Raw genomic sequence first — 144,179 nt, forward strand, 5'->3', positions numbered from 1 at the left:
ACAATGGTGATAAAACTGTATGTATTAAATCAATACCACAACTGTCCCTTGCCCCTGCATCAGGATACATAATTTTGTTTTTGTACACACTGTTAGAACTTCTCGTGTTGCCTGTCAGTTCTCTCTGCCTATTTTCATCAGCGTAAACCTTCTAGCTGTCTCTCTCCATGGAGCAGCACTCCTATAGTGTCCTCTTTCTCCTCGCTCCAAAAAGTACACCCAAAAGCACACTATTGTTATGTTACCCTACACCAAACCTCCAAAAAATATATAATACGTCCTAAGCCATACAGGTCAGCGGAGGACACAGCATGTCTGGAAAAATGTCATTACACTTGACGTCACTAGAGCCAGTCACGAAGTGCAGACGGCGGCAGCAGGAGCTGGCCGTAGTTTCTGTGTTCGGTTCGGATGTGTTGGGCAGTCGTCATCTGGGGGTAGGGCCAGCTGTCACGAGCTGCGGTCGCTCGTTTGGAGATTCTGTGGTTGTAGACACGAACGAGCAAAGTCCTGACACCGAGTTCTGCTTCTAGTTAGCGGAAACCGCGACTTTGTTTCGACAGATCGACTATAGGGAGAAAGCACTCAATGGAACACTGCGTCGTCACCAACACGGAACACCGAGACGAAAGAACGAGACTGAAAATGAATAGCGGTTTATCGTGCGAGCTCTTAATGCTCTTACAACACCACCGCTTTTCTCCCAAGGTCTTTAATATTCCTATGACACGCTTGAGCCGTATGGGCCTCAGAAGAGGGCCAGTTGTCTGTGCACAGACGAAATGCCATTATCTGCTATAATGAAACTGTAATTCTGTAAGTGGAAGAAAGGAAGATGAGTTAAACAGAAGAAAAGAAATATCAAAAGTGATTCTCAGTTTAATAATATGCTGAACCTACTAGCCGAATTTTGCAACTAGTACAAAAGTATATCTGACCATGGTAGAACTGAAGGTGATGTAAAGTATAGATTTGCAACAGCAAAGCAAGCATATGTGGAAAAGTTAGTCTCTATTGTAGCACTGTAAAGAAGTGAAAAGTCGACAACAGCGTTTGTAACGGTCCTTCTCGTTTTATTAGCGCTAATTTCTGTTAAACTTCTAATTGAATCTTTACCTCCAGCGAGTGTGCCTCATTGTGTTTGCGAAAACTCTTGATCTTGCTACTATCTTGAAGCACTATGGAGACACAGCTTGTCAGACGAACAGTTTAGCGTTGCGTTGCGACACTTAAACCCTCAACAACGATCACCTTAAATAATTACACACACACACACACACTCTCACGCACGCTTACGGGGTGTCCTTTTCGGACATGTCAGAAAGAACAGACGCCACATATACAGGGAGTTTCACAGTTCATGTTAGACACTTCTAGTTGTTGTAGAGGGGGACTTATTAGATCACGTCTTACATAGGAACACATGTGTGGAAACGTCATCCAACGAGGCTACAGAGCTACAGTCGCCGGCGCCTCTAAATGTGTGCATATACAGGATGATGACAAACACGCAACGATAAATGTATCAATTTGAGGTAAGGTTTCCTGAACCGGAAAAGAGCAAGTCGGAACTTACAAGCAAAAACCTTTGACAGTGGAGAACATACATCGTTGTTGCTAAGATTTTAGGATGGGCAACTTTCAGAAATGCTAATACGGACCAAAACAAGAAAAAAATGTCTAGTAAACATGGGCTCCAAAATGAATGCCTTGACAGCTATGACCACTGGTGCAAAAGAGGAAGTGTTTTGCAGTAGCGAAACTGAACACGTGCTCACAGCTCCTGAGGTGTGCACTTCAGAGCCCATGTTTACTGCAGTCTTTCTTGCCTCTGTCCACACACTGCCACCTCTGCAAGTTGCTTATCCTACATTCCTGGCAACAACAGCACCGGCGCATGCATTCTACTGTCAGAGGTTGACGCCTTATGTCGCTCCTGTCTAGATAGAGAGCCTGTGCCTTGGGAGAATGACTCATGCGTGCTCCGTGACAGATAGTCTCAAGCGGGTTCAGTCGAGTACGTACTTCTAATTTTCATCTGCTAAAGGACAGTAGTGCACAGACACATCAAGAAACAGGTCAAGAGAACGTTTTTGTGAATTGTTATGTTTATTTCTTGAAGGCTTTTTTGTTTATTATATGTTTGTACAGTGCAGTGTGAATGATGCGTGAATGAATGCAGTCAAAAGTAAATATGTAGATCACTGTTCTACAGATGAATTAGTGTGAGAAAGTTTTAAGGCAGTGTGAATGCAGACGACGGGCAATTTTGTATCATAATGTCCGCCCAGATAGCTGACTGTCACCGTGACATGTCTCGGGGTGGAGTATGCAATGAATATTCGGCAGACCCTCGCAGTTAACAGAAGAATCCTCACCACCATCCGTGCCTGTATACGTCAGCACAATCTCCGTACTCTTGATGAGATACAAAGAGTGGCTCTCGTCAATATCTATTTATCCTCTAAAATAAATTACGTGTCGCAAGCCCTGCCAGTGCCGAGGGAAGTGGCGAAAAGGATTCTGGCTGCTTTTAGATACATCTTCAAAGTCAGATACCAAACGTTGACTCTACCGACTAACAACGGTGGATTGAACCTTACAGACATGTACAATATAGCACAAGCATTGTACGTCTATAAAACATATAAACTGTGGAAGCGGTCAGTCAGTAGTGTTGTTTCATTTCCGTTAAATGAAATAGCGCCGGCCAGCCAGGATGCCCCAATTGACGTTCACCACATCCAAAATGAACTTTACCACCTAAAACATTTCTTCGTAGAATATAACATTAGACTGGGAACACCCGAGAAAGGTGTCATCAAAGTCGAGAAAATCTACCATAACTTAATGAAGTTTCAGACCAAGAACATCATAGAAGAAAAATACGTCGGTCACTGTTGGCATGATATCTGGAGGAACATACAACACCAGTATTTACCAACAAAAGTGCGATAATTGTGGTGTTATTTTGTGAATAGGAAATTTACAACGAACCCCAGACTACACTCTGTTCATCTGGCTGATTGGCCTTTGTGTACCACTTGCAACCTGATTGATACAGATGAACATCAATTTGTCTGTAGAAATGTAAATAATATAGGGTTGTCAAACAGAAAAGAATTAGCAACTGTGCAGAGAAAACCGCTATATCTGATAATTCCTCGAAGAACAATGCCGTCAACTGGTTGAAGGGACACCCTGTATTCTAGCTACCGTGCGGTAAAGAAAGGAGCGAAGATTTTTGGACGTACATCTCCGACCCGCATCACAAGCTACTACGCATGAACAATTACTAAGATACATAAGCCAACTTCCTCAGAAAAACCGACATGTGAACTCCAATTTTCGATGATGCGATTCAGAACATGGAGAAAAGAGACAATCTGATGTTTGAAAAACACTTACCATCAAATGACGAACAGCACTCTCTGGTCTAGTCTCGTGTTTCGCCTAAAATGTCAAGGAACCTGTAATGAATTTTAATTTGTTTTATTGCTTTTAAATGTCAGTTGAAAATTATGTACTACTGTAGAATGTTATGACCAATAAATTGAACATCTTCCCCTCCCCCCCCCCCAAAAAAAAGGTGGTCAGTGCGACGGAATGCCGTGCAAAGGGGCCCGGGTTCGATTCCCGGCTGGGTCGGAGATTATTTCTGCCCATGGACTAGGTGTTGTCATCATCATCCCCATCGACGTGCAAGTCACCGAAGTGGCGTCAACTCAGAAGACTTGCACCAGGCGAACGGCCTACCCGACGGGAGGCCCTAGCCACACGACATTTCATTTCAGTTTTCGTATCATAATATGTTAAGTATATGGTAAAAGGAAAGCTAATTCGAGTGTAAATGAAAGTAGTTAATAACGTAAAGTATAAACAAAATGTCAATGTTAAAAATTTATTTCGGGAAAGTGTGTTATTTGTTGATTGGTTAGTCATGAAAAGCGCGGACTAACGCAGGAGAATAATGTTTTCCTATTGGCCTTAAAGAAAACTGAGCAATCAGGTCGGAGTATTCTTGGGGCGTCTTTCCTCTTGGAGATAGAGAATGCTTACGGCAGTCTAAGGAGTCGGAGCCCAGCCTTTCGGTGGTTCAGTCGAGCGTAGCATGAGCTCCGAAGGAAGTTATAATTTGCCCGTTTTAGTTGTGCTACACGTTTCAAAAGTGTTCTAAAGTAAAGGCATATTTATTCCGGTGTGGTTTTTATTTATTTAGAAAGTACGGATTTGTTAAGTGATTTTGTATATGAGAAAAGACAGCGTAGGATATTGAGCCGATCGGTGACTAAAAACTTGGGTGCATTAGACACCGATAAACTTAATATTACGGTGAGCGTTTTCATGTAAGAACAATCTGTGGTTAGTAGCTGTTCAGACTTCGGGAAATTCGTTACCATAAACTTGCTAACGTGAAAGAAAGGGTTTGTGCGAGACTGTTAAGATTAGCTTGGGCTTGGCAGTGAACGTGTACATCTCAAGGTTCCAAATATACCGAAATTTTGCCTGTATTTCCAAATTTCATTCAAAATTAACAGCATTTCCCGATTCTTGGGATAATTATGTTGTCTGCATCCGGGTGTCTGAATTACTTTCCCTCGTAACTTGCGACTAGTTCCTTTCCAAACAAGGGATCCTTACTTCATATTCATATATTTTTCCATCACCCTGTATATAAACATTTACAGGCGCCGACGCCTGTAATAATGAAAACTTGTCCTACTAAGTCCCCTCTACAGTTTGTGGAAGTGTGGAACATTAACTGTGAAGCACACTTATGGCGAGGTCGGAAAATGGTTTCCTCAATGCAGATGCACACCAGGATCGAACTCTTACGGGAATCGGCGGAATGCCGCGAGTAATGAGTGTGCTGGGCAGGGGGCACTACACTAGTAGTGCGTGGATAATTTGACTATCTGGGATCCGACAGGAGGCATGCTAGGCTAGTCCGTGCTATTGCGATGACCACTGAGTGCGGATGGCAGAGGCATCAGCGCATCTGCCTAGAAAGCAGCAGACGCGGTCTGCCACAGGTTTTTGAGCTTTCCCCATTCCTTTAAATCAGTATCCGCTCGCAGCCCTCGTCTGTAATTCTGTGTGTTTTAGTAAAATTGTTAACGACACGAAAACATACTTTGCTTTCTTTCTTGCAAACGATTAACCGTGTTCTAAGTCCTGATAAAAAGTACAGGAAGGGCTGCCTTGTTTGCAGACGCATGTTGCAGATAATAACGTGTACATGGCGAAGCGCTTTTCACAGTCGCTTTACTCCTTACTTAATCTACCTTTCAGCTATTTTTGAGACATATAGGTGCATTATTGAACTACCTGACAGACAACAAGAAACTGTTACCAGTTTGTGGAGATTCCAGTGTGCACAGGTTTGTTGACTTACACAGAAAGGAAAAATGGGCACGGCTCATTGTTCACCTGTTTCAATGTAATTTCAGTACCGTAGTTAGTTTTCCAATTCGGATGTCGCAAGGTAACTTATTTATAGACAGTGCTCAGTTTGAAGCAATTAATGTGTACCCAGTTGTTAATGGACTATCTAATCGTAATCCGCAATTAACGAAAATAAACACTATACCACCAGCGGGGAGATAGTATCATACAAAGCAGTGAGGCTTATTAACGAGAACATACAGTGCGAATGTCAAAATTCAGTTGATTACTTGGTGAATTTGTAAGTATTTGAAATTAACTTTACTAAAAAGTTATCCATAAGATCTACAATAAAAAAAGGCCGTGGATAACTAAGGCAGTTAAAATCCCGTACGAGAAAAGCGAAATTTATGTAAAAGGCCAGAATAAATTACGGTCCGATGTTACTTGCATACTACAAAAAATTCTGTTGCAGTTTAAGGATAGTCATTAAAATGTCCAGAAGTGCGCATGTCCTGACAAATGAATGAACCAGACCGTAAGATTAAAACTCTATGGGATGTTGTTACATGAGAGACAGTAAGCCAGTCAGTGCACAAAAAACCACAGCAATTAAACTCAATGACAATTCACAAGCGGCGAGTAGTTTTAGCAGTCGCAGTCTAAATGTATCAGCAAAAGTAGCACTAACAGCGTCCAGCTGAAGAGGCGGCAGAACACGCCCGCCTCCCGTACAGCGTTAACAGGCTAACCTCCGCGACGCCTCACGCTGTTTTATGAGGCCTGGCGCTTAGACATCCGCGCCAATATACGTGCTAAAATTATATTTTGGCGAAACTTTAAGCAACTAAAACTAAGACCAATGTCCGTTACTGAAATTAAGCTCCTATGGTGTTGATGGAATTTCAGACAGAATTCTGAGAAGTTGCTGTAGCTTAATGAGTAATGTCCTCGGCGATATATGGTATGCGAAATTTTTCCAGATTACTCGAAGAAGAAAAAAAAAAAAACGCACACAAGGGTAGTCTCACATTTAAGTTGAAACAATTCACTTAGCATATCACAGTTTAGATTCCAGAAGGGTACCTACATTTAGAAGGCCACCCACCAAATATTACAAACCTTAAGTAATAAAATATCGCCAGTTGGTATTTTTTATAATTTTTCAAGTAGATTGATTGCGTAGGTCATGTTACACTTTTACAAAAAGTATAGTTTTATGGAATAGATGGCTTTACATAAAACTGGACTGAAGGATAATTAAGAAACGCGATGCAAAATGTTGTGCTGAATAATTCAAACAATGTTGGATGGTAGAAAATTTTAGTGACTGGGGAGAAATCACAAAGGGTTTCAAATTTGTGTCCACTGTTACACCATGTACGGTGGCGGGAAACAGTTGTAAAAGACTGTCGGAGTGCTGCAGGGTAGGGTGCACTGGGAAATAGTTGTTAAGGAGAAAAAACTCGACACGTCCCGCGTTTACGAGTTAATTAGCAGTGAAGTGAGCCAGCCGGGGCGTTGCACGCGCAGCTTGAAGCGGCCGGCCACATACAATTAGTGACGGTCGTCCTCATAGCGCAGGAGACAGCGCGCACCAGCCTTTGGCTCGGATGCGATCCTTACTACGGTCCCACGTTCAGTTTTTCTATCGCTCTCTTGTTCGCTTTTAGGAAACCAAACGAAGAACACGTTTCCCGACACAGTCTCTGGTGGGCCTCTTGAAATTGCGCACACAAAGGCCTGATTGGCTAACTTCAGTGCCAACTGATTAAGAAACGGCGCAACGTATCCAAGTTTTTCCCTGAAAATTATTTCTCAGCAGAGCCTACCCTGCAACACCCTTACAAGCTTTTCAGGCTGTAGCCGCGCACCGAACGCGAGTGTTACCTGTGATTAGGCGACAGGGTCGGGAAGAAGCGAAACAGATATTTGACTTAAGTGAGAAAGAGTCTAGACCTGACTGTATTGTTCAAGTCCCCATACCACAAAACGGTAAGGCTCCGAATAAGTATCCCGAAATGACCAACACTGTGAGTGTTTTGCATCTTCTGACTTCATTCAGAAAACTGTATCAACTCCTGCTCTAAAGGAATTGAAGTTGGGAAAGGATTAAGTGGGACGGTGGCTGCTAACGTCGTTTGTCCGCTTAAAATGCAACTGTCAGTACTGAGTCCACGACACGCTATGTCGGAATCCCTCACTGAACCTCTGGGATTCTATCAGCTGCAGCGGAGCCCTGCCTGGCTGCTCTTTGGCTGCCTGCAGTCGACCTCTGAGTTTCACTCAGTTTGCACCTTCGCCCCGCCACTCCCTGACACGGCGTGTTGTCGGCGGGCCCTCACCACCTCACGGGCTACACTTGTGCGCTACCCTCTGGAGGCTGCCGTTAAATCGTGTCTCAGGCCTGCTACAGGCTCTTTGCGATGCACATGTGCCCCTTCCAGAAGCCTGCTCCCTTTATCCATCTCTTACCCTCGCTCCTTGCTGTGACTCATGTTTTTACAGCTTACAATATTGCCGCTATATACGATCGTCGCTACCCACGCGACGCATTTGGGAGTCTCTGACATTACATGTAAACACGGGCCAAATACTGGTTGCTGTCGCGCACAGGCGACCAGTATCTCTTGCCTCATAACTTTCTCTTTATGTCAGAACTAAATAGACTTGACTGTTACCTGCGGTACAACACTGTATATGTAAGTGACCATCCATTTAGCATTTACTATTTCTGCTTTCCGTAGGCGATACTACATTACTGGCCATTAAAATTGCTACACCACTAAGATGTGCTACAGATGCGAAATTTAACCGACAGGAGGAAGATACCGTGATATGCAAATGATTAGCTTTTCAGACCATTCACACAAGGTTGGTGCCGGTGGCGACACCTACAACGTGCTGACATGAGGAAAGTTTCCAACCGATTTCTCATATACAAACAGCAGTTGACCGGCGTAGCCTGGTGAAACGTTGTTGTGCTGCCTCGTGAAAGGAGGAGGAATGCGTATCATCACGTTTCCGACTTCGATAAAGGTCGAATTGTAGCCTATCGCGATTGCGGTTTATCATATCGCGACATTGCTGCTCGCGTTGATCGAAATCCGATGACTGTTAGCAGAATATGGAATCGGTGGGTTCAGGAGGGTAATACGGAACGCCGTGCTGGATCCCAACGCCCTCGTATCAGTAGCAGTCGAGATGACGGGCATCTTATCCGCATGGCTGTAACGAACCGTGCAGCCACGTCTCGATCCCTGAGTCAACAGATGGGGACGTTTGCAAGACAACAACAATCTGCACGAACAGTTCGACTACGTTTGCAGCAGCATGGACTATGAGCTCGGAGACCATCGCTGCGGTTACTCTTGACGCTGCATCACAGACAGGAGCGCCTGCGATGGTGTACTCAACGACGAACCTGGGTGCACGAATGGCGAAACGTCATTTTTTCGGATGAATCCAGGTTCTGTTTACAGCATCATGGTGGTCGCATCCGTGTTTGGCGACATCGCGGTGAACGTACATTGAAAGCGTGTATTCGTCATCGCCATACTGGCGTATCACCCGGCGTGATGGTATGGGGTGCCATTGGTTACACGTCTCGGTCACCTCTTGTTCGCATTGACGGCACTTTGAACAGCGGACGTTACATTTCAGATGTGTTACGACCCGTGGCTCTACCTTTCATTCGATCCCCGCGAAACCTTACGTTTCAGCAGGATAATGTACGACCGCATGTTGCAGGTCCTGTACGGGCGTTTCTGGATACAGAAAATGTTCGACAACTGCCCAGGCCAGCACATTCTCCAGATATGTCACCAATTGAAAACCTCTGGTCAATGGTGGCCGAGCAACTGGTTCGTCACAATACGCCAGTCACTACTCTTGATGAATTGTGGTATCGTGTTGAAGCTACATGGGCAACTGTACCTGTACACGCCATCCAAGCTCTATTTGACTCAATGTCCAGGCGTATCAAGGCTCTTATTACGGCCAGAGGTGGTTCTTCTGGGTACTGACTTCTCAGGATCTATGCACCCAAATTGCGTGAAAATGTAATGACATGTCAGTTCCAGTATAATATATTTGTCCAATGAATATCAGTTTATCATCTACATTTCTTCTTGGTGTACCAATTTTAATGGCCAGTAGTGTAGTATATTAAAAATCGGATTGGAGAGAGTGGAACAGAAGATTGTTAAAGATACCTTCCAAAGAATTATTAAGTGCTTCTCGAAAATGGACTGTGCTTAAATTTTGTACAACAGATAAACATACGAAGAATATCTGCAGCACATGCAGAAAATAAGGTAGAATGATTTAAACTGATGAAAACTTCAATTGGAAGAAACATTTGCTGAGCTTCTCAAACTATTAACGAATCAGTCATCTGACATATTCTACATATTTCCGCTCAGTAATGCCTTGCACAGTGCTATTTCGTGGTATTTCAGCACACAGAATGTAAGTATTGATTGCACAGAAGTGAGCAATAACAATAATTTATGGTGTTCTCTTGCCGGCGTCATGTAGATCTCTCTTCAAGACAATGTGAAATATAGTGAAGCCCACACCTACAGCACTAGAGGAAAATAATGACCTTTATTACCCATTACCAAAACCGTCAGTGGCCTAGAAAAGAGTTAATTACGTGGAAACAAAATTTGTAGACGATTTGCCCAATAAGATACAATGTATGGCAAGTAGCAAAGAACATTTTAAATACAACCGAAAAACGGTTACTCCGGGACAAATGATGCTATTCCGTGGACGAATTTCATTAAACAAGTACCAGTATATAAATTACCTTGCATAAAATCTCGCGTGAAAAAAATTAAACAATTACTAAAACGATCGCCAGTCATGAAGAGACAAATGAGACTTTGGCTGTTGACTAAATATGGCATGAGACTTTGTCCTTTTACTTTAATGAGAACTAAGATGATTCAGTCAAGCATAACTACTACATTTTTAGTCAGAATTACTAAATATTCTCATAATGAAGTGCAAACGCATATGACTAGTTAATTGATGCAAGTTGCTGTTCCAAGCTGTTCGAAGTTAACTGACTATTGAAATAATAGCACTGTAGCGATTCTTTATAATGAAGCAAATGTACCGACTGTACTGAAAGTTGTGGATTTTACATTTACTTTACCGGGACAACAGAATAATGTGAAACAGGAACTCGTGTAGTCACATCTACGTTGCGCAATGCGCAACAACTGAGTATCAGTGTTGCACAACAATTGCTATCCCGCTTAAATACTTGGCAAAACACACACAAAGTTTTACACTAAATTACTACACGTTACTGGAGGAAACGGTGAAAACTTAAAGCAAATTAAGAGTCCATAATGATTTACACCGACACTAGCATACTTTTTGCAATTTTCTGCCGTTTTGCAAACTTTTAGTAACTGATCTGGCTGCTGCAGTTTTAAAGATGCGAGAACGTCCTTGCCGGTCTAGTGACGCACGTACGTTGACGGCTGCAGTCGCCCAACATATTGCAGTGTCCTCACACCTCGTAAGAGATGTTCCGTTGCAGCTCGTCGTGTTTCTTTCCTCTAACGGTCACGTTTGCATAACTTTTTGGAGACATCGGAACGAGCAACATCAACTTCCTGTTGCCTCAATAATCTTGCACTCTCGAGGACGATACAGCAGAGGCGGTACCTGACTGCGACTCTGCTCGTGTGGACGCCCTCCGCTACCGGACGCAGCTGCCTTCTGACTGACTGGCTGCGACCCGCTCCCCGCCGCCGTCTGTCCCGGAAGGCTGCGCGCCGAAGCGAGCAAAGGCGCCACTTTAAAGTCTGCGCTGCTCCCTTACACGAGTCGTAGTAGAAGACCACGTTCGGATGTGGTACGTTAATCCCCCGGGTAAACATAATTTGTTCACATCTACGTAAATAAGTTTGACAAACTTACAAATGCTTTTACAGCGATTCAAATATCGGCCTGGCAGCCTCTTTGGCCTACGATCGCGAGCGAGACTCGTGGTAAGGAAATTGGGGCCATAAACAATAAGCACCACCGTGCGTCGAGGTACTTGTTGCGGGCCCCACGTGGACGGCACGAGGCAGGCTCGTGGCACGTCATTCAGGACAAACGACTGCAACAGAAATCGGAATACAGGGGCAACACTTCTCAATAGCCTCCTACTCCACTCACGTGTACTCCTTCCTACGTTCACACCCGTCGGCTGCAATTCCCTAAAACAGTTAAACAACCCGTATATCTATTATAACATACCTGATATTGACTAGAGTAATGATAAGTGTGTCATTATTGCGCAAACTGATATGGAAGATCCTGCCGCTAATAATGGTGATCGTAGCGGTATTGTGTTTCTGTACAAGACCGTCCTAGAAGATTAATCATTGAAGATGACACGGATGGCGAAGACAGTAATAGTCACCTAAGCAGTGGCTTTGAGAAGAAGAAAACAACGTCCGTAAACTCTGTAGGTGTAACGCAGACTTCTGGCATAAGAGCACCAGAGTTGGATATTTTCTACACAATGTTCGACGGTGTGTTTTGGGTTGATATTGTCATGGAAAACAAACACTGGCAAATCGAAATCCAAGAAGTAAGTTAATGAGACATGGATTCCTTCACTCGTTATGAAACTAAAACATACGTTGCACTATATACATTCGCCAGAACGTGATGAGACTCATCGGAATAAGAAAGCAGCCACCCGGACGGAAAGTCGACGAAATTTCATCATTCTTTGCATTATGCATGTAATAGCTCGAGTAAAAAGAATAAAGGTATACTGGTCTAAAAGAGCTGTCATAGAAACAGCGATATTCTGCAAAATTATGTCGCCGAAAGGATTTTTCAAACCTCTAGATTTTTACATTTTGCAAATAACGACATCCCTGACGAGATGGATAAATTACGTGAAGTGCTATCTACGATAAACAATTGTAATGAATCCAAAGAAAAATATCTCATGGAAGAGAACATCTCGATCTATGAATCGTTAATGAAGATTAACGTTCAAATGGCTCTAAGCACTATGGGGGACAGCTTCTGAGGTCATCAGTCCCCTAGAACTTAGAACTACTTAAACCTAATTAATGTAAGGACATCACAAACATCCAGGCCCGAGGCAGGATCGCTCGGCCACCCCGGCCGGCGAAGATTAAGAGACGCGTAACTTACAACAATCTAATTCCACGAAGAGGGAGATAAAATTTTATGAATTGTGAGTCGGCACTGCGATACCGCTAAAATTTTAAAACATATAAGGGAAGCGGTAAAACGGATCGTGACTACAATACTGCTGAAACCTGTGATGGAGTTACCGAGGTCAATAATACATGAAGGATACACTTTGTGTATGGATAATTGGTAGCATATTCCTCGTGAAAACTGTGGTGTCACCGCCAGACACCACACTTGCTAGGTGGTAGCCTTTAAATCGTCCGCGGTCCGTTAGTATACGTCGGACCCGCGTGTCGCCACTGTCAGTGATTGCAGACCGAGCGCCGCCACACGGCAGGTCTAGAGAGACGTCCTAGCACTCGCCCCAGTAGTACAGCAGACTTTGCTAGCGATGATATACTGACAAATACGCTCTCAGTTGCCGAGACGATAGTTAGCATAGCCTTCAGCTACGTCATTTGCTACGACCTAGCAAGGCGCCATTACCAGTTTATATTGAGATTGTAATTATGTATCATCAAGAGCGATGTTCTCCAATTATGGATTAAAGTTAAGTATTCCAGAAGGTATGTACTATTTTTGGCTACTATAATTACTTTACCTTGTTCCAGACCTCACGCCAGTCTGCGTGAGCTTAAACGCGTGCATTTCGGCCTCCTCTAGCAACACGGTGTTGGCTCTTCTGCCAACACATAAAAAACTGTTTGTAAATTTAATTTAAAATGAAACAAATGTTGTTGGGACAGTAAATTTAAAATATTTTGTTAATGTTAAATCTAAAAAAATAGAATGCATAATGGGAAGTTGTAATGGTATGTAGCACTGGAGTGTAATAAAAGGGACGTTTATATTATTTCTACTTAGTACGAAACTGCAGAAGTAAGTAAAAAAGCGGAAGTCAACGAAATCCAACGTTCAAACCAGGATGTGTTGTAGGGCAATCATTCTTATTTGCGCCAAGATTAGAGATTCGGGGGCTTCCCTGTTATTAGGAAACACCTTTCTTTACATATTTATTATGACTGCAGTTTAGGGAACGGTGTCAGTTTCCGACGAGAGAACCGCTTAAGAATCTCATTGCCCGGCAAGTAATTAATGAGGTGACAGCTACAAAGTACGACTGCAGTAGAACTGTGACATCAGCCTTGCTGCCACCCAGACGACCCTCTTCTCAGAGAGTCTCTCTTCATTTCCTCGTGCACCGCACCACTGTCTGTGATTCAGTTTTGTAACATCTGGACATGGTAAGCACGATTTGACACTCGTTTTTGTGCTATCACGTTCGCTTATGAAGTGAGCTTTTCCTTTCACTCATTCAGGATGCAGTACCGGTACGTCTGTTCCGTCGATTCTGCCAACGTTTCTTATTTACATAGATTTTTTATCTCCCCACATATTCTTAATTTCTGTTAGCAGACTGGCCATAATCGTAGCAATAAAGGGAGAGTCTACGTTTTACTACGACGGTAAGTGCGAGAGCGAGCTGGCACCTGTATCACGACCGGCGCAGGAAACTGCAAAGCTCATTGCAGCAAGAGCAGGCAGTATCGGTTATTGTAACACGTTCTCTGCATCAGAAAAACAGTTAGTTTGGTAATACAGGGAATTATGAGGGGGTGGGTAAAAATTGCAGAGCAAGTCCGAGTCTCGACTACAAGAAGCATGTTTAGTATATGTAGGTTCCAGTAGTTACGAAGACACGATGAGGCTTGTGAATGATAGACTAGTGTCTGAACAACGCCAGAAGCAGCTGGTACCGGGATTCATTAGATCTGTGGACAGAACTAGAGTGTGGGTCAGTTTTTGGACTGACGACGTAAGAGGAAGTTTTCGCTGTATTGCGCAATCGTGCGACAGGCGCCAGGCGCGCCCGGCGAAACCCGGCCGGCGTATAAGAGCGCCGTTGCCGCCGCCGCGTCACTACACTACACTACACCGCACTCCGCTACAAGGCCGTGCCGGTCCGCCGCTGGCGCAACCGCAAGTAAGTTCCGCTGCTCGCGCACTCACTGTGCCAAACTGCACCCTGTTCGCTAGCTCGCAAATTTGTCTCCTTTATTGGCACGTACGTGTGCAAAGTGCTTCATCGTTGCGGGAAAATCTGCGCTTTCGAAACGATAGTGCAAGTTATGTTTTAGGAGGTTACTTTAACAAATAAAAATAAAATAAACTAATAATATAATAATAATAATAAATTGTACTAATAGTAATTGTTTGGATAAGAAATTGAGAGATTAAAGTTTGTTTCGCCTTTATGATTGGAATTGAATTTCTTAATGTTTCATAAAATCTTACGTAGCATTATTCATTGGCGTCGCACAATAAAGTAAATGCAATTTACGCCGTGAATTTATCGAGCTTCGCACGTCCGAAGATGTACGGAACGTAGCCAGGGCTCATTATACATTTTTTGTAGACAAAGTCTGATATCTGACCTCAGCTTCAATCATGACAATGGAGTGACTAAAACTACTAAAAAAGAGAAAAGCGTACGATTAAATAAAACATGTATTCATTTCAACATATACATTACGATATGAATGACACTTACGTAAAATTCTAGGTAAATAATTGCAGATAATTCTCAAATGAGAGCGACTTATTAACTCTGCGCCTCTTTTCTGCAAATAAGTATCAGTATGGCTAACTGTGGAGACACACAAAATATTACGTCCTTCTAGGACAACGAATGACATAAGTGTGGTGTCACCGCCAGACACCACACTTGCTAGGTGGTAGCTTAAATCGGCCGCGGTCCATTTAGTACATGTCGGACCCGCGTGTCGCCACTGTGTGATCGCAGACCGAGCGCCACCACAAGGCAGGTCTCGAGATACGGACTAGCACTCGCCCCAGTTGTACGACGACATTGCTGGCGACTACACTGTCGAAGCATCGCTCATTAGCCGAGCAGATAGTTAGAATAGCCTTCAGCTAAGCCAATGGCTACGACCTAGCAAGGCGCCATTAACCATTTTAAGATAGAGTCTCACTTGTATCATCAAGGAATGCTGTATACAAATGATGGATTAAAAGTTAAGTATTATAGCAGCTACGTACTTTTCTTGCTACCATTCATTACGTATCCTGTTTCAGACCTCTCTCTAGCCTACGTGAGATTAACGCGTGCCTTTCGGCTACTTCAGTGTGGCGTAGCTGTCTTGTTACGCCACAACAATAAGAGTGCCGATGCCTACTGGCTGCGACAACAGAGCGGTGTTAATTCCTTTGTTTTGCTTTTTCTTGTCTTAAAAAATCGATACATATAATCTAAGTTCAGTAAATTCAATATTGTCTGTGCTCGAGTGCAAATGGTTCCTTAAATTACCTACCAGCAAAACCCCCGACTCAAACGCGTTGGTTGCCGGCGGCCACAAGAATCAGTCGCGCTCTTCAGTACATACACATTCCTACGCCATGCAACGCTCATAACGTTGAAGAAGGTATTGTACCTGATTTCCCGTCCACCGACGTCAGCTCAATCGAGAAATACAAATGAACGCACAGTACTGCAGTACGCCGTGTATTAAGTAGAACGTCACGCTTGTTATTAAAGAATCCAACTCCCATGCGTAAAATATCTCCAAAACGTCGGATTACTTTACAGATTAATTAATGTCTCGGATATCTGGCTTTATACGTTTGAAATTGTGTTTAAACTCCGCTGCACGTCGCTAAGTGCTCATATTCTCACAAATACTGGACCACTAAAGTGAAAGTATTTCCGAGATGTTCGCAAAGCTGCCCCCACACAACACGCTGATTCTAACTGTAGTACTTCTTACTTGTTAAATTTTGTAATATAACATTATACCCCTTAATGAGCAGATTGTGACAACATTTAAAATTTCTTGATTTGGTCAATAACTGCGCGAAATACTGAGAATCAGATTTTTGTTGCGTCTGGAAGCCGTTAGTTAACTGGTATCAGGACGGCCGCTTAGTGATACACTACAGTACACCACTGTGTCGATCTCTCCCAGAAAGTAACGCAAATGGATTTACCGAACAGTGGAACAGTAGTGTAGAGGCGAAAACGGTGATGGCAGCAGCGAGTCACCGATGTGCTATCTAGTGTTCGGTGATCATAGTCTACAGTTTTCGTAATAACGAGACTTAAAGAAAAAGTAAGTGTGCCATAAATCAAGATGCGCGGTTACCAGCCCGTAAACAGATTCCAACCAATCTGATTTGTCTTCTGAAGAAACGCGCCCCGTGTTTCTTACAGGTATTTCTTGCGTGATTTCGACTGAATTAAACGCCGCATTGTTTGAAACGACGTGTGTCGAAACAGGCTAACTTGATAGCACAAGAGGAAGATATACAAGCCGGCCTCGATGTTATTGCACTTGGCCTCCCGTGGCCGTTATCGGAAATACACGGTGACGTCACAGCAAACAAGTACAACGGTGACTAAGGAAGGCTCATCGCACTGTGAATGATTTCGAGACACATATTTGGTGTCTCCGGAAGTGTACGGAGGAACAGGCAAAACTTATGTAACTGCGGCGAGGCTGGCTAGTGATACCTTCAGTGCAGATGCACACCACGCTCCGACTATTACGGGAATCGGCGAAACGCTGCGGGTAACGAGGGTAACGGGAAAGGGGCACTACGTCAGCAAGTTGAGAATTTTGGTCTGGCGGGAGGTGTTCCAGGGTAGGCCGGACAGCTGCCAAGACCACTGCGTCTGGACGGCTCGGTAGTCACAGTGTCTGCCTTGTAAGCAGGAAGCACGGTTTCTAATTCTGGTGCGGCACAAATTTTCATTTTCCCCCTTGATGTTAATGAATGACCACTAGCAGCTACATTGTATTTTGATTTCAAGAAAGTTGTGCACATACGATCAAGGGGTTCAGCATGTCGTCGGGAAATATCGCGATAAAAGCTCACGAAGCCGACCGCAGCGCCATCACGCCCAGGTGCAATAATGTTGTGGTCGTCCAATACTGGAAACGAAAATTTTATTTTTATTTGATCGTGTTTCCGAAACTCAATTAGTTAGGGAGCTAACATTCTAATCTTTGTCATTAAGGTATGCACTATGTACCATTACACCATATCATTCCAAGACAGAAACATTAGAGCATATGTTGACATATGCCGTTGAGCCAAAGTACTGATACTACGCCACTAGCTTCAAAATAAATATATAAGTAAAAACAGAACTCGTTGCGCCGCTAAACGCCGGCATTCCCTTCCCGCGGTGTCACGTCCCTCTAAAGCAGAAACCTGACACGTTCCTGTGGCCTGACATGGGCTTTCATTTCCTACTGGCAGTCGTAACTCGCCCCAGACTTTTGTGTCGTCCACAGTGTGATTCAACCTACTGCCGAAATGCGTGCTGGTCTCTCGAAGACCGGCTACAAACAGTGGGCGACCGCTTTTCTCAGTTCCTTTTTACACTGAAGCGCCAAAGAAACTGTTATATGCGTGCGTATACAGATACAGAGACATGTAAACAGGCAAAATATGGCGCTGCGGTCGGCAACGCCTACATAAGACAACAAGTGTCTGGCGCAGTTGTTAGATCGGTTACTGCTGCTACAGTGGCAGGTTATCAAGATTTAAGTGAGTTTGAATGAGGTGTTACAGACGCCTCACGAAAGATGGGACACAGCATCTCACAAGAGTACCATGAATATTAGGAATCTGGAGAAACATCAAATCCCCGACATCGCTGCGGCCGGAAAAACATTCTGCAACAACGGGACCAACAACGACTACTTAAGAGAATCGTTCAACATGACATAATTCCAGCCCTTCCTCAAACTGCTGCAGATTTCGATACTGGGCCATCAACAAGTGTCAGCGTGCGAACCAGTCAACGAAACATCATCGATATGGCCTTTCGGAGCCGAAGGCCCACTGGTGTACCCTTGGTGACTGCACGACACAAAACTTTACGCCTCGCCTGTTTTTTAACACTGACATTGGATTGTTGATAGCTGGAAGCATTTTGCCTGGTCGGACCAGTCTCGTTTCAAATTGCATCGAGCTTATAGACGCGTACGGGTATGGAGACAACCTCATGAATCCATGGGTCCTGCATGTCAGCAGCGGACTGTTCAAGCTGGTGGAGGCTCTGTAATGGTGTGGGGCGTGTACAGTTGGAGTGGTATGGGACTCCTGATATGTCTAGATACGACTCTGACAGGTGACACGTACGTAAGCATCCTGTCTGAAACCTGCATCCATTCATGTCCATTGTGTATTCCGAAGGATTGGGCAGCTCCAGCAGGACAATGCGACACCCAACACGTCCAGGATTGCTACAAAGTGGCTCCAGGAACTCTCTTCTGAATTTAAACACTTCCGCTGGCTACCAAACTCCTCAGACATGAACATTAATCAGTTTATCTTGGATGACTTACAACGTGCTGTTCGGAAGAGATCGCCACACCCTCGTACTCTTACGGATTTATAGTCTATTCATCACTGCTTCAGGTATTATTCCAGTCCATGCCACGTCGCACTGCAGCATTTCTGCGTGCACGCAGGAGCCGTACAAGATGTTAGGCATGTGTACCCGTTTCTTTGGCTCTTAAGTGTAAAATTGCTGGTCCCGAGAAAAACAGTCAACTGACCAAAGTGCTACTACGTTTTATCACTAACCTAACTACGTTTTGAAGAGACAGATGCGAGATGTTAAGTTTCCAGGCAATATGTTAATGCCGTTACTTATCGACTCGCAAAAATTAAGGAAAAAATTTATTCCCACATCTGTAGAGCATGATGACACAGTGCAAGGCGGCTGAAAAGAAGAGGAAATTTTGGAATTGATATCAATGGATTAGCACAATTACTTTACACATATTTATTTATCTCAGTGTATAGTACAGTTTACGCCGTTATTGAAAGTCACAAGCATATTTATTTTTTGAATATCACATCCGAAAAATGCGCTCCACATCGACGCGAACATTCCTGCAGCCTGAGAGGGATCTTGCATATGGCTCGAGCCAACGTTTCAGTACGAATCCTGAAGATATCCTCTCGTTTAAGTCCTTCGCATTTAGCAGGTCGAATACGGTAAACCGCGATCTTTGGGTGGCCCCACAATAAAAAAATCATACGCTGTCGTGACAGGCGATCTCGTGTACCGTGCAGGACACCTTGCCTTGGAGTTACACGGCTACCAAACAATCGTCACACAGCTCCCATTCATACCCGTGTCGAATATGCCGTTGCGCCGTCATGGTTAAACCAACTGTTGGCGGGACAACAAAATTTTCCATCGTGGCGAGCGCGCAGAAATGCCGCAACACGACGTGGCATGGACTCCTTGGAGGGAACTGACACCATGAACTCCGCAGGGCTGTTCATAAATCCGTAAGAGTACGAGGGAATGGAGAACTCTTCTGAACAGCATATTGTAAGGCTTTCCAGATATGATCAATAATTTTCACATCTGGGGTGTTTGGTGGCCAGGGGAGGTGTCTAAACTCAGAAGAGTGTTCCTGGAGCCACTCTGTAGCAATTCTGGACGTGTGGGTTGTCCTATTCTCCTGCTGAAATAGTTTAAACCCGTCGGGATGCACAATGGACATGAATGGATGCAGGTGATCAGACAGAATGCTTACGTACGTGTCACCTGTCAGAATCGTATCTAGCCAATCAGGGGTCCCGTATCACTCCAAGTGCACACGCCCCAAGCCATTACAGAACCTCCACCAGTTTGAACGGTCCCCTGCTGACCTGTAGGGTCCATGGATTCATGAGGTTGTCTTCATACCCGTACACGTCCATTCGCTCGATACAATTTGAAATGAGACTCGTCCGACCAGGCAGCATGTGTCCAGTCATCAGCAGTTCAATGCCGGTGCTGAGAGCAGGCGAGGCGTAAAGCTTTGTGTCGTGCAGTCATCAAGGTTACACCAGTGGGCATTCGGCTCCGAAAGCCCATATCGACTATGTTTTGTTGAATGGTTCGCACGCTGACACTTGTTGATGGCCTAGCACTGAAATCTTCGGTGATTTGAGGAAGGGTTTCACTTCTGTCACACTGAACGATTCTCTTCAGTCGTCGTTGGTCCCGTTCTTGGAGTATCATTTTCCGGTCGCAAAGTAGTCGGAAATTGGATATTTTACCGGATTCCTGATATTCACGGTACACTCGTGAAACGGTCGTACGGGAAAATCCCCACTTCACCTCTACCTCGGAGATGCTGTGTCCCGTAGATCGTGCGCCGACTATAACACCACGTTCAGACTCACCTAAATCTTGATAATCTGCCATTGTGGCAGCAGTAACCGTTTTGCGCCGGACACATCTTGTCTTAAATAGACGTTGCCGACCGAAGGTCAACCTTTTTTTTAGTGATGTTATAGTTTGGTACTTTATTTTCTTATAGCGGCTATCGAGACGAATCCAATGATGTATAAGGTCTTTGAATGTCAAGGAGGTCACAAAGGTGGCATGAACGTCCATTAACAAAGGTGTTCGAATTGATGACCATTGGTATCAATGCAGTGCTGCAATCATCTTATTATGGATTGAGTGGTATTCCTTACCCCTTCGGCACTTATAAAAGCACATGCTCTGACAAATCTCTCTCGTATATCATGAAAATAGCAAATATTCTCAGAATGCGGCGTATCCATCTAACGTACCATTGACATGTAAATACTATTCGGCGGTTTCGCAATACAACACTAACAGGAACGGTAAGACTAGTAACGTCGAATCAAGCGAATGTGAATGATGTATTCCTTCGAAGAACAAGTTGATATACTTCTCATTTAAGGAGAATGCCAAATAAAATCAGTGGGAGCTAGAGACTTAAACGCTGAAAGATATCCTCAACGCACTCTCTCTACACTTCGTACATTTAAAAATGTGTATGATAAATTGAGAACAACTGGATCTTTAATGCATCGGAAACACATCCAGCAAAGGAAAGTTACTAACAAGGAAACGGAAACTGGTACTCTTGCCACTGTTGTTCGAGATCCTAGTGTTAGTTAAAGTCAAATCGTAAGGGGATCTGGCATGAGCCACAGTAGTGTTGTTCGTGTTCTGCGTCGCCATAAATATCATCCTTGCCATATCAATCTCCACCAAGAATTTGAATTCTGCCGATGGGCTCAACTTCAGATTCAGAGGGATGACACATTTATTAATTTGATTTTATTTACTGACGAGGCTACATTCTCGAACTATGGAAATGTTAGTTTGCATAACATGCATTTTTGGGCAACTGAAAATCCATGTTGGCTGCGGCAGATTGCACACCAAAAACCGTGGTCGGTGAATGAATGTATGGTGTGGGATGCTAGAGGACAAAATTATAGACCGCTATGTCATCGAAGGAAATGTTAATGAGACAAAGTACACCACATTCCTGCAAGAAACATTAGGTCTGTTATTGGAAGAAATACCTTTAGGCAGGAGGAACAGAATGTGGTATCAACACGATGGGTGTCCGGGACATTTTTCGCTGATTGCTATACAATTCCCAAATCGTGGGACTGGATGCGGAGGAGATTTGTCGTGGCCGGCTCGTTCGCCAGACTTGACGCCTCTGGATTTTTCTTGTGGGGATTAGTAAACGACATTGTTTATCACGACGTTGCAAGATATGCGTGAGAGAATTATCAGAGCATGTTCTTCTATAAGTGCCGATGTGATAAGGAATGCCATTCAATCCTTCTGTGAATGGAGGTTCATGCAACCTTTTTGACCTTCGTTGACCTTCAAAGACCTAAAGCATCCCATTAAAAAAAAATAAGTTTACCTTCATATCTCTGAAGCGCCCCCACCTAGCAACAAAAAACGACCGTCATATTATATCCCCCATTATTCCATGCAACTTTTGTCCCAGAACCTTTCCAGCTCCTATCATACTTTCGGAGTTATTCCAGGTTTACAAGTTTCTTTGGTGCTTCAGTTTATAATATCATATGGCTGAAGAGGATACGTATAATAGCTAACAAGTGTTTCTAGGCAGATAAAATTTCTGGGGGTGGATTTTTTCCTGTGAGGATGTCATCACACATCATGTTACTTTACTTGAAACGATGCATTGCATTAAATGACATGTACTAATATTAACAAGTAAAAGAGAGTGAATATCTCACGGTATTTTGATTTAAATGTCATTGAAGCTGCTATAAAAGTCGAAAAGCTAGTTCCCTTCTTTCATATCGCTTCTCTTTTTTTTGCTCTGCCCAATTTTTGATTCTTGTTAAAATAGAGGGATAATCTGTCTGCAACTGAGCTGTCGCTCTTTCGTCTGAAAATAAAACGCAGCCGAGTAAAATGTGGCGCACAGTGATCTGGTCCGTAACATCAAGACTACACGACGGTTAGCCAATCGCTCCAAGGACTTTCCTACAAAGTTCGTTAAGGCGATATCTTGCGGTAACTAGTGGGACACATTCGATCTCTTCATACTCCCGCTAAGCAGACTATCAAAATGGCCTCTCTCCATGACTTGGAAAGAGGTCTGCCTGCCATACAAATTCAGCCCTTAATTGTCCGAATAGATTTTTCTCTTTGGAAAAAAAATGTTTTTATTACTTATTCAATGTATACATGAGTTAAATAAAACAGCAAAATGGTTTCCAAATTTTTCTGGTTTACGTATTGTTTAGAATACGGTGTTGTCATTACATTACCTGTTTAGTCATGTTAATTATTCAATTTCTCGCGGGAATGCATATGAACAATGCACACGTAAACAAGATACACACGCACAAATCAGGAGAAATGTACGCAAAATAGCCGTTCCAGTGTGACGAAATAAAAATATTTTCAGAAATTTGCTACATCTACATCTACAACTACATCGATACTCAGCACTGCACGTTACTGCGAATGGCGGAGGGTATCCCGTACCACTGCTAGCCATTTCCTTTCCTGTAAAACTCTCATTCGAGGGCATGGTGGAGGCCTGTTGTGTTTTCTGATGAAAGCTGGTTCTGCCTCGATACAAGGCTATCGATAAAATATCGATATATCATTATTTCCGAAAGGAGGTATGGATTGATATCGGCGACAAGTTATTCCAGTTTTTGTCGATATATGGAAATCACAATGGCAATATCGAGAAATGGTATTTTTTATATTATATTTTTTTCGCAATTTTCGTTAAATTTTTGAAACTATTTCTTTTGAAATTGTAGTACAACTTTACTTTCGCGTTGTGAAGAAGTCTTAGTACTTTTTGAGCTTTCGTCACGTCCAGTATTTCTTTTTGACTACGAGAGGCAAGTATGGGTACCACAAAAGAAGAAGTCCGATTGCGCAGGGAGATGCCGGTGTGAGTGGCATAGCAAACTTGCTGGAAATTATGACCAAACATTTAATGACGAGACTGGGCTTTGGCACAAGTGGATACGTGCGAGGGGAAATGCTGACGTAATCGGCTCTCGGCGCTGCCAACAGAAACTGCAACGTTTAGATTCACCCCACAGTTTTCCTAAATCAGAATGAGAAAAGGCTTATTTCGCCATGTTGTCCGTGACAAATGAAGAAAATAATTTGTGAAAGGTTGATTGGACTGAATTGCATTGCAAACCACCATGTACACAGTTGTTAACTAACACCAAAACAGTCGGCCATAACAGTACTGTAATACAAACTTTTCATCTGCACAGAGACCCATTATTAACTAATAAGTTTTCAAATCAAGTGTTTTTCCTTCACTTATTGAGCTAAGGGATATAATCAGGCTGCTGTCTTGTTGATGTACAGAATATCAAACAATAAATCAATACTTAAATATTCAACTGTAAAACTGGCAGTATATTTACAGTGTGGAACCGATATTTTTATAGGCCAATATGTCGATACATGTAAATATAGTGATACTCTTCGTCGATATCCATGGGCGTACCCAGCTTGGGGCAGGGGGTGGGGCGGGGCAGCTGCCCCCCCCCCCCCCCCCCAGAAGTTATTCGAACTCGTTCGCGCAGATCCGGGAGTAATTTATCCGTCTTTGGCACGTTACTGTCGGCAGGGAAGTTTATAGAAATAATAAATTTAGGGATAAGCAATCCGCTCTGCTATTCGCAGGCATGTTACGACGCCAAGGAACAGCGTATTCACTAGTAGGCAGTAAGGGATCATGACTAAGTGAAGTTTCTAACGAACAATATCGTTTCTCCTACCATATTTAAATGTAAAATGCTTTTCTGCTCCTAAACTACTAATTTTTTAGTTACAGCTGACGCTAACTGTAGATTAATAGCAGTTGACGTGCAGGTTATGACAAGCAGTAGATGGCGAGACATTTAGTGCAAGTGATGGTGTACAAGCCATTTTAATAAAGAAATATTGTCGAGCACCATACGTTCATTGCTCAAGCCACAAACACAACCTTTGCGGTAAACGATGCAAACTAGGAATACTGCTGCCACAGTGAAAGGCACTATAAACTTTTTTAGAGAGTCGAGTACACGTCGGAAATACGCTCCCAATTTAACAAGAATGTGTGAGACGAGATGGTCTGAAAAATATAAATGCAACAGACTGTTTTCTCAAAATTTCCCAGAGATTGTGAGAGCTCTAGAAAAATTGTCTGCTGAGCGAAATTACGCAATGAGGAAATCTCCGTATCAGTTGCATTCAGCCATTACCAAACCAGTCTTCATCTTATCTTTACAAACAATAGCCAAATACTCAGCAGTTTTGGAACCAGTAGCTACTGTCCTGCAGTCTAAGTCTGTAGATATGATCGCGGTGTGGGAACACGTCAGAGGAATCCTTGACGTGCTCAGTAATGATCGAAAGGAAGCAGACAGAGTAACTAGCGAATTACTTGCAAAACCACAAGTTATAGCAGAGGAACTGGAAATAGAAGTTACTGTTCCACGTTTTGCTTGCAAACAAAAATTCAGAAACAATCCACCATCCCAAAATGACAACGAATATTGGCGACGTTCGTTTATTAATACCATACATCGAATCATTCATGTCATAATTAAATATAGGATTTTCACCAGAAAATACACCAGCTTTTGCTCCAAATAAGCTACATGCCTTGAATATGAGCAATTCTAGGGTAACAGACTTCCTTAAAAGTGCAGAATTGTTTAAAACATTTTATGGATTGGATGATATTGCCGGAGAACTGGAACTATGGTTCAATTTGTGGAGGAAAAAGAATATAACTGAAGGTAAATTAAAGGATATGGAAGTCGGTGACCTGTTTAACGAGACCAATATTTTTCCCTAGCATGAAAGAAGCACTAAAAATTTTGAGCACTATTCCATGCACAACAGCGACTGTGAAACGATCCTTCGGCACACTTCGAAGAGTGAAGACGTGGCTAAGAAGCACTGTGGGAGAAGAAAGGCTCACAGGATTGTGTCTGATGAGCGTACACCGCAATTACGTAAAAGAAAACTGCGAGATGTTAGGGAAGAAAGTAACTGAGAAATTTGCGGCAAATCCTAGAAAATTATTACTGAATTAAAAAGTTGTATTTTTAAACAAGTGCATTCTTAATTTAAAATGTTTATTGAAAGCAGTTTTTCACTGGTTTACTGTTTTATTTAATAAGAAGTGCTGTATGTTGTCTCGAGTCCTTGTTTCCTGAGACTAGTTATGACCTCCCCCCACCCCCAGTTCAGATCCTGGGTAGGCCCTTGTCGATATGTTGAGGACCGATAATGATAATTTTAAATATCGTCATATCGGGTTTCCAGTATTTTAAAAAGTATCAGTAGTGCTATTCAGTACCAGTGACGGCTGTGTGTTGATCAGAAGGAGCCCGGTTGAGGCCCTGCAACCAGCCTGTCAGCATGTTGGACACGCTGGATCCATGCCTGGAGTGATGGCCTCGGGTGCGATTTCGTACGCCGGCGTGGTTATTCCAGCCACCTTAATTGCGAATTTCTACGTCAATCTGCTGATGCGACCTGTTGTGCTGCTGCTATTCATACGCAGCATTCCATGGGTTGTTTCTAGTAGATTAACGCACGTCACGTGGCAACATCAGAAACTTTTTTTTAAAGAAGCAACTCGCCAAACCATTAAAGGTCAAACCATTGAAGGTCTTAAATTTTTCGGAAAAGTCACTTCAGCACAAACCCGCACACTTGCCACAACGACGTCATGAGAGAAACAAGTGTACATCATGTGAAATCAGGATTTTGCTTCGCTCTGCACAATTAAACTGGGTGATTCCATGATGATTAACGAACTTTAAGGGATTGCTACTGTCAAACACAACTCTTCTACTCAAAACGTACTCACAGCTCTTAAGATATGCACTTTATAACCCATCTTTAATGCACAGCCAGCAAGGGTGGCCGAGCGGTTCTAGGGGCTACAGTCTGGATCCGCGCTACCGCTACGGTCGCAGGTTCGAATCCTGCCTCGAGCATGGATGTGTGTGATGTCCTTAGGTTAGTTAGGTTTAAGTAGTTCTAAGTTCTAGGGGACTGATGACCTCAGAAGTTAAGTCCCATAGTGCTAAGAGCCATTTTAATGGACATTTTTGTCTTGTTTTGGTCCACACAGTCTCCTCCCTAAATACAGACAAAGACTTTGTGTTAGTGGACAGTGTGTTTTAAAATTTGAGTTATATAAATTGGCCCAGTTAATCTGTATATCGTAGCCCATCCAAAATGATGACTAGAGAATTCGTTAGCTACAATATTAAACAAGAATTACCATTAATTCAGTTTACTGCATTAAAGAGCACATTACATCAGCTAAAAAACATTGACAGTATCAAACTATTACCTTCGCAAATGTGTGTAAAGGGTTTGCGATCTGAATCTAGTAACTGCATGTCAATATAAAACATTGATACTAGTGATTACTCTAATTGCTGAAATGTTAGTATTAAAAGGCAGTTAGTTGTATAGAAGGAGATGTGTGTGCATCTGTAGCCGGAGATGAAAGCATATTGACCGTAAAAATCTGCAAGTATTCAGAGAGAGGCTTTAAGAGTTACCGAAACTCAGTGCAAATGGATTTGATTCTTGCAAACTATATCTCACCATGTTAATCTGCAGGTGGAGGATATCGCTGAAAAATCAGTCATTGGCTTTGTACTAACAACTTGCACCGGCAGCCAAGTCCAACTTAGTCTGAAAAATTTCGCAGCACTTCCGTTCTGCTGCTCAAACGGACACTCGGCTGGCGAGATCGGCTCCACGCAGTGAAGAAGTCTGCTGGAGAATGAGTCTAGTGGAAGGGTAGTCTGCTGGATAAGAAGTGATTTTGTTCCGCCTGCTTCCGAAAAAGGAAGACTCAGGTTTTTTATCCTTACATAATTTTGATTGGCTGGGCTACTGATATTTCGAGTGCCACAGGAAAAAGATGTCTTAAATAGCTTTGGTCCACTTGCTGACTGACTGTAGGTGGTTAACCAGTAATACATTTCCTAGCATTTTGTACTAAAAAATAGTGTCCTGCTCTCCCTCGCTCTGTCTTTTTCTATGGCCAATGAGGTGGGTCCTTGACAGCACGAGCCGTGTTTGCCTTTCTAGCTCCTAATTTATCCAAATGATAGCCAATACTGGCAGCTCTGACATCCTGTTAAGTGTTCCCCGTTTTTAGTGCCTGGGTCTGGTGGCGTCCCACGTGCTCAGCTGTTCTGATATGGCTTCCCACTCCACGTCTCGAAGAAAGTCTTATTTTCCACGATTTGTTCACAAAAGCGTCCTTGTGGACCTCGCTAAAAGCGGAATTTCTCCCCTTTCCTCCTCTGAGTTGTACAACATACTCTGCTGGCTGTCCTGTACAGCAGGAGATAGTATCTTTGTTGCAACTTCGACGACCGGCGTCCCCAAAAAGAAAGGCCACGTGACCGAGTGGCACTGACCTCAGCTAGCGCTTTGTGGAGACTCTCCCTGGGATGGGTCCCTCCCCACCCCTCCCTGTGGGCATACGGGGCTCTGGTACACCCCCTTTGGGGATTGATTATTCTAACGATTTTCACATTGGTTCTACATTACTTGTGGGACACTTTTGGGAAAGAGGGTCGCATAACACTTGCGGCACCAGAGGTCCACTGTGAGAGGCGTCAGAACGATTTCCACTCATAACTTTTGACTCAGATATCTCCCGACTAGAGTGCCTTGCCCTTGCATTTACGCTTTCCTTCAATCATGGCAGTCTGTAACATCATCATGGAATTACTCGGTATATGGCTCCATTAGGCGGACAGTGATGAAGCAAAAGTGGAAACTTACCAGTGGAAGCTGACGTGTGGGAGAGAGCATTATTTGTTTATCCTACCTTCACGACTCGCAACGTTTCTGCACCGAGACACTCCTGTTGATAGGTCAGTGTAGCTTAAAATACGCCAGACAGAGTATTCATACTACACATATTGTAAGTAGTGTCTGCTAATGGCAGGAACCGTATCAGAATAGAGCTTGAGAAAAATGAGGCAACATATCGGTTAGCACTGGAAAAAAAGATTTTAAAAAAATGTTTGTATCAATGTTCATAGTCCCACACACATGGCTAACATAGAAAGACGGAGTGAGGTGGCGCAGTGGTTGGCGCACTGGACTCGCATTCGGAAGGACGACGGTCAAACCCGGGTCCGGCCTTCCACACTTATGGTTTCAATGATTTTCTTAAATCGCTTCAGGCAAATGCCGGGATGGTTCCTTGCCCGTCCTTGACACAATCCGAGCTCGTACTCCATCTATAATGACCTCAACGTCAATGCAACGTTCGTACCTTATTTTAACAAACAAGAAATAATCAGGATGTTGAAATTTCGGTAAGCGGAGAAGAGATACGGGATGTAATTGTTATGGAATATAAAGTTATGTAGGTGTGGAGGTTTCGAAAGTGAGATATGCAGAATGGAGTTCGATTGATCTGAAACATCAAACTTGTTTGTTAACGTTTGACTCACAAACTTTAACGACATTTATATATATTCTTGGAATGAGGTGCTCTCTAGAGCCATACACGTCTCCTGGGAGACAATGTTCACGGCTCAGCTACGTTAGCAATCAGTGCAGGTAATATTTGAAAGGTGTGGTGGACAGCACATATCACACATTCATTTTCTGTATTGTAGTGCCAAGAAAATCGTTTAGCCACAAAAGAAGACGCCATAAATTTACCAGAAGGAAACAAATACAAAAACATAACCAGCGCAACATATCTTACAATAAAGCATGCAACTTTTTAAATTCGCCGGCCGAAGTGGCCGTGCGGTTAAAGGCGCTGCAGTCTGGAACCGCAAGACCGCTACGGTCGCAGGTTCGAATCCTGCCTCGGGCATGGATGTTTGTGATGTCCTTAGGTTAGTTAGGTTTAACTAGTTCTAAGTTCTAGGGGACTAATGACCTCAACAGTTGAGTCCCATAGTGCTCAGAGCCATTTTTTTTTAAATTCACGCAGCCATGCACCAGTAACCTGGCACTCATTAGGACAGAAAAACCAGAACATTTCGAAAAATACGACTCTGATGCAAAGCTGAAGATCAGCGGGGCAGAATTTTCTTTGTTTTTGTTTAGTTTTGTAGTGTTCCGACCCGACGGCCTTTACGGCCGGGCAAAAAAGTACTGTGTGTAACTAGTATACGAGGGGTAAACCAAGAACCGAAATTATTTTTTTTTAAAGCTAAATATTTTCACTTTATTTAAAGCAATCTTATCCCCTTCAAAATACTCTCCGTTGCACCTAATACATTTGTCACACTGGTGCTTCCAGTGTTTGAAACATTTTTTTGTAGTCATGTATAGAAACAGGTGACAGTTACTACCTCGTTTTTTTCTTCACTTCTTCAATGTTGTCAAATCGGTGTCTATTCGTGCCCCTTGGAAATAGGTAGAAATAAAAAAAAGTCTCTCGGACCCAGGTCAGACGAGGAAGGTGCGTGGGGCAGCGACACAGTGCCACTTTTAGACAAAAGCTAACAGAGACGGCTGTGCGTGCAGGTGCGCTGTCGTGGCGGAGCAGTCAGTCTCCGGCCTGCCACAGATCGGGTCTCTCTTGACGAACACTGTTTCGCAATCTTCTTAAAACTTCCAAATGAAACGCTTGACTGACTGTCTGTAGGCACAAGTTCTCGAATTTTTTCACTATTGACGACGATTCGAGTAGTTGATGGACGTCGAGAGCAAGGTTTGTCATCAACCGATATGTCGCTATTTTTAAATTGAGCAAACAACTCATACACTTGCGGTTTTCGCATAGCGTCATCTTGGTGAGCTGTGTTCAACATTAAAACGGTTTCAGCAGCATATTTACCGTGTAGAAAACAAAATTTCAATAAATTATAGGTTAACAGGTATCCATACACGTTGGACAACATGGCATCGTTATTATAGAAAAGAGCAAAATGTTATTCACAGTGATGTTTAACGTGTAACATACGTGAATATGTAATTATAGTGTTTATGGTGATGCATGTCGGCTTCATTTAGTATTACTGACATGATAACAGTGCCTACTTCGAATGTTTATCTTTGTGCTGGTCATGGATATCAAAACCTGGATAACTTATGAATAAGTGTGTTGGCTAAGTAACGAAGTTTGCTGTAAAAGCTATCAGATATAGAGTGGATCTCTTCTGTAACAATTTTGATTTTTAAGTAATTGTGGGTTGTTGAGCTTCGAACGAATCTGGGGCGTTAAATATTGTTCACAAAATCTTATTTTGACGAACCTGCAGTTCTTTAGTAAGCTTTCATGCAACGTGCCCGATATGGAATTTGCATACAACATTAATGGTGATGCTAACGATCTGAAAAGTAGGACACTTTTTTCTGTTTAGAGACGCCCTTCCCTTTATTAAGGGATATGTAGCAGCAAAAACTGCTTTCTTTAATCTTGACGTCTGTTACATGTTCCGTAGACGTAAGGTGTTTTTCCAAGTGAACTCCAAGATATTTCGCATATTGTCTCAGGAATGATTTCATTTAATAACAGCAGGAGCGTTTGTAAACTCCTGTCTTTTTCTCCTATAAAGGCTTGCTTGGCTTTTTCCATTTCTTTTAACCCACCAACCTGTAAACCGTTTTTTAAGTGGTAAATAGCCCGTTCGAGTTCTCCTGAGTGTTCCCGCTGTAATTTATCGCATTATCATCATTGAAGAAGCCATTTTAATTGGATGGAAGACTGGTACAGCTGGTAAATATATGTTAAACAGTATCGGTCCCCAAAAGTGAATATGTTGGTACCCGGCGCTCATAGGGTAGCCATCAGAAGCATTGTCAAAAATTAGTACACTACACGCAGCCATTAAAATATGAACTAATTAATCTTACAGTATGCTTTGGCAACCTTAATTTGTTTTCTTATACAATAACCATTTGCCAAATTCTGTCAAAGGCTTACATACTGTGCAAGTTTCTGACACTTGTTGATTTAGCATCATTATAGCCACCTTTGACTCCATCAACTTGCCACAACATCTGCAGTGGAAATGAACGTTTCGGACGAAATACGACTCCGGAAAACGTGGAAGACAAATCAGTTCTACCAAATACGTAGTTCTAAGAAGTGTGATGTGTTCAGATGCTTTCGAAATTAGAGATATGAGGCTTACTGCTCCGTAATTTTTTGGATGTCTATGACATTTTTGTTTGGTTTTAGTATACTAATTACCGTGGCATATTTCAACTAACTGGGAAAATGCCATAATTTTAATATCGCATTAATTATGGTGAAAAAGCAATCTTCAGGGACTTGGAGACAAGGCTTCTTTACGTGACTTCAGTTGGAACACAATTTTGTTAATTTTCCATAGAAGACTCAAATCGATGCGCTTATTGTCATGGAACTGGTTGCTGACAGTGCTGTTAGCAGTAAAATTGTTGTAGAGATCGATGGATGCAGTATTTGGAGTAACGGATGATGAGAATTCTTTCCCCAAAGCCTGTGTTTTCTCTTGCGCCCATATCCAGAGTTTCCGTGTACGTATAATTATTAGGTTATTTTAACAGTTGAAACTCAGGAGGATTCAGGTGTTATTCGTTCCACGGGAGTGGGGTGCTTGGACTCCAAGCAGACTCTAAACTGTTGCTGGTCTCGATCCGCTATTAACAGCCGAGTCCCGACAGCCACTATACTCCGCAATGCTCTTTTGTTTTTCAGAGTTGCCACTGATGTTTCGTGAAAAGCAAATTCTCTCAGCATCTCCAAACTCTGGTGGACGTGGTGACCGGCGAGATCTTTAATAAACTGAATGCCATACCTCCAGCGTTATTTAACCTGAAACAGCTGTGCCAGTTTATAATATTTTCTGACATCTTCACTTCGAAACAATCCTTAATTATGCTACCCCGGATAAACGGTGTTCGGTTCACGGTACTCGTCACATTGTATTTCATTTCTTGCTTGTAATCGAGGCAGTGTTCAGCAACAGCCGACTCTCATGTCGAGTGTGTCGCTGACGTTCCTTTCATCTCTCATCGTCTGTTCTGATAGAGCTGCCCCACGTTCCCATGGAATGCGATAAACGGGTGGCTGCCGCATATCGTTTTTAACATTACAAGCGATGTCTTTTACATTATTTGAACGGGACGAAATACATAGGATGCCAATTAATGCTTTTGGATGAACAAATTGCACCCTTTCTGTCTCAGCAAAGTGTTAGAGTGCATGCTCAACAACACAGATTCTGTACCTGGACTCACCTGTACAGTTATTAGTGATAACCAATGTACAGTTATTAGTGACAATCAGTGTAAAACACTGATTGTCGCTTGGCCTTATCTGCTTGAAATACTAAACCCGTGCTCTGTTCTGTCACGCTAACAGAGGAAGCTGATTCAGTGAATAAGATGGATACGGACGACACGGCGTCGGGAAGTGGCGCCCAGAAGCGGCGAACCGTTCCCGATGACGACACAATAATCAAACGCAAGATTCCGAGAACAACAGAGCGGGATTCGGCTGAGCAGCGAGTCTTTGACCGGCTGTTCGGGCCTCCTCCCGAGGAGATGCAACAGGAGGCGATGGAACCCGCGCCTTGCAGGACAGCACTGTCTGCAGGTAGGTCCATGTGGCGGCAGCAGCAGCAGGCATTCATCACCTGTGCGGATCTGGCCTCAGTGGTGTACTTACAAGGGGAACTCCACATCGCACCTACCCTGTCCCTCAGATTTACTGGATAGCCCGTCAAAAATTGAAAACAGGAAAAAGATTTACCGAACTGTGAAACAAGAAGCAAAATAGAAACAGCGATCAGTCTAAGTTCAAGATGTACAAGCGAATATGAATACCTACAGCGACATGGTTATGTGGGCACGCTGTTGGTCTGTGATGGGGGAGGTCCGAGTTCAAAACTCCACATTATGAACTGTCCACCCAGTCACGCACGTGTGTGTTCGCGTATCCAAATTTACGTGGTTGTCATGTTGTAACGTCCGTTTTCAACAGCAAGGTGTAAGGAAAGAACATCGGGACGTACGTACCTCCTATTTGTTCTATACAAGTACCACATGTTGCGACTCTTGAGTTCCTTTGTTATAATGCAGTTGACACCCGATTATTTGTTATTTTCATTTGTGTGCGAAGTCTATGCGGCATCTCACATTTACATGCGACTGTGACAAACTTTTACTACACGCCTCATATTCTGTATCTAATGTATAGTATGACAACTGCCAAGACTGCAGAAGGAGAACAGCCGTGTCAATGACCAGACAACCACATTGCTGTGGTTCTTCCAGTTTGCTTGATGTTGTGTGTTTTGAACTTGGACCACTCCCTGTGTCTATTTTGCTTCTTTTTTCATCTGTACACATTCTTCCTGTTTTCATGCTTGATCTGATGGGGTATCCACTTGGCCATTTTACCACTAAATCTGAATAGGGTGTGTTAGGGTGTGTCCCTTGTTAGAAGCGAAACGAAGACAGACTGAGTTTAGTCGATAAAGTCAAACCGTCACACAAAAAGAGAACAGAAATCAACTGATTCACGAGTAAAAAAACGACCGGGTTCTTTACAGTTATTCTGCCGACCTGTTGTTTTCATTTTCTGCACATCATTTCGTCGGCCGACGCAGCTGTCCTGTTGATGTGCTGCGAGTTTTCGTCTTTGTGTACTCGCTGCCTGGACTCCAACGAGGCTCGAAGCCGTTTTGGGTCTCGATCCGCAGTTTAAAGCCGAGTTCGCGTCGCTTCGCCCACTACACACTAGCACTAATTTTTCGTGAATAGAAAATTCTCCCAGCATCTTCCAACTTGGTGGACGTAGTTACCGCCGAGATTTTAATAAACTGAGTGCCGCATCTCCAGCGTTATTTAAACTGAAGCAGCCGTCTTAGTTTATTAGTTTTTCTGACGTCTTCGTTTAGCCACGCTCTTTAATGTGGATACACAGAAACTTGGTGACCGTTCATGATACCTCGTCGCATCGTATTTAATTTCATGCTTATAATCGAGGCAGTATTCGGCAACAGCTGAGTTGCATATCGGGTGTGTCACTGGTGTTCCTTTCATCTCTCATCCACTGTTCTGGTAGTATTGCCGCGCGTTCGTATGAAGTGCGATACATGCTGGCTGTCAGAGACTTAGGTCGTTTGTAACATTACAAGCAATACCTTTTACCTTAGTTGAAGGGAGCAAAATACTCAGAATCCCATCTTTCTCTACGAGTTTACCGGTCTTTCTACATCTACATACATGCTCCACAAGCCGCACGGACACTAAAAACGCTATATTCAATCATTACAGGTTTCTTTCTCCTACTCATCTTCATCAACTTACATTTTCTACCTCCCATTCATCAGACCAACCAGAAATATTGTTCAAGTCATGCTGTATCCTCCTACAGTCACTGAACTTCGACTCTTTACCATTCACCACAGCACCTTCAGCAAACAACCGTAGCTTACTGCCCAGCCTGGCGCCAAATCTTTTGTGTACATACATAATAATAGCGGTCCTGTGCCACTTCCCCGAAGCCCTCCTGGTGACACCCTTGAACACACACCATCGACACGAGCATACTGGGTTCTGCAGCTCTGGCTTCACATACCTGTCAACTATTCCATACGCTCGTACCTTACGTCTGATATGCGGCACCGTGTCAAACGTTTTCTAGAAATCTAGAAGCATCGAATCTGCTTGTTGCCCTTCATCCATTCTTCATATTGTATCATGTGAGAAAAAAGTAAGCTGAGTTTCGCACGAGCAATGCCTTCTAAAACTATGCTGATTTGTTGACATAAACTTTTCGGTCTCAAGAAAATTTATTATATTCCAATTGAGAATATGTTCAAGGATTCTGCAGCAGACCGATGTTGGGGATGTTGGTCTCCAATTTTGCGGGTCCGTGCTTTTGCCCATCTTATGCACAGGAGTCACTTGCACTTTTTTCCAGTCTCTTCAGACTTTGTGCTGGGCAAGAGATTCACAGTAAATACAGGCTATTTAAGGGTCTGGTACCGTAGCTAACACAGCTGCGTGGACTACACTAGACCAGTGCCCTCCCGAACACAAACTTCAATTCATATCTTCAGTTTATTTCCCCGTTCTTGAGTCGTCACTATTGCCAAGGCTCTCCAGTACTGGAACAGCATCCCAGCATTGGATGTAAAGGGGAAATCCTGCCTGTACCTCAGGCCTAGGTGATGTATAGATCTTAAATTTTTCATGAGGCATTTGAGTCTCGTCTATAGGTTACCTAGGCCTGAGGTACGGGCAGGATTTCCGCATTATGTCCGATGCTGGGATGCTATTCCAGTGCTGGAGAGCCTTGGCAAGAGTGACGATCTAAGAAGGGGAAGACAAGCTGAAGATGTGAATTGAAGTTTGTGTTTGGGAGAGCACTGGACTAGGCTAGTCCATGTAGCTGTGTTAGCTCGCTGTGGTGGTGTAGTGGCCAGTGCACCTACGTAGTAAGCAAGGAAATCTGGCTTCAAGTCCTGGCCTTGGCACAAATTTTAATTCATTTCTTCAGCTTCCATCATTATCTTGTTAAGAAGTATTTCATGTGGCTGTCTCTGCTCCCCCGCCCCCCCCCCCCCCCCCCTTACCTGCAGTAAATCCATATACATCTCAGTCTACACACGGTAGGTGTCTGCATTATATTTCATGGGGTGGCAGACATTATTCCACACATATCTCAACATTACATTTTGCACATATAGTACGGATGACTCATTTTCATGATTGACCTGCAAATCTCTTCTTTTTATTATCTTATGTCTTCTTTATAAGATGGTGCATTCTGTCAGCGAATTTCATTCAAGACTCAGGTGGTTGTTTGGAAGCCATGAGACCGCCCAGAACTTTTGGTTTGGACCTGTAACCGGTAAGATATCTCAAACCTATTCCTCTACCGAATTCGAGTTGTGGCATATCTTGCCTTAAGTTCTTGTACAGTATCCAAGTACTGTGATTGCAGACATCTACTAGTCACGAGAAAACAGGCAAGTGTCACTTATTGTTACGTATTCTTCGTCCGTTTGGTCAGAACCACCCATGAAATTGTTATGAAGCCCAGTCACTTATGGACATGGTTCTGTGACTTCTTTCTTGTAGCTCTGTGAATACCATTTCCCTGAACCTGAAGGTTCTTCACCATGAATGTTTGAGGCCACAGTAACTACTGAATTGTGCATCCATGTACTTAGGAACACACCATCCTCCTTCGAAATTATTGTCTCTGAGTATCCTCTGTTTTTTTTTTTTTCATCATGCTACTCTTCTCTAGAATAGTGTAGTTTTGGGAAATTCTATCTTGCCTAATGATTCCTGTTGCTACAAAATCTCTCGAATAACTCGAAAGGTTATGCCTTATGAATAAATTGTCATTATAAAATCGAGAAGGTAGTTGCTCTAGGTTGTCTGACATTTTTACTAGGGGACCAGCAGCTTGTCCGAAATATGACACGTACTCCTTTAAGTTCTTTGTCTCGGTATACTTCAAAATCTACAAGATATCCCTGCACAGGTTTCAAACACCAAACTTTGCAACCGAATCTAATCAGTTTGACACGTATGCACTCTTTAAAAAGAATGTCTACTGTAATCTTTGCCATGCATTTATCGTATGACAGTTAATATTCTGCTTCGACGTATTTTTCCAAGATCTTCGTCTGCAGAACCTTCATCAAGCGTGCCAGGTTCCATAGTTTGTCGACTCTTATTCCGGAACAGTAGATGAAGAACTTCTCTCAGCATTCTATCGCAGCCAAGACATTTCGTAAAATCACTACGAAAAATAAGAGCCACTGAAAATAGGATTGCTACACATAATAGATAATGAAATGTCTCAGCATTAACAGGTGAAAAAAGTGAAATATTGAAAGCGGTGAAAACTAATTGCTATGCTGTAACCAGTTTCTTTAATGTTGTCACAAAATATTAAACAGTAATCTAAGATACAGAATCTTAGGATTGCATGCAAAATGTTATACAGGGTGGTCCATTGATAGTAACCGGGCCAAATATCTCACGAAATAAGCATCAAACTACAAAGAACGAAACTCGTCTAGCTTGAACGGGAAAACCAGTTGGACCGCTAGGTGGCGCTGCCATAGGTCAAACGGATATCAACTGCGTTTTTTTTTAAATAGGAACCCCCATTGTTTATTACATATTCGTGTAGTACGTAAAGAAATATGAATGCTTTAGCTGCACCACTTTTTTCGCTTTGTGATAGATGGCCTGTAATAGTCACAAACGTATACGTACGTGGTATCACGTAAAATTCCGCCAGTGCGGACGGTATTTGCTTCGTGATACATTACTCGTGTTAAAATGGACCGTTTACCAATTGCGGAAAAGGTCCATATCATGTTGATGTATGGCTATTGTGATCAAAATGCCCAACGGGCGTGTGCTATGTATGCTGCTCGGTATCCTGGACGACATTAGCCAAGTGTCCGGACCGTTCGCGGGATAGTTACGTTATTTAAGGAAACAGGAAGTGGTCAGCCACATGTGAAACGTCAACCACGACCTGCAACAAATGATGACGCCCAAATAGGTGTTTCAGCTGCTGTCGCGGCTAATCTGCACTTCAGTAGCAGACAAATTGCGCGAGAATCGGGAATTTCAAAAGCGTCGGTGTTGAGAATGCTACATCAACATTGATTGCAACCGTACCATATTTCTATGCACCAGGAATAGCATGGCGACGACTTTTAACGTCGTGTACAGTTCTGTCACAGGGCACAAGAGAAATTACGGGACGATGACAGATTTTTTGCACGCGTTCTATTTAGCGACGAAGCGTCATTCACCAACAGCGGTAACGTAAACCTACATAATATGCATTTTTGGGCAACGGAAAGTCAAGGATGGCTGCGACAAGTGGAACATCAGCGACCTCGGCGGGTTAATGTATTATGCGGCATTATGGTAGGAAGGATAATTGGCCTCCATTTTATCGACGGCAATCTAAATGGTGCAATGTATGCTGATTTCCTACGCAATGTTTTACCGATGTTACTACAAGATATTTCACTGCATGACAGAATGGCGATGTACTTCCAACATGATGGATGTCCGGCACATAGCTCGCGTGCGGTTGAAGTGGTATTGAATAGCATATTTCATGACAGGTGGATTGGTCGTCGAAAATATTTCCATGGCCTGCACGTTCACCGAATCTGACTTCCACGGATTTCTTTCTGTTCAGAAAGTCGAAGGATATTTGCTATCGTGATCCACCGACAACGCCTGACAACATGCGTCGGCGCACTGTCAATGCGTGTGCGAACATTACGGAAGGCGAACTACTCGCTCTTGAGAGGAATGTCGTTACACGTACTGCCAAATGCATTGAGGTTGACGGACATCATTTTGAGCATTTATTGCATTAATGTGATATTTACAGGTAATCACGCTGCAACATCATGCGTTCTGAGAAATGATAAGTTCACAAAGGTACATGTATCACATTGGAACAACCAAAATAAAATGTTCAAACGTACCTACGTTCTGTATTTTAATTTAAAACACCTACCTGTTACCAACTGCTCGTCTAAAATTTTGAGCCATATGTTTGTGACTATTACAGTGAGAGGCAGCCACATGCCTTGCTCATACTGTGGCATCAAGCAGTCAGGCCTGCTAGATGAGTGGTCTGCCAAGTGAGTGGATTTATTCTTATTTCTCGTCTAACATGAATGATTGATTATGAGCTCTAGTACCCACAATTATGCTACGAATAATTCTCCTGTTTGAATATTACGCAACGGAAAGGGATAACGCACGTCTGACTATTAGTAATTTACACAACTCTGATTGTTCACTACGCTCTGGCAATACCACATTTTCATTCTTACTCAACGGCTTTGATCAACACGTGGCCATCGCACTGAATATGAATGGCGCACACATTATAAATTCTGGATATCATGACTGCACACTATTCGAAGAACAAGGCCACCAACTTTTTCTTTTCACTATCTTTTTTATTCCGATAAATTCTATTATGATTCAAAGATAACCTAAACACACCATTACATTTTATATAACAATAACACATGACAGACGGCGCCCAGTGGCCATGGCTTTACATTGGTGATTCTCTATCTTGTGGTCTCGTAATTATCTAACGCTACAGTGCACTTTCTGCATAGGATGGTGGATCTTTTGCTATATCTCACACTTCGACTCCCACACCCATCATCACGAAAATTTACTCCAGACCGAGCGGTACAAAAAGGAACCTATCTTGCTACTCTCCCATGCAAACCATACATACTTAAATTACATGAAATACTTCACACTGGCAACATATAATACATCACAAAGAATAGCACAACGTTAGAATCACTTCACGTTCAGCTTTCTCACTTCAATTAGTATTCATCCCAGTTTCACACGATACTGCGCCACTTCGCAACTTTTCTTTCCTGCTAAGAACTCTGGAGGATATATGCACGTCTTCCTGTGGAATGCAAGCCATGTGGCGTTGCTGGATAGACGGCTGACCCACTTTGCTTCTCTCTCGGAGTATTAGAGTTTGAATCTAGCTTCACGCGGAAACATAACACGCAAAGATCACATTCGTCACACACGCGAGTCCTCAGCTGATACCTTGGGCGATTACTTCTCTTTATCCTTTGTCTCATACACAGATTGAGACTCACACAGTACTCACCACGTGGAAGTACTCGCCTCTAATTTCAAGTCCTGCACACGCCATTTCTTAAATATTTCCAACTTATAGTACACACGCTAGTAATTCAGCTTAACTTAAGCACTCGGAAGTATTTCAACTTATTGCTACACGTGGTTTTTCTTTGTGACCGTTGGTCACTTCCGAAGATTACTACGATCCCCTTAATATTACCTGCCTGTCATTTAATTCTCCCCCCAAAAGTTCCTGAAATAGAGAAATAATTATTCCAAACTCCTTTTAAATATTTCACATGCATACGAAATCTCTCCACTCTTTTGTCTTTACGAAGCACACCTAAGAAAGGTATTACCAACACAAGATCCAGCGCCAGATTGCTGAAACATGGCCATTCTTCAGGTCACCTCTCACCATGCTACCGTATTGGCCAGCCACATTTCAGGCGCTCAAAGCTCAGGTAAATTTCATCTCTTTGGTTCCACCAAAGGAGACCAAAAGACCATCTCAAAGATGATCATATATTGCGCATTCACTATCTGCGGTTAGGAGACGACCATACATTCATTCATTTCACAGATCTCAACAGATTGTATGTATGGATTTATTTTGTGGGAGTGCACATGTGATCAATTACATAAATAAATTGTCCTTCTTTCCTACAATGGTATCCGGCTTCGGTGTATTAAGTGAGATTGACTTGAAAAAATGTGTTGTTCTGACAAGAATAACGAAGAATGTTGTACCTATTTTCAATGTCGGGCGGTACTGTGCCCTTTCAACAGCACCATCTATCAAAAAGCGAAAAAAGTGGTCAAAACTAAAACAGTCATATTTCTTTAGGTACTACACGAATATGTTATAAAAAATCGGGGATCCTATTTAAGAAAACGCAGTTGATATCCGTTTGACCTATGGCAGCGCCATCTAGCGGCCCAACCATAGCGCCATCTGGTTTCCCCCTTCAAGCTAGACGAGTTTCGTGCTTTGTAGTTTTTCCGTTTGAGACTTATTTCGTGAGATATTTGGCCCGGTCACGATCAGTGGACCACCCTGTATAACGTAAAAGTATATTACCTTACCTTCTTACGAGATGTGACATGTCTTTGGAGAATATTTACGTGTTAACTCTGAGGCAGAGGAATGCAGTCTAACTGAGATTCAATTGAAAACTGTGTTGTCGTTGTCAGCGAAACAATGCCGTGAAAAGCGCGCAAACGACAATTAAAGCCAGTCTTGCCTTATGACAACGTTAGGTTATAAAGGGTTACAGCATTTGAGCAGGACTTGCTTTGACACTACTGGGAAGTGTCGAAGCATGCTGTCCTGTATTTGCTCCTGACCGGGTGCAGTGTAGCCCGCACGGCAAAAAGGGCAGCTGTGGGACTCAGAATTGTTGGCACTGAAGTCCAGCTTGTCCCTATCTACAGTCGCACATCACCGGCGGAACGCCAGGTCCTTGCTGACTTTGGCATTAGTCGTTGTAAATGCACTGCCATCGCTCGAACGATGTTTCCGGGAGTTATTTGGGGACACCCATTTCAGCGCTACTGTTATTGTTAAACAACCATCCTTACGGTATTCCACAATTGTGGACGGCAAATGAAATTGTTCATAGAGTAGTTGTAGGTACAGTTTCGCACTGCGCAACTTATCCTTGCTCCTTTAAACCTTCGTTCCAGTCAGTGTTATCAAAAGTTTTCTCTAAAAAGTCTGTTTGCCTCTCGTTGGTCCAATTGCACAGTTTGAGATACAGGCACGTTTTGCTCCCCGTGCGGCGCGGCCGCCAGCGGTTCGACGCTTTCACAGTCCAGTGGGGCTCCCGGCAGGAGGCGAGCGCGCCCGATGACGCCTCTACCGGGTGACGTCACCGGCATGGCCGCAGCAGGCAGCGCCAGCCCCTGGCAGTTGCACAACGGCTGGCAACTCTGCCGCGCACAGACCGTGCCGCGCTGAACTCGTCACAGCACGAGCAGCCGTGTCACACTCTTTTGTTTCAAGTAAATGTTTGCAGTGTTTTGCTCCCACGGTAGGTACTTTCGATGTCCGTATATATTTTAGCGAACTGTCAGTTTTTTTTCTTCTTTATTAAAATCATTGTATACCGAACGAGCATTGACGAAGTGGAGGATCGGCGGCTGTTTCAGGGTCTGGCATGGATAGAAGTGACGTAGAGCGTTTAAACGTCCCGAAAGCTGCGTTGTTGCCTGGACAAACGGCTCTCCGCCAACGCCCCCTCCCGGCGCTGGCGCTGAGGGCGCAGGGGCGAGTGCGGCAGAAGGCGGAGGCTGCGGCCGGACGCCGCTAGGGGGACGCTGTGTCGCCTTTTGACATGTCTGTGTTACATTAGACTTACGTTCTGCAGTAGCAATACTCTGCTGCTCTCGCAGCTGTCCGAAAAGGAAAAGTCGAGAGCCACCTCATTCAGTGCGGAATGGGAACTGCTTTATTTGTTTCGTCTCGTTTGAAATTCGTGCCACGCCATCGCATTATTATGAGATGGACAAACAATCACTGGAACCTCTTTATGACACAGCCACAAAGACGATAGATGTATTAAAAAACTAAAAACCCGCCTCGATTGCGAAAAAAGCACCTAGTGTTAAGTGTTAACCCAGGTTGTGGCGTAGATAACTACACCTTCTTCAGAACAAGAATAAAACCCACAAGTGCCTAAGAATACCTTTGTCAATGATTAAAAGAACACCATAGCTATACACTTATAAACGAAAAAGAAAAGGAAAACACAAACAGTACACATGTACAAAGTCAAAACCACAACTTGACTTAATGGTGTACGTTCCACCTCACACCGGCCCATGTTCGATGGGCCATGACCCGCCATAAACTGCAGCTAGGCTGTTTGTGTTTTCCTTTTCTTTTTAGTTTATAAATGTATAGCTATGGTGTTCTTTTAATCATTGACAAAGGTATTCTTAGGCACTTGTGGGTTTTATTATTGTTCTGAAGAAGGTGTAGTTATCTACGCCGAAACCTGGGTTAATACTTAACACTAGCTGCTTTTTTCGCAATCGAGGCGGGTTTTTAGTTTTTTAATCCTAGGACTCACTCTGCTAAAACTTCCCTAGTACTTCATCTGGGGTCATACATGACCCTAATCAATATATAATTGACTGTGTGTACTAATCATTCAGAGAACAACGTACTGTCGTTTAATACTGTTTGTTTACATTTTATTTATTATTTAGACACATTTCACAGCTTTTTAACAGGTATGTACATAGTAGAATTAAATTACATATGGCAGAGTAATTACATATCAGAAGTTACAATATTACTCTAAGTCATAATTTGTTTCACTCATAAATGTTTCACAATGGCTTCAAATTTACAGAAAATGTGATGAACAACTCAACAGGAAACATAATTCTAACCGGAATCCGTACCATAGTCATCTTCACATATTTTGCAAGTAGTGACTATTGCAGAATGTTCCTTGCAAACAAATTTGTTACACTTTTTGCATGTTGAACTGTATTTTGTGTCCTTTGATCGGGGGCAAATGCAGCATCTGCCTCGCTTTCTCTTCTGGTTGTCAGGTATTACGTCTGGATGTCCATTGTCTAACAGATCATCAAATCCACACCGTTTGATACTGCTAATAATATCCTTGTTCCTTGCTTGTGGTAAACTCAAATGGCGTTCCACTTGGGGCTTTGCCATTTCTTTGGCCAACTTCATTAGAAAAAGACGTCTCTCTGTTTTTTCAACAGCAACACAGAAGAGTCTGTAGGCATTGAGTGCAGCTCGATCGACAAGATCATAAAATACTGCTAATGGCCAACGTTTTGTACCCTTTTTCACAGAATAGTAAGAGCTCATTTGATCTAGCGTATCAACACCTGATTTTGTTGAGTTGTAATGCAACACTACTTCTGGTTTTCGTTTCAAGTTGTTTTCTTTGGGCACTTCAAATGATTGATGTTGTGTTGACAGGAGTAGCACAGCCTTATTTCTTTTTGGAACATACGAAACTAATAGGGTTTTACCACTGTATGCAAATCTGGTAGTGCATTCTTCCCTAGTTTTCGAAGGCAAAAACTCTTTTGGGACTTCTTTTCTTGTAGAACGTAGAGTACCTACAAGTGTCAACTTCATTTTCAACAATTCTTGGCCAAGGTCACAGCTCGTGAAAAAATTGTCAGTGGTAATATTCCTACCCCTGCCAGCCAGATGACCCACTAAATCTAAGACCACTCTCTTGCCTTGATTCACTTCTCTCACATCACCACTCCTTCCAGTGTACATTTGAAGATTTGTCAGATAACCATGTTCACAGTCTACTGCGCACCATATCTTGATGCCATACTTTCCTGGCTTTGAAGTAATGTAGACCTTGAAACTGCACCGACCTCTGTATACGCAAAGATGTTCATCAACAGTAATGTTGCTGGAAGGTATAAATGATGTTTGGCATTGAACGGCAAACAAATCAGATATTTCCTGTACAGCTTCAGCCTTATTTCCAGTCCTCTCTTTCCTTTCAAGTCTTGTGATGCGGTCGTCAAAACGAAGTGAACACAGAATGTCCTGATATCGCCTCCTCGACATAGTAGCACGGAATAGAGGAGTTCCATATTGAGAGTCCCAAAATTCGTCAATAGGTTTCCCCCGGCTCTTCTGTACGCCATACAGAATCAGCAAGCCTAAAAATGAAAGAAGCTCGCATCTGTCTGTATCACGCCAGTCAACTAATTTTCCAGACACTTTCAATTCATTTCCTCACTGAACTATTATATCCAGCAATTCATTAGTAATAAACTGCCTGAAACAGTCAACAGCTGAGCTAACACTAACTGTACTAGGAATACCTGCTGAAAATCGTTGTATGTTGCGGATTGGAAATCTACTAATTGATGGTTCTTTTGTACTCCATGCAATATCCCGACCCCTGCTTACCAGTACTGCTCTTTCATCTTCTCCACTGTCATCATTTTCAGCAAGAATATCATTTTCTTCTAATTCATGTAAACAAATTTCATTACTTTGGTCTACCTGTGTCTCTGTTCCATCACCTTTGGCGTCACTACCTTCTGAATCACCACTGCTACGAAATAAGTCTTCCATAGCTTGTTCTACACTATAGCCAGGAGCAAAACGTATTCCATCCATGCTGAAATTACACTGCAACAACAAACGTACAAACGAACTTCCAGTTTGAGGTTAGTTCTGAGAAACACCTGAATTCAGTGTTACCAACTCAAAATACCTAAGAAAGAGATTGATAGTTGATAATCTATACATTCTATGAATGTTACATATAATCTATCTGGGGTCATAATTGACCCCAACTGTAGTTTTTGTTAATTATTGATTTAAATGTTGCGTCAAGCGCTCTAAAAATTTTTGTGAGAGAACTACAATACTGTGTGGTAAAAGTAATAAAATTCTGGATTTTTACAAGAAATAGAAATATTATTTTATCCATAGTAAAGATGATTGGGGTCACCTATGACCCCAGAGTGAGTCCTATGGTTAATATATTAACCAACGATTGCTGACGCGCTGCGATGTTGAAGACGATAGATGTGTTTGTATTCTGACGAACGAGAATGAATGCTGGATGAATAGAAGGCATTATGGGGAAAAAACGAGTAAAGGGTATATAGAGCAGCAACAGATCTTTTCTGGACGACGTCACGAAATTATTTGAACTCATTACATCTTGTAAGGCAAAGGGAGAATCAATTCGTAACAGTTACGCTGGACAAGACTCAGGCTATCGACCAAAAATTAATCCTGTAAAATATCAACTTCGAGTTCGTGAAACACTGCCCGTAATTCGAGGCAGTCATTTCTCGACAAGACGTGACTTACTACATTTCAGTAACGCAAGTATTTCATCACGACTTCTCAAAGAGATTCCAAGAATTGGCAAGACTGAAGACTGATTTCGATTTATCTCTCAGACCATTCCCGCTTTTGACTGCTCATGCACTTCATTGCTTACAACTTGACCTGATAGATGTACAGTGTAGCTAGCGCCTGCACCAACGATCTCTTTGACTAATCCAGGAATTTCCTACACTTCTACAAAACATTAGCTCACAAGCAGTACCCTCGACGGCACAGCTGAGCCACTCAAGTTAACTCGGTGTGTGGTTCAGTACATATGTGAAAAAAAATTTTTTTCGTTTATTAAATTGACAAACTGCAGCCAATGTTCGAGTTCCACAGCTTTTAATCAGCGTAACTCGTTGTGTATGACTGTATTATGAATAACAGTTCCAGATACATTACGTATTCTAAAATCGAAATGTGTATAAATTATATAAACACAGGTGCTTCATGTTAAACGTCTGTATGGAAAGCTTGATGTACTTCATCTCACGATATTAGCACTGTCTAATTGTACTTGTTTAATTAAATAATTAAGTACTTCCTTTGGCAGTAAACAAAAAAAGTCAAAAATAAATACACACGATAAAATCCTACTTACAAAACTATTCTGCAACTGTTCTGCAATATTCGCCTCTTAGAAGTAGTCGCACTGTGTTGCAAACTTGTCTTCCTAATAGCCATCTCATTCACACACCTTCTCGTATTTCCGTGGTGTGGGAAGCATGAAGGCTGAGCTCAGTCAGTTACTACTGCTAGCGCGGGCATGCTCTGGGAGTGCAGATCTTGGCCAGGTCTGCATTACACTACCGACGGTAAAGCGCTGGATACAGTCAGTGACGCCTGTAAAATAGGTAGGATTAATTGTGCACAATGACCTAAAGTAGACTGTCCATCTTGACTGCATACAGGTATGTAATTCACAATGAGTGGCTTCAGCTTATTGCCATCATCAGCTACTTGACGTCGATACTTGTATCAAAACGCTGTAACGATCTGCAGACGTCGGTAAGCAAACACCAGCCTTAATGAATTATACAGTCATGTTCAATGAAGATGGAAGTTTTTGAATAAAGTACCAAACATGATCGTAGACTTCATGCCTTTTATTGATAAAACAAGCTGATCACATAAACTAATACTAGAAAATACTGATGCCAGACTCTGACCTGTCGCTAGAAGTTTAAGGAAATGTAATTCATTTACAACAGAAATGGCTTTAAAATATTTTTCGACCTATTCTGTAAAAAGTACAGTATTGGACCATTGCCATATCGGAGAGATAGAGGCGGTCAATATGACAGTTCGTCACAGGATGGTTTCGTAGGCGCCAGAGCGTTATGGAGATGCTCAACAAATTCTGGTGGCAGACGCTTCAACAGACGTGTTGTCCATGATTGAGAGATTTACTGTTGAAATTGAGACAGTGCACTTTCCGGCGAGAGTCGGGCAGCTTTGCTTCCTCTCACGTACGTCTGCGAAACTACCACCCAACGAAAGATGAAAAGTATTACACACGGGTGTTTAACGATGTTCGTTCTTCTCATACACCATTTTCGAGCGGAACAAGTCAGAGAGGTACGACAGTGTTACCAAAAGTACCCTCTGCCACGCAACATAACGTTGTTTGCGGAGTATGGATGTAGATAAAAATAAGCTGTTCCGACATTGGCGTTTCTGTGCATAAACGTCTATCTTTATCCATGTTATGTTGAAGTGCGACTTTAGGTCGCAGTGAGAAGAAATAATTATCTGGACCGGAAGGACAAATTCTCTACAAAATTCTTCCTTTAATTACATTTATTTACTCAATGAAATGTGATTAAGTTAAATACTTCGAAATATTATATAAATACATTCAACTCGAGCGTGAGGACGCCAGAGGAAACTGTGCTGTCACGAATTAAGAACGAGCTACTAGTAGTCTTTGAAAATATAGGTATATCTGTGAGCTGAGCTCCCATCGTTGTGGTTGTTGAGCCCCCCGGCAGATGTTACGAACTGTCAGTCATAAAAAAAAAAAAATACTCTGTGGGAAGTCAGTTTAACTACACTGCGATTGGAAACTACATGATGATATCGTAGGACTGTCTCAACATATTTAAATATAGACGTATACTCTCGTTTATGTAATTAAATAACGTCTCATTATTATTGATTTTTTAAAATTTAACAATAATTTTATCAGATCTTGCTACAATATGGAATGTTTTCAGGATGGCGATTCTGTTGTAAATTTATGAAATGATATCAAGTGTTTCAGTGACAATTTGCTGACATTTCGTTAGTACGACGTGTTTCGGCAGCAGGTTCATGCCAGATGCATGTTCATAACGTGAACTTGAAATGTGATTAGGCTCATTTACTGTGTGTGCGAGTTTGTTCGTGTGCCAAAACACAGTCGTATGTAGAAAGATATGTACTTTTTAGCGTGTACGTTAAGTGATTTGCGTGTGTAGATCATTTCCTTAGCACCCTTACGTACATTTTGCAGCAAATGGCTATGGACACACACTTGCTGACAACGTCACACAGGAAAGAAGAAACAATAACAGATCAACTGCCACACAGCAAACGAAAAAGAAATCCTCTGCTTGGCTACAACTCACGGGAAAACTCTCCTACAAAATAGCAAACATTTCTCAGGCCGCACAAGATTAACATTGCCTTCAAACACATAAGAACCTGCACCGAGAAACAACATACACTGATGTGACAAATTCGTGGGATATGACATATACAGGTGGCGGTAGTACCACGTGCAACAAGTATAAAAGGGCACTACGTTGGTGGAGTTATCATTTGTACCCAGTTGCCTCATGTGAAAAGGTTTCTTGCGTGGTTATGGCCGCACGAAGGGATAGTAGTTGGAAATGGACTCAATGGCATATTCCATTTCGTAACTGAATGTATCCGTTAGGACAGTGCAGCGAAATATGGCGTTAATGGGCTATGGCAGCATGTAACCTCCCCCTTACTAATCGGCCTATCCTGCTTATGATTTAAAATATGACCGTGGATCGCGTGTATGCCTAATTGAGTTTTACTAATTGGATAAGGCTATTTCTCCCGAAGAAGTAATACAGATAAGTAGGAGGAAAGTGTACAACCGACCCTTCTGACAGAAAAGTCTACTAAAAAAATAAAAAGGAATTAAACCGAACAGGGCTATAATTAGGAAAAAATGAAAGTGTATTCACTCACGAACAACACTGGACAGAAAAGGGGTACCATGGTCATCAATCCAAATGTTACAGTAATGAGCGAAAAAGAAATAATTAACGGTCGCCAACCCACTAGGACAATTTACATCCAAATTCCTGTACAAGATGGCGGGAAAGGGAAGACAGTGACGTGGCAACTGAAAGTTGTCACTTTTTTTTTTTTACACATATTTTAAGTGAGTACGTAATGATAAAGAAAACTGAGAAGTCACTGTTACGTTTGGCATTAAATTTTGAAAAAAGCAGTTGAGTAATGATTTGAAAATATTCACTTAAACTCTATGTTAGTACTGAACTTCGTTACGTGAAAAATGACTTTCAGTGACCTCAACATAACGTCATCAAAGAAATTTAGAAAAAAAGCAAACACTTTTTACTTTGCAGTTACTTATTTTGTACATTGGATTTCATATTATTGTCTGAGCAACTGAGCCTTTTTTACAGACTTGAATACGTACCAAACCAAACAGCTATGTGCTCCAAGCTATATGTAAAATAAATAAAATTTCCGCACTCTTAATTTGTGCATTTCTTTAGATTTGGATTTTTTCCAGTGATTGATTCTCAAACTTGAAAAATGAAATTGCTTTACTTTAGTCATATACTGAAGCCTCTGTTGTACAACAGTTAATTAAAAGTAGAGTGAGGCTAAAATTCTCAGAAGTGAAATTATCCATTAATAAACTGGCTGTAACTATTCAGTTTGTTTCTTATGACAGTTAGCATATAAGGGGAAAAAAAGGAACAAGGATCCTACTTGGTAACAATGTCTGGAGGGAATGAGGACACAATCGCCCTGAGTTTAACTGATTATTATTTGAATAAATTTTATCCATCAAATCATATTCAGTTGTGCTGCTGGGTTAGCCGTTAATAGTTCCTACTAATGAACAGTCTTACTTCAGTGCTGTGCGTACGACGAAACTCGGAGCCGACGACGAGACTGTGTTGCTGGAACTGCTGCTGTTGTTGAAGGCGGTAGCGTCTCGTGGAGCCACGGCGAATTACAGGATTGGGCAATCGTTTTTAATACAGCCTCTTCCAGCCGGCCAGGGTGGCCGAGCGGTTCTACGCACTACAGTCTGGAACCGCGCGACCGCTACGGTCGCACGTTCGAATCCTGCCTCGGGCATGGATGTGCGTGATGTTCTTAGATTAGTTTGGTTTAAGTAGTTCTAAGTTCTAGGGGACTTTTGACCTCAGAGGTTGAGTCCCATAGTGCTCAGAGCCATTTTTTTAACAGCCTCTTCCGCCCGTCCTCTGTCCGTAGCCCTGCTATTAGACATCTGGCCGGTGCGCGTACATGATGCCGCCGGAAATGGTACTCTCTACTGCGAGAGCGTTAACACCACACTTCGGCACACCACAAGCGCTGGAAGCCGTCTCCCGCTCTCTCCGTGCGCTCCACGCAACAGCTCCCTATCCAAAGGTTTTACAACGCACGAGCACTGCTACTATCGTTGTTAGTCGATGCAAATAACAATTCGTTTGTCTTATTCCCAGAGCTTATAAGTTTCACAGTAAGACACAGATAAATACAATTAAATGTCAACAGACTTCTACCTAAATTTACAGATACAGCGAAGCAAAGTCCTTACTTATTAAAAGAAAGCATTTAAATTACAAATATTTACATACACTTCAGCAAAAAATTTATATATCGGTAGCAGGTGCCATGCATCCTGCATTTTCGATGTTACAAGCAGACGACCGGCGAGTGCCACTGGTAACACGATGACATCGCCTGCAGCGCGTCTCCAGGGCTAGCGGCCTGATCAGTCGGACCCGTGACACGGTCAGGAGAGTCCCAGTTTCAGCCGATAAGAGCTTATGATGGGATTCGACTCTGGCACAGAGCCACGAAGGCACGCACCCAAGTTGTCGACGAGGCACTGTGCAAACTGGTGGTGGTTCTACAATTGTGTGTGCTGTGCTTACATGGATCGACTAGTTCCTCAGGTCCAAATGAACCGATCAGTAACTATAAATGGTTATGTTCAGCTACTTGGAGACCATTTGCATTCGTGGACTCCAGTTCCCCAACAACGATGAAATTTTTATGCGTGACACAGTTGTTCGTGATTGGTTTGAACATTCTGGACAGTTTGAGCGAATGACTCAGCTACGAGGATTGTCTGACATGAATCTCATTGAATATTTATGCGACATAATCGAGAGGTCAGTTGGTGCAGAAAATCCCGCACCAGCAACGCTTTGGCCATTATGGGAGGCTATAGAAGCGACATGGCTTAACGTTTCTGCAGGGGACTCCCAGAGACTCATAAACGTAGGCTTTTTTCTGGATTTGTGACCGCATTGTCATTATGTAAAACTACCGACGTTACAAGTGACCTTCTTCAGGGTGTTTTTGTTTACTGCTGATTTTTTTTTCTTTATTGTGATTTCATTCCCCTGCCCCATATGGGCAGAGGAAGGCTGTCAGCGACACAATCCGCCGCTCTTCAGCCGAGTGACATGACAACTAAAACAAGGATAAAATGATACATACATAAGGAGATAAAAAAGGGGAACATAAAACAGAGTAAGGGGAGAAAATGGAGGTAAAATATACACTGACATGGAGACGTTCATGGGGGACAGTTAAAAAGTCACCAGAAAGTTAAAAAAACACAGTTGGGGATTCTTAAAACACAGACAAGACACTGAATGCGCAGGCACAGGTTAAAAGTCGGCCACAGTATTAAAAACACTCCGGAACAACACACTTAAAACCCACCTGCAGCACACACGACGAAGAATAAAACTGCCAGGTGGGACCTGCCGAGGGAAAGGTCAGAGAGGATGGAAAAGGAGTAGAGAGCATGGGGCAGCTGGGGAAGCGGCAGGATGAAGGGAGGAGGGGCATCAATGGACACACGAAGAGGCAGGAGACACGTGGGGCGGGAGAGGAAGAGGGAAGACAGGGCAAGGGGGAGCGCAGAGACACTGAAAGGAGGCACAAGAGATGGAGGGGGAGTTGGAGGGGGAAGTCGCTCAGGAGGGGGAGGAGACGGAGCCCTGAGGAGGAGGCAGGAAGATGGGGTTAGAGTTGGTAAGAAGGGTAGATGTCAGGGCTAAGCTCATCATCCGGGAGGGGTAGACGGTGGAAGTTGCGTTGGGAAAGGAGATGGAGGGTGTGGCGATGGAGAGGGTGGGACACAGCGGTAAAGGCGCGGCAACTGGTTGGGGGTGGAGAGGAAGGGAGACACCAGGGGGTGAGGGGGATTTTACTGCTGAAAGAGAAGGTTTCTTATACACCTGCAGACGTGGCTGTTACTTAATTCTGATAGGCTGTTAAGCCTGAAGGACAGGGATTTTAGACGTTCTTTATTGATGGTTTTATTGTTTCTTTTCATTGGTGGAAACCCGGCGTTTTGATTGGTGTTTGCATTACTGCTTGTGATTGGCGGAAATCGGCGAACAGAAAACGAGGCTGCAGTTGTGACGTGGCGTTGTTTTCCTGCTTTCTAGCGTCGACTGAGGCGCGCCACCACCCTTATGTACCTGCGCCTGCTGCGCAGCTTGGCGTGAGCTGTCGTCCCGTGACGCTGTTACTGCCGGCAGCCAAGACGCCGGAAGTCAGTACCCGTCTTCTCTGTTCATGTTGGCGGGTCGCTTGCCTATTTCTATCGCCTCCTGAAAGTAAGAAACTGTTTCGCCAGTACGCGAGCCTCACCATAATCAATCTCTTTGGCGTACTCGTGCTGGTGTTGTGCCACCGTTGACTTGGTGTGTTGTCTTAGTCGGATATATTTTCGTGTTCAGATATCCGTGTGTTGATGGGTCGCCCCGTCACGCCTGCATGCACTAATCCACATTCGCGTCTGATTTCGTAAACTCCAGCAGCATGTAGTTTGTCAACTGCATCATTCTATGTGCAAAGAACATTTTTTATTCTGTTGCTGCTCTAGTAAATCGGCTCGATGCCTGCTCGGCGGAGCATTTCGTACACCCGTTTGGCGACGCCTTGAACGTGTGGTAATAGAGCTATGTTTTGTGCTTCCTTCTGCTCTCTATTCATTCATTGCGCTAGGAAGGCAGGTTGCATCACGTCAGCGTCCATCAGCCACGCGCCAAGACTTGCGAGCAACTCTGCAGGAGGAATGGGCGTCATTGCCTCAACATGAGATTGATGGCATCACTCACAGCATGCACCGTCGTTGTCAGGCCTGTATTGTAGCCAGACGTTGTTACATCCCACGCTCAGCACATTAAACAGTTGTCGGAATGCGTGAGTAAATCAGTTAAGTTGGAATAAATGAAGAACATTTGTGTCTACCGTTATCTACGTCAGTCTGCTGCTGCGACCTGTTTTGCAGCTGTCCATGAACAGCATTCCGTGGGCTGTTTTCCAGTAGAAAAACGCTCGTTAAGTGGCAGTTCTGAAAACTGTTTAAACAAGCGTTTCGCCAAACCATTTTCGGAAAAGTCGCTTCAGCACAAACACGCACACTTGCCACAACGATGTGATGAGACAGACTAGCACATATTAAATGAAAACGGGATTTTTCTTCGGTCTGCACAATTACGCTCTCCGATTCCATGATGATGTAACAAACATTCAGGGATTGGTACTGTGAAACACAACTCTTCTACTGAACAAGTGCTCATAGCTCTTGGGATATGCAATTTAGAGCGCATATATATAATGGAAATTTTCGTCTTGTTTTGGTCCATACAATCTCCTCCGAAAATATGAAAAGCAAAGCCTTTGTGCTAGTGTACAGTGGGTTTTAAGCTTTTGAGGTATATAAATTAGCCCTGTTAATCTGACAAATATATCGGAGCCCCTCCAAAATGATGACTAGTACATTCGTTAGCCACAATATTAAAAAATAATTACCATTAATTCATTTTACTGCATTAAATAGCACATTAAATCAACTAAAAAATATTGACAATATCAATCTATTACCTCCGGAAATCTGTGTGAATAGTTTGCGATCTGAATCTAATAATTGCATCTCAGTATGAAACAGTAATACTAGTGAAGTATTACTCTGATTGCTGAAATGTTAGTATCAAAAGGCAGTTAGCTATATAGAAGGGTGTGTGTATTCATCTGTAGCCGGAAATGAAAGCCTATTGATTGTAAAAATTTGCAATTAAGTCTTTAGAGTGAGACCTGAAAATTATTGAAACTCAGTGCAAATGGATTTTACTGTCGCAGCTAGATCTCAGCATGTTAATCTTCAGGTGGAGGATATCGCTGAAAATCAGTCATTGGCTTCACACTGACAACTTGCACCAGCAGCCAAGTCCAACTTAGCCTGAAACACTTCTCAGCACTTCGGCTCTGCCGCTCAAAGGAACGCTCGGCTGGCTATATCGGCTCCTGGCAGTGGAGAAGTCTGCTGGAGAATTAGTCTGCTAGAGAAGAGTGTCTTTTTGTATGGCCAGTGAGGTGGGTCCTCGACAGCACCAGCCATATTCCTCTCTCCAACTCCTAATTTACCTAAATGATAGCCAATACTGTCAGCTCTCACATCCTGTTCAATGTTCCGCGTTTGTAGTGCTGGGCCGCCTGGCGTCCCACGTCCTCAACTACTCCGGTATGGGTTCTCACTCCGCATTTCGATCTTATCTCGCGTTTCGAAGAAAGTCGTGTTTTCCAAGATTTGCTCACAAAACGTTCCTTCTGGACCTTGCTAGAAAGTGTGTTTCTCCTCTTTCCTGCTTTGAGTTCTAAAACAGACGATCTGTGTTGCGACTCCAATGACCGGCGCCCAGTGGTGTCCCCGCAAAGAAAGGCCAGATGACCGAGTGGCTAGCGGCGCTTTCTGGGAACCCTCCCTCGGGTCGGCCCCTCCTCTCCCGCTCGGCATACGTGACTTCATGCTCGCTCACTCACTTGCTGCTCAACTTAATATTCATGCAGAGTGGCCTCTTACTTACAGGAACCATACAATTCTGTATGAAATGTAAACAAAGTTAATTAGGTACTGGTAATTACTAATACTCCTATACACAGTCAGTGGGGATTTATTAGTCCAATACACTGGTTTTATACTAGCTGGCGGACAGTTTTGGGAAAGAAAGTCTCGTAACACTTGTAATAGTAGGGGTTCACTGTCACAGGTATCAGACGATTTCTGCCTGTAACCTTCTTTAATCCGAGCACTTAGTTGTTGGTCGTCCATTCTATTATTCCGTCTTGGCTCTTGCACATATTGTATGTTACCTATCTCTCCCTGTAGCTTACCCATATTTTTCTCAGAACTTGGAATATCTTGTACCACTTTACATTGTCAGGTCGACAAATCCTATGAACGTGTCTCGGTTTTTCTTTAGTGTTACTCCCATTATCAACAGCAACGTCAGATTTGACTCTCTGGTGCCTTTACCCTTCCTAAAGCCAAACTGATCGTTACCTAACACATCCTCAGATTTCTTATCCATTCTTCTGTATGTCAGTCTTGTCAGCAACTTAGATACATGAGCCTTTAGCTTAGGCGCCCTGCCACGGTTCGCGCGGCTCCCCCCGTCGGAGGTTCGACTCCTCCCTCGGTCATGAGTGTTTGTGTTGTCTTCGGCGTAAGTCAGTTTAAGTTAGATTAAGTAGTGTGTAAACTTAGAGACCGATGACCTCAGAGCCGGCCGGAGTGGCCGTGCGGTTCTAGGCGCTACTGTCTGGAGCCGAGCGACCGCTACGGTCGCAGGTTCGAATCCTGCCTCGGGCATGGATGTGTGCGATGTCCTTAGGTTGGTTAGGTATAATTAGTTCTAGGCGACTGATGACTTCAGAAGTTACGTCGCATAGTGCTCAGAGCCATTTGAACCATTTTGATGACCTCAACAGTTTGGTTCCATAGTCCTTATCATAAATTTCCAAATTTCCTGATTGTGTGATAATTCTCGCACTTGTCAGCTCTTGCAGTCTTCACCGCGCGAGGTGGCGCAGTGGTCACCACACTGGACTCGCATTCGGGAAGACGACGGTTCAATCCTGCGTCCGGCCATCCTGATTTAGATTTTCCGTGATTTTCCTAAATCGCTCCAGGCAAATACCGGGATGGTTCCTTTGAAAGGGATGGTTCCTTTGAAAGGGAATACTTCCTTCCCCGTCCTTCCCTAATCCGATGAGACCGATGACCTCGCCGTCTGGTCTCCTATACCAAACAACCCAACCAAACACTCTTGCAGTCTTTGAAATCGTGTGGATGATATTTTTCCGAAAGTTAGATGGTATTTCCCCAGACACATACATTCTACGCGCCAACGTGAATAGTCGTTTTGTTGCCACTGCACCCACTGATTTTAGAAATTCTATGAAATGTTATCTATCGCTACTGCCTCCAAAGTTTCGAATTGTGATTTTAATACTGGATCACCCGTCTCTTCTAAAGCGACTCCTGTTTTTTCTTCTATCACATTCTCCCTCGTAGCGTCCTTCAATGTAGTCGTTCCGCATACCCACTCTTTCCTCTGCATTTAACAGTGGAATACCCGTTGCACTCTAAATTTTACCACCCTTGCTTTTAATTTCACCGAAAATTGTTTTGACTTTCCTATATGGCGAGTCAGTCCCTCCGACAGTCTTCCTTTTTCGATTTTGTCACATTTTTCGTGCAGCATTTTGTCTTAGCTTCCCTGTACTTCCTGTTTATTTCATTCAAAAATGTGTGTGAAATCTTATGGGACTTAACTGCTAAGGTCATCAGTCCCTAAGCTTACACACTAGTTAACCTAAATTATCCTAAGGACAAACACACACACATCCATGCCCGAGGGAGGACTCGAACCTCCGCCGGGACCAGCCGCACAGTCCATGACTGCAGCGCCTTAGGCCGCTCGGCTAATCCCTCGCGGCGTTTATTTCATTCCTCAGTGGCTGGTGTTTCTGTATTCCTGAATTTCTCTGAATATTTTTGAACTGAAATATTCCTTCTGTTACCCAGGATTTCTTCGCACTTACCTTCTTTGTACCTAACGCTTTCTTTCCAGTTTCTGTGATTGCACTTCTTAGAGGTGTCCATCCCTGTTCGACCCACACAGCTATTCCTTATTGCTATGTCCGTGTTACCCTCCTGAACCCACCGATTCCATATTCTGCTAACAATCATTGGATCTTGACCAACGCGAGTAGCAATTTCGCGATACGATAAACCGCAATCGCGATAGGCTACAATCCGATCTTTATCAGAGTCGGAAACGTGATGGTGCGCATTTCTCCTCTTTACACGAGGCATCACAACAACGTTTCACCAGGCAGTGTCGGTCAACTGTTGTTTGTGTATGAGAAATCGGTTGGAAACTTTCCTCATGTCAGCACGTTGTGGGTGTCTGAAAAAACTAATGATTTGCATATCACAGCAACTTCTTCCTGTCGGTAAAATTTCGCGTCTGTAGCACGTCATCTACGTGGTGTAGCAATTTTAATGACCAGTAGTGTATTTTATTTCGGCTGAATTTTCTGTCTGACTTCGCGGTGCATCTCCTACTGCTAGTAAGAACGGAATATGATGAGAATTTTGGGGCAAAGATAATTTGCTTTGGTAAGGGCTGATACATTTTTACGCAGCATGACTACCAGAACGTCCTGTAAGAAAACCGTATTTCTGAGATAATAATTTGGTTTAATTGGTGAAAGAAGTGGAAGAATTATGGTAGGTGACTAATATATTCCTGTTAGGATTGGTTGTCCTTGAATTCCACTTGGGATGTTGAAAATTCAGATCACCTACTGCTATTATTGGTTCGATACGTCCACCCAAGGTGTTAGTACATTAGCCGTAAGAAGTTTTCCTTGTGGTGGCTGGTTAAGTTGGTTCACAGCACAGACACCACGGATCTGGATAACTGAAGAAAGCCGCGCCAGTGGAAAAACGCCGCCCGCACGGGAATGCTAAGTAAGGTGTCGCGCTGAACCGAGCACTTCTGAGAATTACCGAGCAACGCCGACACAGACCACAATCGTGCTCACGTGCTGTTCGCCTCGCCGTGGGCGTCCTTCGCATACACTATCAAATCGAGGTAAAATTCTCTACTTGAGACAATTGTAAGCTCAGGTACGTAGTTTTGATTACTGTCGAAAATACAACCCTATGATTGCGTCTAGTAATCCGTAATCTCGTTCCCCAAACTATTATTATCGCGCTTGTCACTCCAGTTAGCGACTTGGGCAGCTAAGAAGCTAATTAAGCGACTTTCTCAAACGAAAAACTAATTTTGTAAACATCATCGCCCTTAAAATTATTATGATTAATACTTTTAAATGAATAAAAAAACTGGTTCAAATGGCTCTGAACACTAAAACTTAGAACTACTTAAACCTAACTAACCTAAGGACATCACACACATCCATGCCCGAGGCAGGATTCGAACCCGCGACCGTAGCGGTCACACGGTTCCAGACTGTAACGCCTAGAACCGCACGGCCACCCCGGCCGGCTTTAGATGAATAACTTGCACCCAATCTGTGTCATCAATGTGCTATAGTGTCTGGTCAACAACACTGATTCTGTACCTGGACTCACCTGTAGAATAATGAAGGTGACGCATTAGTGGAGTACATGTAAAGCACTGATCGTCGGTGAGCGTTATTTGCTTGGAATACTAAACCTATGTTCTGTTCTAATACGCTAACAGAGGCAGCTTATCCAGCAAAGAAAATGGATACAGACGAAACGGCGTCGGGAAGTGGAGCCAGGAACCGGCGAACTGTTCCGTATGACGACAGAAAAATAGAGCGGAGGATTCCGAGAGTAACAGAGCGGAATTCGCCAGAGGACCGAGGCTGCGACTGGATGATCGGGTTCGCTCCTGTGGAAGTACAGCCGGGGCGCTGGCCGCTCGTTCCTCGCACGGCTGCACCGGTCCCAGGTACGTCCACGTGGCGGCAGCAGCAGCGGCGGCCGTGCAGGCAGCAGTTTGTCACCTGTGCGAAAACCGACCGACCTCGGCGTTGTATTTAGATGCCAAATGAGGACAGACTGAGTCTAGTAGATAAAAGAGAGCAGAAATCAACCGATTATTAGTAAAAACGACAAACGGTACCTTCAATGGTATTCTGACGAGCTGTTATTTCCATTTTCTGCACACCATTTCGCCGACCGACGCAGTCGTCTTGTTGAGGTGCTCCGAGTTCTGCTCTTCGCTCTTGTTAGCAGTACCATGTTGTTGTGGTTGACGGATGCAGTATTTAGAGTAACGGTTGATGTAAATTCGTTCCCCAAAGCCCGTGGCCTCTCTCGCGGTCACTGCCAAATTTTCCGTGTATGTGTAGTTCTTAGATTACTTTAACTGTTGAAACTCAGGAGAAAATTCGGGAGCTTAGTTTGTTCGACGGAAGTGGGGTGTTTGGACTCCAACCAGACCCTAAGCTGTTGTTGGTCTCTAACCTCTTTTTATAGCCGAATTCAAGTCCCGACGCCCACAATGCCTGCGATGCTCTTTTGTTTCTCAGAGCTGGCACTGGTATTTCGTGAAAAGCAAATTCTCTCAGCATCTCCAAACAGTAGTGGACGTGTCGATCGGCGAGACTTTAATAAACTGAGTGTCACACTTCCAACGCTATCTCCACTGAAACAAACATCACAGTTTATTAACTTTTTGACACCTTCATTTCGATACAATCCTTAATTATGCTACCCCAGAAAAATGTTGTTCATATCACGATATTCGCCACATCGTATTTTATTCATTGCTCGTAAACGAAGCAGTGTTCAACAACAGCTGATTTTCATGTGGGGTGTGTCGCTGACGTTCCTCTCATCTGTCATCCCCTGTTTTGATAGAGCTGCCGCACGTTCGCATGAAATGCGATACACAGCTGGCTGTCCTATATGGGTTTTAACATTACGAGCAATGCATTTTACCTTAGTTGAAGACGCTGAAATACATAGGATGCCAATTAGTACTTTTAGATGTACAGCTTGCGCCCTTTCTGTCTCACCAAGGTGTTATAGTACCTTGTCAACAACACTGACTCTGTACCTGGACTCAGCGGTAGAATAATTTATCGCATTAGTGTAATGTAAATGTTCCTGTACTTGTAAAACACTGACTTTTGGATAGTCTTATTTGCTTAGAATACTAAACCCGTGCTCCGTTCTGTCACGCTAACGCAGCTGATTGCTTGGTTGGTTGTTTGGGGGAAGAGACCAAGCAGCGCGGTTATCGGTCTCATAGGATTAGGGAAGGATGGGGAAGAATGTTGGCCGTGCCCTTTCAAAGGAACCATCGCGGCATTTGCCTGGAGCGATTTAGGGAAATCACGGAAAACCTAAATCAGAATGGCCGGACGCGGGATTGAACGAGGCAGCTGATTCAGTGAATAAAATGGATACAGACGACACGACGTCCGGAAGTGGCGCCCAGAAACGGCGAACCGTTCCCGATGACGACAGCATAATCGAAAGCAACATTCCGCCGAGAACAACAGAGCGGGATTCGGCTGAGCAGCGGTTCTTTGACCGGCTGTTCGGGTCTCCTTCCGAGGAGATGCAACAGGAGGCGATGGAACCCGCGCCTTGCAGGACAGCACTGTCTGCAGGTAGGTCCAGGTGGCGCCAGCAGCAGCCGCAGGCGTTGATCACCTGTGCGGATCTGGCCTCAGTGGTGTACTTACAAGGGGAACTCCCCGTCGCACCTACTCTGTCCCTCAGATTTAGTGGTAAGATGTCCCAGTGGATAGCCCGTCAAAAAATGAACACATTTCAGGCATGAAAACAGGAAGGAGGTTTACTGAACTGTGAAAAAAAGAAGCAAAACAGAAACAGTGATCAGTCTAAGCTCAAGATGTGCAACATCGAGCGAAACTCAATAGCTAGAGCGACATGGTTATGTGGGCACGCTGTTGGTCTGTGATGGGGGAGGTCCGAGTTCAAATCTCCAAATTATGAACTGTCCACCCAGTGACTGACATGTGTCTTCGCTGTATTCAAATTTATGTGTCTGTCATGTTGTTACGTCCGTTTTCAACAGCAAGGTGTAAGGAAAGGACCTCGAGACGTACGTACCTCCCATTTGTTCTACACAAGTACCACACATGATGACGTTCTGATGCCGATGATACCCTTTTATTTCTGTGAGAGATTTATGCGACATCTGGTGTTGGTGGATATATTTTTATTCATGAGTCATATTCTATAAGCAATGCAAAGTATAACAGATGCCATGGCTACAGAAGGAGAACAGACATGTCATTGACTGCATGGCCGAAGCCGCCGCCTTGTTCAGGTGCTGCGAATTTTCCTCTTACGTGTACTCGCTGCCTGGACGGCAACGAGACGCTAAGCTGTTGCTGCCCACTATGCACTGTGATTCTCTTTTGTTCAGAGTTGACATTGGTACTTCCTGAAAAGCAAATTTTCTCAGTGTTTTCCAACTTAGTAGACGTAATACCCAGCGAGATTTGGCAAACTGAGTGCCACACCCCCAGCGTTATTTAAATTAGTTTTACTGACTTCTTAATTTCTGTACACTATTTAATTCTGCTACTCCAGGAGGTTGGTGTTCGCATCACGATACTCGTCTCATCATATTTCATTTCAGGTTTGAAATCAAATGGTTCAAATGGCTGCAAGTTCAAATGGCTGCACCCAGTGTGTGTGTTGTGGAAGAATGTTTCATCTCGTGTTGGCCTTACACATCGTACACTATTAGCGGAGCTATGACGTGTTACCATTTCCACCGAATGGTCACAACTCGGTCCGGTCGCACTAACTCTGCTTCTACACAGGTTGCAGAAGGTGGTAGGTACAGTGCTCTCTGACTTCTGCTCAGTTCCAGCTTGAGCTGGAATGATCACATGGACAAAGCTGTCGATACTGAGGAACAGTTACAAGAGGCGTAGGGGCTGCCTAAAAAGCCACGTCGTAGTTTTACTGGAGCCGATAGGTTCGAAAAAGGCGACTTATTTCAAGATATGAGAGTGCCATTAATATGATTCACTAGTGGCTGTAATCATTAAAAGACTTCTTTATAGGATCGAACGCAGGTATATGATTCAATGGAGAGACTTGATTCCAAATCGCAGACAGCATTTGTACTAGAAAGCATAACACTGTAGATCTGAAAAGCCAGTGTATTGGTCATAGGATTTTCTACATTTCTTATGACCACAACCGAGCGTTGCGTTCTTTTAAAGTGATTCGTCGCGTAGCACACCATCTATTTTACGTGATCATTCTCAATCGCCTATAACGTAGTGTATATATCGCAGAACCTGTGGCATGCCACTGAGAGAGAATGCATTACAAACATTGGAGAAATATTTAGTGGCGGCATGAGGGAGTAGCAGATAGCAGTTTCATACCACGTTCGTCAGCCGAATCGCTTTCTAAACTTGGTGTGCATGGGTTTACAGGAGTGATGCTGTTAGTTACGTAAGCCCATCCACCACACCAAGGTCATTTCACACTGGATTGGAAAAATCTGTTTTTAATGTCCTGAGGCCAAAAACCGCAATAAAAACGATCAATCACATGGTTTTTAATTATCCTCGGGACAAAAACCGCATAAAAGGCACCAATCACATCGGTTTTTAATTTTCCTGAGGCTAAAAACAGCATAATGAATAAAAGTCAGATCTGATTATTAATTTCAGTCTGACTGGCGAAAAACATGTTCAATATGCTGACCACCGTTTTCTACAACAAGTTGAAATCGGAAAACACCATGTTCCACAGCTGATCGAAGTGCTTCCAGAGTCACGTTCAGAATGTTTTGCACAATGCGTGCCTTCAATGTAGCTAAGTTTGCAATCGGAACACTGAACACATCATCTTTCAAACAGCCCCACAGCCAGAAGTCACACGGATCAAGATCCGGTGATCGGGACAGCCTGGCTGTCGGTAAATGGCGGCTGATAATTCTAGCATTTCCGAAATGGCGCTTCAGCACCTGCTTAAATGGATTTGCGATGTGGGGAGGTGCGCCATCTTCCATAAAAAATGATCCCAACCACACATCCACGCTGTTGGAGAGTTGGAATGACGTGGTTGCGCAAGAAAACACTCATAGTGTTTACCAGTGATGGTATAAGTAACAGGACCAGAAGCATCTGTATCTTCGAAAAAATATGGTGCTATGATAAATGGTGCCGTAAACCCGCGCCACACAGTGGCCTTTTCAGGATGAAGTGGTGCTGGTTGATTTGCGTGTGGATTTTCTGTTGCCCGTATTCGACAATTCTGTGTATTGGCATATCCTGTCAGACTGAAGTGGACTTCGTCTGTCCACAAAATCTTCCGTGGCCAATCATTGTCCACTTCCAAGCGAGCAAGAAATTCTTGCACACCACCACCCGTCTCCTCCTGCACTGCTTCAACTGACGTCGAATCAATTCGTTTCCTCCCTCTACCAGGTTGTACACCAAAAGAATCCGTCTTTTCGAATTCCCGAATAATTTTCTCCAGATCCATGGCAGTCATCGGACCAACGCCCTTTTCCAAACCCTTCAGTGCCCGTAGTTTCTGAAGACGTGCGCACAGACATCATTCTTGTAATACAGCTTTACAAGCGTAGCGCGATCCTGCATTGAGACAGTCATGGCCAACGTCGCAGACGCGGAAGAGGAAAAGCCGTGTACCCGGCGTATTTATATCAACTTCAGTGGGTTATGTGCAGGACAGGAGTTTTCGTTTACGTATTCTGACACATCCAGCGCCATCTATTGATCAATTTTCACACTATTTTTTTTGTCCTGCCATACGTTTTCCCCCTTCTCTGGTACTATTCTGTTGGAATTTGACGTCATTCTGAGAAGTGGTGTTATTTATACAGCGTTTTGAAGGTTTAACTTTATTTACAATCACCCTGTAGTTAGTCATAGGGGATGTGTGATAGATTCGCTGTGATCAGCAGGCTTATGTAGTATGTGTCTGTTCCGACATGTGCAAAGAAAATGGCTTTGGCCTGTTATAAGGAAGGTATGGATTTGACGTTGAAAACTGTGATAGCCATAAGGGGAATGAAAGATTCCATTATGCGGAAAATTAAGTCCAGTCATAAGAATGGTAGATGTTTATACTTCCAGAGCCACAGCCATCAGGTGGGGGTATTTCCAATCCTTCGCTCATTGACAAATGTCATCAGATTGAGACTGCAGTCATACTATGTAGTTGTAAGCACAGCGATTCGTAGGACGGTTCTGCCTGCGGTGCAGGCCGCGGCGGCAGTGGTCTGTCGCCAGAACGATTGACGTTTCTGGCTTACGGTGGCGGCTGTCCAAACTGCAGAAGCTGGCCGGTGTATGTGAATGCAGCTGACCTAACCCCGTCGCCCTCTAGGTGGGTAAATAGCGAACTACTACTCAGTAGAGTTTGGCGGGCTTCATGATTGCGTGTGTTCCCCATGTAAATTTGAGAACATTCAATATGGGGGTGTGTCTGCGCCGGACAGTTGTTCCCTCCCAACTAAATTGTCCGATTGACTGATTCTATATACTTCCCATCATTATTTAGTAGGAACATCGATTGTGGTGCGTGTTGTGTGCACGTAGATGGTGAAAGACAGATGGAAGAGATGTTTGCGGGTTCTCTAGACACGAGAAACACCTTAGATGACTAAGTAAAGTAGAAGGATGATTTGGAATCTGTTATATCACTGACATCGGTATTGATGAGTGGAACTACCAGTTTCCCATATTTTTTTCCGAATTTGCACGTAAAGACCTTCTCAGACGATGTATCTAGTTACTCGGTGGTTTTCAGCATGTCCCAACTCCCAGCACCTCGCTAAAGTTTCGGGTTTCTAGAAAAATAATTCGACTCTTTGTCTTTGGAATTATACTATGCAGATGATGCTGCTATGCATGCGATATTGCTATGTGCTTGATATCGAGAACTATCGCGTAAATGGTGTGATGTTCTGGCAAACCATGTAACAATACATTTGATCTTGTAATCCCAGACTATGGAGATGGGTGTGGAAAGTAAGCAAACAAGAAGGTCACGGAACCAAATGGCTCTGAGCACTATGGGACTTAACATCTGAGGTCATCAGTTCTCTAGAACTTCGAACTACTTAAACCTAACTAACCTAAGGACATCACACACATCCATGCCCGAGGCAGGATTCGAACCTGCGACCGTAGCGTTCGCGCGGTTTCAGACTGAAGCGCCTAGAACCGCTCGGCCACTGCGGCCGGCCCAGGGGAACCAGCCTAGCCGTTGTGGCCCAGTTTGGAGAGTGACTGCAGTCCGCTGAGGGCGCTCTGGTCACACGTCACGCCAGGGTGTGTGTGAGGGCAGTTGGCCACGGTGGATGACCGCCGAATCTCACGGGAAATATATAGTGCCGCGACTATGTATGGTACATGTACTTATGTTTTTTGTTTTTGGGACCCGTCAGTCTCATGGTATATGTACGCCTGGTAGTCGATAGCTATATGCAGGATGAAGAAGTGATGATTTTGTATGGTACAGGTTATGAATTGTGTTTACTAATCAACATAGTATGTGGTGAGAGTCCGGTTAGAGATCGGTTTCAAGCTGGGAAAAAAAATCAAGCTTCCCATGACAGTAGGACAGCAGTATAATTGAGAAGTGTCTTTCCATGTTTCATGATTTGGAGACCAATGTTTCAGGGTTTAACCTGTCAGTACAATATGACTGCTGTATGTTTTTTTGGATCTGTACAAAATAGTTTTCTCGCTGAAAGTCTCGTCTGCAGAAAATGGTGGACAGTGCTCCCACACCAGCACCAGATGTTTGGCGGGTTAATTCAGTAAGAGCCAATTAGAATGCTCCATTCACAAGACATTCTTTGTACAGGGCATAGGAGCCTCTACAGGGGGGTTCGAACAAGAAGGGGAAAGGAATCAATGGAAAGTTCTGTGATGTGTGAGAGTAATGTGATGTCTTCTTCGTTCGAGTGTTCTGAGACATGTCCAAGCAGACCATCCATCTCTGGCAGGATGCTGTACCTCATCCGCCATTGTGGCTTTAGAGTATCTCCAGACCAGAAGCTGTAGGACATCGAAAATTACCCGAAAATTCCAGCCATTTTTCTTGTCTGTACGACAGCGCTTCGAATTGTTGTGATTTTTGCATTTGTGCTTGGACACCATTGTGTGCTTCTGGAAGTGAGGAAAAAATGTCACTGACTTGAGCAGCAGCAAATATAAAGCGAAGCCCACTCACCAGTGCAGAAAAGTGATGAACACCACAGGAGCTGTAGGCTGTAGGACTCACAAACTTTGCTCTCTCTGTCTCTTCTTGTGGTGAGTGTTCTGTTTATTACAGAGCTATTTATTTCGACTTTCAAGTATCATCGTTTCGGCGTCTAAAATCAGATTTTGCAGCTGATATCGTTTACGAGGCCTGTTTCCCAGAAAAGCATATCAAGTGTTTCTGGGAGGTTTCACAATTGTATCGCAATCTTTTTTTAGAGCCCATTTTCGACTGTGGCAGCATACATCGCAAAACTGAAGCAAACTACTGTGCAACAATCTTCTTGAAACTGCATTTAGGGACATATTCAGTTGGATTTAGTAACTCCTGAAGTAGCTCGTACTCAAGGACAATGGTATTTCCCACAAAAACGTGCGAAGTGTCTCAGGGATATTTTACATGTGTGTCGAGGTCTTTTAGAGTCTGTGTCCAAGTGTGGTGATGGTGATATTCCTCAGAATAAAACGTGTAATTGTTTAAATATTCACACGTCATCTGCAAAGCTGTCTCTCTCTCTCGCTCTCTCTTTGTGCAAAGGTACATTTAGTTCCTGTGACATCTTCAAGGCATATATATGACAATATTCCACAACACGAGATGTAGTAATTCCTGAAACAGTTCGTGTTCAGTGACAACGGGTATCCGTGTGTGGGGGATGGGAAGGAGGAGGGGGGCCGCGACTGTTTCCAGCGCAGCAGGAGGAGATTAGCGAGCGGCCCTGCGACTGCTGCGTGGCCATGCCGTGACGTGGATCACTCTCTGTCTCACTATCTGGGCCCGTTGGAAGAGGCCACGTACTGGGGCAGGTGAATGTCTTGCGTTTCATAAGACTGACTGCACTTTCGTCCAATGATCTACATTTACAGCACATGTGAGTTGTGAAGTGTAACTTAGCACCATCGTGCTGATATTCATTATATCATGAAGCGTATTTGTGTTCACCAAATATCACTGGTATCGACACAGTCCTCACATGCTAACGTACTCCTCGAAGTCACAATTACACCTATCCTCCTAGTCCAGCAGCTGAACACGGACTGAGTCCTTTTCGCGCCATTTTTTCCCCAGACAGCCATCTTGGATTACGTCAAAGGAGGGACAAAGGAGTGGGGGGGGGGGGGGGGGGGTCGACAGCGCTGTCTGGTGGTAACGTTGTGAACAAGGTCAGTTGGACTCCGGACCTTATGCTGAAAATATTAGATGGAATTACTGCCTATGACAACTCAAATTGTCGAAATAAATTATGCAGTCTTATGTCCATCCTATCCTCATGCTCAGCACAGACTGAGTCCTTTCCCGCCAATTTTCAGATGGGGGAAGGAAGGGAGGAAGGGAGACAGTGCGGAGTGGTTTGGTTAGTAGAAGCAGCCCAAATGATCTATTTTCCTGCCAAAATTTGAAATTCCCGCCATGACGTCACTGCGATGTTGCCACATCTATGGCAGCCATTTTCTGTCCACCATCTTGAACAAATCTGGCAACCATTCAAAGTGCGACCGTACAGACTTTGCCATACTACTTATCAGAACAGTCAATGAGAGATGAAAGGAACATCAGAGACACATGCGACATGAAAAGCTGAACATTGCTTTGATTACAAGTGGCCGGCCGGTGTGGCCTAGCGGTTCTAGGTGCTTCCGTGTGGAACTGTGCGACCGCTACAGTCGCAGGTTCGAATCCTGCCTCGGGCATGGATGTGTGTGATGTCCTTAGGTTAGTTAGGTTTAAGTAGTTCTAAGTTCTAGGGGACTGATGACTTCGTTTTTAACATTACTAGCAATGACTTTTATCTCAGCTGAAGGGTGCGAAATACATAGGATGCCAATTAGTACTTTTAGAAGAACAGCTTACGCCCATCTTGTCTCAGCACCGTATTAGAGTGCCTGATCAACAGTAATGATTCTGTACCTGCACTCACCTGTAGGAGAATTTAAGTGGTCGCATTAATGTAGTGTCAGTATTCCTGTACATGTAAAACACTGACTTTTGAATAGTGTTATTTGCTTAGAATACTAAACCCGTGCTCTGTTCTGTCACGCTAACAGAGGAAGCTGATTCAGTGAATAAAATGGATACAGACGACACGGCGTCTCGAAGTGGCGCCCAGAAACGGCGAACCGTTCCCGATGACGACAGAATAATCGAAAGCAACATTCCGCCGAGAACAACAGAGCGGGATTCGGCTGAGCAGCGGTTCTTTGACCGGCTGTTCGGGCCTCCTCCCGAGGAGATGCAACAGGAGGCGATGGAACCCGCGCCTTGCAGGACAGCACTGTCTGCAGGTAGGTCCAGGTGGCGGCACCAGCAGCAGGCGTTCATCACCTGTGCGGATCTAGCCTCAGTGTTGTACTTACAAGGGGAACTCCACGTCGCACCTACTCTGTCCCTCAGATTTAGTGGTAAGATGTCCCAGTGGATAGCCCGTCAAAAAAATGAACACATTTCAGGCATGAAAACAGGAAGGAGGTTTACTGAACTGTGAAAAAAAAGAAGCAAAATACAAACAGTGATCAGTCTAAGCTCAAGATGTGCAACATCGAGCGAAACTCAATAGCTACGGCATCGTGGTTATGTAGTCACACTGTTGGTCTGAGGTCCGTGCTCAAATCTTCAAATTATGGACTGTCTGTACGGTCACTGACGTGTCTCTTGTCATGTTGTGACGTCCGTTTTCAATATCAAGGTCTAAGGAAGGGACATCGAGTCACACGTACCTCCCATTTGTTCTACACAAAAACACATGTTCCCAGTTTTCTCTCTGTTGCATGTCTCGACCTTGGATCACTCGCTCTTTCTGTTTTGCTTCTTTGTTCACTGTTCAGAACACATTCGTCCTGTTTCCATGCTTGACCTCATTTCAGTTTTTGACGTGCTGTCTACTGGACCATTCTAGCAATAATTCCGCGTGGGGTGTGTTACGGGGCTTCACTTCTTAGAAGCGAAATGAGGACAGAATCAGTCTAGTGAATGAAGCCAAACCATTACACAAAAGAGACCAGAAATCAGTTGATTAACGAGTAAAAGCAACGACCGGTCCCATTAAGGGTAGTCCGCCGAGCTGTCGTTTCCATTTTCTGCACAACATTTCGTCGGCCGCTTTGTGGAGGTGCTGCGAGTTTTCGCCTTACGCCTACTCGCTGCCTGGACTCCAACAAGACTCTAAGCCCTTGTCGGTCTCGATCTGCAATTTATAGCCGAGTTCGCGTTCCGACGTCCAGTACACACTGTGATACTCTTTTGATTTTCACAGCTGAAAACCAAATTCTCTCAGCGCCTTCTAACTTTGTGGACGTAATGACCGGTGAGATTTTAATAAACTGAGTGCCTCACATCCAGCGTTATTTAAATTGAAAAAGCCGTCCCAGTTTATTAGGTTTTCTGACATCTTCATTTCGATACACTCTTTAATTATGCTGCTCCACAAACTTGGTGTTCGCATCAGCATACTCGTCAGATAGTACACTACTGGTCATTAAAATTGCTACACCACGAATATGACATGCTACAGACGCGAAATTTAACCTACGGGAAGAAGATGCTGTGATATGCAAATGATTAGCTTTTCAAAGCATTCACATAAGGTTGGTGCCGGTGGCGACACCTACAACGTGCTGACATGAGGAAAGTTTCCAACCGATTTCTCATACACAAACAGCAGTTGACCGGCATTGTCTGGTGAAACGTTCTTGTGATGCCTCGTGTAAGGAGGAGACATGCGTACCATCACGTTTCCAACTTTGATGAAGGTCGGATTGTAGCCTGTCGCGATTGCGGTTTATCGCATCTCGACGTTGCTGCTCGCGTTGGTCGAGAACAAATGACTGTTAGCAGAATATGGAATCGGTGGGTTCAGGAGGGTAATACGGAACGCCGTGCTGGATCCCAACGGCCTCGTATCACTAGCAGTCGAGATGACAGGCATCTTATCCGCGTGACTGTAACGGATCGTGCAGCAACGTCTCGGTCCCTGAGTCAACACATGCGGACGTTTGCAAGACAACAACCATCTGCACCAACAGTTCGACGACGTTTGCAGCAGCATGGACTATCAGCTCGGAGACCATGGCTGCGGTTACCCTCGACGCTGTTCACAGACAGGAGCGCCTGCGATGGTGTACTCAACGACGAACCTGGGTGCACGAATGGCAAAACGTCATTTTTTCGGATGAATCCAGGTTCTGTTTACAGCATCATGATGGTCGCATCCGTGCTTGGCGACATTGCGTTGAACGCACATGAGAAGCGTGTATTCGTCATCGCCATACTGGCATATCACCCGGCTGATGGTATGGGGTGCCATTGGTTACACGTCTCGGTCACCTCTTCTTCGCATTGACGGCACTTTGAACAGTGGACGTTACATTTCAGATGTGTTACGACCCGTGCCACTACCCTTCATTCGATCCCTGCGACTCCCAGAAGGATAATGCACGACCGCATGTTGTAGGTCCCGTGCAGGTCTTTCTGGATACAGAAAATGTTCAACGGCTGCCCTGGCCAGCACATTCTCCAGATCTCTCACCAACTGAAAACGTCTGGTCAATGGTGGCCGAGCAACTGGCTCGTCACAATACGCCAGTCACTACTCTTGATGAACTGTGGTACCGTGTTGAGGCTGCATGGGCAGCTGTACCTGTACACATTATCCAAGCTCTGTTTGACTCAATGCCTAGGCGTATCAAGGCCGTTATTACGGCCATAGGTGGTTGTTCTGGGTACTGATTTCTCAGGATTTATGCACCGAAGTTGCGTGAAAATGTAATCACATGTCAGTTCTAGTATAATATATTTGTCCAATGAATACCAGTTTATCATCTGCATTTCTTCTTGGTGTAGCAATTTTAATGGCCAGTAGCGTATTTCATTTCATGATCATTATGGAGACAGTGTTCTGCAACAGCTGATTTTCTCGTCGGGTGTGTCACAGGTGCTCGTTCCACCTTCTGATAGTCCTGTGCCCTGTTCACGTGGACTCTGCATACAGCCGGCTGAAGGTGACCTAGGTCGTTTTTAACATTACAAGCGATACGTTTTTTCTTAGTATGAGGGAGCGAAATACACAGGATACCATGTTTCTCTAGAAGTCTGCCAATCTTCCTACATTTTCATCCTCATAGATACTCCGCAAGCCACCGTACGGTTCGTGGCGGAGGGTACTCTGTACCACTACTAGTCATTTCCCCTCCCGTTCCACTCGCAAACGTCCGCAGCTCGTGGTCGTGCGGTAGCGTTCTCGCTCCCCACGCCCGGGTTCCCGGGTTCGATTCCCGGCGGGGTCAGGGATTTTCTCTGCCTCGTGATGACTGGGTGTTGTGTGCTGTCCTTAGGTTAGTTAGGTTTAAGTAGTTCTAAGTTCTAGGGGACTGATGACCATAGATGTTAAGTCCCATAGTGCTCAGAGCCATTTGAACCATTTGAACCACTCGCAAACAGAACGAGGGAGAAACGACTGTCAACTTGCCTCCTCAAGAGCCCTAATCTCTGTAACATCATGGTCCTCGCGCGAAATGTATGTTAGTGGCAATAGAATCGTTCTGCAGTCAGCTTCAAATGTCGTTTCTCTAAATTGTCTCGCTGCTGCTTCTCCGGAAAAGGGTCGCCTTTCCTCCAGTGATCCTTATCAGTAAGACTTGCCAGTCGTTAGAACTTACCGGTAATAAATCTAGCAGTCCACCTTTGAAAACTTCGAAGTCTTCTTTTAGTCCGAACAGATGCAGACTCCAAACACTTGAACAGTACTCGACAATGAGTCGGACTAGTGCCCCATGAGCGGATTCCTGTACAGACGAATCACACTTTCCTAAAATTCTCCCCAACAATTCGCATTCCCTGCTACAGCCCTTACACACTCGTTCCGTTTCGCTTCGCTTTGCAACGTTACCCCACATATTTAAATGACGAGAACTGCAAGACGCTTAGAGAAGATGCGTTTTACGGAAAAAGAGTGCCGACTCTGAAAATCAAAAGAGCATCATAGGGCGCAATGGGCGTCGGTATTCGAACTCGCCTGTAAGTAGCGGTGCAAGGCCAGCAGCCTGTTGGACTCCAGGCAGCGAGTGAAAAAGACCGAAAGTGGCATACCTGGAGAAGACGCCTGGATAAGTCGACGAAATATTGTGCAGAAAACGGGAAGAACAACTCTGCAGGACACCTTGGAGATGAGTATTAATCAAACGCTGCGAGGGAACCTGTGAGAGCAACATCAGTTTATATCAGCGCCGACTTCGGGCGACCAAGCTTAGTTTCCTGCAATAACAACAAAATATTTCATTGAAATTTCGCAAAGTTATCGGAGCTGGAGATGTCTGATACATTAAGGGATGTTTGGACATACAAAAATATGACAGAATATGGTTGACCTGTTGTGATGTCTAAAAAGTACCAGAGCGACTGAGACCTCAAAGAAGTTAGCAATCCAGAGCGACCAAAGACGTGTTTGCCACTTGGTTTGATGAGGAGACCTATCAAGCATGAGTAGATGCGGCCTGTACACATATGTGAAGTTATGAATGAATTGAAAAATTGGCTGTCTACTCTCACCATTTTGAAGGATCTACAGCAATACCGGGTAAACACATAATTTAAAGCATCAAGCACCATAAGAGGCTGATAGATGTAGCCGCGGAGAGAAGCTACGTCGTGCTGTCACAGGGTGTAACGAGTAAGAGAGGCCAATCTTTCTGTATGCTCTTCTTCTTCTTCTTCTTTTTGTTGGCCTTAATATCCAGTATCCACATGGGCCAGCACGTTATTTTTGTATTTGTCATTTTACTAGTAGAGGTGGCCAAATGTCCTTGCTGTCGCCATCTCTTCCCCCGACACGGAATGCGTGTACCCCACTTGTCTGCGCCTAGTGTTACCCTCGTTAAAGTTTTCTAAATTTTGTAAAAGAGGCTGGACGTGGATACCAGCCCAGTATTCAGCTACTGGTATGGGCGAAACCGCCTGAAAACCACTTCCAGGGTTGCCGAACGACTGGCCCTCGTCGTTAGTTCGCGTGCCTCGCGGAATCCCAGAAGCTGCGTGCTAACACGTGCTGCTACCCACAGGGTCAAAGCTTCACTGTACGTTACTGCCAAACAGAACAGAATTAATTATGTTGGTGTGTACCCTGAAACGCTTTATATGTGTGTTAGACTTAGCCCTACTAGTAGGTGGGTAGTATACAGAAACAGGGAATATGGTAGCCGACCATGTGAAAAGTCTCATAGTACCCTGCATGCACGAGAGGATTGTTCCTCATTTCAGCGTTGACGCCACTGCGCTCTAAACGACAGATTCCCTGGTGTCCACGTTCCCCAGACCGCAACCATCCGGATAATTATTTGAAAGCTCCCGTGTACTGAACCCCGGAACAAGACGCAGGGAGCCCCAGAGGCGGTACTGCAGGGCGCCACTCTGTTCTATACAGTGTCGCACTGTTCGCCAGCGCTTTCCGGTTCAGTGCGACCGCGCGCTGGTGCTGACGGAGAGCATTTTGAACGTTTCGAGTAAATAAACTTTGTGTGGTGTGCTGGTACATTCCCTTCCTCTGCGCTTCCCGTGACCGTGGCTGTCTCCCCATTATCTGATGCTAAACCAACATTAAGGATTCCATCCGGCTACCATTACGCTTCCGTTAACACAAGCCGCTTCCCACCCAGAAAACGGAACAGCTGTGCGCCTTTAAAGTGGCCGCCCAAGTCCACGTAATGACATGCCGTGCCGTTAGGCTTCCAAGATGGCCGCCCAGTCGCTCGTAGCGTTGGGTGGCTCCGTATTCGCACGCAGTTTTTCCAAGTAAAATTTTGATGACGGACAGTGATATTTACTTTCACGGGAATCGGGTGTGTTCCTTTACAGAATGCGTTCCCGTTTACCCATTAGGTACCACAAATAAAGCAGAGAGAGTGACTAAAGTCCGCGGACACCTGCGGTGCTCCCCGCTGTCGACAAAAAACCGCCTGCCCACGCTCGGCACTGGAATCCAGCAGACGAAGCAGCGACATACCACACCAGAGGCCGACGGACGAAGAGAGGTAGCACGGGGTAGACGCTAGCTCAGGCCGTCACCCTCACAGCCGGAATGGAATACGTAGAGGAAGAACTCACGTTTATGTCCGCCAGTTAAAAGATCGCAACCGTACACAAAATACCGAGCGAAATAGGAGTGGAATTAAAAGCTAAGCATGCTTCATCGACTCTGATAACCGTTAATAGCGACAGAGTGTTCCCATAAGCTTTCCAGATAACTACCCTTGAAGCTGAACAGGCCTGGCTAAATCACGAAAACAGTCGATTAACATTTGAGCTACAGAGAGCATCTAATCCAGTTAAAGACTTACAAATACAAACTCTGCAGGGGATGGCTGAAGAATTAGAGGACGAAAATACGGAACTCAGTGTAGTGAACCAAGACTTCCAAAAACAAATCAGAGAATTAATTCATAATATCAGAGAACAAACCCAAAGGCAAGCACGGACAATGACATATGCCGCCGCCTTAACAATAGAGCCCAAAACCGAAGAGGCACGGAAAACAGAAGAGGCCACAAGAATATACATCAAATCGACAGAAAATCAAGACCCCTAAAGCTGTACGACGGAGTATTACAAATAACATAAACCACAGGAAACAGAATTTACATATCAAATCAATCAGAACCGCTCAAACTGCAGTTTTAGTAGAAATAGCATAGCAGGGGGATTGTAGGAAAATAATAAAAAGACGAAAGACCTGCACACCATTGTCTCTGAAGGACCGCGAACGTGCAAACCACGTGTGGCGGTGAATCACTTGCCCGATACAGTTACCGAAGAGTAATTTCTAGGAAGCCTTTATGAGCAGAATCTAAGTGGTGACATCATTAAAAGAAGACTTCGAAAGAAAAGTCAAAAGAAGGTTTCAAATGGAACCTAAGGGAAGGCATCTGAATCATGCATCACATACTGGAGGTCAGCCACCGCCTGTACAGAGTCCTGACACAAAGACGGAGAGTTTACATAGACTTGGAATCACAGTCTGCGAAACGCTATACAGTAGTAAATCAGCGTGTCAAGCGCTGTGACCTTGGACGTACGTGGGCTGGGGCGAGCGTCGCGACCCAGGGTAGAAGCGCACTGACTGCCACGGCCACCGAGGCGAGGCCGCGTCTGCGACAAACCACGAGGAGGTGGCTGTCAAACCCACGAACAATTACACGACCGCCTCCTGCACAGCATGGACCGTGGCCACTAGAATCAGTACCCACCCAACGGACATGAACATCCAAGGCCAATCACCCAAAACACATAAATACAAATCACTATCAACAATACAGAGAAATTACCGAAGAGCAGTTTCCTGCAGAAGATAAATGAGTCTTCTGCCAGAGATTTATGACGAAAGTGAACTCATCCCGCCCTTAATACACTCAAAGAGTTTAAATAATGTCTGCATTAATGCGGTAGAATATACAGGGTGAGTCACTAACTATTCCCACCAAGTATAACTCCGAAAGTACGATAGAAGTTGAAAAGTTTGTAGGACAAATGATGCATGGGACAACGGGGGCCATAATATGACGCTGGTTTTTTTGTTGCTACAGAGATATGAAGGTCAACTTTTTTTTTTAAATGGGATGCTATAGTCTGATACTTATTTTCTGATAGCGAGTATGGAAACGAATCCAGTGATGTTTAACAGTAGGGTATGATGGCTAGAAATGAGTTGCAGAGACAATTCCCAAATCGTTGGATTGGACGTGGTGGTGGTTGTTGGGATGTTTAAGGGGGACTAAACAGCTAAGCTCATCAGTCCCCCATTCCAAAAACAGGCGAGACGAAAATTTGCGGAGCAGGTAAAACCCCAAGGGGAGGGAGACTCCCCCCCAGGCACTGAAAGAACACAGATGCGGCAACGAACACTACAGACAAGTAGAGTACAGATGAACACCAGACAGAAAGAAACAGAAGAAAAGAAGATGGCCGGAGACTGGTTGACTGACCACGAGAACAAAAAAAAGGGAAAGAGTCAACCATCCGACTACACACCAAAATCTGCAACCAATTACGAGAGACTCGAGGACAAGAGACACAGAAAGGGAAAGGTGCAGGACCTCCTTAAATGGAACCATAAAAAGGACTACCATGGATAAAATTTAAAACGACGTCAGCCATTGAGGAATCGTCGCATAAAACCAAAGGCAAAGTGCCCGGGAGATTAAAAGACTGCCGGAGGGTGCGCAGTCGGGGACACTCCAACAAAATGTGGGCGACCGTCAGCCAGGACCCACACCGATACAGGGGGGGATTTTCCTGACGCAAAAGATGGCCGTGCGTCAGGTAGGTATCGCCGATGCGGAGCCGACACAGGACGACAGAGTCCCTGCGAGAAGCCCGCAGGGAGGACTGCCACACATCCGTCATCTCCTTAACAGCTCGCAGTTTATTCGGGGATGTCAGGCCACACCACTCATCATTCCACATCCCAAGCACCTTACGGCGCAACACCAACTGCAGATCACGAGCCGGGAGGCCGATCCCCAAAGCTGGGGCGTCGATCGCCCCTTTGGCCAGCCTGTCGACATGTTCATTCCCCGGGATGCCAATGTGACCACCGAACGACCAGAGTGGGTAATGGCAGAAACAGACTCCTGAATAAATGATACCAGAGGAGAAGAGGTATAGCAACGGTCGATAGCCTGGAGGCTGCTCAGGGAGTCACTGCAGATGACGATGGACGTACCTGAGCAGGAACGCATATGCTCAAGAGCGCGCAATATGGCCACCAGCTCTGCAGTAAAAATACTGCAGCCAGCCAGCAAGAAGCGCTGTTCAACATGGGCAGCGTGAGCAAAAGCGTAGGCAGTGCGACCATCAACCAGGGAACCATCAGTGTAGACAGGCTCACAGCCCGGAAATGAGGCGATGAGCGCAAGAAAACGGCGACGGAGGGCCACAGGCGGAACCGAGTCCTTGGGTCCCCATGCCAAGTCGCGACGGATGGACAGCCGAGGCATACTCCAGGGAGGCGTAGGTGTATGGACCCAGAAGGAAGGCAGAAGAGGGAATGACCCCAGGGACTGGATGTGGACAGCAATGGAAAGCCCAGACCTAGGTCGCCGTTCGGGCAGATGGAGGACCATGGCAGGGAAAAGCAGGCGACGATTGGGATGGCCCGGCGAGCAATGCATGTGGACAGCATAGTCGGCGAGCAGTCGATGGCGGCGAATCCGCAGCGGGGGAACCCCGGCCTCCACCAGTAGACTATCCACGGGGCTCGTACGGAAAGTGCCAGTCACAAGCCAAACCCCACAGTGGTGTATGGGGTCCAACAACGTCAACACTGAGGGGGATGCATTCCCATAGGCCAGGCTCCCATAATCAAGCCTGGACTGCACAAGGGCTCTGTACAATCTCAACAGCGTGCAGCGATCTGCACCCCAAGACGTGTGGCTCAGCAGAGGGCGTTGAGGTGCCGCCAGCACTTTTGCTTCAGCTGAGTAATATGAGGAACCCAAGTGAGCCGGGCATCAAAGATGAGTCCTAAGAAGCGGCTAGTGTCCACCACTTCAAGTGGGTGGCCGTCAAGGTAAAGTTCAGGATGAGGGTGGACCGTACGACGCCTGCAGAAGTGCATAGCTCGAGACTTGGCTGCAGAGAACTGAAAACCATGAGTCAGAGCCCATGATGCTGTCTTGCGAACGGCTACTTGCAGCCTGCGTTCGGCGACCCCCGTAGTTGAGCTAAATGAGATGCAGAAGTCGTCGGCATACAAAGAAGGAGGTAGCATGCAAGATGGTGGTGCATGATGGACCAATAGAAAAACACCACGTAAGGCGTCCTTCCCCAAATGGCACGCACTAACAACGGAAATTTGGAAAAATGGAGGTCAAACCCAAGAGGGGACCATCACATAGGGCCGAAACGTTTGAGACTCCTTTTAGTCGCCTCTTACGACAGGCAGGAATACCGCGGGCCTATTCTTGCCCCCGAATCCGCAGGGGGAGATTGGACGTGGAGGAGATGTGTCGTGGCCGGCTCGTTCGCCAGACTTACGCCTCTGGATTTTTTCTTGTGGGGATTCGTAAAAAACATTGTTTATGAAAACGTTCAAACTACACCTGGAGGTATGCGAGAGAGAATTGTCAGAGCATGTGCTTCGGTAAATACCGACGTGATACGGAATACCACTCAATGCATGAGAAGAAGATTGCAGCAGTGCATTGATAGCAGTGGTCATCACTTCGAACACCTTCTGTAGATGGACGTTCATGCCACCTTTGTGACCTTCGTTGACCTTCAAAGACCTTACTGTTACACATCACTGGATTCGTCTCGAAATAAAGTACCAAATTGTAGCATCCCAATTAAAAAAAAAAAGTTGATCTTAATATCTCAGACGCAACCCCAACTAGCAACAAAAAACCAGTCATATTATGGCCCCCGTTGTCCCATGCAACTTTTGGCCCACAAACTTTTCAATTACTATCTTACTTTCGGAGTTATTCTTGGTGGAAATAATTAGTGACTCACCCTGTATAGACGACATGAGGATCGATGGCTGCATCCAGTACAAGGTGGTAGAACAAATCAAAAGACAAATACGCAACTGGATAAACTTCCAAATAAGATTAAAGCACAGATGGCAGGAAGATGAGCTCCCATACATTGCACTTAAGAAAATGTTGAAACAGAAGCAACACACACATAGGCAGTTTCACCCGACCGAAGTGCATCACATTACGTGCACACAAGACGCACACAAACCGCAATCACCATCATATAGAAAACCCAATGACACACGTGAATGTGACCAATATATCGAACCACTCGAATTTGTCTCTGGAGGCACTCTCCGCCTCGGACAAAAGAAATAAGGAATAGACAGATACACAGAGCCTGAGCCAACAGAGGCCGAGACAATCAGACCACAAACCAATGCTAGACCCAGAGCTACCAAATCCAGGCTTATAAAAGTAGACGAAGAAGATGACGACGAATTTGAGGGAGACACGAGTGACATTTGCAGCAATATAAAAGCAACCACCATCGCAAACATCAACCGTGACGCTACAACACATACAGTCAGTCCAACACAAGCCACCACCATTGCTAACACCACACCAGCAAGTGCCAACAACATCAGTGAAAGACGTAAGATGGCAAGAAGTATTTAAAAAGCGTGTGAAAAAAATGCAGTGTAGCCGCGAGACAGCCAAAAAATATCTTAAAATGTTTCCCAGTCAGCGGTCAGCACCAAACCACAATCCATCTAACATCAGAAGTCAGCATCAACAAGAAGCCAGCTATACCTGATTTATTTAATTAATTTATTTGATTATATAAGTAAATTTACTTTGACTCAGATTAGAGAAAAGTGATATACTGCTACCAGAACAGCGGATGCTACTTAGACTGCACCATCGAAAGGGTGATTCTGTACGAGCAGACAGACAGAATCATGCTAAGGACACAGAATATTCCTACATTAGCACAGCCGCTGCTCCTGCTGCCTGCGCAGGTCAGAACCGTTCGTCTTGGACAAAATATATATAGATTATGCAAGAGCACATGGACGAACATATTTCGATTACACAGTCAGGCAGTAAATGCTTTGTAGACCCAGACGAAAAACGATTATCTTACTGCTTTGTACATACAGATACAAAGTGCTTAAACAGCAAATTAACAGAAGAAACAGTACTATAGTTATCTCAGAAATCCTGAAAATAGCGCAAGAGCTGCTGCGAGACGTCATGTGCTTATCAGAACCTTACAATATAAATGGGTAACAAATATATCTGCCAACACATGCTCCCATAACAACGGGTGCAATGACTTTAAGACTGTTATAGTAATTTTAAATATATCTCATAACTTATTTAAGATATCAACATTAATTTACCATAGGGATAGCCAATGGGAACGTTATATGTGTGATTGCATGCATAAGTACGCCAGACGGAAAAAATTAGTGAAAAGTGCTGACATTAGTTCAAGATCCACCCTCTAGAACTCAGGTGGAACAGAAGGTAGAGGGCGCATGATCATCGAACTAACAGAAGAAACACAGTTACATGTAATGAATACAGAGGGACTATACCACCAAATGTAGGGTACGAACAGTAATATCGTGTTTACGCTAGGAAATAATGCAGCAAATCCATACGTAACTAACTGGCGTAGGCGACAATTCCCTCTGGTCTGACATCCCAATCTAAAAGTTGTAGTAGGGTTCCGATTGTTGTGTCCCAGAAGATGGGGCCGCAGGTCTACTCTTGAAGGTAGTCTTTGGTAATTCTATTATCTACTTTCCGGCTGTCCATCTGCCACTCGATTATTCCGTCTTTACAGTAGTCTAGGAAACTGTTGTACAGTGATTGCGCTACATCCCGATGTCGTAACCTTTGAAACGTTGCGGGCTACCAGAGGTTATCGAATGACCCGGCAATGTCAATCATTATTGCCACAGTGTATTACGTCGTTACAGTATTAACTGTGTGTAGTGTACGGTTAATGGCTGGATTTGACGGTTATGAAGACGAACTGGTGTTGGCTCATGCCTCTGAGAGCTCGGTGGTTTTGCAAGAGCATATACGGTAGCTTCTCCTGATTCCTTGCTAAAGTGTTTATTACGCACATTGGCCTGGCCTGTTGTCGAATCGCGAGTCCAAGATTCAGTTACTGATTACACCAGTTTTTGTCTCTAACGACGAAAGTTGTAACCCGAGTAAGTGCTTTAACAGACAAATAAATAGGAACCGCAAGAACGTGGCCAGTAGGGAGACATAGACCCTCTCCCCTCCCCCCCCCCCCCCCCCCCCCACCATCAACCACAGAAGAAGAACCCAATTACTCGAATCACGGCCCTACACATACAATAACAGTTCAGAGACAGTGACGCAGAACACGTGACGGATGTCATCACTAGCAGCAGTGAGTGTACTCACAGACATTTCGGGAGAAATCTTTGATGTTTCGCTCATTGGAACTAAAAATAGCATGTGCCTTTGCGTCCTAAGAGTTTCCAGTATTCGCTATGTTTTCTTCTCGTTTTACCAGTCAGGATGAGTAATAAAAATGTGGATATACATTGTATTTGCGTGTGTCTAAGATTGAATTTAACTGATGAAAGGAGAAAATATAAAAAATGCAGTAAATGAAGCAGGCACAAAGGAATACAAATGTCTCAAAAATGAGATCGACAGGAAGTGCAAAATGACTAAGCAGGGATGGCTAGAGGACAAATGTAAGGATGTAGAGGCTTATCTCACTAGGGGTAAGATAGATACTGCCTACAGGAAAATTAAAGAGACCTTTGTAGAAAAGAGAACCAGTTGCATGAATATCAAGAGCTCAGATGGAAACCCAGTTCTAAGCAAAGAAGGGAAAGCAGAAAGGTGGAAGGAGTATATAGAGTGTCTATACGGGGGCGATGTACTTGAGAACAATGTTATCGAAATGGAAGAGGATGTAGATGAAGATGAAATGGGAGATACGATACTGCGTGAAGAGTTTGACAGAGCACTGAAAGGCCTGAGCCGAAACAAAGCCCCAGGACAGACAACATTCCATTAGAACTACTGATAGCCTTGGGAGAGCCAGCTATGTCAAAACTCTACCATCTGGTGAGCAAGATGTATGAGACAGGCGAAGTACCCTCAGACATCAAGAAGAATATAATAATTCTAATCCCAAAGAAAGCAGGTGTTCAGATGTGAAAATTATCAAACTATCAGTTTAACAAGTCACGGCTGAAAAATACTAATGCGAATTCTTTGCAGACGAATGGAAAAACTGGTAGAAGCCGAACTCAGGGAAGATCAGTTTGGATTCCGTAGAAATGTGCTAACACGTGAGGCAATACTGACCTTACGATTTATCTAAGAAGAAAGATTAAGGAAAGGCAAACCTACGTTTCTAGCATTTGTAGGCTTAGAGAAAGCTTTTGACAATGTTGACTGGAATACTCTCTTTCAAATTCTGAAAGTGGCAGGTGTAAAATACAGGGAGCGAAAGGCTATTTACAATTTGTAGAGAAACCAGATGGCAGTTATAAGAGTCGAGGGGTATGAAAGGGAAGCAGTGGTTGGGAAGGGAGTGAGACAGGGTTGTAGCCTCTCAGCGATGTTATTCAATCTGTATATTGAGCAAGCAGTAAAGGAAACAAAAGAAAATTTCGGAGTACGTATTAAAATCCATGTAGAAGAAATGAAAACTTTAAAGTTCGCCGATGACATTGTAATTCTGTCAGAGACAGCAAAGGACTTGGAAGACCAGTTGAACGAAATGGATAGTGTGTTGAAAGGAGGATATAAGATGAACATCAACAAAAGTAAAACGAGGATAATGGAATGTAGTCGAATTAAGTTGAGTGAATTAGATTAGGAAATGAGACACTTAAAGTAGTAAAGGAGTTTTGCTATTTGGGGAGCAAAATAACTGATGATGGCCGAAGTAGAGAGGATATAAAATGTAGACTGGCAATGGAAAGGAAAGCGTTTCTGAAGAAGAGAAATCTGTTAACATTGAGTATAGATTTGAGTGTTAGGAACTATTTGTGTGGAGTGTAGCCATGTATGGAAGTGAAACGTGGACGATAAATAGTTTGGACAAGAAGAGAAAAGAAGCTTTCGAAATGTGGTGCTACACAGGAATGCTGAAGATTAGATGGGTAGATCACATAACTAATGTGGAGGTATTGAATAGAATTGGGGAGGAGAGGAGTTTGTGGCACTACTTGACAAGCCGAAGGGACTGGTTGGTAGGTCATGTTCTGAGACATCGAGGGATCACCAATTTACTATTGGAGGGCAGCGTGGAGGGTAAAAATCGTAGAGGGAGACCATGAGATGAATACACTAAGCAGATTGAGAAGGATGTAGGTTGCAGTAAGTACGGGGAGATGAAGAAGCTTGCACAGGATAGAGTAGCATGGGGAGCTGCATCAAACCAGTCTCAGGACTGAAGACCACAACAACAACAACAACAACAACAACAAGAGTCACTACCTGTCAGCGAGGTAACAGGTGCGGGTCTCACGAAGGCAGACTACAGCCGTCTGCGAGGGCGGCGCGCCTGCTCGTCACCACAGATTTCTTGCAAATGTGTTGTTGTTGTTGTTGTGTGTGTGTGTGTGTGTGTGTGTGTGTGTGTATTCAGGGCTCGGCCAGAAGTGAGAGGAGTGGACCCTGCAGGTGACCAAGCGATTAGGAACAAACGGCATTTGTAGCGCGGGTCGGGCGACGCGTCAGTCGTAGTGCCACGGCAGCGTAGATTGCACTCGGTTGTCGCCCTAGCGGAAAGCGTACAGGATGGCAATCCGAGCGTCGTGGGGTCGAGACTCTGCTCTTAATTTTTTTGTCTTCAGTTTTTGTGTCATTTCCACTGTAAATAAACCTGAATAATGCTCAGTATAGTGTATTTATTAGTTAATCTTTGTCGCTATACATAATAGGCAATATCCTGGCTCGTTCAGAAACTGACTGACCGAGTGATTCATCATCGCCCAGTCGAAAACCGCTAAGGATTGAAGGTGCGAATCTTATAATTTAAGCATCGTTTTTGAAGGGATTGTCCGCAGTTCCATTCCTAAGGGGGTGATATATTGTATTGTAACTCCTCATAATTACACTCCTTGTTTATGTATCTTGGTATCTAAACGTATAGTAGTACAAATACTGTAATGGAGTATGTTGAATAAATGTAATGAAAGGATAAGGTGGTAAAGTAGTGGGTGAATGTTTTTCGGAAAATAATTACTACAGAACTACTAAACGATTTTTAAGGTTACATCTATGGCAATTCGTATTTGACTTCTAGGTTAGAAATAAAAAAATACGTGTTTCAGTGTTTCTGGAAATTCAACCCCTAAGGGAGTGCAATAGGGGATGAAAAATTTCGTTAAATTAAAAAACTTTTAAAGCCAAATTTATGAAAATTGGTACTTCACTCCTCGGTTAGATGTAAACAAATATTTGTTAGGTATGAAAGTTGCTATGGAAATGTCTCTGCAAGGACGCAAAAGGCGTAATTAACAGGAACTTTGGACTCCCGCTACCAGAACCGTTCTTTTGTCAGAAGTGCGTTCGGAAAAGAGCATACATACATGGCCTTAATTAGCGTGAAATGCTTAGAACATGTTGCATTTTGTGAACAACATAAAAATTTGATTGAATATAAACAAAAAACAAAAACAGAAATCTGGAAACCATAGAGTCTACGAGAGCGAATCAACGGGCGCTAATGTAGTAGTGTTTCACAAAAGCCAAGGGAAGGAAAGGGCAATGACAATTTGGGATTGCAGATAAGAAAAATTTTTAACAACGATTGGAAGGCATACACGAGAACTTTGTATATAAAATTCGATACCGTACTATTATTATTTTACAGTGGAGGATTGACACGTTCTGCTGTGACATCCATCGCAAAAACGGGGGAAGCGGTAATTTTTGCGGCATCTTGAAGACGTCATAAATGCCGCAAGTTCACCTCTACGTTTCAGTTCCAATCCCTTGGTCGAAACTTATCTGCAGAATCCCCATCGACGCTGTAAGTATTCGCAAATTTGACTTTTCGTTTCATGCCTTTTATGAAAATATTACTAAATGCAATACGTTGAGCAGCATTTCTATTCATTTATAGTGTAAAACTGGAAATAAAAAGTTTCTGCATAGGGACGATTCGACTACCCTCGGATTACCGTTCTGTTCTGCACGGTTTCCGCTGCCAAGTAGCTCAACATAAAAGGCTCACGCATCGCCCGACCCGCGCGAGAAATACAGGGTTATTACAAATGATTGAAGCGGTTTCACAGCTCTACAATAACTTTATTATTTGAGATATTTTCGCAATGCTTTGCACACACATACAAAAACTCAAAACGTTTTTTTAGGTATTCACAAATGTTCGATATGTGCTCCTTTAGTGATTCGGCAGACATCAAGCCGATAATCAAGTTCCTCCCACACTCGGCGCAGCATGTCCCCACGAATGAGTTCGAAAGCATCGTTGATGCGAGCTCGCAGTTCTGGCACGTTTCTTGGTAGAGGAAGTTTAAACACTGAATCTTTCACATAACCCCACAGAAAGAAATCGCATGGGGTTAAGTCAGGAGAGCGTGGAGGCCATGACATGAATTGCTGATCATGATCTCCACCACGACCGATCCATCGGTTTTCCAATCTCCTGTTTAAGAAATGCCGAACATCATGATGGAAGTGCGGTGGAGCACCATCCTGTTGAAAGATGAAGTCGGCGCTGTCGGTCTCCAGTTGTGGCATGAGCCAATTTTCCAGCATGTCCAGATACACGTGTCCTGTAATGTTTTTTTCGCAGAAGAAAAAGGGGCCGTAAACTTTAAACCGTGAGATTGCACAAAACACGTTAACTTTTGGTGAATTGCGAATTTGCTGCACGAATGCGTGAGGATTCTCTACCACCCAGATTCGCAGATTGTGTCTGTTCACTTCACCATTAAGAAAAAATGTTGCTTCATCACTGAAAACAAGTTTCGCACTGAACGCATCCTCTTCCATGAGCTGTTGCAACCGCGCCGAAAATTCAAAGCGTTTGACTTTGTCATCGGGTGTTAAGGCTTGTAGCAATTGTAAACGGTAAGGCTTCTGCTTTAGCCTTTTCCGTAAGATTTTCCAAACCGTCGGCTGTGGTACGCTTAGCTCCCTGCTTGCTTTATTCGTCGACTTCCGCGGGCCACGCGTGAAACTTGCCCGCACGCGTTCAACCGTTTCTTCGCTCACTGCAGGCCGACCCGTTGATTTCCCCTTACAGAGGCATCCAGAAGCTTTAAACTGCGCATACCATCGCCGAATGGAGTTAGCAGTTGGTGGATCTTTGTTGAACTTCGTCCTGAAGTGTCGATGCACTGTTATGACTGACTGATGTGAGTGCATTTCAAGCACGACATACGCTTTCTCGGCTCCTTCGCCATTTGGTCTCACTGCGCTCTCGAGCGCTCTGGCGGCAGAAATCTGAAGTGCGGCTTCAGCCGAACAAAACTTTATGAGTTTTTCAACGTATCTGTAGTGTGTCGTGACCATATGTCAATGAATGGAGCTACAGTGAATTTATGAAATCGCTTCAATCATTTGTAATAGCCCTGTACTTTCTTTCTAAAAGCTTCGCCACCTGCAGCTCCCATTTCTGACGCTTTCATTGCTGTCCGAGCCCTGGACGAAGTCGGCGATGACGAATAGGTGCGGTCTCCTTGTTAGAGAAGAACATTGTGGCCGGTAAGTACCTACTATAAAGCGGCAGCGTTAGTCTATTTGCTGCAAAATGAAAGCCTCGTTTCAGTAGTTTTGAGTTTTACTCTGGGTACGCTCTCGAAATAACGACATCGAAACATAATCCGCAAAAGTGGAGGCCAGTCGGAAGGCTTGCATCCGGCGTGTGGGCCGCACGGCGCTATAACTGTCACGAGGAAATGTCGTGGCCCGTTCTGCTGTTTCGTTGCCACTCCGTTGCAATCGCTACCGAGCCAGCAGGGACGAGAGGTCAGCAGTCAGCAGAAGACCCCGATGTGATACCGATATTTGTCACTTTTTAATTTTTCCTACGTCACCATGTCCCCATCACCACCCCCATGCAGACGTGGTAGGCTACATTTCGTCCCCCCCCCCACCCCCTGTTTGTACAGAGAGTAAATAATATGCTTGCCGAGTTTGATTAAATTGCTCCACACATCCCATTTTTCACTTTTCGTATACATCCACAATTGTAGCGGGAATTGTTACCAACAGCTGCAGCAAAAGCTATAGATTCGATACTAATATCGTTTTTTTTCTTCAGTTATTTTAACACGTCACCTCCTTTCCACTCTTATCGCAATTCTAAGGGGTGCTGGATATACGTTTCCTCTCTCCCCCTTCTCCCCCCCCCCTCCTCCATTATTATTCCTCAGGTTTGTACTAATATTTGCTGAAACTCCTCCACGCATTCCAGAGTTAAGCGTACATGCCAATACTTTGCCATCCCCCGCCCCACGAATAGGGATGGTATCTTTACTCCCAAAGTCTTTTTTCCCGTATAATAAGCGCTAAGTGTTTAACGCTTGGCTGGAAATGTTCCCAGCGTTTCAGTGTATTGCTAGCGTTTCCTACCACCACCCCCACTGCCATGGGTGAAATGTCATCAGGATTCTCACCAGCAGCCCAGCAGCCTCGAGAGCTGTGAATGCGACACTAACATAGTCCTAATGTATTGCGTTGTTTTACATGTAACCGCTTCATACAACCGCCCGACCCGTAACGACAAAAGAGGTGTTTCACCCAAGCAATATATTTTTCTAGATAGTATAAAGGCTGGTTGTAATTACTGCAGGCGCTACTTAGTTACGCACTTTCCCATCTTCAACCTCACAAATAGCCATACCTAGCATTTTTTCCCAGAAATGACGCTACATGCGTGTACAAAGTATGCTTGAAATTTGTCCATGCATTATGGAGCTATACTGTCACACTAAATATAACCAAAGGTCTGGTGATGAAGTCTCGATTAAAAGACCTCCTCTGGGCAGTCTGTAACAAATTTCTATTTCAGGGACTCATAAACAGAACAGGCAAGAGTACAGTAGGAGGCGTTGATTTACGGATTTCATGGAAGAAGATGGCTTCAGTTGGAACTTTCAGCTAGAATTTCACGGAAGATAATGTTGAACCGAATGTAATGAGATCTGTAACAGTGTACTCCAGTACGACTTCTGTTTCGATTCCACACTGAACTCCAGCCTCTTGTACTAACTGGCTAAATTAACTCTTTGACCGGTAAAGGGAGGAGGACTGCAGTGCCTGGTAAAGCACACGCAGTGACCTTCAAACCTGCGTTCGAGCTGACAACTGCTTTTACATTTCATCAAGCAAAGTACAAATGCGTATGGCGGTGTACCTGTTATAACTTTGTACACATAATCAAACACCGTAACTAGTCCTACAAGCTTATCTGTAAAACTGTTGGTTTGCTTTCCTACTGCTGAGGAAACGACTAGAGTATAAAATGAAGTTTCTCTCTGCAACATGTAAATACTCATTTTTCCACAAATTACATGAATATATATCTATTTTCCGAAATGTGTGTCAGTCAAGTATGAAAGTCAACCAACTGACATAATTCCCATGTACCACTTGATGCAACAACGACCCATCGGTTACCGGTAATAAATGTCTAACCGACTTTATTAAAACGTCAAATGTTGAAGGTAACAATGGGGAACGGAAAGGACTATAAAGCACTGTGCAAAAGATGATCAACGATAACTACTTGGTAGAATACGTACGTGAAAGAAATAGGTGCAGTGAGGGAAAAAATTGAGGGGGTGGACAAGATGAGGTGAGTCTTCTGTATGGCCATAGCTGTGTGCAGCAAACAGAGTACCTTTATTTTCGGGCACAAAAATCATACACAGCAAGGTAGTGGTGACGAATGCGGTTCTGTTGGCCCCTGAGACGATAACTCTAGGACACGGAGCACAACAGCTAGAAGGTGGAGAGAGTAGGAAACTGCTGGGACGCAGAAGAGGTTATGGGAGATGGATGCGACGTCCTAAGAAAGAACTGCACATGAGCCACAAGAAGGATGCAAACCAAACGGACTGTTGATCTGTGGAAGGACTGGTCTGAATTTGGGATCTGGATGGAATGGAAGGAAAAGTTGTGTCACACTAACCAATATGCCATAGATTATCGACAACCAAAGATGGGAGCAGAAGGACAATATGTCCACATCGGAACGTGCAAGAGGAGAGGGTGTATACACACACACACACACACACACACACACACACACAGAGAGAGAGAGAGAGAGAGAGAGAGAGAGAGAGAGAGAGAGAGAGTGAGAGAGTACAGTAGAAACAGTGGACTAAAAACAAGACATTACCATGCTTATACGATGTAGGGAAGCCGCAGGCATTTAAAACAGCTTACAATCGCCTCAGAATGGATAAGTACAGATTTTTGCAAGGGACTCTCATGCTATCCTTGCTACAGAATAGTGGGAAGTTCAAGTAATGATGACGGAAGTGAATAGTGACCACGCGCCTTTGTCTCCAGAGTAGACCACAAAGGCTCAGTAATACTGAGATCCGGTGACTTCGGTGGGGAGATGCAAAAATTCATCCTCGTGCTCACCAAGAAGAGAGCTGTGTGAACAGGGACACCGTCGTCTTCGAAGACGGCATCACCTCTTGGGAACAACCACTGTAACATCGGATGTACCGGATCAGCCGAAACGCAGTAATGGCATCTTGCACAGCCCACGGAATACCGCAATATGGTTGCGCTAATCGTCACCGAACCCCTGCCATTTTTCACTCTTGGGACGTAAACTCGCCCAGAAGTTGGAAACGGCGTAAACCGAGACTCATCCAGCCAAATTACTTTCTTTCATTTCACTAAAGTTCAGGATCTATGGCTTGGGCAGCACGTTTTCCCGTTACGAGCGTTCGCATCACACGTGTGGCTTTGTAATTCCAGCTCGGCCTGCATTTCCTCGTTTATGGAGCTCCCTTCGTGATGTTTAGGTGCTGCCGGGTTCGCGAGCGTGATATTCAGTTCCGCAGGTACTTTACCAGCGGCCGTTCACTGACATCATAATGCAATCACAGTTCTACAGAACATTGTTCTGACCGCGACTGGCACTTGTAACTCGTTTAGGCCATTTCACATATGCCGTTCGTGATCAAATAAATCAGCGTAACCTGCATGCGTGGCTCAGTGGCTACCTTTACGTACAGGCATTCATTTCTCGCGGTGTTTCCAACCCTTGCACGTCAAGAGAGTACATTATTTCTGTGGTTTGGTTGCTGACAGTTGTTTCGCACATGCCTTTTGGTACGACTGACCTGACCTAACGTGGCGTAACTGAACGGCTGCCACGGTCTTGAACAGTTTTGCGCAACAGTGCGTACAGAGGCGCTTTGAACACCGGTAAACAAGAGAGGCTTGCGCACCCGCGGCCTGAGTCAGCGCCGCTCCCCTGTTTCGTTAGATTGCAGCACCGGCAGAGCTGATGGCTGGTGGTGGGGGGCGGCGCGGCTTGTTTACGCCCGCCCAGCAGGACGCTGGGATCCGCGGCCGTGGGACGACAACACGTCCGGTCCCAACAGCCGCCGCCTGGCTTTCCCCGTCCCGCCGCGTCACCGCCCCCCCTCCCCCCCCCCCCCCCACCGAGCCGGCAGTGCTTGCCGCCTCCTGTTCGATAGCGCGACTCTGACGTCACCGTCCGCACAGGCCGCGCTGCCAGCCACAGAACAGGCCGGCCTCAGTCGCAGCTGAGAGGCGCTACGAGTCGGTGTGCCGAGTTACAGAGCTACGCAAGGCAGCGCCGTGCGTGCGCCGCGGCCAGCGTGTCCTTGGACGGGAGGCTAAGCTGCACTGCACTACGCCACACTTAACGCAGCGGAATGGTCGGTAAGTGGGTCTCGACACACGCCCTTTCGTCTTCTAAGAATTCCGGAGTTTGTGTGCGGTGCAACCTCTTTGGTCGGGTTAGGGCAGTGTCGGCTGAGGCAGATCGTTATCGTCTGGCAAGATTCCAACAGCGCAGTAGTAGAAAACCGTAAAACAGACTTCGAAAGGCAATGCGGTTTTATGTACGTTCTTCCAGTATCTTAGGATTTTGAGAACTAGTTTATCGATGACGAATGGACCTCGTGTTGTGATTAGTCAGCTGTGCAACAACACGTGACCCGAAGTCAGTTTCTACGCTGGAGCGCATGCGCGAGTGAGCCTCGCAGCTGCTACGTTTGAATCTGGTCAGGAGCGGCGCGTGACCTATTTCCAGCAGTTGGTAGCACTGTGTAGATTTGATTAAGGCGTGAAGGCAAGAGCGCAGTAATCCGTGGATCGCAGTGCTGTCGAAACACGTGTGGTTCTCTGATTTTACGCTGTCTGAACCCTAATGTACTTTGATGTGTTCAGCAGCTTTGCTCGGAATAATAATGTCACAACAAAATGTCGTGTTTTTTGCTAGCGTGGGTCTAAATGCGTACTTCAGACATGTACGTGAGTCGTGTGATGCAATCGTTGTTCGGCGGAGCATGAAATAGCCACGTGTTTCTGAACTGGTTGCTCTTCCTGACAACTCCATTGTGCTTCTTGGAAAACTTATCTAACAGATTACTGTAGGACAAATTGGCTCCCTGGTCAGGCTACTGTCCAGATACTGTGTTATGTCCCTACAGCTGTTGCTGCACGTTAGATTTTTTCCAGTTATACAACCGCTTCGAATTTGAACTAGAGTAACGCTCTATATTCAGTTCACAAGGAATGGTAAACATGCGCCAGATAACTTCCATTATAGCGCGCTACCTCCCTCTGTTTTCCCTTCACTAACCGTTACGTAAGCCACAAAGTGACCTAGATGTTCCAGAAGAGCAGTACACACAACAGAATCTAAATTAAGCATCATTATTGACAACATACTAGTAAGCAAAGAGTTCGTTTCCACGAGGTCAGGCTACTGTAAATAACGCTAGGAATAGCATTTAGGAAAATGGCGACAGCGTAGTATGTGGTTCATACTGTAACAGCGTCATATTGTTAGACGGGATGTGTACGGAAGTATTTTTTGGATTCATCTCGTAAGTGGAACTCGTGATATTGCGCAATCCGTACTTCATATTAACAAACGCCTTCCTCTTTGGTTTTCGTTGAATTCTGACATTTCGTTTTCATATTATTGTGATCGTATACCAGCTCGTGATTATGGGCGCGTTTACTGTATGGCCTTCTCATGAAATTTCGATCCCCGCATTTCTCTTCAGTGTGAAAATATTTTGTTGCGCCGATCTGCTTAGGGGCGATTACTCCTACTGAGACATATCAGAGCTCGTAAAGGAAGATCTGTGTGTTAGTTTTTCCCGCGCGCAGTAGGAGTATGGAACGGTAGAAAAGCAGCTCGAAGGTGGTTCGGTGAACTCCCTGCCAGGCATATAAATGACGTTACACATGAAAGCTGCTTCTGCGAAGATGGTTCTGCAGCTACAGAGTTCTTCTTCAACCCATGACGTCATCGAAATTGCGTACAAACCCCTATAGATACCTAAATATCTTCAAAGTTATATTTCGTATCCACATTCCTTGGCTCTGTCAAGCAAACTCACATTCCACCGTTAGACCTTGGGCTACGCTTTGGCCACAATCTACAGTCCAGAAACTAATATACAAGTAATTTTTTCTGTTCTCTGAAGTCTCATTATGTCACATGCTGGTACCAGTGGACTCAATTTACCGGCGACTGCGGCCTCTGTCCCAACGTGTATTGCGTTCGTATGAAGTGGATGTTTGAAAGGACCCGGCGGCAAGTCGACGGACCCAACTAAGTCAGTTCGAGTCTTACTTACGGATACAGGGTACTTTTTTGGATCAATATTAGGTAAAAATCAGCACCTGTTTCTTTCAGGCACTGTTCATAATGTATGTTGTACAGACTTTTTTGTTGGTATCAGGTAATGCAGCACACTTTCTAAACAAATCAGAAGTATTTTGAATATTTTTGCACCTGCTTAAGGTTATTTAAAAAATTACAAAGAAATTGATGCAATTATTTTTTCCAAAATGCTTCCTGAAATTGCAATGTTATACATTTGAAGGAGACAAAAGTTTTGCCAGATATGCATGACATGATGGCTGGGGTACTAGACCTATTTAATTCCACCTATTATACATATTACAAGGATAAGAAATATCACATCTTACATTTTAATTTTGGTAAGTTTTCCTAATAAGTTATTTTTTCTATAATTTAGTTGATTCTGCCATAAAGCTTAAGTCCATTACATAAAAACGAACTATTGCAAGTTGCAGAAAAAAATTAGAGCAAAGCTTCATGAACTTCAGGAAATGTTTTTACCTGAATTCTGAAAAATACAACTTGCAGGAAATTGCGAATTTAGAGGTGAGTCCAATTAAACTGTGCCTGAGAACATTCTTGAAGCATAGTCTTCACATGCAGTCTTCATCTTCAAGCTCCCTCTTGGCATTCCTTTTAGCATGTCTCGCTTCTTTGGTAACTTGAAGAGCAAATCTTTCAGCTCCATGCACCTGTTGTCTCCTATACAAGCAATTGATCTTCCATATTAGAGCCACATTTTATGCCTAAATTTCTCAGGACTTCCAACCTTCCTATCACTCCATCGTTGAAACGTATCACTGCATCTAGTACACAAACTTTAATGTATTTAGTCCCGCAAAAATATTCTTGGGCAATCTTTCCCATATGCAGTGCTTGAAACTTTCATTTGTATTCTGAGTGCCCCTATGAAGACATTTACTAAGCAAAACAGGGTCACTCAGGTCACTAAAAATTGGTTTTATTTCATTCATAACAGGCTCAGGAAGAGATTGCTTATGATGGCATATTTGACTATTTTTGCTTTTTGGTAACCACACCAAGCATCTGCTTCTTTAGGGCAAAATCCGTTAACGGGGTGGTCATCTGTGGACAACTTATGAAAATAGGTGGCCCATACAGTTTTCTCATTGCTGTAAGATCATTCAGAGGTGCAGTTCGTCTAAGGCCAGTGCATAACAACTCTGAAAGAGATCTATTTCAGTTTGTCAGATTTTCCATCAGGTAGCAACTTTCCTTTAATTTCTCGTCGTAGCTTCGTCAGTCTAGCACCCATCCTCTTTTGCACATGTTCACAACACTCCAGCTTTCTTACCAAGGTATCACCATAAACAATGATCTCATTAATTTCATTGAAAGCTTTAGTCTCCTAGGTACTTCGTATATCTAACGTTATAAACGGGCAGCGACCTCTTCAAATATTTGTAGAGCTCCATAACACTCCATACCTCCACTGTAACCACAATTCTTCGAACACTGATGTTCATTATGTCCTTCAGTGCTACCATGGCAGGTGTGGCAGTACTTAGATAAGCACTCAACATCAGCAACTTTCCCATTCTCCAGAGAAGTTGCACTTACAACACCATTCATGGAACAACGTTTGAGCAGTCTTTTTTCCGTTTTCCTATTGCACGCATTGCATGCACTAATTTCAAATTCATATCATATGAATTGTGCACAATGTTTGAAGTCATTTTCGAGGTATATTTATTGCAGGATCTACACAGAAAAACCAATTTTGACGCTAAACCATTCCTGCTTCTGGGATTACGGAAGTGTCAGATGCCACCCGTCTTTGACCCACGACGTCATCAATATGGTGGAAATAGCTGTTCTAAGCGTCTCAAATATGGCGCCTGTGATGTCACTACATACACACGGCAAGCAACACGAAAATACGACATCTCCCTCAAAACATACAATCAAACTAACGGGGCAGCCGCGGGAAATTGGCGGTTTTAGGGAGAGGAAAAGCTAAGTGTAACAAAAAATACACCACGATCCCAAAACACACACAATGACGAACAAGAAGAAAAACATTTACAAAATCTACAGGAATCGGACACTTACCTTCACCTATATAGGTCAACCGCAGCTGACGATCAAAACACCAACGCCTGCAGCAAAAACTACGAAAATTGGAATCAGACATTTCCCTTGACCACAGCTGACGATACCAAAACACCAATACCTACATATAAAGCTACGAAAATTGGAATCGGTCATTTCCCTTGCCCTATATAGGTGAACCATAAGTATTGACACGAAAAACACCTACAATTACGAAAAACAAAACCAAAACACCCCAAAAATTCAAAAGTCAAACATCTCTATGTAAATTAACACATTAAATACACAAAACATGATAGCTCGAAAAAGTATACCCAAAAAGTTACTTACCACCAAATTTCGGCGCTGCAAAGTAGGTCGGTCATCCGAAACACACACTCTCTCTCTCTCTCTCTCTCTCTCTCTCTCTCTCTCTCTCTCTCTCTCTCTGACGCCATCAAACACAACCAACTCATAAACTCCGCGCCGAAATGACGTCACACACAACATCCTTACGTCATGGGTCAAAGCAGACGCCTGGAATCGGACGTTTCCGTTGTTCCGTTATTTCGACAGCCTACACAATCACATTGTTTACATTACACCTCTTCCTTTATCAAAGATGCCAATATCAACAACAAATCCACTACAAACAGCGTCATTTTTAACACACAAATTTGTACCCTGTATCCTTAATAGTACAAAATCATTGCCTCTCTTACAGGGCCTTATGTTACTGGCTGTTCGTCTCTGTTGCGAAGTATGAGGCTGATGGTTTATCAGTTCAGCTGACAAATGTTCTCATAGTTGGACGTTCGAAGACTCCGGGGGTTTAATCCTGAGAGAGTCGGTCAACTTTGCCGCGCAGGCGACCCTAGGAAGAATTCCTCGACCATTATTGCACAGCAATGTGTGCCCGAAGCCGTGTGCAATGAATTACCGTCGTCATATTTGGGATAGGTGCAGAAATGAGTCTGAATCTTTCGCCTACTTTTAATTGGTGTCGTCCCCCAACCTAACCGACGCAGACCTGTAGGAAACGATCGTTGTAATGCGAGCAGGTGTGGCGTTGAAAAGACGGCGTGTTACGCGTTTGTAACACAGGTAAATGGTGAGGAGCATGCCAGTAATGGAGTTGGGCATTATGTTCCAGGCCTGGTTAGAATCTCTGGTTCATACAAATCATCGAACCCAGCGCAACAGGTATGACGTCTTCGGCAGGTGGGGAGGGTGGGGGGACTGGCGTGACCTTGGCCTCTTCCAGGACTCGTACCGTGAAGGATGCCGCTAACGAAGGTAGAGAGCGCTTGCGAAATTGCGAAATCCTGCGATGGAAAGAATACCAACTAACGAAGCACATTCTGCTTAAGAACCTTGATAGACGAGGTTACAGCGACTTACATTATGACTCGAGAAATTATCCGAAGCCAGAGGAGGCATCCTAGAACGCACATGTTGCAAGCATTTCCCGTGTGTGTACGTAAGATGCTCTGTCGTGCATATGAACTCTTGAAATTGCTGCGTTCCTGCATGTGTTTCCGCTTACTGATTTGAAATATTATCAAGGAACTATAGCAACAATATTTGCTTAAACTCACTGCAGAAACAGTTGAAGAAACGAAGCATCTCGCATAAACAATTTCGTCGCTTGTGTTAGACTGCATTATGTCTCTGCACCCTGTCGGCGCAACGTTAAATAATAGCTAAGCCTTCAAGTCGGTGCAGTGTGGTCAGGAAGGAACTCCTTCGTGTAGCAGTTATCAGAAGCGCATTTAACAGGTCTGTGTGAATAACTGAAACAAGCTTCGGTTTACGATCGTAAAAAAGTGTCATCCTCCAATCAGCGTTTTGATTGCAAAGGCCTTGCTGTGCTCTTGTGAGCAATCCACTGACCTTGATATTCAATGAATGGCTGTTCGGTGCTGAGTAGTACGGCTTTGTAACTTAGAGCCGATGATTTGAAACCGTGAAAATCTTGTTAGAGTAATGTATTGTGTGAGAGCAATTGAAAGAAATATACGAAACAGAGTAATGCCAAGTCGCTTTAGCTGTTTCGGTACGTTTATAGCTTGATGACCTTTGGCGCAAATCTTGTCAACTGAGACACCCTTAAGAGATTCGAAGGGCACTGGCTTTGGTGTGAGAGCATCAGAGGACAGCCGGATGCAGAAGCCATTAAACAGATTTCACTGAGAAATGTGACAAATGTTATACGCAATACTTTGAAAGTACTGCAGGAGGCATTCCCAAAGATGCTGTGGCCTTCTGTATGAAAGACATACAGAACAGAAATCGCCAATTTTGAGTGATACGCTACATAGTTTGTGAATGGCTGTACGCTTTGTAAGTGCAGTGCAAGTCGTCTTACGATGAAACCAACAACACATCTCGTAATTAAAACCTCCATAGATTCTTTGAAGTGTACTACTGAATAGGGGTGCAACGTACAGTGAAATCTCTAGATGTTCAGTCTGTTAATATCTGGCGTCTGTCAAGGAACTTTATCACGCTTCTGTACAGAAAAATCGGTATCAACTTTATCAGAAGTCTACGATACCTCAAGTTGGCCCATTTCGTAAACCAAACAATTTTTGTGAAGGAAGGTATCTCTGTCGAGCAGGAGATTACTGTTCAGTGTAATTTAGGTATGTGGCACAATGAATCATTTATGACAAAATGACTAGCTCCGGCTGCCACCTTCAGACCGTAATACACATGCGGTGATATTAAGTCCCACCACTGAGGAAGTCACGGACTACAGTAGCCTCCGCGGTGGCTGCACTGAATCACAGCATGTGTTTGTCTGAGGACGGCAGGTCCCGGCAGAAACGGGCCCTTTCGTCAGAAATGATTGTATTTGCGCCGCATAATTACTTTAGACATTTTTCTTTGTACAAAAGAAGTGCTTCTTGTAAGTTAAATACACGCAGACGCTTTATTACCACGGGATAAATCTGAGTTTAAAAGTGTACATTATAGAACCCGACCTTGCTAGTGGTGGACAGTGTGCAATGCCTCGGAGCGAACAAAGCTTTTTCTGGAGGGGGGGCGGCTGCTCTCTGCAATGGATATAAGCAAGGAAAGTTCAATAGAATGGTGCAATGAACTTCTGTGATTTGTATTACTGTTGTCTGTGGGGGTAAAGAAAAAGTGAAGTTCGCTTTCTGCAATTCACCTCGTTCCCTACGAAAAGTTTGTCATTCGGCACTGTTTGGCGGTACGGTATTTCAGTTCCTTCAAACTGCAATGATTCATTTCCCATTGACTGGTTTCTTATTGTAGCATGATAAAATATGTAACCCTTCTGTAGTAGCAGCTTCCAGTTGGCTTTCCGGCTCAGTTAACGCAATCCCAACACCAACCTCCAGGCGGTATGTTTTAAACATCAGTGCGTGCAATGCTTGACAATAAGCACTCGCAGCTGCTAAAGACCAGTGCCGAACACGCCTAACGGAAAGACTCGTCCGACTAGAGGTTGTCTTTCGGAGTCTCGAAGGTATGCAAATGAGCCAGTGTCACGTAACAGCTGCAGGCCTAACTTACACAAGCAAACGTCAGTTGTGACGCCATCTTCGTCGCGGCCACGTGTCCCACGATGTAAATAAAATCAATCGCAAATTGCTGCTAAAACGTTTACGAAACTACGGAAGCTAGCCTCGTTTCGAGAGCAGTACACAGCAAGACAACGTAGTATGTAGGATACGGTATACTGTTTGACTAGATACGGAGCAGCTGAACCTGTCAAACGTATGTCATTGTTGAAAAGATAAATTCTCCCAGAAAACAAGAGGAAAGAAGTTAAAATATGGTAGGATTTCATAAACTGGCGCAGAATGAGATAAACACGCATCGGCATAGATCTGAAATCTACAGAGCATTTGAAGCGCGCAAGAACAGCAACAGTGCCGCCACTCGTATTTTTATGTCCTGCCTTTGAATCGGAGGCGTTCCCAGAAATAGATGTTAAATGTCGTTTCAGTATTGATCCTGAAGTAATCGTTCAGTCATGTTGCAAGCCCTTGAGCGAGTGTCTTACTGTGAGAACCCATTTTTCGTTTTCCCAACCATTCTTTACCTCCACCCAACGTTTCCTCGCATTGCTGCCCGACCGAGCTTTCCGCCATCGTCCATATCGAAGCCACTAAATGACGCTTGTAATGTTTCATGCAGGGTTAGATTGTGTGGAGGCAAATGGGATTTGCGCGTGCCGGCACAAAGCACCCCATCACGGACGCTTGTCAATCTCTCGGCCAGGTGAGTGTGGTGACCACTTCAGAACTGCATGGCAAGAGTCCTGCTGTGCTTGCCGCAGTCGTGAAGCTTGCAGGCTGTGACGCAATATCCCGCTGCTCGGTACGCACCGCACTACCAACTGAGGTCATGCGGTGTCGATACGTGTACAGAAAGTCTAGCAGAACGACGAAACGCGTGCTGGCGCTAGTTGAGGTGAGCCAAACGGCTATTTCAAAGCATTAGATATCGCGCTTAGGGTTTTTTACTTAGTTATTTACGACATTCATACTTTTAATACCGTACTCGGCAGACGGGGGTGCTGTTAAATAACTAACAAGGGAACCTCCCCATCGCACCCCCCTCAGATTTAGTTATAAGTTGGCACAGTGGATAGGCCTTGAAAAACTGAACACAGATCAATTGAGAAAACAGGAAGTTGTGTGGAACTGTGAAAAAATAAGCAAAATATACAAACTGAGTAGTTCAATGGAAGATAGGCAACATTAAGGACGATGGGAACGCAGGAGCGCCGTGGTCTCGTGGTAACGTGAGCAGCTGCAAAACGAAAGGTCCTTGGTTCAAATCTTCCATCGAGTGAAATGTTTAATTTTTTATTTTCAGTTTATGTGACACTCTTAAGTTTTCATCACTTTTTTGGGAGTTATTGACATCCACAAGAAAACCTAAATCGGTCAAGGTAGAAGAATCTTTTTCCCCATTCGCCAAGTCTACAAGTTAGATGGGTCGACAACATATTCCTGTCATGTGACGCACATGCCGTCACCAGTGTCGTATAGAATATATCAGATGTGTTTTCCTGTGGAGGAATCGGTTGGCCTATGACGTTGCGATCAAATGTTTTCTGTTCCCATTGGAGAGGCACGTCCTTTCGTCTACTAATCGCACGGTTTTGCGATGCGGTCGCAAAACACACACTAAACTTATTACAGTGAACAGAGATGTCAATGAACGAACGGACAGATAATAACTATGCAAAAATAAAGTAAAATTTTCAGTCGAGGGAAGACTTGAGCCTAGGACCTCTCGTTCTGCAGCTGCTAACGCTACCACGGGACCACGGCGCTCCTAAGCTGGCGTTGTCCATTATGTTGCTTATGTCACCCATGGACTACTCAGTTTGTATATTTTGCTTATTTTTTCACAGTTCCACACAACTTCTTCCTGTTTCCTCAATTGATCTGTATTCAGTTTATCAAGGCCTATCCACTGTGCCAACTTATAACTAAATCTGAGGGGGGTGCGATGGGGAGGTTCGCTTGTAGGTAGGTGGAATCTGTAAGTTTCGAATGTTGGCTGAATCGTGCTAATTAACGAATTAGCTTCCTAACTGCTCACTAAATTTTAACTGATGTTTGTAGTATTATCGGTGTTTCATGTTACATGTGTGTAGATTATCGGTAGCAATTAGAAATTAAATAGCGAAATTGCTACAGAAGTTACATGAAATTTGGCCCCAAAATGTGCGAAATGTTAGATACGCGCTTTCGCATGTGCGAACTAATACCTAAGCTGAATATTGTAGGCGAAGTTCTTCTCTTAATTACTGATGCTCTTCACTTAATGAAGTGTATGGCCACGAAATACACGAAAATAAACTTAACATGATAGATTCGTTTACTCCGGTGCAAGATACTCCATTTGAGATAATTGAGAGCATGGTAACACATTTTTATTTGAGGTTTGAAAAACAGCTAGGTTGCAGCAAAATGTCTTCGGCTACCGACAGGGTCTTAATAGTTTTTAGTGTATCAGTAATTATCTCCAGCCCTTAAGAACGTTGAGGGTCTCGTACATGTAACATTATTTATAACGTTTTTAAAACGGACAAACACCTACAAAACAGACTGGTTTCGCCTTGTTACACAAAGTACCCTCCGCCACACACCACACAAGAAAGCGAGTTAGTGTTGCATTGTTATCCGCTTTTGAGCTGTGTTGAAAGTGTGACGTCTCACCGGGAATTTAATTCCAAATAAACTGTGTGGAATCCCCTGACGGCCTTCGGTTTTTCCGTAGTGGTACGAACACATGTTTAATTCTAGTATGTCAGCTGCGGCCTAACGGACTCCGGGACACAGTTACCTGTACTGATTGACCATAACTCGCAGAGAGAAACAAATGTGAGTGAAAAGTAACTGTCGTAGATAAATGACGGCTATACTAAACTACCGACGATTATTTCCATAGTGGCAGGAATTCCTTACGGTCACTCTACGTAGTTAGCTAGCACGACACCAGAGTATACACTTCCCAAACAGGAGACGCGTAGTCTGACACTTCCATGAGCTAATGAGCACCTTACAGACGGTCACTCGCTCATTTATCCGTAGTGCGCACTTCAGTAAACACATGCCGCCACACACTATTGGTTATTACAGTAACTGCAACTTCTCAGTAACCATTTACTTCTGTCACACATTTTTCGCCGTGCCTGCGCTGTAGACGACGAGTGATGCTCATCGCGCCGGTGCCGGCAGGTGGTTACAGCACAGCTTTGGTGATACCACTGTAGGAGGCGAAAAATACACCAGTAGTCTCCCCGCCGAGATAACAAGGACTCGGTGTGCTTCAAACCTGTGGAGAAGGCGAAAGGTGTCGAGTCGCCCTTGTGCGGCTTAGCTGAGTAAGGCAGGTTCAGGAATCAGCAGGGAACGCCAGCCAGGTGTAGACCACTTGGTTTCAATACAACGCGGAAACTATGTAACTTCTCACTGTTGTAAGGATATATAGAATGAGTTACTCAAAACACCCCAGATCTGATTAATTCATACCATTTTGTTCAGATTCCCGAGAAAATTTGTTAGCGAAAGTAGTTTCTTATTTGAAGTAGTTTCTGCGACACTTCACCAACTATCAAACGTTGTCAGAAGTTTTCCGTTGCCTGTACGAGTGTGTGTCGTGGCATTCTGATCTTGAGATTTCTGATAGCCGACATCATTTTCTGATGTCTTGACAGTAGAGTATAGGACACAAAAATCTCCAGAACAAGTGTCATATAATAAGCTTTGCGGTGACATTCAGAAACGGGAACCTCAGCTCGTTAACTGTAAAAACAAGAGCAATTAAAGGGACGTTACGGTGAAGTGACAGTTGGAAGGCGACGTGCATCGCCGCTGGGCGTGGAACGTTGTGATCATCAGCCACAGTGTTAGTTGCATCGAAAGAGTCACGAAGTTCTCGAAGCTCGCAGGAGAGAAAGGATATACCTTACAATGTTTCGATAAATAGACGATTTTCTTATTTTTGGGAGTAAGATGGCGTAGAATTGTAGCAATGACACCCTCGCAGTTTGATCTTCCATCTCGCTTCGGACACCGCTGCCACTGTGAAGTGGCTCCGCAGTCTATGTATACGTGGTGGACTATTTTAATCGATAATGGGAAATAAGTCGGGGTGGAGATGATGTACACCAAATTTTTTATCTAGGAGTTGTAGGTGGAAAACACGGTCGCGCTCTGCAACTAATGGCCGCGATCTTGAACGTGACCAAGACGATTTGGAAGTTAGTGATTTTTTTTAAATTGTAGTGATTTTTAAAGTAGGAACCCTAATATTTGATTAAAGATCTGAAAACAACGGCAAATTTCACGTATAAAAGTATTGAGTCATGGCTAACTCAACGAAGAGCAAATAAACGTTTTTTGTTCTATTGGGGATTAACCTAGAATAGGATAGACGAGAGGGATACAGCATAGGACAATGTTAAAGTGGAGGGGGTAGTATTGTGAGGAGCGAGAGGCGAGGGAACTAATTCAACCAGTTCTTAATCAATAATCTAAGTTTTATTTAAGTTTGTTCTGTCTTGCAAATGTCCCAATAACATTTATACGCTGTGATATATTTACTTTCGCTAATAAACACGCTAATTAAAAGTTCAAATTTCTGCTTGCTCTTTCCAAATCCGACGTCATAAATAGTGGTTTCCATAAAACATAAGACACCGTCGATAGATACCTGTAAAATCATGGTTATTGGTAATGAAAGGTGACCACTTACGCCCTTGCCAATCTCCATCTAACATAGTATTTTGCTGTTGTTATGGACTTCAGTCCTGAGACTGGTTTGATGCAGCTCTCCATGCTACTCTATCCTGTGCAAGCTGCTTCGTCTCCCAGTACGTACTGCAGCCTACATACTTCTGAATCTGCTTAGTGTATTCATCTCTTGGTATCCCTCTACGATTTTTACCCTCCACTCTGCCCTGCAATACTAAATTGGTGATCCCTTGATGCCTCAGAACATGCCCTACCAACCGATCCCTCCTTCTAGTCAAGTTGTGCCACAAACTTCTCTTCAATCCTATTCAATACCTCCTCATTACTTATGTGATCTACCCATCTAATCTTCAGCATTCTTCTGTAGCACCACATTTCGAAAGCTTCTACTCTCTTCTTGTCCGAACTATTCATCGTCCATGTTTCACTTCTGTACATGGCTAGACTCCGTACAAATACTCTCAGAAACGACTTCCTCACACCTAATTCTATACTCGATGTTAACAAATTTCTCTTACTCAGAAATGCTTTCCTTGCCGTTGCCAGTCTACATTTTGCTGTATCCCCCCCTCTATTCAGAGTTAACCCGTATAGAACCCTTTTTTATAGATCCAAAACTGTATTTGCAGTTTTCGACCTTGGCTGAACCTTGTCGTGACCTTAAATACTGTATCATTTTATATGTAAAATTTGCCCCTCTTTTCAGATGTTGAATAAAATATTACGGCTCCCATTTTCAAAAATCACTTTAAGGTCGCGTATAGTAGCAATGCCTGACACTATTTGTCACCGAGAACGACCTACGACCTGCTGCAGCTCATCTCTATCCTTACTTATTCCCCGTTACGGGTTAAGACGGTCTACAGTGCGTATTACCGCATTAGCATAATATTAGTTTACTTCATAAGAAGTCGTCGGAAGTAGATAACGTGCCATTATTATCCTGTGGTAACTGGTGGCATTGCATGCCAGGGTGCACGTGGAGAACACAGTATGCAGCACCTGTACGAATGAAGGCCCAGTGTGATGTGAGTGCGCGCGGGCGCGGTGTTGCAGTGGCGACGAGCTACTACTGGCAGGAGGCGAGCTACGGCGAGGTGCCGGCGCGGGCGGTGCGCGCGGGCACAGACAAGGACGGCGGCCCGCTGTACGTGGGGCGGGCGCCGCACGCCGGCGACCTGCTGCCCGCCAAGGTGGCGCCCACGCACCAGGGCGCCTTCGTCTCCTGGAACTGCCTCGAGCACTCCAAGTTCCACTACGAGGTGCGTCCACACGCCAGGCGCGCCTCACAGGTTGCACGTGTGTAAAACCTAAAGTGAAAGGCTACTACGTCATTGATGAACATCCCTCCAGTTTTGAGAAACCTGCCCCTCAAGTTAATGACCCGCCATAGACTCTAAATCAACAGGATTGATAAATACTTGAAAACTGAGCACTAATCATGTATGGGGCTGCAGAACCATATTTTCGTAGCAGCTGGGCACATAAACAGCATTCATAAGTTACTTTCCTCAATTTATAGGAAAATATGCATTTGTGTGACCTCACGTCCTAATGGAAAATGCTCAGTTTTAATGATAAATAGATCACCTTAATTTACTTCAGGGGTTGTTTTCTTCAAAAAAAAGCAGAAGGCAGGCATTAACCCATAGTACCTTACTCCTTTATTTTAGATCTTACACACACAACTTGCCAAATGTGAATGAATTGGTTGGCTGTGTCAGTGGCCTTCTCGAAAAGACGGTAGAATTAAAGGAAATCCAAACAGCATTTAAATGGGCTTATCAAAAAGCTTATCTAAGGACAGTTACTCTGTCACTCTAACTCCATATTAAAAGTACAGGAGTACCAGAGATGAGATTCCCGTAGCAGCTCAGACAGCATAATGGAGTGTGCAAAGCGAGTGCAGAAGAGGAAGAAGTGAGCTATTTTCTGCATATATGAGCCTATTGCAGCGTTAGATGCAGTAAAACGACTCACACTCCAGAGAAAGATCACAGTTGGCAGTGAGGAGCACAATCAATTCCCATACTTTGCTTTCACAAATCTGAAGAAGCTTAAATAAGTAGGACTTTGTATAGAAAGATCTACCACAACCAGACATCACTATAGTCAATTATGCCTGTGAGTAATATACCACTGAACTGCACCACAAAGAAGTCACATAAAATTGGCACATCCGGAATTCAGCTCCAGTCACTTTCAATTACACCTGCAGTGAGGTAGGCGAAATCAGCAGGGCATCACTTGCCATATTAAAAGTGCGGAGAAGAATTTGGCACTAAGACAGCCGCACCACGCTCGTGTACCAGTGACAGGCGGTGTGCGGTGGACGTTCTACTGGGCCAGTTACTCGACCTGGGTTACAGATCGGACCTCCCAGCGTAACAGACAATTCTGTCTGCTGCCAGTCAGGTTCTACAGCTGTCAGACATGTAGGGTACTGAGATGTTGCAGTGAGTGGCTCAATCAAACGTCGGAAAACATCTCGTGACTGTCAACATAAGAGTGCAAAATTAAGATAAGAGTGTGAATGTGGGAAAGATTGTGGTCATGACAGATACTGTAGAGTTGTGCTAATTGTGTAATGCACCATGGTGCTGTACAAAGTCGAATAAGTATCACTTCTAAAACAAAAGAGTGAAACTGTGAAGGTGTCCATGAAATAATTCACCAGCAGACATGACTGTACACAATACCAGAGCGCTGTAAACAATACCAGACCCATTCCTGTCTTTCCAGATTCATTTAAAGGCAGAGCTGTTGTGCTGTGTAACAGAACATGATGCAGTAAAGATAAAATACATAAAAGCAACAGAAGAGTAATTCATGTTTAACAGGTACACACAAGCTGGTATTTCTCTCAATCCCAAACATTTATTAAGATAACGTAGCAATATGTAATTCACTTCTGGTTGTCCTAGACTTGCTAGTCATATTCCTGAGAGAACTGCCTTTCAGTCAGAATTTTTTGTAAAGTTGAATGAACCTGAGGAATGGGAAGAAAGAAGTACTAGTCACACAAATTTCACTGGAAGAGTTCTGCGAAGTTTGAAAGTAGGAGTTGAGGTACTGGCACAAGTAAAGCTGTGAGGAGGGGTCAAGTGTCCTGCTTTGGTAGCAGAGTTGGTGAGCACTTGCCCATAAAAATGAAAGATCCCAAATTTGAGTCTCTGGCACACAGTTTTATTGACCCTTCAGTCACTCTCTACAGTGCTCAACTGAGAGTTTAATGAAGCTAGTGCATTGGGGTGTTCACTACTTTGCTTGACAGTTAACAAAAATTATCATTGGAGGAAAGAAGTAAAAGCAAGGTGTACATCATTTGCAAAAGAAACCAGAAGCAAAGCCAACCAACTGTGCTCTTTTTAAATGTGTATTGCAAAAAGAACATAAAATTTCACAGCCGGCTGCTGTGGCAGAGTGGTTCTAGGCGTTTCAGTCCTTAACTGCGTGACCGCTACAGTTGCAGGTTCGAATCCTGCCTCGGGCACGGATGTGTTTGATGTCGTTAAGTTAGTTAAGTTTAAGTAGTTGTAAGTTCTAAGGGACTGGTGACCTCAGATGTTAAGTCCCATAGTGCTCAGTGCTGTTAAAATTTCACAGCTCATTATCAACATTAGTGAAGCCCCAACCATGAAAATCTTGTGTAGCATCCTTGCCAGAAGTGTTTTTTAATATTCTTGTAATTTTGCAGAAAGCTATTGAGGACGATGTCATACCATATAAAATATAAAGTATGTCTTTGGAGAGTATTGAAAAAAAAAAGCTGTGTTCTTCACTATATTCAATAAGAAGACCTGTGATGCAGTTCTCTGTGCTGATTTGTTCTGTGCAAGCCTATTCAACTGTGTGTAACTTCTCCAGCTTACAGCCATTTGAATGTGACTTCTGTAGTAGAGCCGAGCGTCAGTCTCCCTCTAAAATTTTTATCCCCATCCTTTCTGCATTAGGTACCTGAGTCAGACTATGCCACAAATTTCATTCTGTGGTTAGATGGAGTAGCTCTTCAGTCATCAGTCAAATTGCCAATTTGATCTTCAGCATTCAGTAGCAGCACATTACGGAGTTTTGTATCATTGTTTTCTGAACTGCTTTTGTCCTCATTTAACTTCTGTAGCAGGATACAACGAAGAAAAGTTCTTTCAGGAAGAACTATCATTCAAACTTATATTATACAATAAATTCCTCGCGTTCAGAAGTGCTTCTCTTGATACGGTCAGTCTGCATCTACCTAACAGTCATCAGTAAGAGCAAAACTCCTCTTCTACCTAGTGTCATATTTTGCAATCTAATTCCCTCAGTATGGCCAAATTTAATTACACTATTTTCTGTTACTATCTATTCAACTGCTCTTAAAAATTTTCCCCCGTCCCTGGCAGAGTTAAGGGGTCATCAGAAATCTGAATTTTTTTCATCTCCCTTAAACTTGCTCCACTTTCCATATTTCTCCTCTTTTCTATACAGTTTACTCAATAACAGATTAACACGAGGTTGAGGTTACAATATTGCATTCTTGTTCCCTGCCCTCTTTGGTTTATGTACAAATTGAATGTAATTCCTGCCATCTTCAGAATTTAAAGGATTGTATTCCAGTCAACATCATTAATATTCTCCAAACCCACAGATGCTAAGAAAGTAGGTTTGCCTCTTTAACTTATCTTTAAGATAAGTCATAGCATTGTTTCACATATTTGTACATTTCTCCAGAACTCAAACTGATCTTCCATGAGGTAAACATCTTCCACTTTTCCATTCGTCAATAAGTAACGTATTTTGCAAATGAATATTAAACTGATAGTTTAATACTTAACACCTGCCTTCTTTGGAAAAGGAACTACTACATTTTTGTTGAATTTAATGGTATTTCATGTGTCTTACCAGGTGGAATACTCTGGTGATGGCTGGCTGTTGCCAAGATAACAATGTTGAGGGTGTTTCATCAACTCAGAGATGCGTTTACACTTCCACATTTACTCAGGTATTCTGCAAGCCACAACACAGTGCATGGCAGAGGATACCCAGTACAACTAACAGTTATTTCATTTCCTGTTCCATTCACAAATACAGCAAGGGAAAAACTGTCTATATGCTTCCACGAGTCCTAATTTCTAGTATCTTGTGTTAATGGCCCTTTGCTGAAATGTGTATTTGTCTGCAGCAGTCACTGCTGTCACCTTCACATGCCAATTCACTAATTTTCTCAAGAGTTTCTTGAAAAGTAGGGAAGTATTGTTCTAAAGTTGCTTTTTGTTCAAATCTACTGGTTACACCCAGCAACCTCCCTCAGAACTGCTTTGATGTCTTCCACTAAATCAACTTGTTACAGATCCCAAACAGTAATGTCCTATATGTTATCTGCTTTACAGATGAACACACATTCCTAAGATGCTCCCAATAAATAAGTAGACCATTAGCCAGCCTTACCACAAGCCTCACATGCATGTTAAATTTCGTATTGCTTTGCAGCATTATGCCCAGATATTTAAATAATGTAAATGTGTCAAGCAAGACACTGCATCCAAACATTATGGGTTTCTTTTTCGTACCCATCTGCTTTGACTTAAATTTTTCTGCATATAGAGCTAGCTGTCTTTCATCACACAAACTGAAAATTTTGTCTTATCTTACTTCATCCTATATTCACTCAACATACACTTTCCCATACATCATCAGCAAACAACCATAGATTGCTGCCCACTTTGTCTGCCAGATCATTTATATATACCGAAAATAGTAGTGGCTATAATACACTTCCCTGGTGCACATAACATCTTCATGTTCTGTAAAATTCTTCTTGCAATATCATATCTCCCATCTTATTTTCATTTACTTGTTATCTCTCACATTTTCAGCATATACTTCATACATTTTGATCTTCTTGGAGATCTCGGTTAGGTCAACTGGGAGTCGACAAATAACACACGGACATTAATTTGGGTAGAAACCAGATCTTCAATTTTAAGAACAGAGTTAACATGCTAACAAGTGGTTGGTCAACCGTACGACAACAGGTTGGTGGAGGCTGGAGCAACAGAGTAACAAACTTAATTTGCTGTTCTAAAGTTTGACGTAAGTTAGTGTTTCTTTTATAAGCCATATTATTTTCACTCTATATCTGACATTGTTAACAAAGAAAAAAGTTGATCTGCCTATGATTCAGAATGATAAGAAGATAGTTTTCATGTAAATTTGAGCTAGTCTTGTAGAGAAGAGCCCTGGTCTCAATTGGCATTCTTCTTCCCTCTACATTTTGTATTCCATATTCAATGGTTCCAGTCAAAGCTTACCAAAATGTTACAGACATGAAGACAGCACAGTAGAATGTTTAAACATCATTAGTAAAGTGTTCAATAAAACTGAATGCAGTAGTAGTAACAAATTTTCGTCATTGTGTAATGGTTTTTTTTATGACTTCAAACCTCTTGCGTACCAAATGAGATTTGGGTACACAATCCATAGGAAATACATTGTTTAGTCACAAACAGACACGAGAATTGAAATAAGTCATACTTTGCCAGGTGCTGGTGCTGGGAGCAGGTGTTGCAGAATGGGTGCCGTCCAGTAACGGCGAGGTTCCCGACGGGGCTGTCCCTGTGGGACATACGACGGATGGTGAGACCCTCTATGTAGCCAGGGTCCAGCATGATGGCACAACAACACCAGGAAAGGTGAGGTTTCACCACTGTCAGAGAACTGAGAAATGGTGCAATCCAGTTCTCCCCTGATCAGGTGTCTGAAGTAATGTCTGTTTATTTTTCAGGTTCACCAGTCGCATTCAGTCTGCTACATTCCTTATGGAGGAAGAGAGATTGCTTATAGTCATTATGAGGTTCTTGTCATCTAGGCCTGTCCATGTTGACAGATAACTTGCAGGAGAAAGATTTCTCAGGTACAAGATTTTCTGTTTTAAGAAAACTCAATTTGCCAGTGTGTGTGTAGTTAATGACATTGAGAGCACGGACAGAAGTAAATTATCCTTAACACTTGGAAAAGCGATCTTGAATCGTGGCATTGTTATTTATTTTTTGTATACTTTGAATTTTAATAATACAGTATTGTTAAACACTAAACCTTTCTAATAAATACTACCTTACAGCAGGCTGTGTTCATGATTGCATGTGAATCTTTGTTTTATAAAGATTGTCATTGATTATGTAAAATTGTATAATGTTAAATAAAGACAAAAATGGCCTAAGGAAGTTTCCTATCCTTCAATTTATTAAACAATTGTATGTCAGTTTGTGTTCTGAAGTGAGGTGTTAAACATAACGGAATTTATGTCCTAACTGAAGTTTTTCTGGAATTGAAATATTAACATTTTAACTGCATTTCAGAAAAATGTTAGTTTCCATAGTTATCACACTAGTGCAAATAGGATGACTTTCAAACATTCAAACAAGTGAGTGTTACCTATCAGTACATTAACCAGAATATTTATACAAAAATCATTAGATGCTTGTCTACTTCTTTCTAAAGCTGTTCAGTTAGACTGCTTACAGTCAATATTTTTAAAACTTTACAAAAGTAACTGTCTTAATTAGTTCTGCCTGTAGTCTTTCAGTGGGAAGCAAATGGGTAGTACTGAGACTAAATGAATTCATTTGTACCTATTTTGACTCTGGAATCAATTCTCTGGCTCATATTGTGAAGTAAATACTAGATTCTTTAAGTGTCTTTTGTTCCTGGATTTCAGTTACACTCAGAATATTTGTTAAAATAAATAAATGTTAAATGGCCATTGGTTCAAATTTCATTCTCATCACCTTTATGAAAATAAAATTACTTGACAGTAAGACTTACCTAAGTCAGAAACTACAGTAAAGATTCTTCAGTGTGATCTGCTTAGCACAAACCCATTACATAGTATGCCAAAACTTATCAATTAAAGGATGCTCTTATATTGCTGGACTATTCTATAATCTTTTGTGAAGTAACCACTGTTAAGGTTTGTATTAACCTTGAAATACTTGATTGTGCGATTGCCAGTGAAAGCAAACTTCAAATGAAGTTTATTGCACTGTTTTCGTACTTCAGTTTGCAACTGCCAATTGCTTTAACTTCAGGATTACTTAACACAAATTAAGTTCCTACAGATTCATTGTTAATCCCTGACATGATGCCAGTATTACAATGTAAAAGACCATTATCAACTATCTTTCCCAAGACATTTTATAAAATTTTTGAATGTACTGGGTTACTTTCATCACACTCTTTATAAAATTTATTTTGATCCTATCATTTATGAAAGATGTGTTAAAGAACTTACAGTCTAATACCGACCTTAGGAAAGTGTTATCACTGGCCTGGAACTAAAGTTACATGTTAAGAGGCCTTATATGGAAAGTGCATATTCATCAGAAAATAACAAGTCACATTCACATGAGAACTTGAAAAATCTGAGGCTATCAATGAAAATGAGGTAATATACACCATTTTAGTTTATGTAGATTACTCATAATGTTCATGTTTGCCAAAAGTTAGATTAAGTCTAGTTAGGTCCTAGCCAGTTGATGTTTATATTAAAATCCACAGTCACACCTGGAAGGAGAGGGGTATATTTAGGGTGTTCTTTTTTTGCTGTGGTTTGTATAGTTACCACAGAAAAAGTTTGTAGCAACTGCTTTTATAAAATTTGCTTTCCTTTGTATGGAAACAGTAAGAAGGAAATGACTTGACAGAGCTGTCACTTGCTGCTACATTGTTGCCAAATCTGCTGCTGGCTGCTACTTATAGGTTACATGGTGGGTCATTTCGCAAATGCTGTTAATGTGTACTGTTGAGCAATGTGCCAAGCAGTCTCATGGAAGGTATTACAAAAATGGGAGATACTATGTTGACACTGATTGTAAGTGCAATGACTTAACTGTGATAGACAACAGGTATCGTAGTCCGGAATTTACACTCATGTTGCAACCTAATCACAACCTCGTGATGCACAATGTTGCCTAGAAAATGATCACCAATTTGCAGCAGAACTAAAATCACAGTTGCTTTGTTCACGGTGTTTCAGGCTACACAGGATGCACTTTGTTGCAAATTATAGGTGACAAAACAGCTTCCAAACGAAACAAGGATAACAAAAGTAAGAGCAAATAGTCACTGTAATGACAATGGCATAACAGGCATTGGAAGTAAGTTACATTTGAACGAATTAACTAAATGAAATGATCAAAATCTTCTGCTTAGACTTTGAAAAGTAAAAGCTGTCACTGCAGTAAAGTTCAAACCTTCAAGCTGCCACACACCAGGAAATGTTAACCACTACATTTTGCCATTACACTACAAAAGGCTGTTGTATTTATGGCTTGCCCAGTCATAACAAGTGGCAGCCTTAAAAAATGTCTTCACACAGTCATGCATAGCTTACCTAATGTAAGCCACTGTCTGTGGTTATAACAAGTTCATAAATGATGCTGGATCACATCTTGCATAGAAGGCTCCAGTAGTGTTTTCGTTAGGGCTGTGTATGAAATGTGTATTTCATTAGCATACACTCACCTGTGATGAACTACAAAATAAAAGGATTCAAAGACAAAGCCGGACAAAGAATTGAAAGTGAACTGTTTCGGCAGTCTAGCACTGTGGAACGGTTCAGGCATGATATCGAGTGCTCTGTTCGAAGGAAACCAGCCACATTGTGCGAAGTGTCAACTAATGTATAATTTTAATCAGATTATACTACAGGTCATCATACATGAACAGTAAATTATCAGTGAGAGCACATTTGTGCTATCTGTGCTACAGCATCTATATTCTGAATGAGTATCGGAAGGCAATTTCCGAAGACAGTGAGTGTTCAGTTGCTGGCAGGTGACCTTCAGTAGAACTAGAGATCTGGAAATTTCGTTAGCTTTCTCAGCAGCTAGGATTTTGGAATGCTTGAAATACATCACGTCTGTCTCTGTGCTGTTCATTTTTGGAACACTACCTACGACCAGCGTAGAGACAGAAGTTATGAGACTTTCTGCAGGACCTGACCATCTTTTTGCAGGACTGGGCTCAAGCACGTACAGTGCAAGCTGTTACTGATTTGACTGATGGGGCTGCTAAGTGCTATACCACCTACTGCACTCCCCTGACTTAAGCCCTTGTAAGTTCAACTCGATTTCTAAACTGAAGGAAACACTCCACGGCATTCGTTTAGAACTGCTGCAAAAAATTGGTCGGGTTATAAACTGCGCCACTCGAACTGTCAACACAAGTGGCACTAAGAGTATCCTACGACTGCCCACATTGCTGCCAACTGGTTATACTCAATGCTGGCGACTACTTTGAAGGCCAGTAAAACTTCGAAACACGTATCTATTTTGTACAAGCTGTACATAAATAGTTGCCACTATTAAAGTCCCTACCCTCGTATGTGTCTCCAAACAGCGACAGGCTGTCTGCGATATATATGTGCCGGCTTCGATTCCTGGCTTGCTTGGAGATTTTTCTTCGCTCGAGGACTGGGTGTGTCTGTTTTTCAGGTCATTTCACCTCATCGTATTCACAAAGACGCGCAACCTGACGAACTAACGCCGGGTTTTTATAAAGATTTGCACCAAGCGGCCGATCACACTCAGACTGGACCTCCCGGCCAGTAACGCCGTACCATCATTTCATGTTTGCATCGCGGCATTGGCTGTGCAGAGACGTGCATTTTCAGGGAACAAACACAGATCCCTCGTTAACATTTCCTTTCTTTTGTTCTCTATTGTGCTCTTTAGTTTTTTTAGGGTTTCACAGCACCATGCAGCAACAGTTGATCCCCATGAGGCAAAAAATTCGATGGAGTCAATCTGCTTGTTCTCAAGAAACAGGTCATGGTTTTTCGGGCCGAAACACGTTTTGTTCTTTTATCTCAGGGGTGTAGTGGGCCACCGACGTCGAATGTCTGGTCACAATAGAATCAAGTAATTGTTCACCTTTCAGTTTTAAAACCTCGAGAAATTTCCATGAAGAGGCGTGTCTTTGTTGATCAGTGAGCAGTTTTGGTATCAATATCACTCAGTTTTCGAAAGTCAAGTATTTTAGTAATGGTTTCACGCAGAAGAGGTCTGGAGATTTGTGGAAACATTGTGTACACCTCGTCCAAAATCAGTGGACCGTCACCACCATTCGTTCCTGCGATCTTGTCCGGCTTCTAATCAGTCACTACTGAGGGACGCTCTCTCCGTTTCTCGTCATGAACATTCGATCTGCGCGCTCGAAAGTCACGACAACACTTGTACACGTTAGCACCATCCAAATAACAGCTCTGATTTCGCTCTCTTCACACGTTGTGTGTGGAGAGAAACCAATTACGCTCCTTACCTCGCAGCTGACGGCATTCGGGAAGAGACACCAACTTCATAACGGCTCTGTAACAAGATCATCACTAATGATAAGATCTGCTACAGTTGTCAAATCTCGTATTTCCTGCAACGAAGCAGGTCTTATCAGCGATGAATACCAACAGTCGTGGATGCCCCGTTAAGAGAAACTTGTTTTCAGCCGACTGGGACAGAGAAGCATGCGTCCTACTGCCAACACCTTGTCGTTGAACGCAGTGCTGCAAACTTTGTACGCTAGATTAGTATCTTTCTTATGGAGAAATGTTTTTCAACTTTCCATGAATTGTGTTGCAATCTTACAGTGCAGAAACAGGCTGCTTCCGAGTGCGCAAAGATAATTACAGCTAGACTTGAGATGTATGTACACATCCCAGGGGATAAACGACAGAGTATGTTACAAAAGTGAGAAACAACAGATGAGAGCTAAGCAACACAAGTCGAAAGGTGTCACGAACTACAGTATTCACATTAATACTTGTGTAAAATATGTAAATTAAGAATCTAGAACAGTTTTAACCTGAATGCCTTGCAGTATGAGTGTAATAGGTGTCGTCCTGTCTTTGTTGGTATTTTCCTTTATTTTGTCCCAAATACAGACTGTAACTCTTCATACGGAGTATTTTTATCCACATTTGTGTAACTTTCATCAAAAGCATCTAATCAAAGACGTCCAGGAAACCTTTCAACACTGCATGACAGGAACGTCTGAATACCAATGCCGTGACACGAGAGGAAAAGGCAGTACTGGAGTAATACGAGGCTTCACTCGTAGACCTTCCACGTGGAGACACACCGGGGAAGTGAGTCAGAGGTGCGTGCTGTGGACAGCGGTGTGGCGTGAGCGGGATGTCGTGACGTCACACCGCTGCTGGGGTGAGGTGCAAGGACAGCCGCCGCCGGCAGCTCGGGTCGCCACCTCCTGGCTGCGTGCACGGCGCACGAGGTCAAGTGCGCGCCGGACTTCTTACGTGACACCCCTTCTACGTGCAGCACCACTATCAGATGTTAAATGCTGTTCGAACAGGGTGAACGTAATTTTTCTGATAGTCTGGTAGCCACAGATGAATCATGTATATAGCAGTATGATTCAGAGAGAAAAACCACGAGCATGGAATGGAAGCAAGTCGATTCGTCCCTCCACCCCTCCCCCAAAAGGCAAAAGTGCGAGAGTCAGCTGGGAAGATCACACTTTCATCTTTTGGGGCTGTCGTAGAGTCACCCTCACCTTGGGAAGGGTCAAACCATCACTGATAGATGCTACAGCAACCTTTTGGACAAGGTCTGACTAAAAAAAAGCTACGGTGTCTTCCCCAGTGGCTTTCCTCTACCGTCTGGTACTGCACCCGGCTCGTTCATTTCAAGTTGCAGCTGACAACACGAGGCCGTTTGGATTTGACAGCTTGCAGTCTCCGTCTTGTTCTCCCACTTGATTTTTTTTTTTTTTTTCCTCGCTTCCAGAACTGAAGAAACCGTTGTATGGTCACCAATTTCACAACACCGATGACATCATTAATGAAATGGAAGAGTAATTTAAGGCAAAAATCTGTTGACTTGCACAATCAAAATCTCTGCAAGGTCAAGAAACGCTGGGAAAATGTATAGGAAGAGCTGAGATTAACTGGACCTGTTTTCTTCTTCGCATCAAATGTTACTTCAAGAATTTTTTAAAATATTGAACCTGAAGGGAAACACATACAAAAACTACAGGCATTTTCTTTTTTTACAGAACTGAATCAGAACTTTGACCCCACCTTTGGGTCATTTAACCCCAATGGCTTTGTTAACAGGCCTATATATCAGGTTTAACAAGACCTCTCGGTTAAATAAATGAATTACAGGACTATAAAAGTTTGAAAATTTATTGCAATAACGCTAGTAACATTGTTAAACGAACCTTTGTGAATATAGTAATGGAAAAAAATCGTGGAAATAGCAAAACAAGCGCACAATGAACTTGGTGACATCAGTCTAGAACAGAGGTTCCCAAACTTTCATTTTCACGCCCCCCTTCTGCCGAAAAAAAACTTCCGTGCCCCCCCCCCCCCACCTAAAAAATATAGAGATTTTGATTAATTATCAAGAAATTATTGAAAAAATTTGTGATGGTGACGTCATGTAACATGGTGGGTTGTTAATGTATCGAGACGCAGTTATTACGTCATCAGTCTAGTCTAGTGATTATAAGCCACTCCTAAAGTAAAGAAAGTCCTTGGTAAACAAGGAAAAATATTTGCGACCTTTGCAGATTAGTGGATGCAGGCCAGTATTTTAAGTTGAGTGTAGCTTATTACTTTCACTCATTACAAAAAATAGTCACTCAGTCACGGTGTTAACGAACTGCACTGATTTGTACGCCTGTAGCACTCTCCATTGTCATTGCGCATAGGTTGGCATTTATGTCAACGACGACAGTCACCGAACGGCTACAAAGGCCCAGTTCCCAGAACCAGACAAATTAATAAGTTTTACGAAATAATTTTCCACACTACGCAGAACTTTAAAAAATATGAATAAAACAACTTCCTTACCTTCATTACATTCCCTTTCTGCACACGATTTCTTCAGCAGTATAAGATTTTAGGACTACTCTTCGCCTGCCATATCTAGGATAAACTTTCGTTGTGTCTTCATCCAGAAGACATACTATTATTAGTTGTAATAACATACCACACCTAACATCAGAATCCATAAGGATCACATGCAGTATTTATATTTAAATCAGATTCAGTATGTTTATTTTATATTGTTTCTTCGAAATAGTTTTTTATAATTTTACAGTATTACCTACACGTAAGGATAATTAGGAGGAAAATAACAAGTTCTCTTATAATGTGACGTATTTATTACAAAAATATTATTTCCACACACATATGGCAAGAAACAAACAAATAAATCAATGTGAAGGATGAGCTTGCATATTTTTTACAAGATTTTGGATTCTTGGCTGAACAGTAGAAACTGTGCAACGTAAATCATTGGCAATACTGAGTTTGTTTCTTTTTTTTTTATCGCCACTACAGCTGAAAATGCTCTTTCGCACAAATAAGTGCTTGAAAATGGTAAAACAGTTTCAGTGCTTGTTCTGCTGTGCTGGGATACACCGTGAGATATTACACCCAAAATAAAGGCTTATCCATCTTCTCAAAGTCATACTTCGCTGCAGAATCATTTTTAATTTCTAAGACTTCCTCTTGTAGTCTGTCTGGCAACACACCCACATCAACGTGAAATGGATCTGTCGCTAACCTATGGTAAATTTTATCATCACAACTGTTACGTTTCACAGTATTGTCAGAAAGCGGTATTTGTGATAGTTTTTGTTTACTTTCTGACCCAAGAACAATATCAGCAGCTTTCAACAAACAGGGTTTGACTAGTGTCTCTCCGATTATATGACTTTTCTTGGTCCTTGAAATAAGTGGCGATAACTCGTACGAGGCTTCCAGCAGCGTCCTACTTCATTCGTTTCAAATTATCATATTTTGCACCAAAAAATTCCTTCGGCTTCTCTTTCAATGCACCATGCTTTGCCCACAAATGGCGTTCCAGACGAGGTCTCATGGAATCATTGCTCAATACCTCATAGCAAATAACACATTGCGGCTGGTGAACACCATTTTTTGGTATAGAAGCAAAACCGTATTTGATATAATCGTCATTATATTAACGTTTTTTTCACGACACTCATTGTCAAGCAAAAAGAAAACAAGAAGTTCGCACTAACACTGATTTTACTGAGAAAGATTCAACGCTATTTCAGCAAAATCCAATACATCAGATGTGTCAACAACCGCAAGCAACCAACTGAAATAAAGGAAAGCTACTGTCTGTCCTCTGTCGGCACCTCAGATGACTGCCTGTGAGGAGTGGGGCGAAGAACGGGGAAGCCCAGCCGCAGCGCAGGTAGTCAGTGCACTGTGTGTCTGCGACCTGGTGGCCGAGCAGGGCTCTTGCTGGGAGAAACGGGCTTTTCCCGGACGAGGGTGGAAACAGCCCACAGGCACCCTAAGAATTTGCTACCTGTTCTGCGGTGCTGTTCTGAGCAATGCAGCCTGGGGTTTTATGCGAAAATCGTTTTCGTGCCCCTATCTTTCGTTACTTATAAACGAAACGTTATAAGTTTTGAGATAACATCAATGAATTGGTTGTCAAATTTCACAGTAATTAAGTAAGATCATGGGTACACGTCATACATCGCTGGAAACTGTGCACAGTGCCAAGCAGTTATCTCTGTACTCGTAGCAAAAGAAGCCATTGTCGCAGCAAAGAACGTACACTAATTTCAAACGAAATTATGTCGTATTTCAAAAAGGCAGAAGAAAAATAACTGTTTTGTCAGATAAGTAATCCGAATGAAAGAGCTGTAGTACTGACCGTTTGAAAAAAAAAAAGAAAAAAAAGCCTCACTAATGGACTTCATTGTCTACCTAGCAGTGTTATGTTTCATGTGTACAATCACGACAATGTTTCCAGAACGGCGTGAAGTGCTCTGCTTAGAACGGACACTTGTACTAGTTTCACATTCACGTCGTGCACGTTTTTCTGGTTACAAAGGGCGTAACCCTGGCGTCCAAATTACGAACCCGCCAGTTCATCTGAAGCGTATACAGTCTATTAAAAACACCGTAATCGCATCACATGGGGATCCGCGGGTTGACAGGGTAATAAAACGGCATTTTTGCAGTTACGCAGTACAAGTGATTATTACTCTGATGAACATAGCCTACTACGGCTAAAAGTTATAACACGATTAAGTTCAGTTCACGTGTACAAATGTACGGAATAGTTAATACCTGACTTTTCTGTTTTCCAACTGTCAGAAGTAAGTTGTTTACAAATCTGATATATTATAATTAACGCATATCGCCTTCGTAATTTTGAGAGTTTCTGTGTGTGACATTCTAAACGTAACATTCCAAACCCGATCTTCAAAAGCTGTATGTTCTAGGATAGGTTATTGAGATAGGATTGCGGGAAGTGGGACGCCAACGATTGCATTTAGCACCATAATCTATCATTAATACCTGCACATTAATTTTTATTAAAATATCGATATTAAAAAGAAATATTAGGTTTATACCGCTAACTCCACCCGCGCCCCCCTTGCAACATCATCACGCCCCCCCCCCCCTCCAGGGGGGCGCGCCCCCCACCTTTGGGAACCTCTGGGCCTCTAGAACCAGATCATGTTTTCATTGCAAGCCTCAGTGCCATGTATTGAAGTAATTTGACAATTATTTCATTTGAAGCACCCAAGAAATAATCTCCTGTAGCTTCAAATTCCGTGGTAGAAACAACTCTCTTAAAACATTTTGTTTCACAGCCATCATAGAACATTTTAATGGCCTGAACAACACAATAGTGAGCACTTGCGTACAAATCGAGTCATTATTAGAGGAATCAATACTGTGGACGTGATGAGGCTCTTCAGATCTGCTGCTGCCCTCTCCCAGTATTTGGAGTTTGACAGAAGGCTTACTTTGTTCAACGTACGCTCTTTTGGCGACTGCTTTTTTTGATCCCCTGTCTTTTACAAGTAACTCTAACTGTTGTTTAACTCGTGTACTAGTAAGGACAGTTTATTTCCTTTCTTGCTCCCTGTTGTCGTTTTCCTTGCACCAGTCTCAGAGTATGTCGAAACTTGCGCAGGACGTGCAGTCTGTCTGATGTTCAAGATTCTCCACATTGTGATCTGCAGTTTTGCTCGCATCTTACGCCAGTGAGTCATGTGTTATTTGTTGCTGAATTGGTAGAAGTGTGTCCTGTGCATATGATGACAAAACAGTCTCGGGCGGTTAATAAGTTTGAATTGAAAGATTCAATATCACTGACACTAAAGCATTTCAAGATGCTGCAGACACTAAAAACCAAAGGTTGTGCTACCCCTACAAGGCTGCAGTGTCTTATATGGCAACTCGAGGCCCACCTGACTCCAAACCTTAATGGTCCAAGTAACCTCACTTTCACTTCATCAGAAACCTTTAAAATAGGACAAGAATGGTTCCCGTGCAGAGCTTATATTTCATGGACTATCATAAAGCAATAAACACCGAGTTTAACTCAAAGAAAAAAATATTGTGTCCTACAAGTAATTAAAATTTTAGGAGAACGTGTTAAATAATAGAAAAAAATTATTCTTGGCTAGCTAACACACAGTAGCCATATAAGATCAAATTGTACATCAAAACAAAGGTCACAACTTTATGGTACGAAAAAAATTCTTCTTCTTCTTGAACTGTGAATTAATATGATGGTTCGATTAGCCCCAGGTATCTGTTAATCCCAGCCTCCCCTACATCTGAATGATGTACAAGCATTAACAGCAACAAATCAGCACAAACTCTTGATCACATTTCTCTAAGGTTGATAATCAGGAATTTACAACACTGCATGCTTAATATTCTCCAAGGCAGCTTTGGTTTCATGGGCGTCAGTAAAATGAGCAACGAGAGACTATCCAAGACGACCGATGAACGCACTAAGAAATAAAAACTGCACATTATTTATAAAAGAATACCGTAGTTGACTAGGACTAGCCACAATTTATGACGGAGGACGTTGTATACGGAAGAGTGATAATCGTTTATTAATATTTTAAGGAACCTGAAAAACAGCACGGTGAGAACACAAGACAGATTAGCAAGGGTTTTGACAAAGGGAAAGAGAAAACAGACGTATGGGCTGAACACAGTCTGTAGGAGGTCTCCGAAGCTAGCTTTTTGCAAGCTGCTGCCCGGGGTGGGGGGGGAGGGGGGACACGCCTTAGATGCTGTATCCTTTGGGGCGCAGTTTGTGACTAGCGAAAAAATTGACAGCGAGGGAGAGCAAAGGAAGAGGGGCAGTAAGAACAGGGTAGGAGCGGGAAGGTGTGCAGCAGTGTAACCAAGTCGCGTGTCTCTTGTTTTCGGCTACTGTGTGCAGCCACTCCCGCAACGCCAAATGATCCAATGACACGAATGTGGAACGAGTATTTTTGATTTGTTTTCCGTTTTGCTTTAATTGGCAACGGAACATTGAAATAAAAATGAGTAATTGTTGCAGGTAAAGCGACGTTGGACTGTTGTGTTGCTCCACGTTTTGAACTGCGTCGTCAGACAAAAACAATGAGGATAAAACAAAAGTACCTTTGATGTCGAGCGAATAAGCGCAGCAGGTTCTGGGCGGTGGTAACCATAGCTAACAGAGGTGCCTCTCGCAGCTACAAATTAGCAATCGTAAAATAGATACTAAGGTTGTGTCGTCTCCAGTAGGAGGTAAGGATACGACGGCGGTACTAACGACATGAAAGCGAACTGTGTTGAGTTAAGAAGTAGCAAACGTGACGCAGATATAGCCTACAGTTGCTCTGCAGCACACTGCTAACAGACAGTACACAGAACACGGAAAAAAATACGACATATCAAATTATTTAAACGTCCCAAACAAAGATTTGCAATGACAGTCAAGCAACCCAATTTACTTTACACGACAGATAGTGACTTTCAGATAACCTTAAAATTAGAACAATGTACACACGAGACGGACAAGGACAAGTAGCCCACAAAAAATGGTTCAAATGGCTCTGAGCACTATGGGACTCAACTGCTGAGGTCATTAATCCCCTAGAACTTAGAACTAGTTAAACCTAACTAACCTAAGGACATCACAAACATCCATGCCCGAGGTAGGATTCGAACCTGCGACCGTAGCGGTCTTGCGGTTCCAGACTGCAGCGCCTTTAACCGCACGGCCACTTCGGCCGGCTAGTAGCCCACAACTGCAGTTGTTGCAGTGTGCATTAGAAGACAACGATAAGACAGCAATTACGAAACCAGATTTTAAACTGTAAAAAAATTCCACCGACCATAATTTATTGGTTATGAACCGCATGTCAGAACTGAAAAAATTACCAAAAGTTGGAAATTAAGACGGGAAGCAGAGGTTCTTCGGAGTTTCAAACGGAGCTTTAGGCAACGATTGACTGAATCAGGACAACGAAATACAATAAAAATTAATGGGTAGCTTTGGCAGGCTGAAGATAAAGAACACCATATATACGCAACGCCCGGACCAGGGTGAGGCAAACTGAACAACACTATGCCGTGTTTTCGGAAGTGGAAAGAAAGGGACTTGGTACAGGAAATTGCGAAATTGAAAATGTTAACATTTAGCAGTTACACGCAGAAACCATATTAGCTGTGAGTACAGCGTACGGATACGTTGTACACACCGTCTCCTGATAGTGTCAGTAGCTTTCATTTAAATACTGTAACCCCAGACGGTCAACAGGAGAGCGTTTACGACTAAAACATAGTCTGTGAAACTGAGTTTAGGATTCATCTTCGTGTGTTTTAGTACAACCTTTCGCTACAGAAAATTTTCGATAGATAACAAAGGTTTTCAGAGACGAGCGTTATTACGGTTTTAAGTACCATTCATTACACATTCAAAACAAAAACTATGTTTCACTGAAAAAGGAGACCACCAACCTTCATAGCATGTGTATTTCTATATGAGCCACCGAGGCAGACGAATATGCAGTGAAGATTTTAGTTGACCGTGAGTTTATTAAAATAATAGTCAACATACTACCTTGTCTTTCTGATGAATTAGTTTACTCCGCTTAAACACAGAACCAAATTTTGCAAAGTTACGTAGTGGACTCCCCTTGCAAATTTTGTTGTTGATATACGATACATTTACATAATGTGCATCAATACAGTTGGAGGCTTGCCCATTATCTTAATACGTTTTGTGAAATTACTTTCCAGTTTTAGTTTTTCCGACGAAAAGTGCGTTAAATATGGTGAAGTACAGTTATGTAAGGGGCGGACGCAAACATTAGACCATGCTACAAGTCGACCTCTCACTATAACCCAGATTTCAGCCAACCCGTGAGGACGGGGGGAGGGTTCGTGTCACACTTAGTCTCATGACAACCCAACTACATGTCGATTTCAAATATTCTGTATCAGATTAATTAACATTTTGCCTGTTTTAAGTTATTTACGCCATTATCTGAAATTATAATTTAAAATATGTAGCTACCTGTTGTAGAAGCAAACTTCAGAAAATGTCTGTCCATGTATAAAAATATACCGAGGTTCCTTCACAGAGTAATTTGCACTTTTACTTAGCATGAAACTTCCCCTTTGAACAGTTCTACATGACTGTGCTTAACCTGACACACAATATTTTGTTAGCGCAACGCAATCTGACTTTCAATAATTCGTACAAAAGAATGGGCCCTGACTAACATTAACCTATACCTTTCACAAATCACTTACCTCACAAAAATCTTCGCTGCTCAAGCTACTGCAATACAGCGAGCGCCACTACTGCCAACTAAATAAAAGATTCAAACTACTGAAGGCACTAACTACTGATAGGGATAGTTAGCAAATGAAAGATATTAATAGAGAACAAACAATGTATTTACCTTAATATCATCACAAGTCATAATGTATATATCAGTTCATGACAAATTACAAATCTCCGCCATCTCTCTCCCCACATCCACCACCGCTGGCGGCTCACCTCCAACTGCGCAACGCTACGCGCTGTTCACAGCCAGCTGCCTAACACTACAATGGCGAGTATTACAACAATGCAATTACAACAATGCAAAGCAGCCACAGACTGCACACAGCACAGCCAGTGATTTTCATACAGAGGTGGCATTACCAATAAAAATCCTAAACAGCCTACTTACATAGCCCCCATGCTCCCCACAAAAATTTTACAAATTTTTTTTTTGGGCAGTGGCCAATAATGATTTGATAAAATTTTTCATAATTACAATAACAAAGATATCAAATGCACACACTTATTGATACAATGTTGGTCAAAAGCTAAACTTTCTCACAGTCCAAAAAGACAGTCCTGATTCATCACAGTAAAATAGCAGTGTTTTTCTCAAAGTCTGAGCAGTAACAGAAAATGCACACAGAAGTAGTGGATTTCCGTGCTGTGTTGAAGAAGTAGTGTTGTCCTTCCAATGGAGAGACAGTGCTGATTCTTGACATGCAGACAAGTAGTGGGCTACAACAGAGCAAACCCACAGCAGAGTCAATCGAAGTTTTGAAGAGTATTGGTAGGTCATCACAGAGCAGACCCACTGTATTCCTGGTAGAGAGTGGTATTGGTGGGCCACCAGAGGTGCAGACCCACTGCAGTCCTTGTAGAAATGGCCAGCAGCCATCTGTTGCGATTGTGCAGGTGCACATTCACCATCGAAGAGTCTTGCGGAGAATATAGCAAGTCCATAAACCACCATTTGTGCACTCACAAAGTTTCTGGAATTGTCCATAGATCCAGCAATGCTGTTATCCAGTCCCTTGCTGAGTTATTAACACACGTGCAAACACTCACAGTCCCAACTTCTCACATATTATCCATATACTATGACCAACAGAAACGTGTGCAGTGAAATGTAACTAACAAGTTAATAATATCATGAACTGGTGACAATTACAATTTTATAACATAAGAATACAATAACAAAGGTACAAAATACATCATTAAAAACATAATAATACAGATAACATTTGTAGTAATAGGGGCTTTACAAAAGAATAGAAATAAACATATACATACATAGAAGATCAGAATAACTTGCGAAACATCAACTTCACACATGAGCATCTAAACAGAATGAATAATGTCTAATATCTTTACAAAGTAAATAACATATTATTAATGCCAGTTATATTTGAGGATAACAGTATTCCTCATCATAGTGAATGTAGCTTAATATTAAAAGAAGAAAAAATTCTATGAAACTACACAGAGACAGGAAGAAAACAAATACTCAAGGGTACACAAACTCATAGTGGGATAACACCAATAGGAAAGGACAGGGTTCGTTTTCAGTGTAACATTTGGTACTGCAGTCCAACCCAAAACTTCATATATCTTTCCTCTTATTTCATCCTTTGTTTCCACCAAAAAAAATTCTAACTAAGCATGCTTTCTGTGTTTATATGTTCACACGTTTCTTACCTCATTTTTATTTTCCATTATCTTACCTCATCATTTATTTCCAAGAAAATCCTACCTAAACCTGTTTTCTCAATGCATTTCTTCCAATTCATCGCAACTCATTCTCTTAGAGGCTACCCCCTCTTAAGCTAACTTAAATCTACTGAGCTCAGATGCTAAACTAAGGGACGAGGCAATGCAGCAGCACAAAATAAGTAACACAAACAGCAATGACCAAAAAATTGGAAAATTGCAAAGCAAGCTACAGTAAATCTAAATTAACAGATAAAATGCAAAATTACAACTAATATGAGCCAATGAGCAGCAACAAAAAAAATCAGTTGTAAAACTGGCTTAACAGAGTAATGTAATGTGAAATTTAGTAGCACTATGCCTGGCAAACAGCAACAGCAAATGCAATAACTTATATCTAAACATGACATAGCTCAAGCAGAAAAAATAATACAGTAAAAACAACAATGCAGATAAGGGAAATGTATATTCACATCTTAATATCTATGTAATTAAAGTGGTGCACCACAACAACTTATTGTAAAAGAAATATTACCATGTACTTGAAAAGAATATTATGTATGCAGTTACTAGTTCCTTCTTATTGTTCTTTCCTTTCCAAGTGCTCCTTTTTTAAAGAATGTGGATCATAAAATAATTATTTAATAGATCTGTTGACAGAAAGTGTTCACATTAGCAAATGCATTTTATTTTATAAAAGCAATGCTGCAACACAGCTGGAAACCAGATATCAAGTGAAATAAGCAATTACGCAAACCAAAGCATAAAAACATCATTCAATAGTCATGTGGCATTTCGTAAGTCAGTAGCTCTCAACTCTCATAGAAAGACACTTGTCATAATCAGGTGTGCAGATGTACGAATATTTCCCATCAATTCATAAGCATTTCAGCAATTAGCACAAAGTGCGAGTAATCATATGTTTTCAAGTAACGAGGGTGTCGCATTAGCGATGAAAGGCACACCCTAATGGCTTGTTCTCCAGGTGTTTTCCTGTGCTCTGAAAGGCACGCGCTAATGGCTTTTTCTCCAGGCGTCTGACACAGCTGGGTGCCCACGACGCATTATGTGTAGGTGGTCCGTTAACTTTCTTACGGAAATATTTACGACAGCAGTTTCCGCTACAGAGACAGTCGCATATAAAAATATTTCACAGGTCAAGAATTTGCGTTACAAATCTGTAGAAAAAAAATGCTATTGATATAACAGTGTCCAAAAAAAATTTTCGTCTGCATTGTAATACACTCCTGGAAATTGAAATAAGAACACCATGAATTCATTGTCCCAGGAAGGGGAAACTTTATTGACACATTCCTGGGGTCAGATACATCACATGATCACACTGACAGAACCACAGGCACATAGACACAGGCAACAGAGCATGCACAATGTCGGCACTAGTACAGTGTATATCCACCTTTCGCAGCAATGCAGGCTGTTATTCTCCCATGGAGACGATCGTAGAGATGCTGGATGTAGTCCTGTGGAACGGCTTGCCATGCCATTTCCACCTGGCGCCTCAGTTGGACCAGCGTTCGTGCTGGACGTGCAGACCGCGTGAGACGACGCTTCATCCAGTCCCAAACATGCTCAATGGGGGACAGATCCGGAGATCTTGCTGGCCAGGGTAGTTGACTTACACCTTCTAGAGCACATTGGGTGGCACGGGATACATGCGGACGTGCATTGTCCTGTTGGAGCAGCAAGTTCCCTTGCCGGTCTAGGAATGGTACAACGGTGGGTTCGATGACGGTTTGGATGTACCGTGCACTATTCAGTGTCCCCTCGACGATCACCAGTGGTGTATGGCCAGTGTAGGAGATCGCTCCCCACACCATGATGCCGGGTGTTGGCCCTGTGTGCCTCGGTCGTATGCAGTCCTGATTGTGGCGCTCACCTGCACAGCGCCAAACACGCATACGACCATCATTGGCACCAAGGCAGAAGCGACTCTCATCGCTGAAGACGACACGTCTCCATTCGTCCCTCCATTCACGCCTGTCGCGACACCACTGGAGGCGGGCTGCACGATGTTGGGGCGTGAGCGGAAGACGGCCTAACGGTGTGCGGGACCGTAGCCCAGCTTCATGGAGACGGTTGCGAATGGTCCTCGCCGATACCCCAGGAGCAACAGTGTCCCTAATTTGCTGGGAAGTGGCGGTGCGGTCCCCTACGGCACTGTGTAGGATCCTACGGTCTTGGCGTGCATCCGTGCGTCGCTGCGGTCCGGTCCCAGGTCGACGGGCACGTGCACCTTCCGCCGACCACTGGCGACAACATCGATGTACTGTGGAGAACTCACGCCCCACGTGTTGAGCAATTCGGCGGTACGTCCACCCGGCCTCCCGCATGCCCACTATACGCCCTCGCTCAAAGTCCGTCAACTGCACATACGGTTCACGTCCACGCTGTCGCGGCATGCTACCAGTGTTAAAGACTGCGATGGAGCTCCGTATGCCACGGCAAACTGGCTGACACTGACGGCGGCGGTGCACAAATGCTGCGCAGCTAGCGCCATTCGACGGCCAACACCGCGGTTCCTGGTGTGTCCGCTGTGCCGTGCGTGTGATCATTGCTTGTACAGCCCTCTCGCAGTGTCCGGAGCAAGTATGGTGGGTCTGACACACCGGTGTCAATGTGTTCTTTTTTCCATTTCCAGGAGTGTACATTCACGAATATACACACACATTTCATAACTCTTAAAGTACGTTTCTTGGTTTCCAACATCCTTTTCATAAATCAGAGTCCCTAAACACTACTCATTATTCCTTACCTCATTATACATATACATATTCGTCGACACTTCTTCAATATTTCATCATGAGAAATACGTAGCATAATAAACATTCCTCAACAACATAATACACATCGTCGTCGTAATAATAACATCATAACACCTCAGTCAAATCTCAAAATCGTCGTAACTTCCTCCAATAATTTCTAAGCCTAAAAAAATTCTCTGCTCATGTCAAAAGTGTCAGCTGCCTCAAACGTACTTTAAAAATCATGATCTCATACCAAATACATCATTCAAAGCTCTCATAGTATCACAATGATTCCGAAAAAATATGAACAGTTTACAAAGTACAGACAAAATACAGTTTCATAAGTGTGAAGTTATCCAACTGTATAATTGCGTAAACATGTGTCACTGATGTAGTAAAATAAATGTTTGTCTCTCTCAGTTAAATAATCAGATAGCTGTGTAATTTGTGTGTTAGAGAAATATGGTACGGATGTGTAAAGTTGTATAAGCAAATACCATATTAGCTGGGTTCCTTGTGGTTGCCACACACATGGTACACAAAGTAAGCGTGTACCCCCCTGAGGATTAATGTAATTATACCCTCAGGTGTTACAGATTACAGCAATGGAATGAAATGTATCACGGAAAACTTTCTTTGTAATTCAAAAATCTTTAAAAATAAATGTTTTAAGTATAAAATTGATCACTCAAATGCGTGTCCTGTAGCGCTAAATGCGCGTCTTGCTGTAAGATAATTCTGTGGAACTGTCGTAGTTATCGTCCTTTGTAAGCAAAGTTCTGCTAAAGTCAATGTACTTACCTCATGATAAACAAAAGTAAAATGCTTTGTGTATAGATATCGTAGTTATTACGCTTATTGTTGTGATGAAGAAAGTACTGTGCTGTAACGTATTGTTGTGCTACAGAAAAGGCTGTCTCCTTGTAGCTACACCATAAAAGTTACTACTAAAACATGTTTTACTTTCCGGAATAATACAGAAAAACTGTGCAGATATAAAACAGAAACACCGCAAAATCAACATTGTAAATTGTCACTCATTAGTAGCGTCGTGATAAAAGTCGTGTAGCTGTCACATAAACTAACCACTGTATCATCTGGTATTTCACAGAAAGCACCTCAAATCCAGGATCCACTCTCAAGCAAACCAAAATGTTGCATGAAAATTTCATTAGCAGTGCTGGTATGTTCTAAGTATGTGAGCCTTATAGTTGTTACATAATCGTGCAACTAACAAGCAAGAATGTACACACACAATAACACTGTGTCTCCTGTTCACTATAACAATGGATTCGTAATTTCTGTTTAAAAATGTTCCCTAGGTTCTAGACTGGATATTTAACTTCAAACATTGTTACATGTTAACAGATTCTAAATCTGACAAAGCATATTAGTAATGTGAAGCGAAAAGTTTTATGGCAATGACAAAGTTAAAAAGCAGATTATCTTTCAATAAACGGTTTTACATGTGAAATGTGGTGTAAACCTTTACTCTTCCTAGTACGCAGAGTTTCAACTTCAATGCAATTATCATGTGGTATACGTCGGATTCTGTAAGGTCCATTGTAAACTAGAAAGAATTTGTGACTCAAGTGTTTCTTCTTATGTGACAATGAATGAGCTTTAATGAGAACTTTCTGACCAATATACAATTTCTTTGTATTTGCTTTACCGTGTAGTTTTCTCCTTTTATCTGCTGCAGATTTTATATTTTTAAGAGCCAAATCAATTATGTCTTTGTGTCGAAGTTTACGTGTATTTGGGAAAGGTACAAGCTCTCTGATTCTGTTCGGTGGTTCTTCATTCTTTAGTACAAGAGTAGGTGGTAAAGCAGTGGAATCATGAGGCATTTCATTCAGCACATTTTGAAATAAGTGTAAATATCTGTCCCAATGCTGATGCTTTCTGTGACAATAAAGTCTGCAAAGCTTATTGATTTCTTTCATAATCCGTTCAGACGGGTTACAATGTGGTGAGTACAATGAAATAAAAACAGGTTTGATTTTATGGTTGCGAAGCATGCGTGACCAAACAGCAGATCTGAATTGCGGTCCGTTATCTGAAATGACTTTACTAACGTGTCCAACTTCACGTAAGAAATTTTTAACAAAGGCGTTGGATACAGACCGTCCAGTGGCTTTACGTAACGGTGTGAAAGAAACAAATTTTGAAGTAAGTTCAACAGCGACTAGAACGTACGAAAATCCATTAGATGTTCTGACAAGCGGTCCCAAGAGATCAACAGCAGCAAATTCTTTTAATTTAGAAGGAATGATAGGAAACAACGGAGCACGATGTGAGACAGTAGATGGTTTCGCCTTTTGACAAAGTTTACAAATAGACAAGACTCTTCGAATTCGCTTTTCCATATTGTTAAAATAACAAGTCGTTCGAAGAATATGATAATATTTTCGTGGACCAAAATGTGCGTAGCTGAAATGAATGTACCAAATGAGCTTATTAACAAAATCGTCAGGAATGCAAAGTACCCATAGCTTGTCATCAACAGTGCAGCGTTTGAACAGTATGTTGTTTCTAACCAGATAAAAATGCCGAATCTGTGTGTGTGTCCTTTCATGCCATTTGCTCTTGATGTCTTTCCAAATCGGATCTTTATCTTGTTCATGAGCAATGTCCTTTAAAGATGTGGTGATGAAGTTTTCAAAGGCGACTTTCTGAATGTAAAGAATACTGAAATTTTTCTCGAGGTTGCCTTCTGTGGTACTTTTCTCAAGCCCAGCCGGTGCGCGTGACAGTGCGTCCGCAACAATGTTCTCCTTGCCGGGAATGTAGACTATTGTGAAGCGGAATTCTTGCAGAAACAATGCCCAACGTTTTAACCTGTCATGATTTAATTTTGAAGACATAAGAAATTGTAATGCACGATGATCACTGTATACTTTTACGTGCTTACCAGAAAGAAAGAAACGGAATTTGTTAAATGCCCAAACGATAGCTAAAGCTTCTAATTCAGTAACGGAATAATTTTTTTCAGATTTGGTTAGCACTCGGCTAGCAAAAGCAATGGTTTTCTGAATGGTAGTGTCATTTTCTATGGCTTCTTGAAATAAATGGGCACCAAGACCGACTTTAGAAGAATCCGTGCTAAGGCAGAAATCTTGTGACAGATCTGGATGAGCTAAGATTGGCGCGTGAAGTAACGCTCCTTTCAAAGAATTGAATTCCAATTGTGCTTGTTCGTCCCAGTTCCAAATAGTATTTTTTCCAGTGAGAGAACAAAGTTTTGGTGTAACAAGAATTTGCATATTCAGAAAACGACGGTAAAAATTTACGAGACCTAGAAAACTGCGGACTTGTCTTTTTGTGGATGGAACTGGAATGGCTCTGATTGCTTCTAACTTTTCAGGATCCGGCTGAATCCCTTCAGAAGAAATAATATGTCCCAAAAACTTCACCTTTGTCCTACCGAATTCAGACTTTTCCAAGTTAACTGTAATTCCAGATTCTACAAAAATACGTAACAAACTGTTGAGGATGCGATTATGTTGTTCCCATGAAGCTTCTGCTATCAGAATATCGTCCACATACAAGGTGATGTGACGTTTTAAGAACTCAGGTAATATGGAATTTAACCCACGAATGAATGCTGCCGAAGAAATGTTCAAACCAAAAGGAAGTTTCCGAAACTGATAACAAACGCCGAAACAAAGGAAAGCTGTGTATTTTGTACATTCTGGATGAAGTTCGATCTGATAAAAGCTGGATCTGAGATCAATGGAAGACAACACTTTTACACCATTAAAATTTTGAAGAAGTTCTTCTAACGTTTGCGGCCTGTCTGTTTCAGGAATAATGATCGTATTGATTTGTCTCGAATCTAAGACAAGCCTGATCGATCCATTTTTCTTCTCAACAACATGTAATGGATTGTTGTATGAGCTTACTGCAGGCTCAATAATGCCCTCATCGAGCATAGATTGTATTTCTGTTCTAACACGGTCCCTATAATGTACTGGAATTACATATGGTCTAACACAAAATTTAGTATGCTCACGAACACGAAATTGGTATTGAAATCCCTTGATTGTTCCTGTTTTATGAGTAAAAACTGTGGAATGTGCTTGTAAAATCTCAAAAAGGTCCTGCCTATCAGCGTCATTACAATTCTCAATTGTTTGAATTTTATTCTGAATTAACTTATTAGTGTCAAATGCGCCGTCGATATCATCCCTGTCAGTACTTGCAGAGTGATTGTTAGTGTCTAGTTCCGTAGAAAATTCCGAACTGTTGTCTAACAGAACGTAAAGCCGATTAATTTCCTCATCATGGTTTGAGAGCCAATCTTCAAATTTCAAAGCTATTGACTTACCTTCTTTTTCTAAAGTTATTTCAGCATCGTGAAAGTTTAAGATTGCTTTGTATTCATTCAAAAAGTCTACTCCCAGTATAATTTCCGTCGACAATAATGGAACAATAAGGAAGTTCGTAGAGAAGCTGTGGCTTTGACAAAAGAATTCTAGGTTGGTTTGTTGGCGTACATCTACACTTTTTCCAAAGATTGCACCTTGTAATTTAATCTTACGTAACGGAAGTGTGGGGCAATCGTTCGATTTGTTGCATTTGCTAAAGGCTGTTTCACTGATTACTGAAATGGGACTGCCAGAGTCAAGTACTGCCGTAAATTTTACGTCATTTACTGTAATGCAAATCACAGGATATGCAACGTTGTTATGTTTTACGTCGTGTTCTTGGAGTAAGATGTCCCTAATATCTTCCATTTTTACGTAATTACTAGCTACGGCAGCTGCGTCGTTAGTGTCATAAGAACGTTTTGTGGCTGCTAGCGGTGTGAGTCATTGCCTATTGTCTCTTTGTTGGCGCGCGTCGTTATTGGGGTTTGGAGACCTAACTTCTACAAATTCACCGTGACGAGAGGGCCCTGCTCTGTTTGAATCCCGCCAGTTCTGATGCAATTCAGGTCTGTCGTTACGATCATATCGTCTGTCGTCATGTCGGTAGATTCCATAGTTTCTTTCTTGTCGGTCACATGGTGGAGAATTTCTCCCTGAATCGTAACTGCGCGCTGGTCCGTTGCGTCTAAAGTTATTCTGTCTCCCTTGATAGTATTTATTTTGGTTCCCATATTGTCTGTTTCTCTTATTGTCTCTGTGATAGTCATTACCACGGAGAGGTGATCTTTCCCTGTAGTTATTACTACTCTGCCAACGGTTGTCATACGGGTGGTGTCTGGCTTGGTCACGATTTGTGTTGTGAGAATAGCCTTGTCGTGTCAAGTTATTACTTCTTTCATCGCGGAATTGCGACGGATGTGACCTGTAATTGTTGTGTTCCTGGTTTCGCGTTCCGCGATTGTCAGTGTCAATTTCTAATTCTTGTAACAGTCCCTGAAATGCTTCAATGTCGTCTTTGCAACGCCCTGCCAAAATAATGTGTCGTAAATGTTCAGGTAATTTGATTAAGCAAATGCGGATGAGTTCTGAGGGGCTGTATGGGTTTGACAGGTACTGATTCTTGTGCAACATGTCTTCAAAATATTTCACAAGACTGGAAAATTCAGATTGTTCGAAATGTTTCATCATTATGATGCCATGTTTTACGCGGTCTTGTGTGGCTTGAGACCAATATGCTGAGAGGAAGGCATGGTAAAATTCTCCTTCACTGTGGCAATCGTGAATGACCGATCGCATTCTTACAGCTGGTTCATTCTCTAAGTAGCCACACATAAATTCTAATCTGTGCTCCAATGACCAGTTGGGAGGAAAACAATGAGAGAATTGATGGAGCCATGCTTGTGGATGAATGTCGTTGCCAGAATTCTTAAATGTTTTGAATTTACGTGTAGTAATGAACAGCTTATAGTCAAAATCATCATGTCGGCGAGTCGCATATCGGTCATTGTTAGGTCGTGTCGGCCGTTCCATCTCAAAATTCGGTGCACATTCCCAATTTCTTTCATTACTTCCGAAATGCCCTGTGTTATTATTTTGCAGCTTTTCCGTGTTTCTAAGTCCCTCTTCCCGTGTTGGAGCGCGAGTGTCCTCTGAAATACGTAATTCTTGTATTACCTGTGTCAGCTGATCTTGTACTTCCCGGATTTCTCTTTGGTGTTGTGTATTAATTTGATTCTGATTTTGTTTGAATTTTCTTATTTGTTCATACTCTTCTGTGTCAGTGAAGGCTACGGGTCTTGTGTCATTCAGATCATCATCTACCTTTGTAGATAAGTTAGTGAATTGATCCGAAAGTTCGGCTACTTTCTCCGATAGTGTACTTATTTCCTCAGCGTGTTTTTCTGAACCAAGTTTCAGAGTATCTACTTTGTCCTTTAAGTTTTCCTGAGCTTTTGCAAGTTGCGTAACCGATCGGTAGATGCAACTGAGTCAAATTTAGCCCACAAGGTCTCATGATTTTCATGAACAATGGTTTGCAGCTCTTTTATGGCTGCTTCGTGATTCTGTAATGCATTTTCATGCCGCGAAAAAATAGGTTGAAAATGCTCACAAATTTGTGTTTTTACGTCATTACAGACTTTTTGACATTTCGATTCAATGTTATGTAACTCAGTAGTTAAATCTTCACGCGTTTGTTCAAGAGTTTGTTCCAATGAGTCTAACTTTTGAAGCTGTTGCTGTGTTTGTCTCTGGTGTTGTTCCATTGTGTCTAACTTTTTAAGATTTTGTTCCACTGTGTCTAACTTTTTAAGATTTTGTCCCATTTGTTTCTGATTTTGTTCAAGTGTTGTGTCTAACTTTTGTAGCTTTTGTCCCATTTGTTGCATTAACTGTAATAACAATGCACTGGTGTCTGAAACATGTTCCTCAGCGCTTTTCGGCAGTGAATTTGCACCGGCAACATTGACATTTTGACATGCAGAAAATGTGTCTTGACTTATTTGAGAAAACGGCGAGAACCCAAAACCTGAGTCTACAGTATTCGCAAAATTGTGTCCTGACATTCCCGATTCCTGAGGCAAGCTGTTGCCGACCGATCGATCGATAATGCGTCCCTCTTCACTAATTGTTTCACTGTCCACGCCATTGTTTGCCGCCTGCTCCATTTCCCTATGAACAGTTACCAAATTACTACTTTGAACATCAGCTAATTCATTACTCGGTGGCGCTAACACACTGCTTTCATTTTCACTGTCATTTCTCAGTTTACTTTGGAGCCTAGTATTACGTTTTTCACACGCCATTATTGTCACAGTATTTCACACAACAACACAGAAAAACACAATTTGAAGATCAAAAATAAGAGAACACATTAACATAGCACTGAAAATACACTCCTGGAAATTGAAATAAGAACACCGTAAATTCATTGTCCCAGGAAGGGGAAACTTTATTGACACATTCCTGGGGTCAGATACATCATATGATCACACTGACAGAACCACAGGCACATAGACACAGGCAACAGAGCATGCACAATGTCGGCACTAGTACAGTGTATATCCACCTTTCGCAGCAATGCAGGCTGCTATTCTCCCATGGAGACGATCGTAGAGATGCTCGATGTAGTCCTGTGGAACGGCTTGCCATGCCATTTCCACCTGGCGCCTCAGTTGGACCAGCGTTCGTGCTGGACGTGCAGACCGCGTGAGACGATGCTTCATCCAGTCCCAAACATGCTCAATGGGGGACAGATCCGGAGATCTTGCTGGCCAGGGTAGTTGACTTACACCTTCTAGAGCACGTTGGGTGGCACGGGATACATGCAGACGTGCATTGTCCTGTTGGAACAGCAAGTTCCCTTGCCGGTCTAGGAATGGTAGAACGATGGGTTCGATGACGGTTTGGATGTACCGCGCACTATTCAGTGTCCCCTCGACGATCACCAGTGGTGTACGGCCAGTGTAGGAGATCGCTCTCCACACCATGATGCCGGGTGTTGGCCCTGTGTGCCTCGGTCGTATGCAGTCCTGATTGTGGCGCTCACCTGCACGGCGCCAAACACGCATACGACCATCATTGGCACCAAGGCAGAAGCGACTCTCATCGCTGAAGACGACACGTCTCCATTCGTCCTTCTATTCACGCCTGTCGCGACACCACTGGAGGCGGGCTGCATGATGTTGGGGCGTGAGTGGAAGACGGCCTAACGGTGTGCGGGACCGTAGCCCAGCTTCATGGAGACGGTTGCGAATGGTCCTTGCCGATACCCCAGGAGCAACAGTGTCCCTAATTTGCTGGGAAGTGGCGGTGCGGTCCCCTACGGCACTGCGTAGGATCCTACGGTCTTGGCGTGCATCCGTGCGTCGCTGCGGTTCAGTCCCAGGTCGACGGGCACGTGCACCTTCCGCCGACCACTGGCGACAACATCGATGTACTGTGGAGACCTCACGCCCCACGTGTTGAGCAATTCGGCGGTACGTCCACCCGGCCTCCCGCATGCCCACTATACGCCCTCGGTCAAAGTCCGTCAACTGCACATACGGTTCACGTCCACGCTGTCGCGGCATGCTACCAGTGTTAAAGACTGCGATGGAGCTCCGTATGCCACGGCAAATTGGCTGACACTGACGGCGGCGGTGCACAAATGCTGCGCAGCTAGCGCCATTCGACGGCCAACACCGCGGTTCCTGGTGTGTCCGCTGTGCCGTGCGTGTGATCATTGCTTGTACAGCCCTCTCGCAGTGTCCGGAGCAAGTATGGTGGGTCTGACACACCGGTGTCAATGTGTTCTTTTTTCCATTTCCAGGAGTGTAATATCTAGTTAATTGCAAGCGCAGCTGCGAAATACTTGGTGCAAATCTACATGCATGCCACAACTGTTTTACTGTACAACAATGAAAAACTACAACTACAAAGGAAATTCTCTCTATGATTACGCGCTACCAATAAACAATAGCTACACCAATTACACAAACTACAAGAAAAAATCAGAAGATTCCAGTGAGGTATCCTCGGCTAAGGGTCGACATATGAAACTTCCCCTTTGAACAATTCTACACGAGACTGTGCTTAACCTGACACACAATATTTTGTTAGCGCAACGCAATCTGACTTTCAATAATTCGTACAAAAGAATGGGCCCTGACTAACATTAACCTATACCTTTCACAAATCACTTACCTCACAAAAATCTTCGCTGCTCAAGCTACTGCAATACAGCGAGCGCCACTACTGCCAGCTAAATAAAAGATTCAAACTACTGAAGGCACTAACTACTGATATGGATAGTTAGCAAATGAAAGATATTAATCGAGAACAAACAATGTATTTACCTTAATATCATCACAAGTCATAATATATATATCAGTTCATGACAAATTACAAATGTCCGCCATCTCTCTCCCCACATCCACCACCGCTGGCGGCTCACCTCCAACTGCGCAACGCTACGCGCTGTTCACAGCCAGCTGCCTAACACTACAATGGCGAGTATTACAACAATGCAATTACAACAATGCAAAGCAGCCACAGACTGCACACAGCACAGCCAGTGATTTTCATACAGAGGTGGCGTTACCAATAAAAATCCTAAACAGCCTACTTACAAGCATATAACGGTCTCCTTTTACATTTTGAAGCTATAATTTAAAATAAGTAACCTTCTGTTCACAGGAAATTACGGACTTTCCCATCTGTAACCTGTGCTTTGGGTAGTGAAAGCATACTTCATTTAAAGTGCTGAAAATGTAGCGGGTAAAACTGATTACAGACGAGTAATAAACAAAATTAACAGGACAAAGCCTGAAAGGCTGGATGAAAAAGTCAAGACTAGGAGCATGCATAATTATGGGAAACATACATGTATAGACTAGTGGTTCTATGAATATGAGGGGCATAGATGTCAACCCAGTAGTAGGCGCAGAGTGGAAAATTGAAAGGGGGAAGGAATACACAGCGTGTAACAAAAATGTACGGCACAAATTGCAGGACACATTCCTTATATATAGAGGAAGAAATTATGTTATATGAACATGGGTGTGGAAACGCTTTGTTTTCATGTTATAACTCATTTTCTTCGGTTCACTAAACATGGGAAACACACACGAAAAGAATGATGCAGCATAGCACATGCAGGTCTTTCTCACAGGAAAGAACATTCTCTGCGAAATTACGATAGCTTTGTCCGTTGAGCCTGGATGAAAGAAAGTAAGGCGCTACCAAACAGTCACCAACAAGGACGGCCCAAACACTGACAGAAAATCTTTGTTGATGACTTGCTTCAAGAGTTGCATAAGGATTGACCTCTGCCCACACGTGCCTTTTGTGAAAATGTAAAATTTGATCTCGTTGAAACTTGCTGGAGAAAAAGAGTTGTAACGTGGAAACAAAGAGTTACCAGACCCATGTTCATATAATTTCTTTGTCTACATGCGAGGAATGTGTCCTGGAATTTGTGCCGTACAGTTTTGTTACACCCTGTATAGGAGAACTACACAAGGGAAATTAACCTGAAGACCTTGTTGTAGAAAGGAATGAGGAAATATATGAAATGGTAAATATGATATATATACAGGGTGAACATTAATAAAACCAACAAACTGCATGGGATGGTTTCTGACTAGAAATGGAGGAGAAAAGGGTCGTACGAACGAACGTGTGTCCAGAAATGCATCGTTCCTACGGTAGATGGCGCTGATGAACAGAAGTTCCTCTGACCTCGTGCAGTGTGTTCCTCGTGTACTGCCGAAACCCAGTTCTCATGGTTCAGAGTTCTCACTCAGAAGTCTTCTCAATTCAATTTGTGTAGCTGTAGGTGAACGCCATCTCTGTATGTCATTCTGTGGATGACTCTCTGTCGGTAGAGGCTAGCCACTATTTGGAGTACGTTGCTCTGTGCCAATTTCAGACTTTATCTCTTTGTGCTAGTTTCTAAATCATTTATTTGTGTTGCGATTTCTACCACCAAACATTCTTAATTATGAAGAGATCTGGTGATCTTGCTGGCCTAGGTAGGGTCTGGGAAAAACGAAGACAAGCCGTAGAAATTCTCGCCGTGTGCAGTCTGGAATTATCTTTCTGAAATGTAAGCCCAGGATGGCTGGCCATGAAGGGCAACAAAACGAGACGTAGAATATCGGCGACGTGAAGCTCCAGCTCTCAGCTGTTACACGAGTACGAGTAGAACAGAGTGGCAAGTTAAGTGTTCTTCTGTGTTTTCCTCTTAGTATATTTATTAAATTACGTGCGTGGTGGTTTTCGGTTTAAGAGGTTTAACCTCGCGTTTCTGAAAATGTAATTTCATTCAGTCTGTAGCGCAATAGTTGCTCACTGAACAGCCAGCAATATAGCTCATTAACGCATCAGCGTGCATTGGTGATGTATCAGAAAGGTAGCAGGTTGCATATCTAGAATATGTCTGTTTTTGTCGTTTGCTTCTTCAGTTAGTCAGGATGTGTGCACGCTGTGTGCGCACGCAGGAGGGTCGTCACCTCCAGCCTGCCGCCTCGGAGTACAGCGGTGGCGGAGAATCTGGCGCGTCGCGAGGGCACATTCGATGCCGCCTGTTTAGCCCCAGGGCTCTGCTTCCGAGGCACCTCCTAGTGCACCCGAGGGTCCGAGCAGGCAGTAGCTACTGGGAGCCCCTTAGGCAGATAGCGTCCAGGGCTGGTAAGAAAGCCAATGTGCGCTCGGTATGTCTGCCGTGGGGCCTCATCCGAGACGTGGAGACAGCCTTGCCGGTGGCTGTGGAGCGCGCAGAGTGCAGGCGTCTGCAGGTTGTGGCTCACGTCGGCACCAGCGACGCCTGTCGCACGGGTTCAGAGGCGATTCCCACTTCGTATAGGCGGCTGGTGGAGGTAGCGAAGGCTGCTGGCATTGTGTGCGGGGGGTGCGAGCAGCGCTCGCAGTTTGCTGTATCGTTCCCAGAGTTAATCTGGGTTCTTTGGTTTGGAGCCGAGCAGCGGGTGCTCTAGGGTGCAGATTTCTAGACCTGCGTTATCGTGTGGAGATTTGTAGGACTTCCCTACACAAAGGAAGCAGAATACTTGTGGAGTGCACATGAGGTTTTTTTTAAGTTAGACAGTACTATAACTGCGACTTCCATTTGTGTTTGCTAATTTGTTTAATTATTAGTGTGAATGGGAAGTATTAAATAAACGAATATTGTTATGTCTGTTAACTGCGTATACGTCAGCATGAGAACAGTGTATTGAGAGAGCGACTCACACCCTGGGGAAACTGTAAAGTACAAATGGCCACTTTATGGAACTGAGAAAACCAGATATATTTCACAAAAATTTTGTTATTTAAAGAGGGGGTTATTTTGATATCTGTGGATTTTATATCTTCTTTAGAAAAATTGTTCATGAAAGCTATTAAGTTGCGACTGGTCAAAAGTAAAGGACGCGGGATTGCCTGGTTTAATACTAATTGGATTGGTTACGATGTATATCGGCTAATCAGAGGACAGTACGTTTACGCGTATTTTGTGGGCTCAGACAAATGCCTTGTGAAAGCTAAGTCCAGTTCGGATCTCAGCTGTGGTCAAGATCAGAAATGGATATAAGGAGCTGTGAGTATATGTGAAAATTTTACGGAATAATGGTTAAAACTGACCGTGAAATGCTGAAAAGTGGAAGTGAATGTACGAAAAAAGAAAGGTCACGTGAAATTCCTATTTTAATACCTAAATTGTGGCTTTTGAATAACCAAAATCCGCGTGGCGTGTTACACAAGGCGTGATCGCAAACAACATTCGTAGTGGTCAAATTCTGTAATGTTTTAGATGGCATTCAGTCACCGACAATCCGTTTGTAATCCTTCCGATAAATGCTTGATTGATTACCGTCTATTACGAGTGATTTCGTGTGAATCATGAAACTGTAACTTAAGATTACACAAGGACTTGGCGCTGTTTTGCATCAAACAAGTCACGATATATCGAAGTTGTCACTCTTAAACTACTTTTCAACCTGATACTGAAATCCTCTGTTGCACCCGTTGTATTCGTATGATGCTCTACTGGTTCCACTACAGCTTTTCCATTAGATGAACAGCATTCTTTTGTAACAGGGAAGACGTGCCGAGCGGACTGCAGAAGAAGAAATCACCGAAAGGTGAGTGGAACTGTTTTCTGTTGGACGAGCGTAAAAAATGCGACATTGCAATACCTCGTCTACATTGTGTGCGATCGTAACAGAGAATTACGGAAATAACAGAAAATTAGATTTTTATAGTGGCTGGATGTTTAACAGCAGGCAAGTTTGAGTGTGAGGTTCAACGGGTGCATGAGCAGACACTTTGTAACTTCATTTTAGAGAAACAATGAAACGAGGAATGAATGAGGATGAAGTTTCGAGAGGAATACTTTGACAGACAAACGCGGTAGAGTTTCATCTAGCGACTATATGATAGCAGAATGACAGTGGTCTCAGCGTAGGGAGAACGTCTAACATTATCCTAAGCGACTGACTTTCCTATCTAAAGTGGAAAATGCCGTTATGTCTGACAGAGAGATACTCAAAGTATCAACCAGTCCGAAACAGGCATGCATATCGCTAAAGAAACGTTTCTGTTTTGTAAAAGAAAATAATTTAGAGCGAATCTGTAATCGAAGGTTTCAGATATGTAAACTTAATCACGCTCAGGTGCACACACCAACTCCAACTAGATTGTCCACAACGGACATCGACGTTGGGCAATTCATTGGAAAAGGCACACGGTCGGAATGTCCCCCTCCAGCGAGGTGCAGTCAGCGTAGTTTGACGGGACACACTTCCCTGGTTACGCAGGTGAAATTAGGGACTTGGTTCACGTGTCATCGCACTGGGCATTAAGCGAGAGCCTGCACGGAGAGCAGATGGGCCGACATCCGTGAAAAGAACTCGCAGCGTAATGCGGCAGTCACGGTGCGGAATTATACATACTGCTGACTGCACGGCTAAAAATGGCTACTTCCGGTTACGGTATCTAGACTCCTGCAAACCACAGATAAACCTACAGACGGATAGCGGAATTCGTGTTAGCATAATAAAGGTAACAGTATTAAAATGGGGCAACCTTTCACATTCGCAGAGTTGTCAACGAAGAAATTCGAAAGAAGCGGAGATTTAAAAGAAGCTAAGCACATAAAGCAATGGACAGAATCTGCACAGGATTTCCAAGTCTCGGGACAAGTGTAGGGCCACCTTTCGATGGATTATTATGGTTAGACTTCTTGGAGCAGCACCATGTACTGGATGACTACGCACTCCAACGCATTAGGATACAAAATCAGTGGATGGAGTTACACGGAGACGAGGAGGAAGCATCAGTTGCAAAGTCAGCAGTAGATGTCGATATGGGTGCCGAAGCGAAGCGAGCGAACTGTGTGCTGGTGACAAGGATCGAGGAATCGGGAAATACTCAGAAGCAAGTAAGGAAATTACGATGTCACTGAGTCAGCCATTCGAGGAATCAATTACTCAGCCACGGGCTGCTGCGCACGCAAGGAGCTGAAGTTTTCCAAAAAAAGGTAACTCGTGTAAGAGCGCATGTAAAGGACAGTTACTAAGACAGCCACCACGAATGCTATCGCATGAGATACATAATCAAACAGGCAGCCACCAGTGAATAACAGAGAAAATGGTTGCGAGGGAGAAATCCACGTGCACAAGGGTGTGAAAGAGTCCACAAGGTGACGAGTAGCACACTCGTAGGAAGTGACCACAGTCGGCGGCAAGAGCAAAGGAACGAAACTAAAGAGGAAATTTTGGTAGGAGCCAGAGGAGAACGGGAAAAGGTGTGGGTACCACTTTTAAATTGGAGGAGGAGCACTCCATTGCCTAGAACAACATATTCCACGTATCCGGAAATGTACTAACGTGTACCAATTTGACGAAGCATAAGGCACATACAATACCTGAGGACGAAGGTATGATTACGAACGGATTTCCCTTGCCTAGAAGGAAGCACTACAAAAGGAGGTCGACAGTACGCTATCCGACAGAGTGATATCACCCTGTGCGAGTCCGTCGAATTTTCCGTTAATAATGTTGTTGTTGTTGTTGTGGTCTTCAGTCCTGAGACTGGTTTGATGCAGCTCTATCCTGTGCAAGCTTCTTCATCTCCCAGTACCTACTGCAAACTACATCCTTCTGAATCTGCCTAGTGTATTCATCCCTTGGTCTCCCTCCACGATTTTTACCCTCCACGCTGCCCTCCAATACTAAATTGGTGATCCCTTGATACCTCACAACATGTCCTACCAACCGATCCCTTCTTCTGGTCAAGTTGTGCCACAAACTTCTCTTCTCCCCAATCCTATTCAGTACCTCCTCATTAGTTATGTGATCTACCCATCAAATCTTCAGCATTCTACTGTAGCACCACATTTCGAAAGCTTCTATTCTCTTCTTGTCCAAATTATTTATCATCCATGTTTCACTTCCATACATGGCTACACTCCATACAAATACTTTCAGAAACGACTTCCTGACATTTAAATCTATACTCGATGTTAACAAATTTCTCTTCTCCAAAAACGCTTTCCTTGCCATTGCCAGTCTACATTTTATATCGTCTCTACTTCGACCATCATCAGTTATTTTGCTCCCCAAATAGCAAAACTCCTTTACTACTTTAAGTATCTCATTTCGTAACCTAATTCCCTCAGCCTCACCCAACTTAATTTGACTACATTCCATTATCCTCGTTTTGCTTTTGTTGATGTTAATCTTATATCCTCCTTTTGAGACACTATCTATTCCGTTCACTATCCATTCCGTTCAAGTTCTCTTCCGATTCCTTTGCTGTCTCTGACAGAATTACAATCTCATCGGCGAACCTCAATGTTTTTATTTCCTCTTCATGGATTTT

At 43.3% G+C, this 144,179-nt stretch overlaps 2 protein-coding genes across 2 annotated transcripts; both read left to right on the forward strand.

Moving 5' to 3' along the window:
• Positions 1-14,499: 14,499 nt before the first annotated feature.
• On the forward strand, positions 14,500-75,316 carry LOC124796228. The gene is made up of 6 exons (XM_047260319.1): positions 14,500-14,554; positions 33,264-33,497; positions 59,216-59,449; positions 68,790-69,026; positions 74,611-74,762; positions 75,086-75,316. The coding sequence occupies exons 2-6, from the start codon at positions 33,287-33,289 to the stop codon at positions 75,314-75,316; spliced, it is 1,065 nt and encodes a 354-aa protein (XP_047116275.1). The 5' UTR covers positions 14,500-14,554; positions 33,264-33,286.
• A 15,637-nt stretch (positions 75,317-90,953) lies between these two features.
• Positions 90,954-110,575, forward strand: LOC124795497 (natterin-4-like). Its single transcript, XM_047259549.1, has 4 exons — positions 90,954-91,130; positions 104,430-104,635; positions 109,895-110,044; positions 110,137-110,575. Exons 1-4 carry the CDS (start codon positions 91,124-91,126, stop codon positions 110,218-110,220), a joined length of 447 nt encoding a protein of 148 aa, XP_047115505.1. The 5' UTR covers positions 90,954-91,123; the 3' UTR covers positions 110,221-110,575.
• Positions 110,576-144,179: the final 33,604 nt, after the last annotated feature.

The sequence above is a fragment of the Schistocerca piceifrons genome, chromosome 4 (genome assembly GCF_021461385.2).
Source record: "Schistocerca piceifrons isolate TAMUIC-IGC-003096 chromosome 4, iqSchPice1.1, whole genome shotgun sequence".
Taxonomy (NCBI): domain Eukaryota; kingdom Metazoa; phylum Arthropoda; class Insecta; order Orthoptera; family Acrididae; genus Schistocerca; species Schistocerca piceifrons.

What these genes read in the sequence shown, in the direction of transcription:
- LOC124796228 (XM_047260319.1), top strand. Translation starts at nt 33,287, where the DNA reads ATGGATACGGACGACACGGCGTCGGGAAGTGGCGCCCAGAAGCGGCGA. An exon ending in CAGGACAGCACTGTCTGCAG is followed by an intron (nt 33,498 to 59,215) that starts GTAGGTCCATGT and finishes ATACGCTAACAG; the next exon opens with AGGCAGCTTATCCAGCAAAG. An exon ending in CACGGCTGCACCGGTCCCAG is followed by an intron (nt 59,450 to 68,789) that starts GTACGTCCACGT and finishes TCACGCTAACAG; the next exon opens with AGGAAGCTGATTCAGTGAAT.
- LOC124795497 (XM_047259549.1), top strand. An exon ending in ACTCCAAGTTCCACTACGAG is followed by an intron (nt 104,636 to 109,894) that starts GTGCGTCCACAC and finishes ATACTTTGCCAG; the next exon opens with GTGCTGGTGCTGGGAGCAGG. An exon ending in GCACAACAACACCAGGAAAG is followed by an intron (nt 110,045 to 110,136) that starts GTGAGGTTTCAC and finishes TTTATTTTTCAG; the next exon opens with GTTCACCAGTCGCATTCAGT.